Source organism: Coturnix japonica, chromosome 1, assembly GCF_054131305.1.
Source record: "Coturnix japonica strain WE chromosome 1, WE-NBRP24, whole genome shotgun sequence".
Classification (NCBI taxonomy): Eukaryota; Metazoa; Chordata; class Aves; order Galliformes; family Phasianidae; genus Coturnix; species Coturnix japonica.
The window spans coordinates 159422086-159561438 of record NC_140663.1 but is presented as its reverse complement, the minus strand read 5'-3'; the positions used below and the strand labels follow the sequence as shown (position 1 = coordinate 159561438).

General features: G+C 45.8%; 1 protein-coding gene and 1 long non-coding RNA gene across 9 annotated transcripts; one reads left to right on the top strand and one right to left on the bottom strand.

Moving 5' to 3' along the window:
- Window positions 1–43844: 43844 nt before the first annotated feature.
- On the bottom strand, window positions 43845–79964 carry KATNAL1 (katanin catalytic subunit A1 like 1). 3 transcript variants are annotated; one of them, XM_015852009.2, is made up of 11 exons: window positions 79753–79964; window positions 74812–74987; window positions 68842–69002; window positions 66684–66852; window positions 59352–59476; window positions 58740–58845; window positions 53081–53239; window positions 52165–52291; window positions 50947–51081; window positions 48550–48676; window positions 43845–47439 (listed from the first exon to the last, which is right to left on the bottom strand). In XM_015852009.2, the coding sequence occupies exons 2-11, from the start codon at window positions 74971–74973 to the stop codon at window positions 47241–47243; spliced, it is 1470 nt and encodes a 489-aa protein (XP_015707495.1). In that variant the 5' UTR covers window positions 74974–74987; window positions 79753–79964; the 3' UTR covers window positions 43845–47240. The 3 variants fall into 3 exon arrangements, with proteins under 3 accessions (XP_015707495.1, XP_015707496.1, XP_085392428.1); XM_015852010.3 differs by lacking the exon at window positions 79753–79964 and adding an exon at window positions 79456–79580; XM_085536302.1 differs by lacking the exons at window positions 66684–66852; window positions 68842–69002 and having other exon boundaries at window positions 79753–79939.
- On the top strand, window positions 79642–129348 carry LOC107308251 (uncharacterized). 6 transcript variants are annotated; one of them, XR_014942156.1, is made up of 7 exons: window positions 79649–79766; window positions 83600–83681; window positions 108033–108099; window positions 125546–126081; window positions 126701–126826; window positions 127231–127338; window positions 128944–129348. It is a non-coding gene; the product is annotated as an uncharacterized LOC107308251 (long non-coding RNA). The 6 variants fall into 6 exon arrangements; XR_014942155.1 differs by lacking the exon at window positions 127231–127338; XR_014942159.1 differs by lacking the exons at window positions 79649–79766; window positions 83600–83681; window positions 127231–127338 and adding exons at window positions 93938–94184; window positions 95562–95645.
- The last annotated feature ends 10005 nt before the right edge of the window (window positions 129349–139353 follow it).

The following is a 139353-nucleotide window of genomic DNA, read 5'->3' as shown; positions in this document are numbered from 1 at the left end:
GCATCCATCCTAGATCTATTTCCCACTGGCAGAAGAAAACTAAGTGGAACATTGAAATAACACTCATGGTTTGAACTAGAAACTTGAATTTGTCAAAGGATTTACAGAACATAACAACAAAATGGTATTTTGTATCAGGAAATCAAATATGTGGGACTGAAAGACTCTTGTGCAAATAATCAGAAGAGCAGTGGGGGCAAACATTATTAAAATCAGCCAGAAAAGGAGGAGAGGGAGAAGCATCTCTGAAAGTGCCCATATCAAATTAGATGACAGCTCTTCAGAGAAAGGAGCAAGAATCTGAGACTATGGGGAATGGCTTTTGGAAAAACGAACTTTGCAAAAGAATTTTTTCTGGAAAATGATTGAAGAAAAGTACATGAAATGCACACAAGTATGTAGAAACATTGGAGAGATATAGTGAAAGAACGCCATAAATCATGCTTGGTCCAGCCAAGGATGCAGATGGAGAATGGCTTTGTTAAAGTGTCAAGCAATGCAGCTGTGCTTGGGTTGCGTGCTGGTGCTACCAGGCTCCCAGCCCTCCCTTCAGTCCTGCAGAGAACGCAGCCCTTTAGCAGCACAGAACCCAGCTTGCTAGAACATGAAGTGCACCGCCTGTTGTTCCTGCTTCCTGCCAACTCCAGCAGCTTATTGCTTACATTAGTACCAAAAATATGAAACTGAAGGAAGAAATCAGTCTTGCACATATGATTTCTGAGTCTGTTGTCTACACTCCTTTAGAACTCTTCTAGTTGTCATTGTTGTTTTTATTTAATTATCCTCATTCATCCTTTATCTAAGTCCGTTAAGTATATACATGTGGATACACATACACAAACATGTTTATGCAGACTCAATATGCACACACACGTATTAAATATCTGAACATTAAAGTTAACTGTATCACTTAAATAAACTGCACTCCAATCTGATCGTGAGCTACTTTAGCTGAAACAAAACCCAACTCTGAATGTGTGAGAACATAATTCTTGTTTACATAATAACACAATATAGCATTTAATCTAACTTATTTTCTATTGCTCACTAGTCTGCACACCAGAAACGATATCTGAATGAACCAGTGTCTTGAGGCACTATTCTCAATTGGCTAAAGAGATTGTCTGACCTTTTGCAACTGGTCACTGCTGTTGGAGAGACTTTCCATGAGCAACATGGCACAGTGGAAACACAATGGGACAAGGGTCTCATGTCAGCTATAGGATATGGAAACATTGCCACTTTGTGCTTCTTTTTCTTTATTATTATACATAGGAGGCACAATCGACAAAGACTTCCTGAGGATGAATGTTGTCAGTATATGAAACACTGAATAACCACTTTTTGTTTTGCTGAATGGTCCCCATTCTTTCAGATTTAAAGGGGAAAACACAGGAAAAACAACTCTGGGGAATGGAGTCTCGCATATAGGAGATTTTGTTTTTTAGTAGAGAGACTTTTGGCTACTTTGGGATCTTAGACTAGTTTTATATGAGTTTAAGTTAATTGATGTAATCTGAATCATTCTTGTTTTACAATAAAGTGAGAGAGGCACTGGGCAGATTAATAGGAGTACAAATTCCATATTACTTACAAGGTCACAGTCATCTGGGTCCTGAATGCTGCCAGTGTTGGGATTGATTTTTTTCTCTATTTTCACTTTCTCTCATCATGACCACAAAAGCCCAAGAGGGCTTGTTTTCCTTTCAGCCTCTCTTTCTCTTTTCAGTCCCCAGGCCTACGTGTACAGCAATAGGTGTTTGTATAGTGTAGGTGAATGCTCCCAAAATAGCAAGCGCTAAAAGTTGCCTAATTGGTTTACTGTCAGCAAGAGACTTGCAAGAGAGCAGCAGAATCCAAAGACTGAGCAAACAAGTTTTCCCACATTTGAGTTGGTTGTGCTTGTGGGTAGTCACCTGTTTCTGTTAAAGTCATTCGCTTCATTAGTTTTTACTAATCTTAGCTTTATTAATTTATTAGAGTGACTGTAGCTAGAAGGTAAAGAAAAGGAGAATTCATCTAATCTCAGTCACCACTGATAATGGTTACATCCAATGTTGACAGGAGACCAGTATCTGAAATGCAAGCAACAGGGAGAAGTTACTGAGAAGCAACAGTGGAAATATTTGTCCACGTGCAAATACTTAAACTGCATCTTCAGATTTTCTCTATCAGACACACACACATAGAAAAACCAGGGTTACATTCGCCTACATTCAGCCCTCTACAAATACTGGGTATTTTATGTAAGCTACTTGTCCAGCCTCCCTCAGCCATCAGTGAAACAAGGTACATCCACCACCCTGACAACTTGGGTGGGGTGCTTAAGTTCCCTCCACTGACTATTGAAAATTATTTTAGAGGAGATGTGTAATTTTCAGCCAGATGAAATTAACCATCTGACTCTTATCTCTTCCACTTCTTCCCACCATGAGGTGCTTCCAGCTCCACACACTGGTTGGCTGGTCAGTGAATTATGATTTTGTGCTGCTCTGCACCGAGCACCAGACTTTGGCAATGCTCCTGTTCCAAAGCACTAAGTCTAAAGCCAGAGATGCTGCAAACAGTCATGCAGGACCTTCAGCACAGAAGTAGGGCTGAAGTCAGCAGGTGCAGGCTGCAGGAAGTGCCTAGCACTAACCATGTGCAAAACCATGGCGCAAAACTTTGGCAGGATCAAGGCTTAAATATAATCACCCCAAGGCAAGAAAACATTCTTCTTTTGTTTCCCTTTCAGAACAAATCTTGCTCTTGTCACTTAATTAACTTGGTTTTCAAACTGGTGATTGATGAAGTAACTTTGGAAGGGTTACAGTCATGGCATCACTTAAAACACTTTAACACTCTTGTGCGAGAGAATTAACAGAAAGCAATTACCAGTCTGCTCCACTGAATGAGATTAGTCCATGCTCACAAGGCAAGCACTGGGGTCTGATGCATCAGTTCCTGGAGCATCGGCCTGGCTGCTCCTAAACTGCATGGGTAGTGCCCTCTGGACAGGTGGATCAAAGCTTTTGATATTCCAGAAGGATTCTTATCTAGGACACTGAGGGCACAGTGAATGAATTGATAAGGTTGACCAAAGAGAACAAGAACAGAAAGTGAAAACCTGGAGAAACATGTATGGATCTTCCCATCTTCATAACATTAATATGGCATTTAACACGGCTACACTTTTCTAGCTCACTGTTGCAAATTCCTCTGCAAATGCAGCAAAAGGTAGGACTTAAACTGAGACAGGTTGCACAGAATATTACAGAAGATTTTCAAGAGCATGGAACACGCCGCCAAACAGAGATCTTGTTCACTTCTCCTGCCCTTTCTTTGACAAATGACTGCAGTAAAACTGAGCTCCTGCTTTTCCTTTTTTATGAAACACCTCTTCCCTTCTGTATGAAAAACTAATTTTCCTGTGCTTTAAAAAGTGCCTAAGTGGCAGTTGAAAACACAGGAGAAAACCTTGTATTAGAGTGGAGGAACAAGGCGAGTACCGTAAAACAAAAAGCCATTCACCGTTTTTCCCAGAAAGAAATGGAACGAAACCTGTCATCAGATTAAATTGTTCTATTCCCAATTATCGTATATAGCCCAATGAAACAAAAAAATGCATTTCCATTCTCACTTTCACAGGCAATCACTGTCCTCAGACCTCTTGATAAAGAATTTATTTTTGAAGGAGCACATTTCTGCACTAGGTCAGCAATTCAGCAGAGCTCTCATACTGCTTTGACTTTTCCAGCTCCCAGGAGTATCAGACCTTTACAATTCTAAGTTCTCAACAGATTTAATATTACAGGCAAATTTTTCCATAGATTGATTGTGGACTTGCAAGTCTCCTGGCACCACGTATTGCTCGCTTGCATAGATGTAACTGATAGGCAGAATCTACACACTGGTTTCGGATGAAATCTCATTTAGACAAAATAGATTTTACCCGTCATCCTCTCCATGTCTGAGACTGGAAATGTATCACAATTGGCCATAAACATTTCTTCAGGAAGGAACTGGTCTTAAATAAGACAGCTTAAATAAGATCAGCAAAGCCATCTCCAGCACTACCATCTGGTGACTCTTAATCACATCCAAGAGTAGAATGTAGCAAGTATGAGTCAGGTTAAAAAAGACATGAGAAAACAGTGGGAACGTGGAAATATGAGAATATTAAGTTAGAGTAGCATGCAGCTTGCTTGGATAAGAGCAATAAAGAGGAACCTGCAGCTAAGTGATCCGTGAACTCAGCACTGAGGCAGTACTTTCCATACACACCCACTGACAAACACAACCCTGCCCCTTCTTGCCTCTGCTTTTGGTTTTGTTCTTATGCTCCACTGCTAACACAGGTACAGCGTGTTAAGATAACCGCTCAGAGCAGAGTTCAGCATCATGTGCTTGTCACAGTCCTACTGGCACCAATGTGTCACCTCCCTGACTGGTGAGTCTCGACAGCTCTCTGAGCCCTCATAACTCTGAACGAGGATGCATGAGAGCAACACTCACCTTTTCTGTATATTTAACCATTGGCCCTAATCTGTATAATTTAAAATCTTATATGCAAAGAGGAATACTTTTTCTTCTCTATGTTCTTATTTCCTTTTTCTGGAGCTTGGCTCTTAAATAAACAGCCTGAAATAAACTCTATCAGAAGTAATAAGGAGAAGTAGGCAGCCCTGGGCACTGCGCTGGTTTCAGGACAGAAACCATCTGAAAAACGTGCTTTTATGATCTTTTGCAAAGTTTGTGTTGTTGTTGTTGTTGTTGCTGGTGTGCATCATTAGCATTAGTTTGTTTTTACTGACTATAATGCCATTCCTACTTTCTTAATGAGCTACTGGGTGATGCATCACAGCACCACTCCACGAACACGCTGACTTCTGCACATAAGCTTTCTGGTCAGTCCTCTAATCTAAAGACAGATGCTTTCCTTAAGTGGATTTACATGCTAGCAAACGTAAATTTGCACTTAAAATACTGGTAGATTTGTGATTTATAAAGACTTGGAAACTATTAGAAAAATTGAGTTCACAAGAGATAAAGGCTGGTGATTTGGTGAGAGCGTTTTTCCCAGTTCAAAAATATCTTCCAGTCAGTTCAAAATATTCATTGTGATTTTTTCTAGGCTTACAAACAAATAACTGAATAGTTTGGGCAGGACGTGTTTGATCCTGTACAAAATACTTCTACATCAAGCTTTTGGAAGAGCATGCATCTCTTCATTACTAACCTCCAGTCTCATACCTTTTCTTTCTCTCTTCTGTCTATAATCCAGATATCTGGTGTTATTCAGTGCCTTTATCAGTGACACAGGCAGTGGAATCGAGTGTACCCTCAGCAAGTTTGCTGACACCAAGCTGAGTTGTGCAGCTGATACAACAGAGGGAAGGAATGCCATTGAGAGAGACCTGGCCAAGTCAGAAAACTGGGCCCACGTGAATCTAATGAATTCCAATATAATCAAGGACTTCTGTATCCTTTGCTGAGCCCACTCAGCACCCTGGTGAATCCCATCATCTTCAGGGAAAACTCATACTGTGTGTGGCTGTGGCGCTGGGCTGGTGTCCTGCATACAGTCTTGCGTATACATATATCTGTATATATATATATATATATATTTCTACACACAAATTTATACGGAAGTATAGAAAGCATTTATAAGAGCATATGTGTTTCTGCGTGAGTAAAACGAGTTATGTCTTTTCCCTGAAATCCCCTGCCTGTGAGTGCTATTGTGTGGCATGTGGCACTTTGGGCATTTTGAGTTGTTGTAGAAGTAATTGGCATGTTTGCTGCAGTCTCTTAGAGAAAGGAGGGAATTGGGGTTTTTTTAGTTAGAGTCCAAAAGCTGCTGGAGCCCCAGGGATGTTTTATAGCTGTTCTCACTCTTTGTACAGAGTCAAACATACATTGTGCAAAATAAAGCACAGAGGTATACAGTTACTGTTGTGATTGGTTCAGCTTGACGAGGTACGTTAATAGAGATTTTCTTTGTCCTTGTACAGGACAGGTTTGTTGTTCTTCAAGCACTTTTGTGAGCAAATGAATGTGTTAAATTAGGTCCTGTAGAGACTTGTTGGCAATTTTAAAGACATGGCATAATGAGGCACGCTTCCAGCTCTGCAGGGATAGCTTCCTTTGTTAGTCTACCAAAAGAAGTATTGGATAGCCTTGTAAATGGAAGACTTCAAGAGCTCTATTCTCTTATCCTCCTGCTTTTGGTCCTGTGACAGCCCCCCTGCTCTAAATGGGAACCACATCTGTCTTCTGAGGGAACAGTGCAAATCTTTTCCAAAAGAAGAGAACATCTCAGATCTAACACCTCCAGTGGAGCCTGTAGGCTATGTTGGAGGTAGATGGACAGTTGGACTGGAAGATCTTAGAGGTCTTTTCCAATACTTATAACTCTATGATTCTATGACAACAGAGGAAGAAAAGCTCGAGAAGAGGGCCAGCCATCCCATCCATGCTGCCAGTGATCACTGAAGGGATGACCCATGCTTTGGCAACCTACCTCTCCTCAGACCAGACAAGCAGCCAACATGACTAGCTTAGATTGGATGCCTAACTCCTGAAAAGCTACATTTAGGTTCATGGAGCCCAACTTTCAGTTTTAAATCTTTGGACAAAATCTGCTGTTCCTTTTCAAGGAAAGAAACAAATACCTCATGTCTTGACAGACGGTTTTAAAACAGAACTGCTCTGGTGAAATGTGAATAAAGAAAAATACCCATTCCAGCAGTGAGGAGCCTAGAACTGAGAACAGCAGTGTGCCCAAGTGATGCCAAAGCATCTGAATAAAATAATCTCTGTTATTTTAACACAACCAACACTTTGCTGCTTTGAACAACAAAAACAACAGCAGCAAAATGATTCTTACTGGTATATAGTAATATCTCAACAAGAAAGACGTGCCCAAATTTTGGGGTGATAATCACTGCAAACGCCTGCACTACCCTTTTATTTCTGCATTAGGAAAATAACAGTCGCATCTGAACATAGTGAATGTGATGGAAAGACAAAGGAGCACAGCCCCAGGTAGCTTGTGTACCTCGCATAGCAAAAGCTGGCAATGTCTCCTTATGAGAGCTAAAATATTCTGCAGTATTCCGACAATAACACTCAACATTCCTTCTGGTACTCGTGCGTTTACTGCTTCTCACTTTGAAGCCAGAAAATGCTCATGCATTTTAACAGCCCAAACATACATAGACAGAGTAGAAAATGCAGTTGTTTAATTTTGCTGTGAGATCCAGATGAGGAGCAAATCCCACATTTCATATCCAGAGCAGCCACTTGCCCAGCTTGATTTCGGCTCCTAGCACTGTCCCCAGATGCCTTCTGGCTCAGATGGGAAAAAGCCTCTGATTATCTGCAGGCTTGTCCTTGGGGCAAGGAGCAGAGGAAGGACAAATCTGTGTTAGCACTGGGAAAAAGATAATAGTGGTACTGAGCACTTTGCTAGAAGTGCGAGCATCCACCTCTCTGTAGAGAATATAAGTCCACAGTCATTCCCACACACCCAGGCATGAAGAAGAGAAGGCAGCAGCAGTAGGAGCAGGTATTCCCAGTGCCATCCATCACTGGCTGTCACTGCTTTCATCCAGGTTGAAGGCCCAGTGGAAGCCTCCTAACCCTGCTCGTTGAGTGTAACTTACGCCATGGGTCTGATGGAGGTAAGGGATGAGCAGCAGACTATCATCAGTTCAGACTGCTGTTAACCTGTCTTCAGGTAGCCTTACAGTTGTGCCAGGCTCCAAATTTGCAGCCAGCATCCCAGACACCCCCAGCTTCCATGCAGTTCCTCCCAGCACATCAGGGAGGGGAGAAACAGGCTTCAATAGACCTGGACTAAACCCTAAGGTTAATACTTGCTTAATGGGTCTGACATTTCATGCAGAGTCAGGAAGAAAATGATCCTTAGGGCTCACAAAATGCCGGGGGTAGCAATCTCTGTTGCTGGAAGCCCAAAGGAAGGACTCCCTGCCTTGGTCCCAGCTAAGGAAAATGATTGACTTTGTGTATTGCTAAATCAACACTACGGAGTAACAACCCTTGTTCACCTCTTACCTTCATGTGCTTGCAGTTTGCACAGAAGCAAAGGGTACAGCCATGAGACAGAAGAGCACAGATGTGCCAAGGTGCTGCATGAGGATACCCAACATGGGGCTGCTTTCATGTGAAGCAAGATCCAGGTAGAGGACAATCAGAATGCAGCCACACAGACACAGGTGAGAAACAACACATTCTTTTTTCAAAGTCATTCCTCTCCTTTGGCACTGCTGATTCCTGCTGTCACCACGTGCCCTGTTTGTGATGCTGAGGAAGGGAAGCTCACGGAGGTGATTTCCTTGTGCTTTTCGGAAGCTTTCCAGTCTGAACAAAAGATGTATTGCTTCTGACACCGGAGTCCTGTGTCTGATGAACCCCTGACTTTTTAAACTCAAATAAGGATTTTAATTCATAGCTGACCTGATCTCGGTCATGCTGAGCTGTTGTCATCACAGTGTCATTCAACACAGGACAGGAAGGTGACCAGGAAAAACTGAAATTAATAGTGCTTTCATACGGCTTTCCTAGGAGTGTGGGAACAAAGAAAGCTGTAACTACAGAGGAGATATTACAGTGTCTATATGGAGTGGATTCACGCTGCCATTTGCTCTCTGGTTCATTATATTTGCTTCTCACTCTCTCCGTCCTTTACTGTAAGACAGTAACTTGTCAGAAGCCTATTCTCTGTCGGCATTTCACCTCTATTTCAATGGTTCAGACAATCTGCAGTGACTTGGATAACATTTATTCAAAGAAAACTCATGGATAAGAATGAGAATACTTTTATTTGACAGAACTCTTAAAGGCAAACCAACAACATTACATATGAAATATAAGGCTGGTATCACCAGTCTTTGTTTTGCTGGGTTCCTAAATGACAGTGATTGTAAAAGGAGATACTGCATCACCCTGCATGAACACATGGTGATTTCTTTCCTTCTGAAAAGGCAGCATGAGCCTGTGTGATGCAGTTAATGAAACGAGCCTTGGTGCTGGAGGAGCCATGCTTAATGGTTGTTGTCAGTCACCGCGAGGTCTCGCTCTCCTGAGACACCTCTGCATGGCTGCAGCAAGGAGATTAGCCACTGCCTGGAGAGGGCTGGGAGAAAATCCTGGGTGGGAGGAAATGAGGAGATGAAGGCAGCAAAGAAATTACAGACAGCTTTTCAAGACATCTTTCCGGAGCAGATGATCCCCTTGCTCAGGTAACAAACCAGGCTGGGAGACAATGGCTGGAGGGGAGAGCCTGAGAGCAGCCCATGCCTTTAGGGGTGCCTCCCACACAGCTCCTTGCCTTCTGCCCTTGCAGATTGGCCATGCAGAAAGCAACGAGATGCAAGGGGCAGCTGAAGAACCCACACGCACGCTGCTCTCACAAAGACCCTCTCTATACTGCTGCATGACTGGCTGCTGAGCCCATCAGCCAGAGAAAAGGCTTTTCATGCATTTCTAGTAATAGCCACAAGGTCACTCAGCACAGGGACAAGCAGCAGGGGATGGGTTTGGATCCTCTGCTGCAAAAACCCTTCATCTTCTGTCTGCCGAGGGTCACTCCAGCCTGCAGAGAGAGGAAGACAAATGGGATGGCAGCCCCAGGAGAGCTGGAGCAGGAGACACCGAGCAGCTCCCTGCTGTCTCACTGGGATGGCGGTGGTGATTAATGATGCTGGCTCTGCCCCATAGGCTGCCCACCTTGGAGCGGCCCCTGCTCCCAGGATACCGCTGCTGCCTCCTGGTGCTCCTTCTCTGCCTGCAGCCCCACAGGATCAGAATGCCCCAGGAGAACTCACACAGGGCAGCTCAGCCAGCACGATGCCCCTGGTCTTGGCCTTAAACACCCAGGCATGGAAACACCCCTGAACATTAAAAATAATGTAGAAAGAAAGCAAATAATTGACCTAGGATGGCGGAGGAAGTGAGAGAAAATGCAGGGTTTGAAGTTAATTAGCCCTTGAACTGTCAGGCCCAATTACTTCCAGCAGCTCTGACATTTCGAAGATTAATTAGGGAGTTAGCTGTCATGCCACACAAAGGGCCATCATCATGCTGGAGAAGACCTACCTGTGCTGTGCACACGGCGTCTCCAAGTTTTGCAGTGGGGAATCACATCCAAAATCTAATTAGGGAAATTTGGTAAGAGCTTTCCGATTATTATCTTCATTTCAAGGAATGCACCGTGCTAAAATACAACTGTCAGCTTGGAGGGACAGGTTGAACTGATATGATGATGATTTCAAGTACCTGTAGCTCCCAGGCAAATGGCCTGTGTACCATCTGTTTGTTTTGCAATGCTATCTTTGCATTCGCTGTAGATAGCACTGCACTGCTACACTCACCACATTTCAGCTATTCAGCATGTGCCCGCTCCCACATAGATCCAAGCATATCACCTGTGCTTGAAATCAGCCCTCAGCCCATTGGGAGTAGCAGGAGCGCAGCCACCCCCACTTGCCAGGGAACCACAAAGTAAAACCTGTGCTGAGCTGAGGTGGGGACACTCCATGTCACCGCGCTCTTCCCAGTGATCCATCAGCCCTCAATTCTGTGTGATGTACCATTAAAAGCATTTTTATAAGCACCTCAGAAGAGCTGAGTGTAAAGCAGCACAGTGGAGGGTTGTGGAAAGGCCTCTTTATAACAAGTGGAACAAAAACAAAAGAAAGGAAAAGGAAATGGAAACCAGTTTGAGACGCAAAATGGTTTCAGGCTTACAGTCACCCGGATATTTTTAACACGGCCCTCAATACAGGCTCTGTGTGTAACAGATCTGTGAATCCAACTTTGTGCTTCCGCTTCTCTCCCAGTGACCAGAGGCTGTGTTTAATGGAATAATCTGGTCTGAGCTTTATCATCGGGGCATTCTTTTCACAGAAAGCTGAGCCACGGGCCGGTGGGGCCTCTTGGGGTCCTGCAGACCCTCTGATGTCCTTGGCAGGGGCAGAGCTTTGCCCAAAGCAAGGCCGGGGCATTCACTTTTTGTGAGTATCTTGAAATAGAAAGATGTAGGACAGAAAGAGATGGGTCAAGAATCATACAATTCCAGGTCAAGAAGCATAGAATATCTCGAGTTAGATGGGACCCACAGGGGCAGGTTCCTGAGGGTGAGGGTGGGCCTCACCCCAGCCATCTTCAGGCACCTCGAGATTGGACGGCAAAGCCAAAGTGGGAGCTTCTCTCTTCTAGAAGCCTTCCTAGCAGGTTCCCCCACAAGGAACTCATCTCCTCCCAAGCAGGTGGGATGATTCACTGTGCTGGCTATAGGACAACCTACACAGCCACCTGTGGTTTCTGTGGGGCCCAGCCACAGAGCTCAGGGTTTGCTATTGTTGGGAGCTGGACATGAGCTTGCAAATGCCTTGAAATAGGAGTGATGCCTTCTCCCTTTCCTCTGCTGATGACCTGAGCAAGGTCACACTGATCTGGCAACCGGAGCAGGAAGAGATGCGTCTGACCACAAGCCTGCTCCTTCCCTCACCATTTTCTAACTATTTCCAAACCTACCAGGAACAAATCGGCTTTAAAAATAAATAAATACATACATAAGTAAATGCCTGAGATTCCAGATGCCTGCTAATCTCCTGTACCATCAATACAATAGTCGTAAACACCCACTGGAGCCAACCCAGGGCTGGTTTCCTATTTCATCTTTCGCGTTTTAAAGCCAAGAGAAAAACTAGTTCCTCTACAGACAGCAGTTAATCATTAATGCCGTGCACGAAACATAACATACTTGACCCTTTGATGTGCTAGAAGCAGCACGTAAGTGGAAGTGACGGGGGGCACTGGCTTACATTTCTGCCAAGCAAATCCTGCCTCGCTGTGAGAAAGAACAAGCTCATCACCTGCGCTTAGGAGGGATGCTGCATTTGGAATGAGTAATGGGGTATTTACGGCTGCTCACTTGAGGCGCGTCAGTAGCTCCGCCTAATAAACGCTAAGTCACCGATGCTCGGTCGATGCTCGGGGAAGAAGTGCTCAGTCAGCCTTATTTTGCTGATTCACACTGCCTGCTGGAGGCACAGCCCCGCTCACAGCCCACCGCAGTGCACAGCAGCCGGGTTGCAGCGGCCGCCTGCTCCTCGACGGCCGCATCGACGGGGCTCAGCAGTGGCTGCGGGGCTCCGAGCACCCTCATAATAACTATGCTACTAACAGCAACAATAAAAAGCAGATTGCTGGGGCTGGTTCAGGCGGGGCTCTGCTGGCAGATAAGTGGCGGTGCCACCTGCTGGCGACAGCCCGCCGCGTCCCCGCGGCTATCCCATCCCTTCCCATTCCATTGCATGCCACGCCGCACCACTCCATGCTACTCATGGCATGAATGGCCATACTGTAGGACTGCTTTGGGGTTGGAAGGGGCAATGCTGGGGGAGGATGCTGTCAGCTCAGACCTGCTGGGAAGGGAATATGGGCAGCATGGCCATGCTCAGGCCACCCAATGGGCACTCATCCTCCGGAACTTAAAGGCAGCAGGAAATCCTCTATGTGCCCACCTGATGGGCTGTGACCAGAGTCAGCTGCTGTCAACACTTCAGCTTCATCCACAGATCCACGTCTCGCTCCAACTCACACATGGAGGCAGAGTCACACATGGGGCTGGAATGTGGCTGCCTGTTCCTTTGTCTTCCTGAATTGGGAAATTGTGACCCTATGCAGTTTGCAACACACCTCACACACAGAATCTTGCCTAAGGTGATGCAATGCATGGAGTCATATCTGGCAGGTGAGGCACACTCTGCTACGGAAAACATCGCAGCTGTTATTCAGAGCAAACGGTTCTGAAAGAAATTTCAGGTGGTAAAAGGCACAGAGAAAGTCTGCCATCAAGGTGCCAGTTCTCTGGCAAGTCAGAAGACTCTAGTAAGTGCTATTATAGAGTGACCGTATGGCCACGGGGGGTGATGGAAAAACCCTGGCTCCTTCGCTCATCCTCTTTGAATGAAGATGAGATCAGTTCTCATGTGGATGATGTGAACTGGAAGTGGTGCTCGCTTGAGGAGCATTGGCATCATGGCACATGGGCATGAGTTGTGTGAGCCACGTGTAGAGCTGGAGAGCACCTTAATTTTGTTGGGATGACATACATCACAGAGTCACACAATAGAAAATAGGAGTGTGGGGTGAGTAGAAAGCATTTAAAGCCTTGCAAAAGGCAGCTGAGGAAACTGCAAAGGAGAACTCACCACTCTTGACTGCTTGCCTGGGGCTGTGAGCAGCTGGGTAAAGGAGAAGTGAGAGGACGGGTCTGCCTGGGGCTGGAGGAGCCGTGGCTTTGCTAGCAGTCAGAACTGAAGTCTGCAGTAATGAGGCAAAAAGGCACAGAGCACGGCAAAGCCTGGAGCAGCCCTGCCTGATGCGGGTGGCAGGAACACACAGTGCTGGGGGCAGCTGAGTTGATCTCCCAGGCTCTCCATAACCTGCACTGTGACCTTGGGCAGTGCTCATCACCCTGTCCTCCTTGTGCTCCTCCGTGGTCTGCTTGGAGTTCAGACTTAGTCCTCACTAATTTGATCCCTCAGTGTCTCATCAGTGACACTCCCCACCATCACCCTCCATGCTGTACATTTGGATGGACGGCTGAAAGGACCCCTGCTCCCTTTTGATCACTGTTGGCTCTCCCTGCTTATTTGCTACCCTCATCTCTCCTCCTTCCTGAGCAGCTCTGAGTTCATTTAAAAGAAAACACAGTATTTTCCTCCATTTATAAATATATCTAGTGGTACAGCACTGTGGGTGCAAATAATGACTTCTACTTCACTTTTCTAACACCTGTTCCATCCCCACCCAAGATCCTGACTGTGACTGAAGAAATGGTCCTGCCCCCATCACCATGGGACTGAACACTGGGGTATTTGAGTGAACACTGTGTTATGTGAATGCAGAAAGAAAAAACAAGCATTGGACTGAATGTTTAGTACGTGGAAGAAGCTTTCCTGCTGGCAGCCTGTAAAGATGTCACCCAGCCCATCTAAATGTTAGAGAGGTTGCCCCTTGGGGCTGGTGCTCAGGGCGTGAGGCTCCATACTCCACATCAGAGCCTGGTGGGCTCCAGCCAACTCTCCACGGGGGATATTCAGATTCCTCCAGGGATAAAAACTGTCAGAGGGGATGGATACAGCTGAGTTGACACAGACATACAACCTTTGCTCCTGTGAACCAGGGAATTAGTGGTGTCACTATCAGAAGACCACTGAGGGGTTTCCAGCCTCCACCCTGAGAGGATCAAGGACTTCAAGGACATCACACTTTGATGGGAAGAAATCTTCACTCTGCAGCCTTAGTGCGTGCAGAGAAGTTATAAATCTTTTTTTCCGGTACCAGCATTTACCTTAAATAACATTTCTGTCTCTCTACAGCACTGACAGCTCAAATTGGCTTTTCTTTGGGTATGCTACAAACTGCAGGTTTCTCTTCATGACTGGGCTCAGCCTTGGGCTGAGGGACGAGGTCACTGGAGCTAAGGGGCAAAGAGAAGCAGTTGGTGGCACAGTGCATGGTGTGAAGGAGAGCGCCTCTAATAGAAACCCACTTCACCAACACTATCTACTGAAGAGTCAAAATAACCTCCTATTTGTACTTCAGGAATTTCTTTTGATTACTAGGAGAAAAATACATGATTACAGGCGAGAAGTGTCTTTGCTCAGTGGAAAAGCATCGTCTGGAGATGGAAAGTGTGATTGTTAGCGAGAATTGTCCCAGAAATAGGTTCCTGAGAGGACAGATGAGGAAGGTTAGAAAGAATCAGTGGCCATGGGTTTTCTTGTTTTTAACAGATAAGACCTGTATCTCAACCACAGCATCAAAACTTAGAGGGTACTCTTCCAGAATCAGTCCAGTTCCTGCTTCTGCTTCTCTACCTTTCACAGTGTATGATCTTGGGGGAGTTTCACTTCACGCCAAGTGAGTTTTTGATATAATAATTCTGGAATAGCTGCATCGATAGATTGTCACATTTGGGCGAGTTCTTGCAGTATTAAATTTACACTAATGAGTGGAAGACAGCAAATCTAGATTTACACTGTACATTTATTTGGGTTGAGGGCCTGTGTGTCTTTAGTCAACTCAACGCGCTATAAGTGCACTGGATTTGCAGATAGTGCTGAGGTCTTCCTCATAGTCTGAACCCACCTGGCCTGGCTTTAGTTCAGCAGTCACTCCAGTGGCACCGGAATGGCACTGCTGTCCTGCCAGCATCTGAATCAGAGAATCTCACAAGTATGTTGCGCTTATCATATATTGAACACCCCTGCCAGGAATGCAGGAGCCTTAAACGGGAGCCCTTGGAGATGAAGTGTCTCTTAATGTGTTTTCTTATTTAAACAGAGCCATGCACTCACACAGCAAAGAAAAGAAGAAACAGCCCCTGGCAAACAAGCATATCTGCAACATGTTCCCTGAGCATTTGCTCAGTGGGTCTGAGAAGTGTACTGAGCATATTGACATTGTAAGGCTGTGCTCGTCATGCATCATTTGCAACTGGAGGGAGTGCTGATGATCTAATCACAGGCCCCAGAGCTACTTGAATGAAGGACTTAGTTGCTTCTCTGCAAATAGCTGGCACTCGGAGGAGCTGGATAAATCTGCAGGCAAATTTAGAATGAAATTGCACTGGGCTAGAAATCAAAGCTCCAATCCAGAGTACTGGGAAGACAGGAAGGATCTTGAGGGGTGGCTCAGAAGCTCTGTGTAGAGAGGCATTACCAGCACAGCCCAGGAGAGAAACAGTCTTCAATGGGTGAACCCAAAACAGCACACAGATGTAAGTGCAGAGGCAACACCTCACACCAAGGCTGTACAGTCCCCTCCGAAACATCCACGTCATTCTGCTTCACAGAGAAATTCAGGTACCAGCAGTACAGCCAACTACCAGCACTCACCCATCTCCTTCCTTCTACAGAGTTGATTTCAGATCCTGCCATTGGAAAGGATAAAGGATAACTCAGCGTTCCATGCTGTGATATGGCAGTTACACCCTTTACACCAGATTCAGGACTGGAGATCTCATGCTTTCTCCCTTCACATCTAAGAGAGAAAGGAAAGAGCCAGAAAAAAGTAATAATGGCAGTATTGCTAAGACTGCGTGACTGCAGTGCCTCAGCCATTAGCAAAAGCTTCAAACACTGGAATTCAAGAGAAAAAAGAATCGGATTGACAGCTTTTTATTAAAAGCACTAAATAGGGTTTTACTGTTATTATTCTCTGTGACCATGCTTGTGATGACAACTCTTGCTGCTTAGGTAAGGAACCATGCTTTGAAGTCAGGGTTTGAGTTAGGTTTGGGGTGGGTTCTTTTGGAGGGAACTCCTCCCATTTGGTTTGCCTCTCCCCACATTAAAAAGAAATATCCTCCAACCAGGAAAGCTCCACTCTTCCCTCAGTTCTTTTTCAATTCCAGCTCGTTTTAGCTCAGCGCCTCTTTACAACCCAACACATCACCCACAAAGAGCACAAAAAGAGAAATCCATTCAATTTGAAAATAGAATAAAATGAAATGTACTCTGGAGGACAGATGTCAGATCCGAGCTCGGCTTGTGGCTCTTATGAGTTTGTTAACCTTAGGGATTATTAACAGAAAATTAATTTCCTGTTCCTACATAGATTTCATCTGCAATTCATTGTTTGTTTGTTGCTTTATTTTATTTCATTTCTGAAAATATTTCATCTTCTCTGTGTGCACTGAGAAAATACCCGTTATCTCTCTCCAAGAAAAAGAAATATCTCAATTAGAAGATAAGCGGTAGCGCTCCTTTCCCTCTTGGCAGAGGAATCGTGTGGCCCTGCAGCAGCCACCCCTTCTAAAACACACATCTCCTTCAAGGCTTCAGAAAACAGGCAACGTCTGGGTGGTTTTACTTCTTTCTGTGAAATGGTTTACAGCAAAACAGGGGGAAAAAAAAGAAAGAAGTTTTCCTTTTTGATGTTTATCCCAGCAGAAATGAAGCTTTGCGTGGTTTGACTGGACTGAGGCAGGACGGAGTCTTTAGGAAGCTCCGCCACTTGTGCAGTGCCACCGCTCTCATCCCAGCTTATGGCCGACGGACCCCCATCTCTGGGGATGCTCTCCATCCATCCACAGCACGAAGCCTCCCTTAGCTGCTCCAAAGCTAAACCTGATAAAATGTCTCTTTGAGGACAGTGAATACATATGGGCATTTTTCCAAAGCTGCTTCCTTCAGCGTACAGCAAATTAAATTCAGTGTCAGCCTTTGGTCTGCTTCCCGCAGGGTCCTTTGAATGTCCCAGCTTTTATGTCGTGCCTCAGACTCGTATGCAGTTTACTGCAAAATTGGTTGGTTTTCTTTCTTTTTATCTTCTTTTTTTCCTCCCAGCGCTTTGTCTCACAGCACAGTCTTTGCCATGTCCCAGAAGTATCTGGAGCAAAACCATGGCAATATGATGTACCTCCGCTTAATGACTTAGGTGAAAGCAGTGGAAAAAGCTGGTTATTCCATCTCTCAGGCCTTTCTCACCTCTTTGGAAATCTCCATTGAAACCTACCAGGGACAAGGCTACAGGGCTGTAGAAGATGCCCTGAGAACATGGGGACACATGGGAAAGCTCCGCGCACCCCCTGGGAAAGGTGAGCATCCCTCAATATATTCTCTATGGGAACGCCTGGGAAAATTCCTGCTGGGGAGAGTCGGAGTGGTGCCCGTGCCCCAAGCAGCTCTGGCTCCAGCTTTTATCTTTACGAGAGGGTTTTTATAGGCTGGGAGAATGAAGTTTCTCTGACGGCAAAAGCAGTACTGTTAAAAATGGCCAGGCGTGTGACTCGAAACTTGAAGCAGGCTGCCCGTAAAATGTTGGATTCATGCTTTAATCTGGCGAGACTGGTTTATAAAGGAACTCCAGTTCAGATTCCTGCTTTAATCTCTCTGCACAGCCAGCGCTGGAGGATTGCGGCCGCTTTTCTGCAGGCTCTTTGTTTGCAGCCTCTCTCACGCAACCCTTAAAATCACAAAGCGAGTTTTTCGATATCCCATTAGTCACCTAAAAATACCACTCACACTGAAATTCAATATTAGCTGCTCAAGAAAGGGCTGTGATGCGTGGTAATTAAAGCTCTATTCAAAGTTATTTTTCCAAGGAAAGCTGCGTTTCTCTAATAATATTTATGAATAACCTCTATCACCCAAAAAAGTGCCGATTATCATCTGGATACACTCAGATTCAGGTCTGCACACACACATTCCTACGGTGCACGTTAGCATTCATTTATTTAAGTCGGAGGGGACCTTGAAGGGCCATCTGGTCCAACCTTCCTGCAACAAGAGGGGACACCTACAGCGACATCAGGTGATCAGAGCCCCATCCAGCCTGAATCATGACTGCACCAAGGCTCTGCATAGACTGCCAAATATGGATTCGTCTTAAGGTGACTCGTGGTTGTAAAGTTTATGTTTTTTAGGAGCTTGGCCTGCTGCCCGTGTCTCACATGGTGTGGTCAGCAACAGCGGATGAGAGCAGTTCCCTGGAGGCATCTCACAGAGTGAGATCTGTCTGCTGCTGCTGTATTTTCATTCCCTTCCATGGCCACAGAAGAAAGCTCAAGCAGATATTTCAGTATACTGAAGAAATTACCCGAGTGTGTTGGATTCTGGCTGGGTTATCTGGGGTCTTTTCTAGCCAGTAGTGTGTTCTCCTAGAGGAGAGCCAGGAAGAGGATGGCCTGAGCAGCTTCACTGAAACCCTCCAACCCAAAGTCATTTCCAAACATGGTGAGGCTGGATTTGGAAGCCAAGTTTTGGTGTTCAAGAAGGACTGACTGTTAACCTGACCTTAGCCTTACATTCAGAAAGGTGCTGATAAACAAAGCATAGGCATAGGAAAGTGTCAGCTGTGACTCTTAGCAAATGACCTGGACTGCCTGATTACCTGTTGATGAGCCATTTAATTGGAGCTCAATTATATGCTCTGGAAACCTGGATCTCTGGGATGCAGTTACCCAAATCTCATCCCTCTGATGGTGCTCTTCCTCCTGGCACACACCAACACCATAGGGTACCCTGCCAAGCTGGCTGCCCATGAGCACCACACCAGCTTGCAGGGATGCTATGCCTGGCCCCAGTGACATTAATGTGAGCTGGCTGGGCCTCGAAGCTATCGCAATTACGTGTGGTGGAGACGATCTGCCATATCCGGTTTATATTTAGGCTGGGGTTGTGCAACGTGTTCTCATGCTGCCAGGAATGCACTCACTTCCTTTGACATTGATGGCAGGACTCACATGAATGAGGACTTGCTAAGGTGAGCAGAGCTGCTCCCAGCTTTGCCCCACACTGTGGGATGGGGCAAAGTTGAGAAAAGCCAGGCAGCATGGCCAAGGGCTTCCTCTTCTCAAGGGCTTTGCTCTCAGTGTTTCACATCACAGCCAGGCACAGCCCTGTTGGGTCAGGGCCCTGTCTGGGGGGACACCGTGCCAGCTCTGGGCAGGCTCTGTATGGCCTTTGGTGAATGTTTTAGAAGCTATTTTCTTGCTGCAAAGTGGCCTGTGCCCTGATCTCACTGTGTCAAAGCAGAATGAGCAGGTATAATGTGAACATAACTGCCACGAGAACCATTTCAGCATCATTGTTGAGCAAAGAGCAGCGTTAGGGCATACACCGGGGGCAAGATGTTCATGTTATTGAAGGCGATTAGAGCCTGATGTGGCTTTTTTCCATGGTCTACAGAAAGAGTCAAATGTATATACTTAAAGATTATGTCACGGCAAGCTATAGTGCAAACAGTATTTGTTGTGAAAGCATCTGGAAGAAGATTTCAAGTGGCATTGATGGACACTGTGGGCTTGGTGGTGGGCAGAGGGTTGGACTTGTGATCTTACTGGTCTTTTTCAACCTTAATGATTCAGTGATTCTGTGACTCTGTGAAGTATTTCTGCTGTTACAAGCTCGTGCATTTTGAGGGTGGAGAGTTGGAGCACAGTGACAGCAGACTCTGCTCTCACTTCTGCATCCGAAACCACCAGTGTGACATCCTCGGGTTTCCAGCCCAGCTTCTGGGACAGCAGGTCTGGCTCTGCAGTTTGCCTTATTTAATGCAAAAGGAAAGAAAGGGAGGAAAAAATGGCACCTCTCCGTTGTTGAATTCAGATTCGCATGTCCTAGATTTCTATGGCAACCGCATGCAGTGCAGCAGTGACACCAGCACATCCCCAGCCCTCTTCTCAGCACCCACCAAAACCTGGCAGCTGTGACAAGATGTGTCTGACCACCTCGAGAGCACGGGGTGGGAATTAAGGGTTCCCAGCAACAACAGAGCAGTGCCAGTGGGAATGGAGCAGTCCAGAGCAAGAGGAGGGCCTCAGAAGTGCTGTGCTCCCAAAAGGAGTAAGGAGATTGCTGCCCACAGCACCTTGCTATACCCGGGCAGGAGCTGCACCACCTCCTGTGCTGGGATGGCAGCAATCTGGGCTTTGGGGCAAAAGCACAGGGGGCTCAGCACTGCCCCTCCTGAGGACTGGACGTGCTTATCCACTTCAGTCTTAGGAGGTTCTCAGTGTGGATGGGAACTGACGATTCACGTCACCTCCAGTGAATGTTTGTCCTTATCTTGCACTGAGGCTGAGTACCTTTAATAGATTGTGTCCCTGTCCTTCTTTCTCAATTCTCAAGTCATCTCTTCATCTTATTCTAAGCAAATACAGGTCTTAAGCTTCCTGAGCAGGCAAATATTGAAGCAGCTCTATTAGAAATGGCTTTTCCCCTCCTAACTCTGGGACTGCTCTCCGGAGAACCTCAAAACGAAGGGCTGGGCAGCCTGACCTGGCTCTGAAGCCATTCCTGGATTAAACTTTTCTGTGACTCTACTGTTGTATTATTCACGTAAAGAAGCTACAACAAAAGTAAAAAGAAGATGTGTTGTTTCTGTTTAAATTCTGAACACGATCGTAAATAAAACAGCAGCCTTGACCATTGCTCTAAAATTATTCAGTCCAATGAGTTTGCTGCTGGTTTTGCTTGAGAATAACAAGACCTGCTGAGCGCTGCTTGTTTTAAACCTAACACAACATTTTCCTCTGTTTTTGGTCAGGAGTTTCCAGGGTCACGCTGCCTCCTTTGCTGCATTCGTATCACACATGAGCTTTGCTTTACTGCATGGAAGCAGATAAATGGCACCAAGAAGCTTGCAGTGACAGGGCGGCCACTAGGGAATCCTCTCCATCCTACCAGCAAGGATTTTCCCTCCTCCACACAGTCAAGATGTTTCCACGCAGCTCCCCATTGGGCTTTGAACAAGGCCTGAGCGTGGTCAGCTGTTTGGGGTTGTAAAGAGCCTTGTACGACCTCTCTGCAGGGAACACCAAAACCATAGAAACATTGAATCATAGAATCCTTTGAGTTAGAAGAGACCTCTCAAAGTCACCTAGTCCAGACCCCTGCAGTGAACAGGGACACCCATAGCTCCATCAGGTTGCTCAGAGCCCCATCCAGCTTCACCTTGAGTGTCTCCAGGGATGGAGGCTGCACCACATAACTTGGTGTCATCCACAAACTTTCTGAAGGTCCCACTGTCAATATCACTGATGAAGATATTAAAGGGAACTGGTCCCAGCACTGACTGCTGATGAACACCACTCATCACTGTTCTCCATCTGGGCACTGAACCATTGACCACCACTCTCTGGGCAGGATCGTACAACCAGTGAATCTGTGCAAAGTATTGTGGTCTGCAAGATCTTTGAGAGCACATTTTGATGTCTTTGTTTTTATAATTATCATTTAGAATAACAGAATCATTTAGATTGGAAAAGACCACTAAAGTCATCAAGTCCAACCTTAACCCATCCCCACCATGTCCACTGATCACGTCCCTCAGTGCCACATCCATATGTTTCTTGAACACCTCCAGGGACAATGACTCCACCACCTGCCTGGGCAGCCTGTGCCAGTGCTTCCAGTTTCTATTTGTCTCACAGATATCTGTTCCATTGGTATCTGTTGTGACTGTCCCACAGACCAGCTGCCAGTTTCTGCCAGCCCCGAAGGGCTAGATCTAGTAGGATGAATCTCTGTTAGGTGCTGAGAGTAATCCTTCAAGTATGGCACTTCTTCACAGCAGGAAGGGTGTCACTCTCCTGATGTGTCCATCAGCAGTGATGAGGGATTAGGAAGGAAGAGAGCTGTTGTGGTGATGAGCCATATTCACACTGTACTGTACTGCAGCACAGATCCATGTGAGGATGCTGCCTCAGATAGACAAAAATATCAATGAGATCACCTGGCTGGCCAGAGCACCATCACAAATGTGGATGGGTCATTCCGAGGGCAATTACAGGGCTCTTAGGGATGGATGCTGGAGGGTACTAAGGGAGGTGATTGTCCCTCTCTCCTCTGCCCTTGTGAGGCCCCATTTGGAGTACAGTGTCCAGGTGTGCAGATCCCAGCACAGGAAGGATGTGGAGCTGTAGGAACGGTCCCGCAGGAACAGCAGGGAATGTGGGATGGTGCAGGCAGACCCGTGGGGCTCACCCCAGCCTCTGTGTGAGGGGGACGTGCAGCCAGTCAGACAGCTCCCACATGCTCCTTTCTTTCCCTTTTACTATTTTTACCTCTGCCAAACAGAGAACAAAGCCAGCACCAAGGGAACGCAGCCCACATCTCTCCAAAGTGATGTACAGGGTAGAAACCTGTGTGGGATCCACATGCTGTGCAGGATACATCCCTGTCTACATACACATATCTATGCATACCCTGCCCTTTGAGCTCTCTGTGTGTCACCAGCAGCCCCAGGGTGAGGTGACCACCCTGACACATTCCTAACCCAGCAGCCTGGCACAGGGATGTGCCTGTGCTCATCCCATGTGTTATCTCTGGAAAGGAGGTTGTGGCAAGGTGGGGGTTGTCCTATTCTCCCACATAACTGGTGACAGGATGAGGGAGGATGGCCCCGTGTTGTGCCAGGGGAAGTTGGATACTAGGAAAAATTTATTCTCTAAAAGAGTAGTCAGGCACTGGAACGGGCTGCCCAGGGGGGTGGTGGGTTCACCGTCCCTGGAGACGTTCAGGAAACATTTAGATGTTGTACTGAGGGACGTGGTTTAGTGGGGAAACGTTGGTGGTAGGCAGATGGTTGGACTGGATGACCTCGGAGGTCTTTTCCATCCTCGATGATTCTATGATCCCATGATTGTAGGAAGGCACTGAGTCCAGTCTTTAGGTAGCTCTTCAAAACCTCACTGCATGGGGAAAACTCTCCCAGCCCACCCACTTGCTGTGTGTGAGCACTGCCTCAGCATCTTAGGAGACGTTACTGATCATTAGGCAGGTAACGAGGAGTGAAATTGCCCACCTTTCTCCTTCCCACACCTGTCTTTCACAGAATGCGCTCAGGGAGCCGATGCAATGTTTTTATTTATTACCCACTTGTCTCAGACTTGTACAATGAGTGATCATGGCGCATAGGAAAGCAGCAGGAAGAAACAAGCACCTAGCATAGCAAGCTTGCAGTCCGTGTTTGTTAACTGGGTTTTTAGCTGGGTGTTCACGGCTTGCTCACCACTTCATTATAAAACCCAAGGAGAGTGGGGGAGCCCAATGACTCATCCTCTCACACTGCTCCCTCCCAGTTCAGCTGTCCCGGTCCCCACAACATAGTGCTGCTGGGGCCAGCAGGGAGGGTGCTGGTGGCATTCAGAGGCATTTCTTCCTTTCCAAGGGCTGTTTGCTCAGCCAGGTGTTTCAGCAATGCACAAAAGAGATAAAGTCTCCTTCCAAGCACATGTGAAGTCTCCAGGAGCAACTCTCAGTGGGTCAAGGGCCAGCTCCAGGCTCCTGCTCATGACCACGAATCAGCTGGAGGGTTTAGAGGTTTCACAGCCCGAAGCAGATGTGAGACCAGATTCAGGGCAGAGCAGCTCAGTTTTTTAATGCAGGCATACACCAGAGCTCAGTAAACCACCAGTATATAAGGAAACTCATCAAAAACTACCAGTTCCTCATGGAGACAAGCACAGCACGCAGTGGGTTCCTCTAAATAAATACCCAGCCCAGGGAGGGTCTTTTTATCTCTGCCTCTTCCCAGGAGTAAGTATGGCCCACGAGAGCCAGCAGGCTGCAGAGGCTGCATGGTCAGATAACCAGGCTGAGAGCAGAGAAAGGCACAGAGAGAAAGGTAAAGTCAGGTCCACTCCAAGCACTTGCAGCTGAAGGACTTATTGCTGTGCCTGCAGAGAGGAACGATGCGCTTTAATAAACTGCAGCATCACAAAAAGCAGCCAAACTCAGCGTTTTTAATTTCCCAGTTTAGACTGGATTTGGAAAAGGGCTGTCAGCCTTTCCTGACCTTCTTCTAAGGGACAGTTTTTGCTCTATGGTTCACACACTGCTAAGGCTTCGGGCAACAGCTGCCACTATTTCTGTTGGGTTTTGCATTCAGTTGCACAGCAGCGATCCCTGGCTGAGATAGCCTGTTTAATTAGTTATTAAAATGTAGGCTCTTTTATCATCACATCATCTCCTACCATTCTGGAACCCATCCACTAACAGTAGACACAACTCAGATTAGCATCTATTACTGGGCTGTGAATAGAGGGAACAGTCTGGCAAGCCAAACGTTGTCTTTTGAACTTGCCAGGCATCTAACTCGTGCTAGCATGAGCATTTGGGATGTACAACTGTCAGCTGTCTGCATGGCCCCCCAGCATATATCTCCCAACCTCCCTGCTCCCCCCATTTGGGGCAAAGGCTGTGTCAAAGCATGATGACGAGCCAGGGGTGACTAGTGGCAGAGTTTCCTGTTTATCTCTCCACCAGCCTCATCATAAAGAGCACCCGGCTCTGAAAAGCATGTCCTACCAGGGCTGCAGCTCTGAGGGAGCAGGGCTGAAAGGGGAGCTGGGTCCTGGCCAGGCACTGCTGGGGTGCACATGGGGAGATCTGGGTGCATACCTGCCAGGCCACAGCAGCAAAATCTACTTGTAAGCTTATCATTGCAGAAGATGAGGCCAGGCTGCTCCTACAGGGTTTGCAGGACATTTGACCAGCAGGACAGCCCACAGCTGAAAGCAGTGACAGCAGCATCAGCCACAGCTGCTTCCTCTTTCAACCTCTGCTTGAGGCAGGAAAATCCCTCCGTATTTCATTTCTCATTTTGATCCTTATTTTGTTTGTTTTGACGCTGTTGTGACTGGCGAAGCTCTGGGTTCATTTCCCACCATCACCACACGGCTGTCCCACTCTGCCTTGTGGCCTTGCAAAGACCATGGTGATATTCATGCTCCATGTGGACAGACACAATTGCCTCTGTTGCACGGGTAGAGCTGCACCCACACATAACAACTGACCCAGCAAAAGGGTCCTCTGATGCTTCAGACTGCAGACAATGGAGTAAGCTTACAGTTGAATATCATGCCCTGGGGAGGCCACAACACTTCAGACTCTGTGTGAAGACCCCTCATGTTGGATTAACGTGCTGTTGAACCCTTGAATGTTGACATGTCAAGAGGAAAGACCAGGTGGATTCACACGATGCCTTCATCATCTTGATACGATTCTCAATATTTCTGCTGAGTGTGTTGGCCAAGAACACCTCACACCAGGCAATGGGGTGTCCTCTGGCCGCACAGCACAGGCTGGTGGCATTGGCAGCAGAGGAGCAGCATGTGTCTCAGGCTGCCCCAAAATGCCCATCTCCACATGGGATTGTAGCAGCAATCCATCCAAGCACCCACTATGAGGCTGGTCTAAAGCTCTGGTTGCTTAGGCCTGCTGGCTTTCAACAGGGGTTATCTGTCAGCTTTGGAAAAGCGACATCCCCACAGCCTGCCTGTGGCCATCACACCTCTACAAGAAAGCTGTCGTGCAGAAGGACCCCTGTCACCAGGCTGGAAGCTATCATTACCCAGCCTGTAATAGTCCTGCTAAATTGATGGCTTACTGAGGTGCACCATGAAATCACCACCATGGAAGGACTGGTGACAGAGCAGATGCTGCAGTGCTTCTCCCTGCTTCGTAAGGCCTGGTGAAGGTTAGTATCTGTGCTCAGGCAGTGAGGATCACAAACAGTCTTTCCCCCATAGCAGTCGTGATTTTAAAGAACACTTTTAAGGGTTGGATCCCCTTGTACATGGTGTCTATCTGTAGCTTCTCACACCAAAAAGTTGTGTCCTTCTTGTCCCAAACTGAGCAGCAGCCACAGTTCTCTTCTTGATGTCCCAAATCCCCATTATAGCTCTGAGAGGAGTGGTTTGCAAGGGACAGAGAACTTGGCTTCCTTGGTGGCTGCAGATTGCTCAGATCCCACAATGACAGCATTGCAGAAACATCTGGGAGGAAATTAACCATTGTAAAGCCTGAGCAGGGATCACCTGGGGGGCACACAGCTCAGAAAGTGGGCAAGCAGAGGCAATGAAGGTCTCCGACAGCCCCAAGCTGGCTGGGAACACCAGGCTGAAGCCTCTTCTCCTGCCATCTCCCTCCTCCAGGACATCCCCACCCCAGCCCCACAGATGAGCTGGTGTGTCACGGCACAATTAAAGACTGTCAAAATGTGTCAGCACAGAGTGGGTGGGAATTCGGGCTCCACTGACATCCAGCATTTCTCTCATTTTTGACAGTCTGACTAATTTCAGACTAATTCGGTGTTGTCTTCTGCTCTGTCACTTCGGTTTGTTTTGGTTGTTCTTTTTTTTCTTATTATTATCATTATTACTATAATTACATTTGTGCATCTTTCTATTTGATTAAACATCCGACAGTAAATAACCCACCTTTGGTGGTCACAGCAAGAAACAGCAAGATTTGCTCTCCTGTCCCCAGCTGGCCCCAGCATATCCAGCACAGGGCTCGGATCTACACCTGGGAGCAGTGCGTCAGGTCAGGACATGGAAATCAGAGCATCACCTCTGAACAAAGACAGAACAAGCCCTGGGAGTTACCGCTTCGGGTTCCTCTTGCTTTTCTCTCCACAGTCATCTGCTGTTTGTTGTTTCACAGTTGTTGTGTTACGGGAGGGGTGAATATCTCCTGTGCTGTTTATTTATGCAGTCTCTCAACTCTTAGACAGTTTAGGATGCTTAAAATTATCTTTGGGTACACTGAGATACACGAGCACCACCAACAGAAATATTCAATAAAGCATCCACATCTTGACCATGGCCAAGCTGTATCTTCTTGGACTCAGTAAATCTTCATTCCAATTAATGGACCTAGCAAGTTTCAAACAACGGCAGCTCAATTTGAGGAGTTATTGATACACATTGGCTATTCTGTGCCATCTCACTGTGGCTGCAGTCAGCAGATCTGCTTAAACCAAAGTATTTTCCTGGGAAAGCCAAGGTAACACACGTAGGTCGGTGCCCCAGCTCAGCCACTGGCAGCGCACACTCATCTGTGGGCATCACTGCAGTGTGTCCATGGTCGTTGTGGGTGGGTGATGTGGGGCACTGCAGGCTCCCTTCATGAGGGAGGACATGAAGGAAGGAAATCATTTAGACAGGAAGTGTCATTATTGTTGCTGGGTGGAGGATGCACCGCAAAGCAATGAACATGGCATACTCATGAGCTGTCTCACAGCCCTAGGATGGCGGGACTACTTCATTTTTGGTTGGTTCCCATTTCTCATAACCATAGAGATGGCAGAACAAGAGCCCTTGTTCTCATCACAGCTCTCAGTGGCTGTGAGCTGGGTCTCCCCATGGCAGGAAGGGACAGCTTTAGCCAACCCAAGACACCTTCACAAGGCATGGTTGCAACCTGCCGTGGAGGACAAACCAGCCCAAGAACTCAGGACTCCAGAGTGTCTGCACAGGACTTGATGAGGACCACGCGTGACCGTCACCACACGCACACAGGCAGCTGAAAGAGGAACTCGCCTACGAGAAAATGTGTGGAGTCATTAAACCCTAGAGCTCTTTATCAGCCCAGTCCGACCAGTCACAGCCTGACTAATAGGAGGCCAAGCCTATATTTACTGCAATTTATATAAATCAAGGAGATCTCATGGAAGACAAACAACCGACCTAATTGCTCTAGGACAAATTCCTTCTGACACACACACATCTGATAACATCAATTACCTTGCAAACAGACTGATTCAAATGCCGTGGTTGTTTTCAGAGGTGATAAACATAATGGGAAGAGGCTGGAAATACTCTGGGGCAAAGACATAGACCTGCAAGGGATCACATCCATTGGAGTTTGGCCCCCACACTCCTGGGCAATGGGGACATCAGAAGGGCTCCTTCATGTGTTCCTACATATCACAGAGCAAAAAATCTTCCAACATTTTAAAACAAATCTCAGAGCTCTAGTAAAAGAAAAAAGAACAAATTCAAAGCTAAGCTGAGCTGAAGCGCACTGCCAAGTGAAAAACTTCTATAACAGCAGGGAATATGTTGAATAAACAACATTTCATAATGCGTGAAGCTTTTTCCTCCACAGTTCTCTTTAAACAAACCATCCTGCTCTCCATCAGCATGCCTGCAGTTCAGGTGATGAAAGGTTCCCTTTATTTAGTAGGTCAACAAGAGGCCACGAAGTGCCGGAGGAGAAGTGGATTTCTGCCTGATGATATTATTGCACCCATTATTATTCATGGTCGTTTATAGAGCAAACCTCCCCACTGGCACAACACCACTGTGAGAACTCAGCCACACCACAGCTTTGTGAACAGACGCCTCCTCACTGTGGTCAGGTTGGTGTCATAGGGACGATCCTCTCCCTCTTCCCATCCATATCCTACCACCATTCCCATCCCCACCCACATGCCCACCCCCATCTCCAAACATATCCCAACTCCATCAATGGCGTGCACCCTCAGTAAGTTTGCAAATGACACCAAGCTGTGAGGAAGCATCAGTCTTCCTGAGGGTAAGAACGTGCTACAGAGGGATCTGGGCAGGCTGAATCACTGGGTTGAAGCAATCTTAACAAGGCCAAATGCCAGGTCCTGCACTTTGATCACAACAACTCCATGCATCACCACAGGTTTGGGGCACAGCGGCTGGAAAGCTACACAGAGGAAAAGGATTTGGGGGTGTCAGCTGGCAGCTGGCTGAACATGGGCCAGCAGTGTGCCCAGGTGGCCAAGAAGGCCAATGGCATCATGGCTTGTATCAGAAACACTGCAGCCAGCCCCACTGTGCCTCACTGCTGCTGTCTGTGGTTTTCCTATTTCGAAGTTCCTGAAATAACAAGAGGGTTGTGTCATTCCCTGCCAGAGCAGTGCTTTCTCAAAGCATGGCAACACAGGTGTGTTCTGCATACCTCGGGGTCCAGTAAAAGGCTTTTGGGGGGCAAAGAGAGAAGATTAAATAAAGTGATTTGCAAGTGGTAATTACAGTATTCCTAAAGGAATCTGATAAAGCTTGAGGAAGAAGGAGTTGGAGCCTCTCTCCCAGCAGAAAGGAGCAGCAAGATGTCCAAAAGCACTTCTGTGTCTTTGAGAAGTGGATGCCAAAACGAACACATCACCACCCATCCTCCTACACTCACAGAAAACAGCATCGCCGTGAGGACTGTCTGTAACTGAGGGACAGAAGGACCTGAACATCCCACAGCCCGCCCCAGGTGAAATGCAGAAACAGAGGGAGAGGCGTATGGAGCTAATTGGTCCCGATTGGAAAGAACTAAAAATAAATCCAGGGGGAAGACCTGAGCCAGCAGCACATCCCTGGGGATGCTGACTCAGCCAGCAGCAGCACGACGCAGTGAGCAGGGCGGCAAGCCGTCCTGAGCGCAAATCTCATTACAGCTGCTCAGCTATTCCTGCTAACCTGCCTGCTATTTACTGCCCGCGGGACTTAGGCAAAGAACATTAAGAATGAAATTAAGAAAGGAGAAATGCGGGCTGAACGACTGAGAAAATCGCCCTGACACAGCAGGATGTGCAGAGTGTGTCTGCAGACAGATTTTCCAGCATGCTCAGGAGCAGAACGCCCCAGGGGCTGCCCCTGCCTTCCCTGGGGGCTCCTGGTAGCTGTGGGTGGGCAGCAGGGATACACACCTCTCCCCAGAGCACCCCCTGGGCAGGGGGAGATGGGCTGTCAGCCCCAGGTGTGCTGGCAGTGAGGTGCAGACCCCATGCTGTCTGTGTTGTAGCAATGGATCTTGAGCACGTGTTCACCCAGCCAAACTAACAAAAATGTGAGAAAATAGAAAGAAAATCACCATGGAGCAAGCTCTGGTCATGGACAGCACATCTCCTGCTCCCCCAGGGCTGTGCTCTCCAGCAGCAGTACCTGCAACCAGCACCCAGGCTGCTGCTGCAATTAGAGGTTGTCATGTGCTGCCTGTTCTCTAATTTGCTAGGCTGGCACAGGCGCCTGTGTTGGTAATTATGCACGTAGTGGGATCTGCAGCATTACACATCGCCACTAGCATGAGTAAAGAGCCAAAAGAGTGAGGCTTTCAGAGATCATAGTGGAGAGAAAAAACTGGTGTGGTCAGAGAACTTCATGCTGTGTGTGTCAGTGCCTACCCATAGAGGGAGGGGGGAAATGCCTGCAGAGATCCACTTCTGCATATGAGAATGTGACTACAGATGCATAAATAGTAGCACTGAGGGTGAGCCTGGCACAGGCTGCCCAAAGAGCTGTGGATACCTCATCCCTGGAGGCACTGAAGGCCAGGATGGATTGGCCCTGGTGGCCTGAGCTGGTGGAGAGCAGCAAGCCCAAAGCAAGGCTTGGGCTGGGGGACCTTTAAGGTCCCATTCAACCCAAGGCATTCTATGATTCCACATCCATGCCAAGACACTGTGTAACCTCCCACTTTGCCGCTGCCACTGGCCACCCACCGCAGGGTAGCAGAGCTACAGTTGCCAGAGGTCCATTAGACAGGAGGCGGCGATAGTCTTTCTTCTCCAAAGGATTCTGCCCCAAAGACCTGCTCTCAGTAGAGAAAAATGCTGGTATCCAACCTCTCTGACCAGACCTCAGGATCTGGTTGCTCCCCCTCCAGGGGATGTATTGCATCAGGGCCAGGGCAGAGGGGATGCACAATGTTTGTGCTATGGTGAGAGCAGGTCCTGCCACTACAGCACCTCACAGCATGGGCAGACTGGGACGCACTGGTGTCAGCCTGGAAGCTGGAGCAGGAGAACCATCCTCGCCTGGGCTCTGTTGGCTGACTGTGGCTGAAACGATCCTCTTCCCATGGCTTCTTGCCAGCCTAGACCTGAGCTAATATCTGTGTTCTCTGGAATAGATGCCCTACTGGCAGCTCCAGGTGTGGGAATGATGCTTGAGAGATGAGAAGTGTTTGGAGAAGGTGTAACTTTGCCCACCCCACAGCAAGCTCCTGCCTTCTCCAGTCTCTCTGCATGATGAGGAGCAGCATCTCACAACAGGACCAAATTCAAGGCATCAGCAGAGGCAACAGGGAAGCGAGGTAGGGTGGGTGACATAGCCTCAGTGGGAGCTGAGCCTGCTGGGAGCCACTGCAGAGAGAAAACAGGAGGGAGCTGAGTTCTGGTCAAGGTTACACACACAGAGGGATCACCACCCATCATGGTGGACCTGAAATGACCATAGGATTCTGTAGGGGAACGTCTCACCCAGAGAGACCCGCACACCCATCACACACCCACAGTGTGGGCTTTTTTCCTCGCCTGGCCTTCCCAGTGTGGGTACCAATTGAGGGTGTGCATTCGTGACTAGGGAAGAGGGGTTAAGTTCCAAACAGCCCTGTTGGATGCGGAGCAGCGTGCCCAGGCTGGGCTTTAATCTGCGTAACAAACAAACAGGCAGCTGTGCAGAGCAGAGACAGCAGAGGGCAGCTCCGCCCTGCCTAACACCAAATGTGGGTTACATGGATGCTGTTTGCATTGCATGTGTGATGCAGACGCTGAGACCACGACAGCAGCAGGGGAGGTGATGGGGGACACCGCCTGGTGCCTTCGCTCCTTGCCCCGTGTCTCAATGCAGAGCACAGCCGGAAAGGTTGGGGAGCATCGCCCATGGGGAAAGGGGGGCCCCACTGGGGCTGCTGCCTTCCTACAGGGAAGCCCTGCACAAAGGGTTGGTGATGGAGCAGCAGGGTGCTGGTCTCCTCCTGGCCCTGGAGGTGATGTGTTGAAGGTTGCACGCATAACCAGGGCAATTTGTTGGATGAATGGCACCCATGTAAGACAAATAGACTCAGCTCCTGCTGGATCAGCACTAACCACATTACCTTCACCGGGGCTAAGGTGGGTGTGTGCCATAGGAACCCTCTTCTGCTGCAGGTGTCTTCCTTCTCCGCTCTCCTCAAGTCTCTTTCTGCCCCAGCTCCTGTCTTTCACACTCTTCAGGTGCAGCTGTGATGCTTCCCACCAGGGTTTGGCTGATGGCAACAACAGACCACAACCATCCTGTTCTCATCTGCACCCTGTGCCCTGCCCTGCAGTGCTTGCAAAGCTGGAGGAGCCTTCAGAGCAACCCAGTCTGGCTCACAGTGCTGTGTGTGTGCCATCTGCAGGGGCTGAAGTGGAAGGGAGATCCAGAGGCCTTTTGGCCCAACCCCTGTTCCAGAAGGGACACCCAGAGCAGGGTGTCAAGGGCCACATCCAGGTGGCTTTGGAGGAGAGCCCACATCCTCTGGGTGTACTAAACCCAGTACTAATCCAACTGCACTGCACAGCAGCGCCCCGTCCATCCGACTTAGACCCCAGAGGGCAACCTCAAGCTTCTCTGCTCATGCAACTTCCAGGTAGCCCCAGGTGAGAGACCTGCCCACCTCTCTCCGGGCTCTATCCATAAAACACGGAGCCGTTTTCGTATGAACATCGCAGCCCACGGGCTGCGTGCACAGCGACTTTCCATGAGTCATTAAGCTGCTCTCCCCCGAGACACAGCTCGCTCTCAGTTACACGCCGGAGGTGCGCGCGTCTCCGACAGAAGGTGGGAAGAGGAAGTTTTTAGCTCTCAAGTGTAAAATGAATGTTCAATAAATAGAACCGTTTTTCAGACACGAAAATGCGGCGTCGGAGTCACCAGCGCCCCGGGGCTATTTACTTGACTGTGCAATTGGCAGCGTGTGGAAGGAAAGCGGCAGCTCCCCGGCTTTGTCATGCACGCTGCGGGTTTTTTTTTTTGCCTGAGCATCTCTTCTGCCTGTCTGCTCGGCTGGTTAATAACCTGAGGCACAGCAGCTGGCAGGGGGCAGCCCTCGGACAGGAGAGCAAGGTGTGCTGGGGAGGTGGGGCAGAGCAATGGCCAAGTCTGTGGGTACCATCACATCTCCCTTGCGGTGTCCCTCTGTTCCCTTCCTCCATCCCAAAATAAAGCCTCCTGGCTGCTCTTCCTCTGTGCCTGCAGCAGCAGCAGTAGGGCCTGATGCTGTTTGGTTGAAGGCAAAGCAGAGCTCCAGCAGCTCCTCTCAGCATCTGTGGTGCCAAGCACAGATCCAATCCAGCAAGATTTTAGACCAAATCTTCTTATTAGTCCAAACAGAGATTTCTTGCTCACTCAGAGAATCTGTCTTAGCTGCCAGGGTTGTCAAGGATAGCCAAGAAATGAAGGGGCAATCTCCAGCTCCTATATGGCTGTGATGCTTCATGCAAAAGGGACAAATGGCGATGCATGGAGCATCGGCATCACCAACATTGGTGCTCAGATTCTAGCCATGCTGGGATGCTGGCCGCCAGATGCACCCTCACCATTGTGAGAGGATGTATCAGGAAGAAGATGAACTCTGAACAGCAACTGTACACTTGTGGGGTTGTAAGATATCATCAGGAAAATGCCAGGGCTCATGGGTAATATGGGGCTTTTTGAGCTTCGCAATTAAATGCTGAACTCCTCATCTAATTTACTACCACATTAAGAATACAAAATGACAACTTATTGTTTTATGATTGCTCCCAGGGGAAGTTCAGCTATTGCAGCATTCTGCAAGATCTTCAGTGAAGGCTGGAGGTTGGTCCGGCACAGCCAGTGACCTCACTGTGAGAGCCAAAAGTGCAGCAGCACGTTGCAGCCATTAGGTTTGTGCCTGCACCATGACAGCCATATCTCTGGCTTCGTCCAAGCGTGATGGACACCTGGTCACAACATGTTTGTGGGCAGCCTCCCAGCTGCTCTGAGATAGCAAAAGGTGAGCAGGTTAGGAAAAAAAAGACAAATACACATGAGCAGCGGCTGCCAAACAACAGCCATCCCAAGTCAACTAATCGACAGCCATTCCAAGTCAACTGAACAACACCCACCCCATGTCTACCCAACAACAACCAACCCAAGTCTACCAAACAACAACCATCCCAAGTCCAACAAACAACATCCATTCCAAGTCTACCCAACAACACCCATCTCAAGTTCACCCAACTGTAAAAAACACTCTCTACACCCAACAACACCCATCCCAAGTCTACCCAGCAACATCCATTCCAAGTCTACCCAACAACACCCATCCCAATTCCACCAAACAACACCCACCCCAAATCTACCAAACAATACCCATCCCAAGTCTACTCAACAACACCCATCCCAATTCCACCAAAGAACACCCACCCCAAGTCCACCAAACAACACCCATCCCAAGTCAAGTGAACAACACCTGTCCTGAGACTCCATTGCTGCTCACACAAGTTCACAGATTTTCAAACAATCCCCAGGATGCCAAACACGCAATGACCATCACCATCACCCCAGGCAGCTGTTTGCTGGGAGAAGGAAATGGTTAGGACACCAGTCCCATCTGATGCTTGTTTGTGATTGACATGTGTTGTGTGATGAAACTCCAATGTTGCCATGGTTTTAGTGGTTTTCTCGATTCAAGGGGTGCTTTTACTTGGTACTGTTAGTTTTTCACAATCTGCTATCTTAGTTCTTGAAATGGGTTTATCAGAAGGGGACATGGGGGGATATATTTGTTCTCAGATATCAGTGCCCGTGATGCACTGAGTGGCAGATGCTCTCAGGGAGATGTCGGAAGTAAAAAGCATCTCTGATTGGCGTAGATGGGGCTGTGTCTTATTGTCATACTGGCTTACTCTGCAAAACTGTGCCTTCAGGAATTAAACTGCAACGTATCTGCTTTCCCTGCCTGCACAGTTAGGAGCCTGCAAGCAGACATCTCTGCCACCCGTGTTTCTGTGAAACTGTAAGACTTGTCCCTGAGAGCTCTGCAGACCCTCTGTAAGTCTCTTAGTTCGTAAATAGCAGAAAGACTTTCCTTGCATAAGGGCCCTCTGCTAATAGGCAAAAATCATTAAAAAATAAAGAGGAGGCATCCCTCGTGAGCTCCTCTTGGCTAACAATCTCTCCTTGGCCTCTCTGTTCCTTTGCTCTTACCCCATAGAAACGCCTCCCATGGCTCAGAAGCCCCCCTATGGCTTTCGCATGAAGTTCAAAAGTTTCCTTTTAGGTTGGTTTTTTTTTTTCCTTCAATCTAATTTTTCTAGCTATCAAGTGGTACTTAATGCAAATGTCCTCATAGGTCAAGTCACTTCAGACGCTGAGCTGCTGGAGACGAGAAAAGTAACAACTTGTTGTCAAGTCTGTGCAGTTTCTATGGCAGCAGGAAGAGCTGCCATTAGGCTGCCATTAGAGCATCCATTATGCTCCAGTTTTGAGATGCTGCCTCCAGAGCAGTTCCCATCTGACCTGAGACATCACCAAGATGCTGGTGCTGGGCCTGGCTGGCAGTTCACCACCTGGAGCACGAGACGCGCAGCTCTGCAGGCTTGCAGCTCAGCTGGGAGGTGTGTAAGGAGCAGAAGACACAGGTCTGAACTGCTGTCCAGAAGATGTTTGGGTGGAGCGAGTGAAGGGACAGGAGAGCTTGGGGAGGATGGACTAGAAGATGAACTAGATGAATGAGGACTTGTGATCCTTCAAGCTGTCTCATCAGTAAAGGATGCTCTTTCAATCCTTGTGACCTAACAAGAAAAAAAACATGCCTTTGCAAAGATGTGAAATACTGAAGAAGCGATGAAAGCTTTTATCTCCATGACATTATGCCGGGGCTGAAAATACATAATCAGGTATTTAAGAAACAGGAAGACCTTTGCCTTGCGAGAGTAGGAAAATATCTGTATTATACATTTGATTTCATGCATCTTGTGAACAAGCTCAGGTCTGCTTTTCCATTAACAACATTTTACAACAAACCAGAGCACATTGGATGTCAGGGCTCCCAGCACCACTGCTCTGCTGGGAGCACTGGGTGCAACACAGCCTCCCTGGGAACAGCCCACTGCTGTGCAGTGGTTTGACTGTACATTTGTAGGGATCCCCCAGAATGTAGGTTGAGATTTCCATAATGAAAACAATTCTGGGGAGATGTCAGAATACTGGGGAGGTGTCTGGAATGGGGGAAAGAAAGAAGAATGGGGAAAGAATAAAAAGTGTGGATGTTTTTGGTAGCATGGCCGGTGCAAATCAAGCTGAGGGGCTGCTCTTCTGCCAAAGGAAGGGCAAGCTGCTCTTCTTAGCAGAGAGAGCAACTCTTCAGCTGCCTGGTAAGGAAAAAGGAGCTGGTTCCTGACCCTACAAAGGTGAGATACTAGCACACTGCTGGGCATGATGCTTGTGGGGATTTGGTCCCTTCCAAGGACAAAGAGCCACAGAGCTTCTTAAGGTACACCCACCATCAAACACCAAAATGGACAAGCCTAAGCTGATTTCCTCTCTAGATCTCCAGCTTAGAGTACCTCTCCCTAGCCAACAAAGACAGAAAACACCATGTGCCATCATCAACACTATCAACTCACCAACCTCAGACATGTATTGCGAGTTGAGTTGAATCATCCCATGGGGGTATCTCTCCTTCCACGGATGACAGGGAGGCCAGGATGCGCTGCCCCTGGGAGCTGAGCTGAGTGAGACAACTCTCACCACATGCCTCATTTCACACTATCCCAGTCACCCTGTCTAACAATGAATGTTGGTCTTCTCCTCCCTGCCAGTGACCTGAGCATTAACAAGGATGAAGAGCCATTCCAGCTCAAAGCAGGTCCTGTTACAGCAAATAGATTCTGGGCCACAATGAGTTTGAACACATCCAAAGGACACAGACACCCACAACTCTTTGGGCAGTGTCCTTGGTGTCCAGGTTCCCAGAAACACAGCCTGACCAGCACAGCCACAGCACAGCCTTGTAATAGGCTCTGAAGTGGAAGAAAGCATTTTCTCAGCATTTCATTTCAACTAATGTGTTCAGGCTAGTATCACACTGTGCTATTAACGCCACCCTGGTTTATAATTCTGCTTTTATGTTGGCTTCATTTTTCTTTTTTTTAATACAGCTACCCAGTTTTTTGGTTCTTAAACGTGAGACCTATTTTTCTGGCTGCTGTAGCAGAAAGAGCTAATTTGGTCCTTCTGTGTATAAGCAACGGGACTGTGAAGTGGAATAGCAGGCGATTTTATCTCTGTGTCCGTCCTTGGTCAGGCTGACACCAGAATGTTGCATCCTGCTGAGGTACCCATATTTTAAAGAGAACATTAAAAATAATAATAATAAAAAATAAAGGAGCGAGCGAAGAAAAGAGTCATAAAAAATGGTTTGAGAGCTGAAGAAAACCACTTATGGGAAGAGACTTCTGGAGGTCAGCCTCCGTAACTTGTCAGAAAGAAACCCAGGAGGTGATTTGATGATGTGTGTAAGTACATGTGTGGAGAGAAAACACCGGGTGGTAAGGGGGACAAAAACTGAGACCAAGAGAGGCACACAGCTGGGCAGGGATGGGTGCTGGAGAACACCAAGCTAAATTAGAAACCACTTTGGAACCATAGGGACGCTCACTGTCAGAGCAAAACTGCAAAGTGAGGGACAGGTTCAAGAGAAGTTGGGATTTTAACCTAATTCTAACTCTGCACTTCAGGACAGAGGCAGGGGTTCCTGGTAGAAATCAAAGTGAGTCTGCTCAAATACAGCCTGGGAAGGGGTATGAGTGATCTGGCTCTGGCCAGCACGACCATAGCCAGAAAGGCTCATCCCCTCTGATAAGGAAAATGCGCTCATGAAATGTAACATTTACCACACCACCGTGATGGACAATTTCTGGGCAATTTCTGATGCTGGGGTGCTTGCAATTCTTCCCCTTGTTGTTTAACACAAATGTCCCATACATTCATTTTAGCCCATTTCCCACTGCTTTACACCCAGTGGACACAGAGAAGGATATAAACCCTGCATTCATCCTGGGGTTATGGGGGAGGATATCTACAGTCAGCACTTTGCATACCAACTTCTATGGGGATGCAGCTCTGAGCTCCAGTCCTGAGCTCTGTAATTGCATCCAGCCTCAAATGGCCAGAGCTGCCCCGAGCGCTGTCTGAAGGGCTGCTGGGCATGTACTGCAACAACTAAGCTGCTTCTAGCTCTTAAAACTTCCTCAAGTGTTTAAGAATCTCAAAAGCATTCAGAACACTTTCCTTTCTCTGATGATTTCTTGGTTTCTTAAGGATGCGTTCGCGCAGATGGGCGCAGTCGGGAGGACTCTATTAGCTCAGAGAATCAAGTGGCCTTCAAGAATTCAAAGCTCAGCACGGCTCTGAGTCCTTTCCAGCTGAGCTCTCGTGCTCTGCAGCCTCTGTGTGGTTTAAGAAATCTCAATATTTACGGGTCTGCTGCAAGCAGCACATCTCGAAACCCTACATCAAACGTTTATAAGCTCTGCGTACATGGCTTATAAAATCCCTCCGAGGGACTGTGCTGGCTGAGCGCTCCATCCCACAACCCCAATAGCTGTGTGTTCCTCCCTGTACAGGAAAATTACATGGGAAACTCTGAGGCTTAAATAAAAAACAAGGCTTAAATATAAATTCATAATGAGTCCTGAGAGAGGCCAGAGGAGATATTGAAGCATTTGTTTCCTAGCACGCTAAGCTCATCCTCAAGGAAGAAATGAATTTGTCTGGAGGTAAAATCGATTGTGAAGAGCACAGCGTGCAGGTCTCTGAGGAGATGCTGTGCCACGGGAACACACATTAGTTCCCCTGCATTGGGACTGCTGTGCCTTGAGGAGAGCAGGGTGTGGGGTGTCCCCACTGCAGCAGGGAATGAGTTTAAGCAGGCAGCCTGGGATGGACATCTGCTCCAGGAGGAGACTCCATGGATTAAAAGATTGTTCCGCTGTGCTTCCAGCTGCCCATTATCCCCTCCCAAACTGTATCCCAGTGGCAAGGAGGTGGTGATGCTCCCACGCAGGTCCATGTCCTCACCCCAGGCTGCATCCCACAGCTCTGCTGTTTGAGGTTTCATGTTGAGCTGCAGGAGAGGGTCTGGAAAAATGAAAGTAATGAGCCTTAAGAGAAGAATCTGTCCCTAACCATGCGGCTTGATTTCCCTCCCAGCAGGTCACTCAACAGCTTGGGTGTCGCAGCTGGCAGCCAGCTTTACTTTCCAGCTTGGACTCGCTGAACAGAGCAAGGCAGAAAGCCAAAAGGCTGAAATTGTCGTGCAATAGGAGATGGGTGCCAGAGCATTTGCTGCAGGACGTTTTGCTCCATAGTTAACACAGATCATGGCTTTTCTCCCCACAGACACCTTGCTCTGGCAAAGCACAGGGCAGCCACTGTACCTGTGCCCTGTGGGTGTCATGAGCCCTTCCGTGGCCTAAACCCAGGGACTGCTTTCACCATGCACTGGTTGTGAGAAACAACAGTTTAACCACCAAAGCCATGCAAACAGTGAACCTGATCTGCATCAAAACATCCAGGCAGGTGCAGGTGGAAGGAAAGGCTGCCTGAAGAGGATCTGCCTTATAAAAACAGACGGAAGGAGCTTTGCAAACAAAGCACGGGGTGTTTGCTGTACGTGATGACTCTATAAATACATCCATGGGTGTATGGGGGAAAAAGAACTATCCGCCACAAGATGGTATTAGCAGAAGATCAGACAGATACAAATCAAATGTGGGTATGTTTAGACTGGGAACTGGCAGCAAGTTTTCCAACTGCCTGTGAGAACACAAAACATCTGGCCGTGCCACAGAGCTGGAGGAGAGCTCTGGGTGGTTGGTGGCAGTGGGCTCCGCTCCGCCTTAAAACCACTGAGCTTCTTACCCGTGTGTTGTAAAGCAGATTTTCTGCTTTTGTCCCTGAGTGGGAGCCTGTGGGAGTGCTTCTCCTGTCCTCACCATCACCTTGTTGGTGAACACGGGCATGCAGCGCACACAGAGCTTCCTCTCCTCTCCTCTCCTCTCCTCTCCTCTCCTCTCCTCTCCTCTCCTCTCCTCTCCTCTCCTCTCCTCTCCTCTCCTCTCCTCTCCTCTCCTCTCCTCTCCTCTCCTCTCCTCTCCTCTCCTCTCCTCTCCTCTCCTCTCCTCTCCTCTCCTCTCCTCTCCTCTCCTCTCCTCTCCTCTCCTCTCCTCTCCTCTCCTCTCCTCTCCTCTCCTCTCCTCCCCTTCCCCCCCCTCCCCTCGTTGACACCATTGTGTTGCCATATGTTTTGCTTGGGCACACTTCCCAGCTCAAACCAAACTTTCCAGGACCCAGAGAGGGAAGCTGACCCAGCAGCGCTGCTCACTAATCCTGCATGGCTCCTCCTGGCCCCCCAGCACTGCAGCAGAAATGTCTAATTAGGTACGACAGAGGACTAGATATGCACACTCAGGGATCGTTCTACACAAGCATAAATTAAAGGGAAGCAAATATTTATTTTAAACGGGCACGCCATAGCTGGCAAAATGCTAATCTGCACAGAAAAAAACCCACCCTGTAAATAAGCTCCCCAGAAGCACCTCGCATTCACTGAGCTTCATCTGTCTGAGCAAAGCAACAAGAAAATAAAATCAACTGCATCCATTACACACTGCCTTCAATAAGAAATTCAGACAAGCTTAGGATGACATGGGCCAGTGCCTTTGAAGCTATCAGCTGCCACCCCCGGGAGCACCGCAGGCTGTTTGCAAGGTGCCTACAGAAGGTACTGAAGAAAATCAGACTTACAGGATTCAATTCACAGCTCCAGGATCTTCAGCCTCAGTAGGGAAAATGTTATGGGGCTGCAGATCAAAAGCACTGGAAAACACTACTGCACCCTGTAGGACCGGGACTGGGAGTCACAGGGATGGGTTTGTCTCCTCCACTGACCCAGGGAGCCCAGGTAAATCACTTCACTTCTACCTTTCCCTACCATTCTCCCCTGCAGTGCCCTGCAGGCATCACGGCATCTCTCCTTGTATATGAAGCAGTACCCGGTGCAACAGCGCCCTGTGCCCTATAGGAACACTTCACCGCTGACATCCACTTGCTCTTCTAGCCTTGGAGGAACGCTCCAGCCCCAGCTCACCCCAAAGCTCAAGGACGGGAAGTAAGCTATTAGGATTTCAAATGGCAGGAGACGAAAGGCAGATGTTGCAGTGGCCATAACAAACCTGCCCTGGGGACTGGCAGGTTTTTAGGCAGGAAGGCAGGCGATGAGACCCATCAGGATCACCTGCAGCTGGCTCCCTTTGTTCCCCGAGCCGCTCCCATCCTCTCACAGTCGTTCTCCTCATTGGCGAGGATGCAGAGACCACCACGTTCATCAACATGCATATTGCAGTGCTGTCAGCACCTCCTTAAGGTTATTCCCTTTTTCTTTTCGCTTATATTTATAAACCCTGCACAGAGTTGCTATGGTTTCTGATACCGTCAGTCCGATTGGTATTCAGCGCGTTTCCTCTCACCTTCCCCATTCCAATGACCTTAACTTCACAAGGAGGATCTCACGCCATCAGCCCGTTCAATTAGATGTCACACAGCACGCTGTGTGAGAACACCCACTGCTGGGGCAGAAGAGGGCTCTGTGGAACCCATTCATCTGCAAAATGCCGTCTCTCAGATAAACAATGGTAATTATTTCCATGCAAATTGGAACCAGAAAGCGCAACCCAGCAGAGCAACTGCGAGACAGAGAGGAAAGCCATAAGAAGAAGAAAATTCATCTCCTAACATCTCACATACTCTGATGTATCTTCCTGAAAGCGAGTATCTTCCTACCTTTCTCATTCTCCAAAGTCAAGTTCGAGAAGCTCTTACTTCCACGACAGTTTCTTTCACATTCATTGAGCAACTTATGCAAGGGGCTGCTCACAAATGGGAGCAACACAGCTGTAATCTGCTGCTAAGAATTTATGTCCTTGTCAAACGAATATTCTATTTTAAGAGACCTTGCACAAAGCTCTACTAGTTACTGTGCGAGACAGCCAAGCGGGATGCATTTGGAGGAAAACAGTCTCCAAACACAACAGTACTGGGAATGGTCTCAACACCTCCATGTGCCAATCCGTGGGATCCCCAAAGCCTGAACCCAAACACTGAACAAAACCTTTTAGCTCTGAGAAAATGGCTTCTCCCTAACTTGGAGGATAAACGCTCCTTCTACAACAAAGACATAAAACCACAATGGCCAGAAAATGGAGCCTGATCATGATACAGCTCAGCCCTGCTCTTGCAGCAGGGATGGGAACATCACAGCACTTTGTCTCTTCACAGCAGAACCAGTCTTCTACTGGCAGTTTCTTCGCTGCTGAGTTAAAACGTTCTTGCATTGGGCAATTCGGTCTGCCAAGACATCTCATCCCATGTGCTCTCATTGCTAGTAGGGGCCTTTTAAAGAAGAACAGGGAATTCCCTGGAGCTGTCCAATACATATATAGGAGCATGATGCTTCAGCTGGCCAGAAGTCAGCTCTGTGTTACACTCAGGGAGCTCTGAACAATTGCCCTGCTCTCCAAAGTGTCCCTCTGCCATCAGCTTCCCTCAGTGCCACCAGGCGGAGCAACATGGGTTGTACAGGTCAGGTAGGACCATCCTTTCTCCCAGCCATGGAAAACGCAAGCTCTGATGCTTAGCTCTGACTGCTGGTGGGTAGCTGCAGTTCCCTGGAGAGCATCAGGTCTTTGTTCAATCAACCTTTGTTGTCACCGACCTGGGTGGTTTCATACAGCCCATTTGTTCCATCAGAGGGCTATCGAGACTGCTCCTGCTCCTGCCTGTGCCTGCTGGGACACAGCAGTGGTACCAGTGAGTTGCTTTCGCATCCCAAAGCTCCCTCCTTCCTCTGTGGCACCACTGAACCACCTACATTTTCATGGTGCTCAGAAAAAAATCTCAACCCATCACCTGATCCAGGGGAGCCTGTCCATCAAACAGACAAAAGTTATTTCTCTGCTTCCTCTGCTGCTTTTACCTCCTCGTGTCCAGGTTGTACAGCTGGGTCTTTGCTCGCTTGATGGAGGATTTCTTTACATCACACAAGTCTTTTAATCTTCTCCATGATCAGAACAAGTCGGAGCACCTTTACTATTGTGCGGTCTCTTTTAAACTGGGGTGAGCTGAACTTCCTATGCAAAGATGTGACCTCTCCTGAAATCCCTTGATCAGCAATTTCCCCTGCTCTCTCTTTCATGTCGGAGGCATTATGAAACACTGGAAACTACACATACTTCCAGAAGGAAGTTAGTGAGAAAATTCAAATAATCAACTCAGCCCCAAGAGATGTGGGGTCTCTTTCCAACTTTGAAAGCTCTTTCCTAATAGAAGTTCTGCTTTTGAAAGCCTTCTGTTGAGCAAGCAGCTGAAGATATAGCTTCTCTAGAGCCTGATTATACGTTCAGCCCAGGGGCAAGCAATAAAAAACCTGCCCGGCGCTGTGAGGTCTGAATCAGGTGCTAACACTGAACATGTGCTGGAGCCTCTGCTCTCCTCTCCCCCAGTGCTGGGCACTGGAACATTCACCATTTTATAGCCTGTGGCAATGAAAGGCCAATTTAAGAGGGAAAGCATTGCTGACAGTGTTATCCAAAAAAAGCCAGGCTCTGCTTTAACTGCTCTCCGCCCAAGACTTTGGTGAATCCAACACCACTGTGACATGCTGAGTAAATCTGCTTTGTACAGCAGCCTTTGGAAGCAGCTAGAAGGAAAGCAATCACAGGCCCAGAGACAGACAGACTCTATATGTACATTTATTACTTCATACAATCAAACTGCTTCTTGTACAAAAATTAGCAGTGGCACCCAAGAGGGCTTTCATAGACATTTAGAAAGAGACATGTAAACACAGCTTCAGAACTTGATTTTATGTCACACAGGTACAAACTTGTGTGCGTATACACATACACACATGGATGTGTATGCAGCTCTGTACACAGACCAAACAAATTGTTGCAGCAGGCTGAGAGATGCTAGAACATTGCTGAACATTGCTCTCTAATGAATCAAGCACCCTTAAACCAGGCTTTCCCCCAAAGGGACATGAGTTAGACTTGCACTGAGTCATAAGCTCATCATTAGGGTCTTGCATTCCTCCCATTGTTAGCCTGGCCTTCCTCCCCTAATTGCTCCTTGCTGTATCCCACTGTTGGCTCCCTCCCAGAGGCAGTGATTTAACCTTCAAGCCCACTGAGGTGAGTGCAATGGTGAGACTGGGTGGAGATGAAAGGGTCAGAATTAGAGCTAGACACCTACACTGAAGAGTCTCGGCATGAAAGGGTCGGTATTGTGGGGTGCCTGATCTACAGGAGCCTGCTGTAATGCTTGGGCACAGCCATTGCACAGACAAAGATCTATGGCCTGGAAAGTAGAAAAGAATGAATGGAACTGTACAGAAAAAACACTTCTAAGGTACAAATCATAACCGTTAGAGAAAGACTGCAGCACCCAAATAATTCCCACTAGAAGGAATGTCCAGTGTAGTGGATTCTGCTTACCATGCAAGAGTTTAGTTTAACACCTTAAGGGCGGAGGTTCATCAAAAGGCCAAGGAATGACATTTCTGCTAAACACTGTGCTTTCAACAGCAGCAAGGGCCCTGCTGCTTGCAACATGAAACTGAGAAAACTGGTACTTACATCTTCCTAAGTAGCAACTGCTGAATCCAGCACTGCTCTCGGGCAGATGAATGGTGTGAGTTATTGGCATTCGTGTCTATTTCCTTCTAGATCTTGCCTGTGTAGAGTAAGCTCCTTGGGCAGCACTTGTCTGACTAGGGAGAAACCCTGAAGTGCTAATCTGGCACTGGCCGCAGAAGACTCTTAGAGCTTTCCTCATTTCTACTGCAGTAAAACAAAAAGGAAACAAAAAAAGGAAAAAAGAATAATAGCTGCAGCCTACAGCTTTCATAAGGAAGAAATGACACACCGTGGCAACGCTTTCAAAGCTTTCTTGCTATAAAGGTCCAGCTATTCCCTGGGAGGAACAGACTGGTCCTGGTAGTAATTTACCCCAAAATGATAGAGTCAAATGCAGCTTTGTGCTTGCTCATCTTCCAGGGCAGACAGAATTGCTTCTTTCTAACAGTTGCAGATATTATGAAGTGCAAAGGCTATACTGGGCAGTTGGTGCAAACCAGGCAGGCAAAAAGCAACTGGAGCTTTTATTCTCAGTGAAAAGGGAAAAGCTGATGTTCTTCCTGCTCTAATCTCACTGGTCAAGACTATAACAAAGCTAGTGGAATCTTCAGAAAGATTGGGACAGCAGCTGTGTTTCAACCAGTCCGGGGGCACCAGAAGGTATATTTCTGAAAGGCCACATGAAAACAGGCCTCTACAGCCCCAGCTGTCTTGTGTCAAATGCAGGATTTATAGAATCTCTGTGGTGTTTCTCCATGCAAATTAGTGGAGCCCTTCAAAATGGCATGATCCATCCAAGCTGCGGTCTTTGCAGAGGAAGAAAGAAAAAGGACTGCTGACAAACAAAGTAGAGAGGATACCACAACCACACAAGTTGCTCACATAAGCAGAGGATGCTGCAGAGCTGTCAAGCACACACCCTGACTGTTTTTTCCCCTGAACAGTAGACAGGCTCAAGAAGCATTTACATTAGTGGTTCACATGTCATGGCCCCAAAGACCAGCGTGCTGGATTACAAACATTATTTGGAACTACCAAGCAATACAAAGATAAATTCCCATCCAAGATGTGGTGGGTGATTCTGAATACTTGGCCTCATCTCTGAGCAAGATCCATTTCTTACTCCCGCCTACAACACCTGGCTACGTCGACCAGGAGTCTCAGCAGAGAGCCAGAGGGTGCAGAACCCACCCAACTGCAGGACAGCTCAGATCTACCATGACACTTTGAGTCATACATACAGAATCACCAGGAATTTCAGAGCTTCCATATTCCTCTGTAAATTTTACCTATCCTTCCCATTCCTACATTATGAAACCTAAACGAGCCAGGTTGTGAGGTTGTGAAAATCCCATACTGTCATCGCGACCATTATGTCTGAGAGTGGGGATTTATCGTGCTAGAGTTTATAGCCTAACCTTTCTCATCACTTGCGCTTGGGACAGGAAGAAACATGTAAATGAAGAGAAATAAATAAATGAGATTTTACAGATTACCTTCCCCTAAATTAAATGCATTTATAAATGTTAAGAAACCTTCATTTAACAAAAGTAACATAACAAAAGTAGTTCTGCAACATAAACAAGTGCAAATACCATTGCTTAGTAAAGCTGGGAAAGGCTCAGGCCCAGCTAGAAGGCCTGGAAGTCCACAGCCATGTGTTCTAAGGACATATTGGTGCCTTCACTACTGTTATTTTAATAATATTTAGAAAGCAAAGTTCCAAATCCTACATAAATGCACAAAATAAAGTCAAAGTGCCTACTGGTCAAACTTCAAAGTGCCTACTTGTCAAAGCGGTACAAACCACATTCAGCATGGAATGAAAGCAATCAAGGTCCTTTCCTTCTCATTTCCATTAGAAGTCACAGGTAACATCATTCCAATCTGAAGTGACATCAAAGCCAAATGGGTGTACAAGAGAGGAGAGGTGAGCCTGCATCTTGATGGAAAACTGATCCTCATTTCCACTGTGTAAATGCCAATTAATTCTCTGGTTCTGCTCTGGAAATCCAAGCACAAAACAGCACCAGGGAACAGCAACTTCAAATCCACGTCTGGGGGAGACAGAGTCAGCAGCCCAACAGAACACAGCACTTGGAGCAGGGGGTAAACGAGCCCTTGTTAGCTCCTCTGGAGTCATATCCCCCAGCTGATTTATTGATTCTAGCCACGAAAGATGACTATAAGGAGGTAAACAGCACTGCTCTTCATTGGGAAAATAAGATGATTATTCTCAGTATATTTATTCCCTTCCTGTTTGTCTGCTTTTGCTATTTCAGACATTACTATTATTATTATTATTAACCATATCTGCTTGTTCACTCCCTTTAAAGGCAAATAGAGTTTAAAAGATCTTGTCACCAGGAAGGGGTGGGGGAGGGACAGGGAGAATGGCAGACCTTTTATTAAACCTCTGAAAATATTTCTAACTCACATTGCAAGTGAAAACAACAAAAGCCATAAACTCTCGCAATGGAAAGCTGTCGGTGAGATTAAGCAGATCCAAACTCTGCCATCCATTTCTCGTACTTCTCCAGGTCTGCAGCAGAAACAGATTTGGAGATTTTCTTCAGAGCCAATTCAAAGTCCCCCTTGGTAACTGGCATCTGAAGCTCCTCTTTAGAAAGTGCTCGAATCTCTTCTGGAGTTAAGCCGTTAATACGCCGTCTCATTGCCATTAAAGAGGCATCCCTGGAAATACAGGACAATGCATTGGAGCTAATTGCTAGCAGCATGTGCTGTAAGCCTATGAATTTTGATTGTATTCTCTTGCTAGAAACCACTGGCAGGAACACTTCAGAGAGCACTTATTTACCAGAGAAGATGCGGTTCACATCTTTGTTAGCATTCACATTCCCAGATCCCACCATTAATTCAATATAAAGAATGCACTGGCACCAAAACTCATTTAAGCATATGGCAAAATGCACAGAGATAATTAAAACTATAAAACTGAAAGCCTTTTATAATGATTCATAGAGATGAAATTCTACATCTTCAGCACAGGAAAAGGCAGGGCGGGAGAAGAACTGCACTGAAGGATTTTTCTTTTTCTCTTCCAAAAGCGCTCTGGATGTTGCAGATCTCTCCATTAGGATTTCAACATCCCCCCCACATGCAGCACTCAGACACCAACACCACGTGGCCCTGGGGCTGAGGCCATCAGTGCCTGTGGCTCCCCATGCTCTACCTGTTCCGTCATTCCTCCCCAGCTCTGGAGCTGTCAGCGTGGCCCACTGCCACAGAGAGCGCCGCTCATTTCTCACACCACAGCCCACACGCAGTTTGAAATTACATTTTCTCCTTCCCCAGGTTTTTATTCCCACCGGGGGATAACACAGGCCTCAGGGAGAGCAGGTAATTTAACTATTGCACTGTGTGACACATACCAAAGTTTTCAAAAACGTGGTGCTGCTTCACAATTTCAGCAAAGCAGCAAGAAAATATATTCCCGAGCCGCGTTCTTAAAGGACCTTGATCTCATGGGATTTAGAAAAAAGAATCCAAAGCTGTTATGCACTACGTTAATAAACATTTGGTTAATGCAGACAAAGGGTAACACAAGAGGATATTTGCTCAGATAATTTTTATGTAAGATCTAAGCAAACTTGATGACATCTCAAGCAAAACACTACGGTGTTTAGACTGCTCCATGTGACAGTAATGCGTGGTTCAGGGAATAGATCTGGACCCCAAAATATTTAGTTAGTTTGCTTCAGCTGCTGTGGGTACTGCTTGTTTTTTAATCAAATAATGCAAACGACGACTTGTCTCATTTGCAGATTAAGGGGAAGGAGATACCTGCAGACATTAGTGATGTCAGCACCAGAATAGCCTTCAATCTTCTCAGCAATTTCCTCAAGGCTGATGTCAGGATCCATTTCTACTTCCCGAAGATTAATCTTCAGTAGCTCTGCTCTGCCTTTTGCTACAACGTAAAAATGTGTGTTTGAGATCTTGCAAATATTATAAACAAAACACAAACAATTTAGATTTTTCAGTGAAGAAAGCAAAGAAAAGGGTTTGATACAAGAAAAAGAATGGGAGAGCAAATTACAGTGAAGTGTGGAATCAAATACAGTAAAGGATAGGGCTTCGATCTGTATATTAACACAGTGCATTCAAAAGACATTTTCCAAAGCTGAACATCATTGGAAATGCCTGTTATGTCTCAGGTGACAAAGCATTTGGTGACACGCTACCCAAAGGCACTAAAGCACAGTCCTACAAATGTCTGCTTCTTCTTACATCCCTTCGGATTCCCCCTGCTCAAGTGTTTGATTGCGTATTATTCACACAGTTTAATTAGAAACACAATGAGGATTCTATTAAGGGAGCTTTAGACAACACAAAGCCTCTAACAATAGGCTGAACTTTAAGTATGTGTTTAAGCACTTTACCCAGTTGGGACCCAAGAAAGCTGCTGAAGCCTGACAGAAAACAGATACATTAATACAGTAAATGTATTAATGTATGTATAATACCAATGTCTTGGCATTCCATTTTCAGACCTAAGTGTAGCATACATACAGTGATAACCGGCTGTGTAAATGAGTATCGATGCAGCCAATTAACCATTTTGCTTGTGGAGAACACATCCGTATGTGCATTTCAGTCCATATGCTAAACACTCTGGGCTTGACAGCTTAGGCCTACTGCTACACTGCCTAATGGTGGTAAAGCGGAGGATAAATGCTCTCCTGGCTTTTGCTGTACAGAATCACCAACCAGCACAGCCCCTTATTTCCACAGACAGTAATTGTTATGACTCAGAACAGAGGACAACCTTGGCAGAGGGAGCAGCACTAGAAAAAGCCAAAAGTCAGAAGGAAACATTGCACATGTTTTATTCACTGATGGCCCTACTTTAAAAAAGGAGGGAGGAAAAAACCAGAAAGCTTGTCTAAGGCTGCTAGTTTGGAGTGCTCTGCAGAACTGTCAAGAATATAGATGGGTATCAATCACGCACCACTGGGACCAGCTATAAAGTGGGGATTTATTATTTAGAGAACACATTGTACACACAGCATACCTGCAGAGAGCCTCCTGTATCAGAGAATATTCTTCTCATTTTTCTACTGGGATAAGCAAGCCCTTGCAGTAGTTTAAGAAAGAAAAAGGGTAGAATGTATGTGTGCACCAAATGCCCCAGCAAAGAGGTGTGTATATAACACACCACTCTGTTCATTAAATTGCCTGACCACATCAAGTGGCATAGCACAGCTAATAAAAACATCATTTAGACTCGCACAGAACAGCTCAACTTCTCTTATACATGGAATAAATGCTAGGGAACATAAGACTGGAAATAAAACAGGAGCACATCTCACATGTTGTCCAGGGTGTAATCTACTGTGTCAAAAAAACCAATCTAGTTTAATTAGAAACAAGAGCAAGAGCTGATAGGATTTGAAACTAATTGGTCATAAAGACAGGCATCCTGTTAGGAGCTGTGAGCTGCGCAGACAAGCTGTACAACTATTAACTGTCCTTATACCTGCTAAACTCAATCACAATCGCTGTCAGCACGAACACGCATCTTGTTATCTTGAGTGCTCATGCAGGGAGATGAAGCATCCACCGTACCAGAAAGAAACAAAGCTATGCAAACTTCAAGTGATAGGAATCTCAAAATTAATAGGACAGGTGAATGACAGCTGGGAAAGACAATACAAGCTGAGAAGTCTTGGGGCAGGAAAGCAATCAGCCTGCTGCATTCTGAGCAACTCGCAGCCTAGTCATAGCGGCGGGCAAGCAGTGATTTACAATGAACTATGCCTGTAAGTTGAAATTCATGGATCCACTTCCTTGCATTTGTCTGCAAGGGCATGAGTGCATTTGCAGTATTTCTTAGCGTGTCCAAAGGCTGTCTTTGATGATCACTCAAGGATTGGCTGTTAAACGTTTAAAATAATTCCAGGCTCATTAAAACTAACTCTTTCAATGTAAGAACCCATCAATGGGCTTGCAATGAAATGCAGCAGCTCTTTGGCTCTTTGTTTTTAAGCCCCCAAGCAAGTATTTAATTTTTTTCCTTTCTCTCACTCTCTTAAGAATAAAGCAATCCAACCAAATGATTAACTCCTGAATTTCACTGCTCATCACAAAACCAAAGACTCCTCCCAAATCCAGCAGTCTTGAGGCAGACCTATGGTAGCTTCAGGACATTTGAAAGTAAAATGCTTGTACTAAACATACCTGTGGGCAAAGGTATATAAATCCTTTTTTCCAGTCTCCGTCGGAGAGCTTCATCGATATCCCAAGGAAAGTTTGTAGCAGCTAATACCATAACCATCTTGGATGGGTCATCATTCTCCAAAGCACCACCTACCCCTGCAAGTACAACAGTTTAGAGAAGTTTCACTCTACTGCTCTTATTGATCAAGATGTTTACTAAGAAACTGTGCAAATATTACAAAAGCTCAGACAAAGCTCAGCAGCCATTCCATATACTCCTAGGGCTGCCTTCCAGACTTCACATGGCTGATGTACCAGAACTATCACTGCCACAGAAAGAATCACAGAATCATAGAATGACCTGGGTTGGAAGGGACCTCAAGGATCATGAAGTTCCAACCCCCCTGCCTGGCAGGGCCACCAAACTTCCACAATTACTAGATCAGGTTGCCCAGGGCCCCATCCAGCCTGGCCTTGAACACCTCCAATGACGGGGCAGTTGATTCTTCTGCTGAGACAAGGAAGGGCTTTTTTGGACAGCGTTAACTCAGTCATATGCAAGTGCAGCACTGTGCAGCAAAAATACCATCTCTCAAATGTGGCCATAAAAGAAGCAGAAATCACTCCCTGACCTTCCAAGAACTGTAAAGAAATGTTCACTTGGAGAGAATAAGTTGCCTACATGGGGTTTACCACAATGAACGTTTGAGGACGTTATAAACAAAGAGTGGTTCAATAGCAACTGTTACATAGAGGTGGTTATCAAGGCACTACACCACAGAACAATGCTCAGGTGGTGGTCCTTGCTGCGTGCACCTGCACAGAACAGGTACAGAATATACCTCAAAGGGTAATATTAGCGGTCAGCACAGCAAACAGCAAAATCAGATTTGATGATGGCGTCCCTAAGAGAATAAATTTGTTTAAATTCCTTTAAAAAATAAATAAAAAGACCTATATTTAACTTCACAAATCTCCATTATCTGCTCCTCCTACAGTAAAACATCCCTTCAAAATGAGTTAATTTTCTAAAACGGTCATGTTAGAAAATATAAAGCAGAGCCCCTTTTTCAGTTGTCCACCCTCAAATTATCAGAGAATGCATTCCTCTCAAATTTTGCCTTACTCTTCCCCCATCCACAAAGCCGGGCTTTCCAGAGTGTTCAAGTTTTTTACATTCCCATCTCTAACGAAATGGCATCCCAGCCCCAAGCATGGATCTAAATCTGTAATCTTTACCGTCCATTTGCACAAGCAGCTCTGACTTGACTCTGCGACTCGCCTCATGCTCATCGGATGTGCCTCTGCGGCTGCAGATTGAATCGATTTCATCAATGAAGATTGTTGCTGGAGCGTAAAACCTTGCCTTTATTCAAATAAAAACATCACTATTAAGACCGTAGCAGCAAGCACAAGCCCTCATCAGACCACGACCCAGTTCAGCTACTACATATATTACCTTCCCTGCTTGTCACAAGAAAGTAATTCCAGACCTTGATTCACAGTTGGTTTGGCACACGCTTACATTTATACATTTTAAATGGTACTCCTCAAGTCAGAGGTCTTGCAAAGAGGAAAAGGAACGCAATCGCCATGTAGGCAGTTTTTAATATCGAGGTTTTGAGCTGATGAGGGCAAAGCAGAGTGGATAGAATGGAACTGTCTATCTCAAAAGACAGAGGTTTCAACTGACAGTGTGCCAGAAGCAGACCCTGAAGGCAGGAATGACCCTTTCAGTATAGGTCCACATGGGTACATCCTTCACACAGCCCACACAATGGACTGCACTCAGAAACACTGAGAAGCTTGTCCATCACTCAGAACTGAAACAGAGCTAGAATACATATTGCTCCTAGAATAACAGTTCTCAGTTCTTTCCAATTTCAAATAACTTCCTATAATGTCTGTCAAGATCACCACTCTGCCTTTAGCCAGGAAAGCACTATCCTCAACGTGCGTGATGAGCCATTTCCCTCCTAATCCTCAGTGACATTTCAGAAAAGGATGAATACACACGTTGTCTTTTCTCTATCTGGATGAAAGAGTCTTAGTGCATGAACTCAATACTTTCAGCATGCTACTGGAGGGGCACGGAACTGAGAGGGAGGCCCCTTCACACCTCACTGATTCCCAGATCACATCATTGAGGACGTACCATTTCAAACAGGAGGCGGACAAGCTTTTCAGATTCACCTCTGTATTTAGATGTCAGTGTAGAGGAAGACACATTGAAGAACGTTGTTCCACATTCTGTAGCAACAGCTTTTGCTAGCATTGTTTTGCCAGTACCAGGTGGACCAACCATCAGCACACCCTGAAAGGTAAAAACAAAGGAGATGAACAACAAGTAAATTTGCGCAACAGTCCTCTACACTACATCTCAAAATAAACCAAAATCGGTATTTTGATTGCTTAATATCATGATCATCATCAGTGGAAAACAAAAGAATCCTGCATCATGAGAACAGCATGGAAGCATTCTGTGACTTATTCTCCTTACTGCCCCACTGAAGTCAAACACAAAAGGCAATTGCTGCAACTATCACATGAGAAGCAGGTGACAGATTTACAGACTTGCTCTGAATCAGGCAGGACCTGGATTTGAACTTGGTTCTTTCCCAGCTTACAAGTGGCTGTACAGATGGGTGAAGAGAATGAATTCATCTTTTTGGAAGACTCCTTTGTGCAGAAAGCTCCACTGAAACCAAAATACTTTTTGTGTTCAGCAGTAGAGCATTTTCCTACAGAAAAAGATTTTGTCAAAAAATCCTAACCACGCACATGTGTGAATCTGGCTGATTTTTACAAGTCATTCTGCATGAGAACATTCACTGGACATGAGGGTTTGTCCCACTGCTTAATTAATCTCAGTATTTCTGTGGCCAAAGTACAACTTCTTACCATCTCCTGGACGAAAAGCCATTCTCACCACACTGCTGGACAGCGGTTTTTGGCTTATGTGGACTGCTGCACAACTCCATTTAATATGAACTTCAATGACTATTAAAAAATTGTCACCTGGACAACTGAGCTACGATCAAGTCCCTGTGTGGCAAACACATCATTAGATTGCCTTTCCATCTGTGCTCTGTCTGTAAGAGAGTAAGAAGCACACACCTCTCCAGCTCAGGGCACTGAGTGGAGCATTTGAAACAACAGAAGGAAGGGGCAACATTCAAAGGACCAGGGTGCATTTGAGAAGTGACCCCATGTGAACGTCATGCAGTTCAACAAGGTCAAGCAAAGACACTGCACGTGGATCAGGGCAATCTCAGGTACATGGACAGACTGGGCCCCTTCTCCACCCTCATGAAGCCCTATCTGCAATACTGTGTTCAGCTCTTGAGTCCCCAGCACAAGGGCATGGGCTTGTTGCACCAAGTGACCACAAAGATGATCAGAGAGCTGGAGCACCTCTCCTATGCAAAAAGGCTGAGGCAGCTGGGCTTCAGCCTGGAGAAGAGAAGGCTCTGGGAACACTTTATAGTGGCCTTCCAGTACCTGATGGGGGCCTACAGGAAAGCAAGGGAGAGACTCTTCATCAGGGTGTGACAGGACAAGGGACAATGGTTTTAAACCAAAAGAGGGGAGATTTAGATTAAATATTAATATTGATCTCTAAGGTCCCTTCCAACCCACACGAGACTATGATACTATGATACTATGATACTATGATGATGATTAGGAGGAAATTCTGTGCTCAAAGGGTGATGAGGCACTGGAACAGACTGTTCAGAAAAGCTGTGAATGCCCATCCCTGGAGGTGGTCAGTAACAGGCTGGATGGGACTTTGGGCAACTTCATCTATTGAGAGGTGCCTCTGCTCACAGCAGAGTTGGAACTGGATGAGCTTTAAGGTCGCTTCTAAGTCAAATCATTCTGTGATTCCACAATTTACTTACTCATCACTACAAAAAAACAGGTTGTTAGCTACATACACAGTGCACTCAGGACCCACATTAATACTGAAGCACCAAGACTGGTTAATCACCCTGACTCAAAGAAAAGGCAGTATTTTTTAAGTGAGACACAACAGAAACAACACAGGTTTCTGAAAATAAGTGATTCCTTCCATCATGAGGTTACTGCAGACTCCAAGGAGGGCTAATTCACAATCATATCTTTAAATACTTATGTTTGTGAATAGTATCTCTGACCATTGCAGCAACACACCACAGGACAAGCACTAGAACAGGGCACTACGACTTTGAGCACGGCACTATGAAAAAATGTAGTGTTCAAGCTTTTTTTTTTCCCAACCACAAAATCTTACCATATGCTAACAAGAATTTCCTAAAATTAAGTTGTACTGGGTTGCAAGGGTAATGAAATTAGCTAGAATTAGAATTGCATATCATAATGTGCTTTGCAATTAATATCTTACATAAAATACCATAGCAATAAAGTATCTGCTAAACACAAGCCACACAGCAAATTAGATTTCATCTGTTCCTTGCAAAAACTTACTTCAAAAAGCACACGGAATGACATGGAAGAGATCTATAAAAACAAATCAACCGGGAACGCAATTATTCAAAAATGTACTATTCAGAAGCAATAGACTCTCTGTACTCCATTTTCCATTAACTCTTAATACCTTTATTGCCATTTAACACTTAGCTAATGCAAGCTCAACATACATTCATTGGTAAATTAAGTTAGAACTGTTCATACTGCTTCCATACAGCTAACAGTCCAATGTCACTCTTCAGGCTGCTCAAGGTTTCCTAAACTCCAGAGCAGCAAGCATGAAAAGCAAATTGACTCCTTTTTTTCCTCCCCATGAACATTCACACATATACCGTGATTTCAGTTGCTGCACAGTCATACCAATATTATTATAATAACACGAATGTGAGCCTGGAGTGACGGGGTGAAAATTACTTGGCCTGTGATAGGTAGGGCAGAGATGAGTATTTGTTCTCTCTAAGTTTAAATTGAGGTTACTTTTATATTTTAAAATATCAACTATATCAAATCACACTTCGCGCTTGTTCCTGACAAACTGGGTTTACTTTAAGAGCTGGTGATGTAAGGGGCTAATGGCGGGTTTTTTGGATATCACCTTTTGTCTCCATTATTCTGGAAGGTCAAACTCCAGCTTCAGTCACACATCTTATCACTGCTGACTTCATAAGCCCCTTGCTTTGCACCGTCTGTATAACTACGACAGTGAGTGTTACCTAGCATAGGATACTGGGGGTATTATATATGTACCTAATACAGGTGCAATGCAGCCATACTAGATGTAAAGTCAAGGGAACATTGAGCTCTCTGGGGATTCAGAGAAATGTCACAAAAAAAAAAGAAAAAAAGAAAAAAGCAAGCAAAAAAAAGCCACACCTTGAATTCTCAGCAAAATGAGATGTGCATGGCTGCAAAGAGAAACACAGGATCAAGTCGCTCTTTCCCGCTGCAAGTAGGAGGCTGCCACTTACTCACTAGTTAAAATCCTTGACAAACACAAAGACTTCTTTATTCCTCCTCTAAGGCTCTGTTAATCCAAAGTATTCCAATAAGAAGCTGAAACACACTGCAGGGAGTAAGTGTTTTGATGAAATCACTGCAGGGTTACTTCTTGTTGTTGTAACAATCACTAGCAGAGCAGTGGGAAGCACAGCAAGCAACCAGGCCTTCTTGGCACAAAACAGTTCAGAGAAAAAGAAAGAGCAAGCCTGTGGACACTCAGAGACCCAGCTGCAACCACACAGCACCTGTGATGAATCGGGAAAGCAGCTGGCTCCTTCATGCCAAGCACCGTCCTCTGAATGCAGGGGCAAACAGTGAGGGCTGTCTTGGGAATTATTCTCAGGAGAGTGTGAGCATCCAAAAACAGATCTGGCTGCCTTTTCCCTGAGTTATTGTCCTGAATGCCTAGGCTCAACAAATGCCTGCTGCTACACTGATTACTGCGAGAAACAGCCTTCTCTTCAAAACTTCTCATCCCTGTAGCACAGTCAGAGGTCAGCAGTAAGGAAAATGCATGCTGTTCTGCATGAGAAATAAATTCAGGAGAGTTACAGCTTCACGAGTCACCAGGGAAAAGGCTAACAATGAAGACCCTTCATGGACTTGTCAGAAATCAATTTGCATTTAAGACTGAAGGAAGGAAATAATCGTAACGTTTTTTCCACGTCTGCAACCACCTAGTTTCCAGAAGCAATACTGGCCAGCAGGAAAAGATAATCTCATGCAAAGAGAAAGAGACTCTGACAACCAGGCCATTGTTTCTCTATTCGTTGCCACAGTATTTGGAAACAGGACCAGCAACACTCTTCAAGCTGCCTGCAGCCTGCTGAGATACCTGCCTTAAAGACAGATGGCCACTACATCCTCTAGCCATGTTAAGAGGTGGAAAAGCAGCATAGCAGCTCTTCACTCCCTGAAAAGTTTTTGAAGACTGGACAGATGGGGCTACTGTAGCCTATAATGAGGGCATGGATCAAATTCCTCTACACCAGGAGCAAAGAAGAGAAATTCAGTTATTTAACAGATACTAAAATCTCACTTTGTATTTGTGACCTGTGATATCTAGGCTTTGTCCAAGCTGATACCTTGGTTAACCTCAAGATCAACCTCAATCCCACTGGTGCTTAACCACAATCATGCTAAGCACCAAAAGTCATAAAGCTCCAGCCCACAAACTCTGCTGATTCCAGGTTTGGACCATCTCCTTGCAACTCACTAAAGCCTCTGTGAATATCTCTCATGCAGCAATCCCAAGGCTCTTGCTGTTGACTCCCACCCTTTCAGCTTCCACTCTTTACTGTCTGTAGACACAAGCCCCCAGAATGACATGTTTTCTACTCCTCAAATGCTGCATGACAGCACAATGAGGATTCAAGAGTGACTCAGGCTGAAGAAGGACAGCTTTGAAGGCCAGTCCTAAGTGTAAATCAGGTAAGTCTTAAGGGCCAAACAGGAAAACACAGGACAAGCACTAGTAACACAAGGTCTGACACGCGCTGAACTACTGTATTAAACTATAGAAACCACCCAGGTACACCACATTCTCTACACGTCATGTCTTTGGAGACTCCGAATGACAGCTTGCAGCAGAGTCTCTTGTCCCTGCTCATCACTGGGCCACAAAGCTGTGACTTGTTAATATTAAAACAAGTGTCAATCCATCCCAGAACTAAAGCAAGATAATTTCATTTTCTGGGTACAGAAACATCCTCCCTCTGCTTCTTTTTCAGCTCTGAGCAAGGCCCAGGCTCTGCTTGTCACTAGTCCATCACCCAGCCCAGTTCAGCCCCATACCCTTAGTGCTGCAACAGCTCCCACTTTGAATTCCTGCCACTCCACAGGTAACTAAGTCTAGCTGCAAGCATAGCTGTAAAGCTAAATAATCAGAACAGCTTTCTCTCTCTCCTTGATTCCTTGCATCATGCAGCCTGCAGTGTGCAGTCAGCATAAGTGAGAGCTGGCACATGCAGACATAAAACCAGTCCAACGATTGCTTTCCTTGGTTGAAAAGCAGCCATTGTAACAAATCGAGCTTTCCATTAGGCATTACTGCTCCTCTCTATATGCACTACATGCTTGCTCCCATGCACAGGCTGATCTATTAACATTGAGAAGCAATGACTGAATAAACACAAAAGAATTATATAGTGTGAAACCTGCATACACTCCCAGCTGTTTATTTCAGTGCATTTTACATGAATCATAATGAGAGGATTTCACGAACAAATTCTTGAACTTTCCTTTTTGGCATTTGAAATAGCCATGACAGGCATCCGCACACCCTACAGCAGCAGGCATACATAACTACAGCTTGCCATTTACTAAAGCACCAAATAAATCCCTACCTTCCAAGGCCTTCTGATCCCTTTGAAAAAATCAGGCATCCACATTGGAAGAACAACAGCTTCTCTTAATAATTTCTTGGCTTCTTCCAAATCTGCTATGTCATCCCTGTACAAGAGAAAGGAACTTTTATGAGATTCCTGTATGACAATATTTCTCCTGCTCTTACACAAGAACAAATAAAGAAGTTTTTCCTCTCAGTACCATCGCTTTTAGCATGCCAGTATTTGCCTCACGAGAGTTCTCCTACAATCCTGTGACCTAAAACTAAATCAATTCGTGAAAGGTAGGGAAAAAATGAATTTCAACTCAAGCTACTCTCAGCTGCTTAATTAAAAATTGGTTTGGACAATGTGAACACCTAAGAGATATCTTTAGAGTTCTCTAGAGTGCACTTCTATTATGGCAGTACTTGCAATGGATGTACTACAAAAGATACCAGTTAGCACAAAAGCCTAACTGTAATCAAATTAATAAACTGTTAAAGCCAAAACAGCCTGCACTGCTCATTTGCAGAAAATAGTGATGGCTCCCTATTTTAAAATTTAGGAGAAGAATAATTCCTCCCCTTCTCCACACAAGCAAAAACACTTCAATAGAGAAAATCCTCATACCAATGAATGCTTGGATTCCTCGACACGATGTCCCTTTCAAGAGCTTCAACCAAGTCTTTGTCATAACCCGCTCCATCAAATCTTGGAACATCATCAGCAATGCCATCCTGGGGTATTTTCTTTCCCTAAAAGTGAAAGACACCGAGGCACATAAGAACATTTTTCTTTGTGTATATTCTTTACTAGTAAGACATAGCAATATTATCTGATTTGCTTCTGCTCAGGCTGCAAGGTACAAAGCTTTAACACAGCCATCACAGCACCACGATGGCCAGCAAACCCAATGCTTTCATACCTTGCAATCCAAGAAGCATCCCCAAACACCTGGGGTTGCTTCCACCACAACAGAGCAATGCTTTCTTCCTGGATGCTGCTCACAGTGATAAAACCCCACCAGACCTCATTAAATGTCACAGCGGGTGGGCTGGTTAGTTGCTTTTTTTATTTATTAGCAAACCAGATTCTCGTAACAATGCGAAACCACTCTTTAGGTAACTGACACCAAACACAGGAATGCAGAAGCAGGCTAACAATGCAGCCAGTGTTGGGGCTTCGGCTGCATCAAACAAAGTCATGAAAGATCCTGAGATGGAAGGGACCCACAAGGATCACTGAGTCCATCTCCAGCTGAAGACTAGACCACCCAAAGGCAGTTTTGAAGATGCTCCATCTGCCACATTACCTGCCTGAGCTCAAGCCATTGGCATACTGAGATGGCAGAGCTGTGTCACATGCAATCTTTAATGGAGGAGAACCAAGAAGAATCTCTCCCATTGTTTAATTAAAGCCTTCTTGCCCAGCATTTCCCCTTTCCTGAGCTGCAAACTATCCACTTCCCTTATCTCATCGAAGCCAGCACCATTAAGACATAAATGCTTTTAAAAGGTCATGTTTATTTAAGGACCGAACTGAGAGCCCTAAGGAAGCTCCCAAGTCATCCCAACCTCTTTGAACTCCAGCAATTTCTGCATCATGCTGAGATCCATTCAACAGCCAGTTTTTGCCCTTCCACTGCCCCCAATGGCCACAGGTCCCTGATTAATGCCTCCACAATGCTGCTGAGCTTGTGGGGCAAAGCAGTGTTTTCCCTTTGATGCATTAGAGCACTGCTTCTCCTCTTTGGCTTCAGAAGGAAACCGCTTCCCCTCCCGGCTCAACGGCAGTGCTGGGAAAGCAGCTGTAAGGCAGAGGGCTGAGTGGGGAGCTACTCTGGGACTCCTCACTCAGTCTCAGCATCAAGCTGAAGGATCTCAGCTGGCTGCACAAAGGCAGCCTCGCAGAGAAACTGAGAGGCAGATGGAGACACACAACGAACCTAACACTGCAAAAAGGGGAAGGCAGCGGCTGCAGTGTGCCCACCACTTGCCCATAAGGGAGCCGTCTGTCTCCTCTCTGGTTTTATTTCTCACTTCCAAGTGGAGTCAGTGTTGTTCGGTGCTCCCAGTTCAGGGCTTTTGCAATGGAAATTAAGCTGAGAATTGTGTTCAGAACAAAAAGCCGATGTCAAAAATGTAATGGTCTGATGTAAAAAAAAAAAAAAAAAGAAAAAGGGAAACAGAGAGAAAGCCCTGTAGAGTTTGGAAGGTTTTAGAAGAGAGAAAATGAAATCCAAATGTAACTGTAGAAAAGAAGAAGAAAAAAATCACAATAAAATGAAAGGTATTTGTTACACATTTCTCTCATATTCCTCTGCACTGAACTGATTTTCCTAGCGGAAGACTTTTCTTGAGCCTCTCAAACCTGTCATCTGTTTGGCTTTTGCAGGATGTAGCAAAGCAAGGCAGGCTGCAAAGAGCAAGAGGAGGGAGGTCGCTCAATTACGGCACAAGGGGAGGAGGCTGAAGCAGAAGCTCAAAGCCACATCCAAGGCAGGGTCACTCCTCTGCCTGCAGGATGTTTGCTGTGTGGGACAAACTGAACAGCGCAGCAAATGTGTAAAGTGTGCAGGCAGTGGTGAGCCTTCCATATGGCAGCTGAAAGAAGGGAGAAAAAAAAGAGGAAAAAAAAGGTTAAAAAAAAAAAAGGGAAAAGGAGAAAAAGAGGAAAATAAAGATAAGGAGAACAGGGGAGGCAAGGAGAAAAAGGTAGGGAAATAGGAGAAAATGGAATGAAAAAAAGAAGAAAGGTAGGGAAAAAAAGGAGAAAGTGTGGGGGGAAGAAAAGGAGAAAAAGAGGGAAGGAGGAAAAGAGAGAAGCAGAAAAAAGGGGAAGAGAGAAAATGAGAAAAAGGCAGGGGGGGCAAGTGGGGAGCAAGGAGAAAAGGGGAAAAAGGAGAGAAAAAAAAAGGCAGAAAAAGGCAAAATAAAGGAAAAAGGGAAGGTCCCTATACCCAGCAACCTGCTCATGGCAGTGCCACCATAAGGCCCAAGCCCAGCTCCAAAAGAAAAGCTGCATGGCCCAGGGATGGTCATTTTCCCTGCTCCCTGTGCTTATAGAATCATAGAATTACCCAGGTTGGAAAAGACCTTGAAGATCATCAAGTCCAACTTCAGCCTAACCAGTACCTTAACTCTAAAAACCCTCCACTAAATCATATCCCTGAGCACCACATCCAAACGGCTCTTAAACACATCCAGGGATGGCGATTCAACCACCTCCCTGGGGAGCCCTATCTTGCCATGGTGTGAGTGAGAAGGGAGACGCTCTCAGCATCGTGCTGATCAACATTTTGATGAAATTCGCTGTTTCAGGTTTTTCAGGTCTGGAATTGAACCAAAATTTAAAACATTTACAGTCTTCGCATGCAATAAAATTATTAACATCAGTCCTAAATTGGTCCAATATGCAATCTGCAGTCAATAGGTATGTGAGCAGAGACCAGAAAGAAAGAAAAATGTGTCACCTGGATGCAGGCGGGATTGAGTTACAGGTTCTCGGAGTCATAAAATATAATGTTTCCAATCAGATCCTCATCTCTTTCTTAAAACAGATTTAGCTAAAGCTGCTGTGATGATTTCTGAGTAAGGATGTGTGTGCATAGGCAGAGGTGCACGGGTATCCAAGAGACTGATCCCACCCACTCCCCTCGGCCATCATATCACCAAGTCTCCTCCTCTGCCAAGTTCTGACTGAAACACGTGTAGAAATGCATCACGGAGCAGTGTCAGACTGACCTACTGGAATAAAATTCTCAGGTCCAAAATGAACCAATTTCTGTTCTTGTACGAGGTTTGTGCATTGGTTTCTATAGTCATCTCTTCCATGTGTCTACCACCCTGACGGGCAGAAAGCATGCCCGTGCACTGCCCTCATTTTCCATATCAAACCAGCGTCCTCTGGGAACACAGCTGAATACAACTCCCTGTTCACTCTGGCAGCCCTTCTGCTCTCCTCTCTTCTAGTATGAACACATTTTCCTGGAGCACGGCCATTGAATGCACACAAAATGCTCCAGCCACTGCCACCCTAATGGCACTGGTAGCTCTCACTTCAACTGGTACCACCACAGGCCCCTCACTGCAAAAATGGCATCGAGGCCTTGGAGTGTGTTCAGAAAACGGCAACAAAGCTGTGAGGGGTCTAGAGCACAAGTCTGATGGGGAGCGGCTGAGGGAACCAGGATTGTTCAGTCTGGAGGAGACTCAGGGAAGACTTGCTGCTTTGTGTCACTGAACATCATCCCATCATCCAACCCTTCCTCAACAACACCTTCATCATTCTCAATTGGTTCTTCCCAATTCAGTGTTATCCGAAAGCGTAATCAGCACTTGTCTCTTTTTTGCGGTCCAGTCATTAACTTAAATCTAAAACAAAAGGAAGTCTCTGGCCTTGAAGAAATCCATAAACAACATGCCAGTTTACTGTTACTTTAAGTTCCACTTGTCTAAATTCCTTTTGCTGTTCAATTCCACTTCTTCTACATCTCTTCTAGGTCTCTCTAGATTAACTAACTACTTCCCACATGGCATCTGGGTAGATTTATTTCTTCCTCTAAGCATTAGTGCTAGTGAAGGCAACACCTGTGCTTAAGTACCTCTATTCCACTACTCCTCTAGTCCTCTATCTCTATTCTGGTTACTCCCAAGTCTTCTACTTTTCCTCTGCTCTATGTTTTAAAGCCTTGTACACTGTGTAGATAAAATCCAGTTGATAGGATCACTTTTCTTTTTCACCTCTAAATACAGACATGTTCAACACAATTTGCCATTTCACTGAGAAAATATCAGAACCAGTTATTTTTACTGGAAATCTCTGCTCCAATTGCTGCCATCTCACCCCAGTTTTTGCACAGTACTGGGATGGAGATTATGCAGCCTTCCAGCCATAATGCATGGATGTCTGTACTTCCACCTAAAAGCAACTACTTCATCTCACATTCACTTTCCTATAACCTGCCTTTCCTTTGCTTCTGGTATTGCCTATCAGCTTAATCAAGAAAAAAAAAAAAATTTTACAATCATATCTTGATTAATTTTAATATTCCATTCTCTGATATGGCAGCACAGCCCTTTTCTGTTTCATATCCTTCGTAATATCTACCATCCTCATCCACTGTGGTTCAAAAATAACCTAAAGGCTTCAGTTCAAAACAACTTTATGGAGCACTACAAAAGAACATTTCACAGGCAGCGTCGGGTTAAAAATCCTTATCCCAGGGTGATTACAGTCAGAACGAAAAGATGATATGGCCTGGGAAGGAGGAACAGTGATAGAAAGCTTCATACACACAGCGAAGCAAAATACTCCTAAATATAGCCCCAGTATTTGTATTTTATGTTGGAAAATATTACAAATAAATATGCATGTTACACAGTAATGTTATAGCCAGGAAAGAGTACAATCTATTACACAGCAGCCAACATCTCAGGAAATGGGTCTGTCATCCAAGTCCACCATATGTTCTTAGTAGTCCCAGCCAAGCCCTGAAAACTAAAGAGCTTAGTTACTGTGAGAAAACTGGTATCTGGTGATTCAGTCTGAAGCTTCCGTTTTGCTCAATTGTTTTTAACTGACCATGAAGAGTTACTGAACATCTTTAATTTGACATACAGAGGTTTACTCCAGAAACTGAAAATTATCAACACATGCAAAATAAGAAAGGATAAAACTGAATGGGAAGTTAAACCTGTTTTCTACGCCTCTGTAGAAAATACAAAAAGTTGCATTGACTTCTTTCACTTCCCACACCTGGTCATTTCCTCTTTCATCAAAACTATCTTCAAAGGAAAAATCATGGGTTCTTTACAAAAATCATCAAAAAGCACATGGCCAGTTGTAACCTGGTGTGATTTTTGCATATATAGCACAGACAAAGAAGAATTAATGTAACTACCAGCTAGCTAGAAAAACAAAAAGAAGAGCACGTGCTTCTTGAAGAGCAGGCATTGGTAGTTATTTTCCTTCTGCCACCTAGTGACCAGTTTATTCAGATGTGGGTAGCGTTTAAAATGTACCCTATTAAAAGGAAGACCTTCACAACTCTCTGTCTGACAGCAGCAGTGTTACTAACCACATTATTCCCAGACACTATTGTACAAGTCATGCAGTTGTGAGCTCCTCATGGTAAAGCCCAGCAATGCCCATCACTGCAGAGCCCACACTCATCGCGGTTAAAGCTCTGAAGGCCGCCTTGCACCAACACATCTGGGGAATCTGTCACAAACCACGCATATCTGGCACAACTGTAAATCATTCCACAGATCCTTACAAGCTTTTTATTAGGTTGCAGGTCACAAACTTCTTATTTTAGATTGTGCAGATTCAGAGTTGAGAGGTTACTAAAATGATTAAACTTGATCTGCGCATCACTCAGTTGCACTGCTAAAGATATGCCTGGCCTTACGTGCTACTGATAATAAGGGCTGGTATACCCTAAGACTTTTCTTGTGTATCAAAAGAGCTATTTATTATGGAAAGGGTGCACCTTCAGAGTTCTTTCTGCAATGTTTAGATGCAGCTTGTGATAGAAAAGCCATAAAGGTGCTGACCAAAGTCATCTGGAAAAAAAAATTGGACTAAATATTCTTTTATTTGTTTACCCGGATCCTTACAAAACTGCATGCTGCACAGAATGGGATGCTTGAGTCTCTGTCAGGACAAAGCCGCCTCAGCTCACTCTGGACTTGCACCATTCATACCACAGATTCTTTAGGTTCCCAGCACTGATTCTACAATTACATTTAAAATGCAAGTGTCTCAAACAGTGACTTGTACACACAGGCAGTTTTTTTTCAGGCACACAGCCTTTCCTTAACAGTGAATCACTGCCTCTTTCACTTCAGCACTGATTCTTTGGCATCCATATCTTCAAAAGAAAGAATGCATAACTTGTTCCAATCCACTGGGTTTTTTTGGGTTTTTTTTTGTTTTGTTTTTAATAAAAGAAAAAAAAATAAACACCAAAAAATGAAGAAACAAACAAAAATTCTTTCCAAGAAGTACCTTCACAGAATCACAGAATGGCCTGGGTTGGAAGGGACCTCAAGGATCATGAATCTCCATCCCCCCTGCCAGGCAGGGCCATCTACCTCCCCACTTAATACTAGACCAGGTTGCCCAGGGCCCCATGCAACCTCGCCTTGAACACCTCCAGGGACGGGCCATCCACAGCCTCTCTGTGCAGTCTGTGCCAGCACCTCACCACTCTCACAGTAAAGAACTTCCCCCTGACATCCAACCTAAATCTTCCCTCCTTCACTTAAAACCATTTCCCCTTGTCCTGCTGTTATCTACCCTTTCGAAGAGTTGACTCCCCTCCTGCTTATAGGCTCCCTTCAGGTACTGAAAGGCTGCAATGAGGTCACCTTGCAGCTTCTTTTCTCCAGACTAAACAAGCCCAGCTCCCTCAACCTGTCTTCATAGGGGAGGTGCTCCAGCCCCCTGATCATCTTCATGGCTCTCCTCTGGACCCCCTCCAACAGCTCTCTGTCTTTCTTGTACTGGGGGGTCCATACCTGGACACAGTACTCCAGATGGGGCCTCACAAGAGCAGAGTAGAGAGGGACCTTCCTAAACATAACAATAAAAAGCATTCTCATAAATGAAAGAAAATTAAAATTGCTGTCTCCCTCATGTCACATTCAAATCTATAATTTCAAATAACTTGGAACACACCTGCATAACATAGCGCTTACAGAACTCTCCTCCATGCACATCTTACTATGGCATGGCAGTAGCAACACCACTGTGGAATGTTATTCATAAAGCCTAGAGAAGGGCGCTGGTCTCACTTTTGCACTTTAGAAACCTGAACTGAATCTCTTTAAAGAAAAAGAGAAGGGTTGGGAGGGGCAGGAGGCCGAGGATGGCCTTTACACAGCCACATCAGTCAGAGTTCTTTGTTATTTGATAACTGAAGCTAAGAATGGTTCCAGGCTCGGCCGCACTCCTTACTTTGTCATCCCTCCCTCTGGCCCTTGGCTCCCTGTCACGGCTGCCTGTAGATTTGTCGCTCCTCGCTGCCGGCTGCGCTCTGCCCACAGGCCCACGGGGCTGCAGGCCTGGGGATTCCTTCCTCGAGGGCTTTGCTCCTCGGTTGGGACGCTTGATCTGAGGTGGGGCCCTAGACAATAGGCAAGCATAACAAAAACATACTAAAAACAGCAAAAAGAGCAACATTCAAAAGAAAGGATTCTAATATTCTATTAATGGCCTTGGTGAGTTATCACCAAAGCTGACAAGCTCCTGTCTTATCTCTTGAAATCGGCAAATACAGAAACCTATTTCTGCTTCTGTCTGACACACAAAGAAAGAAAAAAATACATACAAATGAAAAGTTGCAGTAGTGGAAAGAGTCAATAACAGTCAATACTACTATATCAATGTTACAAGAAATGAGCATGCATATAACAAGAGACATCTTACTAATACAACTTACTAATGCAGTTTCCTCTGACTTTGAATAAGGAGAATGTATCAGGCTACACTCCTATGTACAAGTTCTACCCAGCCAGAAGCCATTCCCAGCAAAACAAAAGCTGACTAATAACTTTGACAGGCCCCAAGACAGAGAGAGAGAGAGAAACAGAATGTTAAAACAATCCTCCTACTGCCAACTTCATTCCCCTGTGTAAAAACGTCAAAACATAAAAATTGCCTCAAAAGTAAATGTAAACAAAGCCAAACTGCAAGCACCTCTACTCTGTGCATCACCCACCATGTCAAAGGGAACAGAGCAGCAGCAGGAGGAGGTGGAATTTATTTTTAAGATGAGGTGTCACCGTTGTTTTGCTCTAGGGATTGGTCTGGGAACACAGAACTGAAATACATGGCCAGAAATGTCACCCAACTTTAATTAGTGATCTCTACTTCATCTTCTGCATGGTCTGCAAAAAAATACTTCCCTGGAATGTGATTTAACAGCAGCACATACTTATATATATATATATGCACTCCTGGATAAAATAGCTGCATTTTGTTTTCCAACAATTTCTTCAAACTTAACAGCAGAGAGTGGCTAATTGTCCTTATTTTTAGGCACAAGATTTATATTTCATCTTAAAGATGTGGATGAACTGTTGGGCTCTGAGCTCTACAAAAGATACAAGGAATATATCTTGTATTTCCCACAGCATCACCACAAAAACTCTGATAATCATTTGTATCACTCACCAAAATTTAATATTATTTTACTTTCATATTCTTATGGGGTTTTTTTGTGTTTGTTTTTGTTTTTAATGTAAAGATCAATTTATCTGATAATCATAAGCACATGAATTTACACAACTTGGCACCTCTTTCTGCTAACCCAGATCTCTCTCTTTTCTTTCTTCCCTTGGATATATGAGCACACAAGCATCAAAATTACTTGTTATGAAAAGGATAGAAGCATATTGGCATTAAAAATTTGATTCTTGTATTTAGAATCATAGCATGGCTTGGGTTGGAAGGGACCTTATAGATCACTGAGCTCCAACCTCCTGCTGTGGGCAAGGTTACCAACCACATTTAAATCAGATCCTTTTTCCCAACCACCTGTGTCAAGCTCTATTAGAGAAAGAATTTCACAAATTGCACATGCAATTTATTTTAAGAAAACTATTAGTTAACTAAAGTTACTTTTAGAGTGATTACAGAAGAAAGAACACCACATAGAGCAGAACATGGTTAGCAATAAAACTAACCAGCTGATTCAATAAAGGTTATATTAGCTGTAGGTATGGAGCAGTTTCTAACTACCACATCCTTTCAGATCTTTCATTTCTTTATCAATTCCTCAGCCACCAATGAGTTCAAATGCTTAAATGAACTGAATGGAAAAATGTTCTCTCCATACATGGCAAAAACAACTGCCATCAAAAGCTCATTTATCTCCAAGATCCCTCCTACCAGTATAAAGGACTTGTTTATTTGTTTTTTGTTAAAGAGTTTCAGCAGTAAATCTGACTATAATTTACTTCTTCTTTCCCCCAATAAATTATATCTGTTCTTTATTAGAAATTACTACAGTGTAAATGAAATGCGATTTTTGTGTTACAAATACATTCTAAAAAGAACATGAAATTAAGCCAGCCTGGTTTAATTCCACCCGCCTGCCTGAGCCACTCATTACCTGTGTTCAGCTGGAACTGGAGGGGGCCAAACAGCAGGGTCTCTAAAAGGCTCATCTTGATAGGACACAGGGATATCTGCAGGTCTGTCCATTTTAAAACTCTCTAAAGTGTCGACAATGCTCTTAACTTGCTCATATTCTTCAATTAACTCTTGTCGAACCTTCAGAAACACAGACATCAATTAAAAATTAAAATGTAAATCTCAAAATCTGAGACTCCCAGAGTTTCCATTCACAAACCCTTACACAGATCAGGCTGACAGGAGTCTTAGCAGCATCAACAATTGAATCAGTTGGGTTCACCCTCCCACTTACGAGTTCCTGAGCAGACCTGGAGACATGACTGCTAATGCAGGGATTGACACCACAGAACACAAACATATGACAAAGTTCACATGTGCTTATTGACACATGTGCACACTTAAGACATAGCTTTAGAGCGTAAGGGCCCCACTGGCAGATCTTTAACATGTGCTTCCATTCTGGCATAAAAGAACTTCTCAGAGTACATTGTCCATGGTTCTAGTTAGAAAACTGGCCAAATCTGAAAAATAAAATAAGTGATCTCGTGATGTGCACAGTATTACTTTACAGTCAAAGCAGAAAACAATTCTTTGATGAATTACAAAGACTAGAAAAGAAAAAGGGAACTTTAACACCCTGTAGCACAAGTTCAAATGATAAGTAAACTCTTCGAAAGGGCTGACAATAGCAGGACACAGGGAAATGGATTTAAGTTGAAAGAGGGAAGATTTAGGTTGGATGTTAGGAGGAAGTTCTTTACTAGGAGAGTAGTGAGGTCCTGGAACAGGCTGCCCAGGGAGGTTGTGGATGCCCCGTCCTTGGAGGTGTTCAAGGCCAGGCTGGATGGGGCCCTGGGCAACCTGATCTAGTAAATGTGTATGTTTGATGGCCCTGCCAGGCAGGGGGGTTGGAACTACATGATCCTTGAGGTCCCTTCCAACCTGGGTCATTCTATGATTCTATGACTCTAAGTAAAGCAGGTGAGGAAAGAATGAGAAGAAATTATGTCTCAGGAAGAAACTGATGGCAGAATTATGCAGTTGAATTTTATACTTAATGTTTCCATCGCCACCATTAGCACTACTGCAGTCATTTCAAAATTATTTAATGAATATTAGTTCATTATTTTTTTTCCCATTAAGTCTAGGAAAAACAAATCCATGAAAAAACTGTACAAGTTTTAAGTGATATAGCTTGCTACAAGCTCAAGTTTTGTGTGTTAAGGTCACCAGTCCTTAGTACACACTGGCAGCCAAAAAGGCACTCTACATTCTTGCTCAAAAACACAAGCTTGTGGTACATTAGCTTAAGACGTACTTGGATTCACTAAGTGCACTTGCATGGCATTTTACCACTCTTCCACCTGTTGTTCAATGATGATTTCCATTCTGCAGGATCAATCTCCACTCCTGTGAAGCAAATTAACGTTAAGCAGCACCGCACCTTACCAAGGTTCTTCCTAATGGTGCTGACTGGTGAAAGGATGCAGCTAGCAACCTACGATCTCCCATGTGCTTAGAAAGGAACTGTGGTGGGCAAGTGCAGGCTGCTGTGTCCTACCAGCATATTGCAGAAGTGTACTTGGTTCATATCTGTTCACGCTCATTTTCCCCCAGCCCACCTCAGGACTATCAAAATGATGTCCAGTCCTTGATGAGGAGCACTGTCATTCAGCTCCCTGGAGCAGAAAGGAGGTTAGGATCTGAAAATGCAAAGAAAGTGAGCTTTTGGTGCCTTGGAAGCTGAAAACAAACTAACAGCTGCTGCCTATCTGTTAGCAAGACCTGAGCACAGTGTGGAACACACAGCCCTTATCACTGTCTTGGTACCTGGCAAAGAAACCAACCAAAAGCCCTCAGTGTACTTAAAAAAGACAATCACAAAGGAAAACCATTTGACGAGTTCCTAGACGCCTTGAAGAGTCTGAGTCAGATGAAACAGGTGCAGAAAGTTTCTTGCAGCTGGCAAACAAATAAACCAGACACAAACCAAGAGGGGCTATGCCATAATTACAGAGGTCACTGAGCAGAGCCTCTGAGGGAGTGTGACTGCAAAGCAACAAGCAGGAAAGTCACTGGTCTGGGCTCACTCCGTCTCTTTTCCTCTTCCCTCAGGTGTAAGGGCTCTCACGTGGCTCCAGTTCAGGTTATAAAGAACCCCCCAAAAATCCTTTCACGTTATTCATGTTTAAGCAGTTACAAGAGAAATCATGGGCTGATGTAACAGCTCTCACTGCCAAAAAGAAAGATTTCACCCCCCTCAGTTTTACAAACCACACTCACTACAGTTATTCTGGACTCAGCTCTGGCAGAAAACAACCCTAGGAGGGTCATAACTAAATGTATAAATAAAGGAGCTTTGCTGAGTTAGCAGACTGCACTGGCTCACCAGCTTGTGATCAGATGAATACCAGGACAAAGAACAGCAGGGTGCAGAGGAGGGAGAAAAGCTGATGCTGTTGAGGGAAGGCCAGGGGTGGAAGAGCTTGGCCCTGCTGGGTACCTGGCAGCAAGCACATCCTAATACATGGTTATAAAATACAACAAGCAAGAGCTGAGTTCACTTACTCTTTGTGCTAGTTCCAAAGAGTTTCAGAGTTCCTCCATATTTCACAATCATGCTATGGAAGTACCTTTGAGACCAGCTCTTACCAGTTACCCTACAGCCTAAACCTCCCATAACACAAATGTTTTGTACCTTGGTAAATGCACATAACACATGGGGTTGTTTTTTAATTGCATCCTGCTGGAACAAAACTAATAGAGTTTCTATGAAAGCATTTTCCAGACCTGAAATTACTGCCTGTAATTAGCATTAGCTGTTCAACAAGCTCCACTTAAAAAACTGAAAATAACAATTCTCTCAATCATACCCAAAATGGATGCCCTGTGTGCTCCCATGGAGTCAAAGCACAGTATTCACAGTTCTTCATGCAGAATATCCCTTAATTACTCATGAAGCAATTTATGTAGTGTTAATAAAACAGGCGTGAGGCAGAAACAACAGAGGCACAGACTGAATGACGGGTGTTTGAAATTATAAAATAAGAATTAACATTTATTTTAAGAGCACAGAGCACCTCATCACCTGCTCCAGTGGTGTTGCTTGGAAAGGGCGCCTTGCTGGCCTCTCACAGCACCCTGAGAAGCATCCAATTGCTGTCTTAGCTCCAGTTCCTGTGCTCCCAGATACCGTGCAACACGAAGCACATGGTCATAACACACAACAGGTTTTGCTCGACAGCCTCTGGCCTTGACAAAAGACGGTGCTATCTCCCAGGGGCACGCTCAGCTGTCATTCTGCAGCTGCTGAACTGTCACTGAAGCAGCTCCTTCCTACAAGCCAGCTGTCTAGTGAAAAGACTACAAGAGCCAAGAAACCGTATTGGAGTAAACAAGGGGAATGTCAGAACTAGTGAAGTTCACAGTAGCAGTCGTGAGAGAAAGTCTACCTTTAATAGTTGTGAAGTATAAAGAGAGATGAGTCGCTTCTGGTTTTGACTGGGGCTACTCTGAGCCACCCAAGAACAAGCTGCGAACCCTCCAGATACAAAACAAGGGTCCCAGTTGCAGGTGATGCTCAATATCACCATGCCAAGCAAGTAACCATACAATCCATGAAAATTAACCCCATGAAAGGGCTAGGGGAATTCTCCTATTGTCACATTGTTACTTTGGAAGACCCTGCACTGACCTCCAGGATGCATCTTTTGTTGTTTTGAAGCTGCGCATGTTGTTCCAGATTAATAACAACCCCCCAGTCAGCACTGGTTTTGATACCCCAGAAGCAGCATTGTTTCAAGTGAGACTGTATCCCTGAGTTGTTCCCAGCGGAGGTGATGATCTGTCTTCATGTTTCTTCTTCTCATAATTACTCTCTCAGCACCAAACACAAGAACTCCTAGAAATGAAAGCTGATGCTGTCTACCTGTGCTGTGAAATACAACCTACTAAATACTTGGACTGCAGCACCAAGCACTGCTCTGCCCAGACCAGCCTATAGTAATTTGAGAACGCTGACACCTTGACAAAAAAAGGTGGATCAGGAGTCTTTGGGAGTGAGCCAAAATCTCACCTAGTTCTGGTTCACCTCTGCTCTACATCTCAATAAACTGCTGGCAAAATCCTGTTAGTACAAAGAGCCACAAGCCAGATTCACCCAATGGAAAATCCTCTACAGAGAAGTGACTGTATGGGGGAGAATAATGGTCCATACAAGTGGCAAGCTAACTAACTGCCATGGCACTGCTTAAACATTCTTGGAGGTACGTTACTCTTGCCGAACTCCACATCCAAAAAGCACCAGTGGCATTATTGTCCTCAGGTTCATCAGAAGATGAAGAAAGTGAAGTAACTAAAGAATAAGTTCATTCTGTATTTCAGATGTGAGACAATTTCAGGTAGAAATTACATTCGCTCATTCCCTTAACCACAACATAAGGGTTGCTTTGCTTTTCAAGAGGGCATGGAAATAGTTTGATTTTGATCCTGCACTTTGCTGCTACCAAGTGGGTTAGAACTGAATTTTGTTAAATTTATATGTACAGCATCAACACAAGTGTTTGTGGTGATGTAACTTCTGGCTTTATATTTTCCATGGGAAGCAGTCTGTCAGACAACAACAGCACTGCACTGGCAGTTTGGAGGTGGCTGCTGTTGGAGTGGGAAAGCAGTGCTAACATCCAAATCATCAGATTCCCTCTTACTCAGTCTCAAAGAATGAGAAAGCACAATTATTTATGAAGAGCAAGTTAGAAAGCAGGTCAATTTTTCTACGTCCCAGTGAGGGAAGTGCAGGTGTGATAAAACTGCAGATTCCAGGGTTACCATTTGCTCCCAGGCCTACAGGTAGTCCTATAAATAATGAAGACAGCCTGAGAATGAAGAACAGTTGTTTTTTTCCTCCCACACTTCTTACTTCTAGGTATTTGTTCCTGAGCAGAGATTGGCACAAGTAATGCCAAATCAGATTCTGACAAAGCTTAGCCACCACTGTATTGAGAATTTTCAGAACTAGCATGAACACACAGCATGACAGACAATTGTGAACAAAAACTGTCAGGGCAATTTTGATTTTACTTAAAAGAGGTAATTTCTGAGAAGGTGCCAACTACAAATTCTCTGGTAAGGTGCCACTGCCTTTCCTAGGGAATAATCCTGGAGACAGCATTAAAGGTCCCTTTATAATCAAGGTTTGTATCCAATGTACAACATACATCTTATGGTGCACAGGCAGCAGTTGTAATAACACACAATGTCATGAGATCGTGAGAGTTGAAGTAATTTTCACAAGCCAAAAGCTGTTAAAAGTTTAATGGAGAATCAATGTCATCAGGGGATACACAATGTACTAAAAGTGAAGGTGATACAGAAATGCAGCTGCAGAACAAGGAATATCTCACGCTTTTACCTTCACATCAGCTACAAATTTGGCAGGAAATAAGAACAAGATCAGGGCACAAACACCACTCAGCTTGGCCTGGGGTGGGGAGGAGCTTGAATACAAACAGGAGTGTCAGCATCTCCTATACAACATTCAGCTCCTTTCAGCACAAGGAAAGCTAGGCACTAACACTGCTGATTGTACACACGCATCCTTTGCAAGCAAGATCCTAGCCAGTGTACAGACTTTAATAGTCTCATGAGAAAGACCTATGAACAGTACTATGATTTGATGATCAGTTTTAGGTAATACTACAGAGAATACTGCAAGTAGCAGACATTTCAAGCAAAAAAGCAAAAAGAATGTTGTACATTATATTTATATAAAGATGCCTTTTAAATACACCACAAGAAATAACTCCCAATAAATGTCAACTAAACATGGTGAAGGCAATGTTATAAACTCAGCTGAAATATACATCCTCTACACTATAAAAGCTTGAGGAAGTGTAGTATGTTTTCAAATACCAAGCAACAGAATACAGGCAACCTTATTGCACCATACCTGCTGCCATTTGCCCTTAATTGCCGGATCTCTGATTGACTGGCAATGTCTCTGGATTTGCTGGATGACACCCTGGTAATACACCATAGAAGAGTCATAATTCCCAATGAGTGCATAGTCTCTTCCCTTTTTGGCATTGTCGCAGATCTCTGCCAAATTCATCTTCACTCAGAAACCTAGAAGAGAACATAATCATCAGCAAAACTAATTGTACACTCTAGAGTAATTCACTCTGTGAAATTCTAGTTTTCTTACTTCTCTCAAAGCTGCCTTTTTTTTCCTAATTTACCAAGCATTTAGCTCTTGAAGCATCAAGCCTAAGGTCTGAGATCATAAATCACGACTCATTTATAGAGATTAAAAACAAACAAAGAAAGGGCTACACAAGTTCTTCATTACCTTTGGTCTCAATCCCATTAAATTAATGCAAGAAAATTAAATGCCCTGCCTACCCTGAACTTCAAGGATCTAACCAGCCAAACTTTAATTTGTAGATCACCGCAATATATTAGCAGCCATCAACCTGTGAATCACAAATCAAACCCGGCATTAAATTGCTTTTTATGCTGTTGGATTACATACGTGCCTAAATGCTTCAACCAGCACTGTTAGAAGTCTGCACTTAGCAATTCTGAGAGCCCTCACCCTAATGAGATGGCAGCACTGCTGAACGACAGCTCCACTATAGGCACAGTTGAGAGCCTCTTTCTGTTTAAATATTCTTGTGAAGTACATCAGCATCCAGATGCTGACTTGCACTTTTGCATTACATCTAACACGTCCTTTTGGGATTTACAGCAGAGTTAGCAATCCATACTTAAGACTTCTTAAAATGACACGAACGTACAACCTTCCCCTAGTCCCTCAAACAATTTAGGATTAATACTTTTACTAACTTTCTCATACATAAGCAACAAATCATGGCACAAGTTGAAGGCAAACCCATACACAGCTTCTCCCAGTAAACGTTTGAGAGAGCAATATTAAAGTATAGACTTGAAAGTATGTTAGTGGGCATGGTGAGGATAGGCTGATGGTTGGACTTGGTGATCTTAGTGGTCTTTTCCAACCTTAGTGATTCTATGTATCTTGGAGCACACAGAGAAATCACTGCATGTACACGTGCTCCTACAGCATCATATCAATAGGGAAATGCCTATTGATGCCTCCAGAGCTAGTCTGACTAGCAGAATCTCCTGCATTCGGGTATTTCAATTTTACTTATCACCTAATCAGGTAATACTGACATGAGAAGGTAACCGCAACATCATCCACTTACATGAGATGTGTTGGAAACAGCATCTGTTGACCTCAGTCCTAAGTAAGAGTAAGCTCCCCTTTATGACCAGGCCCTACTGGGGGCCCTACTGGCCTACCAGGCTCTGAGGCCCTACTGCAAGGTCTGACTAGTTCACAGAATCACAGAATTATCAAGGTTGGAAAAGACCTAGAAGATCATCTAGTCCAACCATTACCAATACTTCCCAGCTAAATCATATTCCTCAACACAACATCCGAACAGGAGTGTGTTCAAACTCCCATGGTTCAAACCTGGGGAAGGCCTTCTTCCCTCAATTGTTTACTCACACCAGTGAGAAGAGGCAGCTAGAACTAGGTGGAGGGTTTTTCCATATTCTGTACATGGTTTTTTATTATCTGTTCTGCATCAAATAATGGAGTTCATACATTGTACGCCATCAAAGAAGCCAGAAAATGCATAAATAATTTTGTGTAATTTTAAAATATTTGTTTTTCTTGCTGTGCTACAACCGCATACCTTTAAGTAAATGCATAGCAAGGGACAACTGTTGTCAAGTACATTTAGGACAACTTACACGTTCCTCATGACACCAACTTCCCATCCTAGCACTGTATGGTTCTCTCCTGCACCAGACCATAACAGCTCCACTGTACATCAAGGTACCCTCTGAGATTCCTCAGTTCACGGATCATTGACAAGAAGAGACATTACAGACATTCCATCAGTAGAGCTGCCACACACGGGGTCTTAAGCCCACTTGTTAAAACTCTGCAGCAGCACGGCTAAAAGGTCACAGGGGATATTAGTCTCCATTCTTCGGAGCATAAGCTGAGGTGATCCCTAGCTGGGGTCAGGGAAGAATTTTTCTCCCAGAACCAATGCAATGCACAATTGAGCAAGATCCAAAAGATGGGCTTTTTTTAAGTATTAAAACATGACACACTCAGAGATATACCAGTGAGGATGGTGGGCAGGAGGGGGAGTGCAGCACTGCTCCTTCAGCACCCGATCTCCAGCTGAGGTGTGCATGCAGGCCCATATCTGCATCCATATTCACTGGGTGCTGCCAGGAGCAATCAGTGTCCTCACTTCAGGCAGGGTCTGCAGCAGGATTTTTTCCTCTTGCTTGTTACCACACACTCAGATTTGCAAACGCCAACACAAAAAGCATCTTTGCAATCTTTCTGTTTCTCGTTCATGCCAATGTATTTTGAGACAATCGATTACACAACTGTGTCCCATTTTCTCCACAGGCATTTGACTCCTGCACTGAACGACATACATTAAATGCATGTGTAATGTTCCTCGTTTCTTCTTTATTCTCACAGTTTCAGCAGTCACATCAAGCCTTGCTTACTGCCTGCTAGTCAGTCTTCTCTCCTAATCACTGTTATTTCCCCACAGATAGGGCTATAATACACATGTTCTGATACTATGATTCTATGTTTTAACCTCGACTTGCATCTTTTTCTGACCAGAAGCTGACCCAAGCAGACCAAAAATTTTCCACAGCTCCCTGAGATTTCTGGACAGATGGTCTCACGTCATAGCAGCTGTGCAGTTGTGCTGACTGGGCAGCAGAACATCTGGCAAGGCTTGGGCATCCACAGATGAAGACTAGTTACTAATTCTGGTTCTCATTATCTGCAGAACAACCACACAGCGCTGATGTTGTGCAGCCAGAAAAGCAATGTGAGGGACCACTTTCAAACATCCTCTTCTCCCCCAGTTGTTTTCACCTGATAAAAAACTAAAGATCCTACTTTCCATTTTTCCCTTCGAGGTTAAAATCTGTCAAAACAGAGACATGCAACAACACGACAACAGTAGAAGCATGAACTGAAACGCTACCTGGAATGTCGTCAGGGAGGAAAGAAACAGCCCCACAAGCATGGATGGGCACTAACAACCATTACCTCACTGCGTAACTACTACTGCTAAAATATATATAAGTATGAACTGTGTATATATACTTATATCATACTTATTCATACATATGAATAAGTATGAACTGTGGTTCAGTTTCAGTACTTTGGTTATCTGCCTTCTGTTAAGTGGCGTTGGGCTTCTTTGCACTGAACCCCCCTTTTGAAACATTAGATGTGGAGATAATGGGAAAACGTGAATGGAACTGGTAAGATGAGACACGCATAAAGGCCTCAAACAACTGGTGTGGATTCTTCTAAGAGCTAACTTAAAATGCAAGTGGAAAGAAAAAACATCTTCAAACGAAGTGAAGATATTCACCTCAGGTTAATAGGAATCACTGAAATCAGAGCAGTGAATACAAATGCTATTGGGCGCTCGAGGGAGCATAATTTCATGCACGTGTGCTTTAGGTTGTAGTATTAGCATCTTTGCTGTCTGCTAGACTCAAGTTGGCTTCAGCATCTCTTCTCTACAGCACAGCCTCCTGCACTTCTAGCATTAGTGCCACACAGCAGGTTTAAGCACCCACGTGGTACCAGCCTAGAGGTGGTGGACCCCCTCCTTCAGCAGGATGTAGGGCTCAGATGCTTCAAGGCCTCTGCAGGGCTTGCAGAACACAGCTCAGATCAGTAACTCTTCCATCTCTCTCCACATCACACGCATAAACTCTTCTGGCGGAGCAAGCATGTCACCAAAGACTCCCAGGATGGGTCTGTGCAGAACCAGCTTGGGTTCAAAGTGTTCATCAGGTCAGGCTCTGAGTCAGTAAAGTTAAACTGCTCCTGCACCTGGCCCTGAATACCGCACATTCATGCTCCCACACCACTGCAACTCACAAGCGCTGTCAGAACAAAGCCAGCTACACAGAGATTCAGTTCTGCTGTTGCTACATTCCTAGCGAAGCTGATCTGCAAGCCAGATAAACTTTCCATGAATAATTGCAGGTTTAATGGACTCACACGTGTTTATAACCCTGACTCATAGGGTCTGAATTTAAGCTGGATGCTTTCCCTTCTTTCAAATTCCCCTTTGAAATCCAAAGAATTTGCTCTTTAGGACTTGTTATACGGGTCTGCTGCAATAGGACAAGGGAAAACAGTTTCAATCTATGAGAGGAGAAATTTATACTGGACATAAGGAAAACGTTTTCTGTAGTAAAAGAAGTGAAGTACTGGCACAGGTTGCCCAGAGAGGTGGTGGATGCTCCAACCCTGGAGACACTCAAGGTCAGGCTGGATGGGGCTCTGAAACCTGATGGAGCTGTATGTGTCCCCGCTCACTGCAGGAGGGTTGGATGAGGTGCCATTTAAAGGCCCCTTCCAACTCAAACACCTCTACGACAACTCAAACCTTCAGCTGTATTAATGATCGAACAGGATCAGCCCCCCGCCGCCCCCAGAGCCTCCTCCAGCCCCACGGTCACGTTCCCTCCCGCTGTCGGCTCCGCTCTTCACCTCCCCTCTCTCGGCCTCCATCCCCTCTCACTGATGGAGCTGGGCCTGCAGAGCTCTCCCGTGCGAGGGCCGATCCCCCAGCAGCCCCCCAGAGGAGCGCTGGGTGTTGTAGTCTCCACCCGCCGCTCCTCCGCTCAGCGCCAGCGGGCGGTGGGTACCGCGGGACTACACTTCCCGTCGTGCCACGCGGCAGGCCGCCCCCACCCCCGGCCCAAGGCCGCCCCCATCGCAGCGGCACGGGCAGCGCCGCCGGGCCGGATGTTGTTGGGCCGCAGCGGCCCGCGGCCCCGCCATTACCTGGGAGGAGCGGGGTGCGTGTCCCGGTGCCGGCGGAGCGGGGAGGGGGCCGCGGTTCTTCCGCTCTCGAGCGGAGCGAGGGAGGGGGGTGCGGGGATCGGGACGGGGGTCGAGCGATGGGTGAAGGGGGGTGGGGGGGAGGAGAGAGGGGCGCGCGCGCGTGGCGGCGACGAGCGGTTGCCATGGCGGCGGGGGGGGGCGGGGATGAAGCTGAGCCCGCCCACGGGCGCGGCCTCCCCTCAGGGCCGGCGGTTCGCTGCCTCCTGTGAGGGGCGGCCCGGGGCTGGGGTGAGCTCGGCAGTGCTACAGGCGATAGGCGGCCGGGATGTGCCGCTAACAGCCCGCGGGCTCGCAGGGAGAAGGGGCGCGGCTTTCCGGCCGGCTGGAAACAAAGGAGAAGCCCTGTGCGCCTGCGGGGGGTGGCGGGTGTGTCCTGTGTGTGTGCCTGCAGGGATCGCGCTTAGATCGGAATGAGGAGCTCGGCTGCTTCCATGGCAGCTGGGGGAGCGGTTTGGAGAAGGGAAATGCACCGCTGTCCTGGGCAGGCACACGGGATGTGGCCTTTGCTATGGGGTTGTGTCACTTCTATGTACGAGATCTAGGGATTTTCCTGTTCCTTGGGCTAAAGCAGTGCCTGATGGCAGCGGATGGCCTTACAGGGCATCATCTGCTGAGGTACGCACCTCTCTGAGGATGTAGTTTCACAGTGCAGGCCGGCCTGTGCCCGTATTGCCACCAGAAGGGCAGTCCTGTGCCCATATTGCCACCAGAAAGGCAGTCCTGTGCCCGTATTGCCACCAGAAGGGCAGTCCTGTGCCCATATTGCCACCAGAAGGGCAGTCCTGTGCCCATAGTGCCACCAGAAGGGCAGTCCTGTGTCCATAGTGCCACCAGAAGGGCAGTCCTATGTCCGTATTGCCACCAGAAGGGCAGTCCTGTGTCTGTATTGCCACCAGAAGGGCAGTCCTGTGTCCATAGTGCCACCAGAAGGGCAGTCCTGTGTCCTTATTGCCACCAGAAGGGCAGTCCTGTGTCCATATTGCCACCAGAAGGGCAGTCCTGTGCCCGTATTGCCACCAGAAGGGCAGTCCTGTGTCCATATTGCCACCAGAAGGGCAGTCCTATGTCCGTATTGCCACCAGAAGGGCAGTCCTGTGTCTGTATTGCCACCAGAAGGGCAGTCCTGTGTCCATAGTGCCACCAGAAGGGCAGTCCTGTGTCTGTATTGCCACCAGAAGAGCAGTCCTGTGCTCGTATTGCCACCAGAAGGGCAGTCCTGCCTTCTCCTCTGATCCTGCGTGGGTTTTCCTATTTATTTACAAAGCAATAACCCTGATGTTGCCATCTGGCGTGGCACGCCTGCGGTCTGATCCAGCTGACAGCCAGTTATGCCCCTGTAGAAAATAGCTGGCTTTCAGCTGGGCCTGTTCCTGAACGAGGTGATCCAGCAGAGCTGCAGCAAGCACCAGGATAAAAGTGGAGGCAGGAGCCCACTGAGACCACACTGCACTGCTGCAGTCACTCCCTGCTGCCACAGCTCCTGTGTGACAGTGCTGAGAGCATCCTGCTAATAACAGCCTGGTGATGGCTCCCAATGGCAATGTGATCCGTATGGAAAATGTAAATTGCGATCTTAAGGTAGCAGTGTGAGGTTGTATGTTGCTCTAAGGTTTTCAGAAATGCTATCTGATGCAAGTGGAAGAGCAGGGATTGAAGCTGGATGCTCAGAGCACCACTTAAACAATGCAGCATGTGTTGATGTGTCACTCATAGATGTACATATCCTCCCTGAAAATCGTGTGGAGATTCATAGGCCTTTCTGAGTGTTTTAGAACTGGAGCCAAAACTGTGATGAATTCATAACAGCTGCAGCTCTGGCTTTCCCTTTCCCCAGATTTCTTCAAACTTTCCTGTCCATTACATCAATCCCTGCTGTTCTTTCACATACCCAAAGGCATCGATGCTGTGCGGACTTTGGAGACCCTAAATGCTTCCCTGGGAAAGCAGACATTACACAGCCCTATGCCACCATAATCCATTCTCAGAAGACTTATTGTACTTCTTATCACATTAGACAGCACATTAAACTGCTTTGTCTGAGGCTCATCTGGGAAACTGTGACAGAGGGAAGTTGGTTAGTTAGTCATAACATCTGCATTGTGTGTGTTTTTCCTTCAGTGTTTTCAGTAGTTGAGGCAAGTTGTTCTGCTTCCTAGTGGTGTAGGGTATCCTTGCTCCCTCTTGTCTCCCTTATAGGAGTAGTTGCTGAGCACAGTAGCAATTCCTTGCCACTCTTGTTGGACCTCTCAAAGGGAAGGTCTGTTTTGGGAAGTGTCTGCACAAATCCTAGCCCTGGACATTAAATGTACGTAAGGATTATAGGACAATTCAGGCTGAAAGAGGCTTGGAAGGGCATCTTGTCCAGCCTCTTTCTCACAGTAGAGTTTGTCTGCATGGTCTTTGATATAAGAAATGGCAAAAAGAAGAAGGGCTGACAGCCATTGGGAATTCATAAATTTGCTAATAACGTAAAAGAATGGTAGCCACGAGTGTGATATTTCATTGCTTTTATTGCTGCCGTGATCAGACAAACTCCAGCTTTTCTGGCTGGGGTGATCTAAGAAATATTGCTTCCCTGACCGTCTGTTCTGCCTCTTGACTGAAGATTCTTGCCTCCACAACAGTTGCTGGAATGGAAAGCACTAATGTTTCTAATACATTTTAATATCAAATACGGCATTAAACTGATCTTTATCCACAGTTTGAGCTAATTTTTTGGACATTGTATTAAAACAGCTGGGACTCACGCATGTATTTAATTTCACCAACTGCTGTCTGACAACGCCTGCTGATCTCAGGCAAGGAGAGTAAAGCGAGTTTTTGTGTGAGGGTGACACTACACTGAAATTTCTTCTATAGTTGGTGTATTCTCAGGTCTTACATCTTCTTATTGTCTTGATAAAGGCAGCTTGGGATGAGAGATGATGCTGGCGGTTGTCACTGGCTGTGGTTAGACAGGCTCCAGCTGTAGTGGTGGAGAAGGGCATTACTCACAGCTGAACCCCAGAGACTTATCATGCCCCTTTGCAGCGATCTGCAAATCTGCCAGCTGAGCTGATTGCATGCCCTCTCTCTCTGATTTATTCTAGTCAGTTCAGTCAGAAGCTGGTAGAAATTAATGGAGCTCTTTTGCTGTGAATGTTTGATTTGGTTCAAAAGTGTCTCTTAAGGTAGAATAATTGCAGGTGCTGTCAGGTAAGTTTAAAGCTATTCACAGTTAGGGTCTGTATCAGATTAACAAAACTGGTTTCTAAGTTGATTTGGTTGTTGTTACATAAATTCCATAGACTGTGTCTAACTTAGGTGGCTGGTAGAGGCTTTTAGCACAGAGTATCAGGGAACTTCATTGGTAATCTTCTCCCACACACTACAGGAAAAGACTGAGAGTGTGGAGTGAGATACCTATGAATTGTGAACTGCCATTTGCTTTTGTCTTCTCTTCCCCTTGCAATTATATTTAACTTGACTACTGGAATTATTATGCCTTTGTAATAATGTTTAATGCTCACGTGCAAACATAACTCTTTACCAAAGGTCTTGTGGGTTACATTGAGAAATGCTGTAATAATAGAAGGTAAAAAACAATAGGGAAGCAATTGAGAAAAGGAGGAGGATGTTACATATTCATGGCCATTAACCTTCTGGGGGAAGTTATGCACGACTTAGTGAAGGCAGCAGTAGATACACACTGTTAATTTCCATACACACATAGTAATTCTTCTCCTGCCTAGATATTTTTATTGGGTGAAATTTATCACGTTGACACATCTACTCATTTCTTTTCTAGGAAGCTCCATCAGAGCCTGAACCTCCAGAATTTGTGATGGAATAGCAACATAGAAGGATGCAGTCAACGTCTTTCACACAAGGTATATCTCAAATGCCATGGATTGTTTATAAAGAGCAGTTCAAGGGAAAGCAGTTGCTTTGCACTGGTGATCGTATTTAACCAAACAGCATTTAACTGTTCAGATGTAGACATCTTCTTGTAGACTTGTGTATCTAAATTAGACTTCCTTTAGTTTTTCTTAATAGTGGAGAGAATCACAGAATTGTAGGGGTTGGAAGGGACCTCTAGAGATCATCGAGTCCAACCCCCCTGTCAAAGCAGGCTCCCTACACCACATCACACAGGTAGGCGTCCAGGCGGGTTTGAAGATCTCCAGAGAAGGAGACTCCACCACCTCCCTGGGCAGCCTGTTCCAGTGCTCCGTCACCCAAGAGAGAGAGAGGTACTTGTTGACCAAGTTGGACTATGTTGTGAGTACATTTAATTTTTCCAGTTTTACAGGAGGGAGTGAGCGCCAATCACCATGAAATTAGGTGCCTGCCCTGTAGATCCTTAAAGTCAGCTGAGAGGAGTGCTGTGTAATGTGTCTATTACATTGTTAGAGAGCCCTAGAGAAGGATGCCGTGATAGTTACGACTAAATTGATTGAAATTATGAAGAACAAGGCAATGTCAGAAGTATAGAAAATGCAGGTAGAAAAAAGGTGGATCTTTCTACTGGGTTGTTGCAAGTCCACAGTAAGCTGGAAAAAATGGTGATTCTGCTTTTATTCTTTGGACAGAAATTAAAATAATTATCAGAAGCCAGGACATTGTGTTTCCTGGTATATTTAATAAGCAAAAGGATTTTGCATCTGCTATAGCATTAACCTTTGGAGAAGGAGTAAGAAAGTAGCTGACAGTAGTCAGAGAGGAAGACTTCAATGGAAACCTAAGAGAAAATGGAGCCAGGCCCATGAAGTTGTGTGTCAGCAATTGTTACCTAAAAATGGGATAGGAAAATAAAAAGTTTATTCACATCATCCCAGCCTTGTGGTGCCTCACCAGATGGTGTAAGGTGGCAGAGTTCCATGAATTTCATCTGTGTGCTAAGGCTGACAACCTAGAAGAAGTCTGTGGTACACAGTTAAGCAAAAATTGTTTGTTAGTATAACTCTTCCGTGGTAAAGTGTTGATCTTAGGCTGTGGTGCTAAAGATATGACGCTTCTGGAGTCTGTCCCTCTGCAGTAATTCTGAAAGTTTTTGACCAGTTTCATCTACATTTGACAAAAGGGTGGATGCCTTAATGATAACTGAGTTGCTTTTAGTTTTTAGTAAGTGGTGTGGTAGAAGGAATGGGCTCAGTTGGTGCTTCTGCCGAGTGCAAATTAGGCAGAAATTAAATGTTGAATATTTCACTTGGCAACAAGCTGCCCAGTCAGAATTCTTTAAGTGTCCGACTGCTCCATGCATACTGCTGCTTGCTGCATCCACCTCTGTGCACAGCCCTGGTTTTATGCGTGACCCATAGGCAGCTGTTTTACCTAAGTATGATTGCTGAGGGGAAACAATTACAAAACCATAGGATACCAGCCTTCAGTGGTTTGAACCAAACAGTTATCTCAGTTGAGTCTGTTAACTGGGACATGGCCATAAATTTAGCTCATGCTGGTATATATTATTCTCCTTCTCCTGTCGATACTTCTCTAACTTAGAAGTAGCAGCTTCAAATATGGGAGCAGCTGGACAGCTTTTTACACACTGCTTAGGTGTCCAAACCAGTGGAATAAACAAAGCATAGTCTAATACATATTAATGGCTTGTCCAGCATCTTCGATTTATTAGGCATTTCAGTTCCAGCTCTGCAGCGTGAGATATTAGAAGATGAATTGGCTTTAACAATCCATTCCTGTAAACACATTCATCCAGAACAGAAGATAGCTACATATAAGGAGTGTTCTTCAAAGTATCAGTAATCCTTTTCAGGGTTGTCTTGAACACCCCTTTGAATAATACTGTGATCAATGGCAGTGATGGTGGTTGTGTTTGGAACATCTGAGGAACAAATTATGTTCTGGTATTTACGTAAGTATCAGGAATCTGCAGGTCAGGAGTGCAGAAGGTAAGCAAACCAATGGCCATTTGTATTAGAAAAACGGCTTTTGTCATTCATTGATAACTTGTTACTTCCATTTAGCGGTACATAAGCAGTTCTAAGTCACAGAATCACAGAATCACCCGGGTTGGAAGGGACCTCAAGGATCATGTAGTTCCAACCCCCTGCCTGGCAGGGCCACCAAACATACACATTTACTAGATCAGGTTGCCCAGGGCCCTGTCCAACCTGGTCCTGAACACCTCCAAGGACGGGGCATCCACAACCTCCCTGGGCAGCCTGTTCCAGGGCCTAACCACTCTCCTAGTAAAGAACTTCCCCCTAACATCCAACCTAAATCTTCCCTCTTTCAACTTAAAACCATTTCCCCTTGTCCTGCTATTGTCAGCCCTGAGTGAATAGGAGCAATGTAGTAAATGGCAAAATGTAATTACTAATGAAAATTTAGCCAAAATTACTAATGGACTTTTAAAAGTGCTTAAGGAGAACAAAAAAATTTAAATAAGATATGTCGGTGATCATTTCAGTAATGATGTTTTCCCATCCTGGTCTTCTGGTATGATTATTGTAGGGAATATACTGTGGTTTCCATGTGAACAACTTAATCTGCTTCATATTTTGAAGGAAATAAAATGGGAATCGTTTTATAACTTTGAAATTTGGGCTGTACTTGCAAGATGTGCATTTGTTAACTGTTCATTTATTTAATAAATGAGAAACACAGTTGTGTCAGTAGAGGGTCAGCGGCACAAAGAACCGTATCTCATAAAAGAACAGACATTGTTATCATAGCTTTGGTTAAACTTATTTTAAATCATTATAGCATCCCATTCACATTCTTGGAGGGAATGTTCACTGCGTGCATTTTAAACACACAACTTAGATGCCTAATTTAGGAGGCTTGTCTCCCCAGATGCCTTGCATAGTTGAAGGAGTGAGAGAGGCTCCTCCAGAGAGCAATTCAGGCTTATGTTAGTGAAGCTTTGGCTCTGAATTATCATCTGGAGGAGCCTCTTCAGCTTTGAGAGCTGTTCTATGCTATTCTTTGCGTCTTTTCCTTGGCAACAAAACTGAGTGAACTAATCTCCACCCCTCAACACTTGCTTATCACTGTCACTTGTGCCGGCACAGCTGTTTATGTGGTGACACTGGCAGCTAGGTTGGTGAAATCATCAGAGTTAAAAGACACTGCGAGAAAGAAGATGTCGCTCGTAACACAGACCACACCTCTGATCTGGTTTATTGTCTGACTTTGTAAACTTTTAAACCTGCATGTCTGAGGAAGCGATGGGCTTTAGCAAGAGTCAGAAATGAATTCTTGAACATGGGGACCTGTTTGCTGAGTGTACCCCCAGAAACAAGATGTATTCAGCTTCAGGGTTTGAGTTCAGGAGACCGAGTCCTTTGTCAGAGTATCATTCTGTTCATGTACATTATTTTTATAACAGTAGTTTTTCACAAATTTCCTAGAGGTGCTTTTATGGTTTGCATCGCTGTAAGAAACAGATAATCTAACCTTGTATATCTGTTACTTGTGTGAAAACAGCCATGGTTTATTAACAAAACAGCATGTAGGATTTAGAAATGTACCAGGAAAAGGTGTGATAAACTGTGTAAAGAGAGCGTATAAGCATATATGAGAGCACGGTGTAGCTACTAACATAAAGCAACTGCAATCAAGTTGGAGTAGCCGAAGAAGTTCACCATCTTTCATCAGACACTAAACACTAAAGGCAATTGACTTCTGCACATGAGCGAATTGCCTTAGATTATTTTCAAAACCATTGGAAAGCCTGGCCTTTTGAATGGTGATTCAGTTGACCTCTGTTAGATATATGCTATAGGAAAAAAATGAAGCAGTCCTGTAAGGTCCAGTTTGTCTCCATTGGCTATGGAGGGAGGTGAACTGCCTATGTCAGTTATGAAATAGCTGTGCTGGGCCAACTGAATCCCACCCACGGACAGCACGGCTGCTCCCCATACATAGCACCACAGACTGCAGGGAATATACTGACCTCTAAAACCACTCACACTTGGCTGCAAGCATGACAGACTAAAATGCCATTTTCTGATCATTAAAAATCACTCCACCTCTAAAGGGATTTGATGCCACCAGTGACCAACGCTCAGACACTTCTGCTGTCTCTTAATGTAGTTAAGACATTTTGTGTTGTCATTGTATTAACTGTCATGTTTTAAAAGTGTCCTCTTAAAACAATTAGGAATGCTGGCCGCAAACCCAATGAGGTGAGAAATTTGTTAATAGGTTTTAATAGTTAATAATTTTTACATGGCATCTTGGGTGCTGCTTTTTAAAGCCCCATAGCCATCAGGATAGATTTCTTAATAACCTGTGAAGAGATTCTTTTGTTATATATTTAACTATGACCTTCTGTAACTTGACCTGGCTAATTGCTTTTTCTGGCTGTAGTCTCATCTCACGGTCCTTCTCCATTAAAGTAAGAATGAAAACATTCATATAAGAATCACTGGCTTGGCCCAAGCTGCAGAGTATTGCTGCCGACTGCTCTGCCTGCACCACATAGCCCTGTACACTGGATCTTATCTGTGTACTTTGTGGTATCTGCCTGGTCCTGCAGCAGAATTATTATTTTAATGTATTTTTCAGCTTAGAGTGTGATATGTGAGGGCTGTACAGCATCCTGCCAGAGTGGTGGTGTTATAACTTGACATGTAGTATTACGTGTCCTCTGGTACAAGTGAGGGTGTTTGGAGGAGGGGGTTTGCTGAACCCCTGGGGACAGTGTTGCACAACAACAGGGATCCAAGGATGCCTGTTACGACATTCCAGGCTTTACTGTCTTCTGGGAGTAGTCCTGCAAATGAACTACTTAAGACCCATGCCTTATCTTAAAGGTAAGACCTGTAATCAAACAGATCACAAGGGAGAGAGCTGACAGCTAAGCAGTGGGGATGATCAGCTTCTCTTGGCTGTGTTGTAGGTACAGTGTTTTAAGTGCCTAGTTTGGTCCTGTGATGGAGTGAAAATGACATAAACACATAGTTTCATACAGGTTAACTGAGTACATACAGTAACTGTAAATAGACATTGGAAACAGAAGCAGTTAATACAATATATTGCAAGCACCTTAGCATTTCATGCATGCTGCTGAAATAAAGCCACTTACATTCCTGGCTAGTAGCTCTACCTGTGACTCAGAGGAGCTTTGACTGGCTCTTAGATCTAAAGATGAAATTCTCCTTACTGAGATACCATATAGTTCAATGATAGTCTCAGTAGGGAGGTAGCGGAAAAGTGGAGTAGATTAAATTAATTGTTGTATGGATGCTCTTCATACATTGCGTGGGATGCTTATATTCTTCATTATACCATATGGTATCCAATTGTAACATGATAAAATTACTAATGCAGGATAATAAATTACATCATGATTATGTGTTATAGGTCCCACCTCATACATGCAAAACAAGTAATTATAGTTGGAGTGAATAATGGAGATTTGATTGTTACATCTAGGAAGACATTTAAAAGGACACAATGTTGTTGTTAAAGGCGAGAGTTGTATCTTCTGACTTTACGTATTCAGTAAAGACACCATTAGTGTCTTGTTGCTGAAATAAAGTACTGTTGTGATGCTAGTAGGATTTACTTACCATTAAGCCTCTCAGACAAAGTGTAAGGGAAGTGAAAATCTGGAAGTTGGATGAGGGGAGAGTGGAGGTTGTTCTCCATCTTGCCTTTCTCTTATACCTGACCCTGGACTGTTCTTACTCCTATCCACCGCACTGTAATGGAGATTGTAAGCCAAGGTGACACTAGAGCCCTGGAGCTTCCTCTTTGTTCCATATTACTTGAATTTAAAGTGAACCAGACCAACAGTCCCTGCATGGCCCTGGGTAGTGTAGGTCATCCAGTGACTCCATAAGAGCACTGATATTTCCTGGTACACTTACAGTTGCGATGCTCTTATGTTGTTAGTCTGTCACTCAGCGCTAATTTAGATTGAGTAATCCCAATTCGTTCTGTCCTTTCTGATAAATCAGGGAGGTGTGGGGATTAAGTATTGCATTAATTGTTACCCTTTCATGGACTCCTTCCAGTTCACAGCTTTCAAAGGCATGATGGCCACACTCAACAGTGAAAATCTAGGGACTCGCTTGGCAGTGTTTACAAGCATAAAGTAGTTTTTGTCTCATCTCTTTCTGTTTTCACTTTCTGTTTTCACTGAGTTTCTACACTTTCCAATTTTTCCAAAGCCACAAAGAAAAATCCAGTAGTTTTGTTGGTGCATACGGCTTAAGGACTTGGAAGATACCTTCAATACAGAACGTTTCACAGGACTACACCGTATACCACAAAATGATTATTAGCATGTTAATTTAAAGCATATCACTCTATAGATTAGTTCATAAAGAGGGAGGAAGGAAGATATTTAGCTCCAGACAGCACTTGCAATAGAAGTTGGTTATTTCTCTACAGCATCTTTCCTTTGAAATATCACTAAATGATTTCCAGAGAGAGGAAGAACGTAATGTAATGATCCCTTGCACAGTTCCAACACTTTTCATCAGAGCATCTCAAAGCACTTCAGACAGGCCTGAAAGCTTGTCTGTTCCCCAACTATATCAGTTGGCCTAATAAAAGATATTATATCTTCGCGCACACCTTGTATTGTTTAGCGCTCAATCATTGTTTTACAGATAACTAGAAAGAGGCACAAAGAATCTATGTAGTTTAGTTTCAGACAATGAATTCTGTGGGGTCCCATTTTTCAGTGAGGCTCCAGGCTTTGCAGGATACGTGTTCTCAGATTACGGTCAGGTGTGGAGCAAAGTGTTTGTCCCACTGACATCCATGGCAAAATTCCCATTGATCCGAATAACAGTGAAATCATGTGCTAGCTTTTCTAACTGCTGCCTGCCAGAATCGACTTCAGACCTGCACATCCTGCCTTATGCGTCACTATTAGTAATGAAGGTTCTGCAGCCCACATCGTGTCTGCCGTTATGTTCTCAAGAAGTGATCAAGACAAGTCTAAATGAAGAATGAGAGACCCCAGCAATGGGAGGGGTCGTTGCACAGTCAGTGTACTTGTTAACAGTCTCCTTGCAGTTACTGCAGATGAATCCATCTGCCTTTTATGCACACACTCCGTGCTGACGAAATGAGCCATATGAGAGCTGTTTGAGTCAGCTTGCACTGACGTGGATGCGTGCTGTCCTCGCTGGCAGGTGTCCCAGGTTACAGGTGTACTGCCAAGACCTCTGCAAAGCCCGTGTCATGTCCCTGCTGTCACATTTGACTTTTTCTGATTAAAAGACAGTCTAACATTTTTGAGCAAATTGAGAGATCTCATCCAGCTTTGTAAGTGCCTAGTTAAGACAGTGCATTTGGCTCTATGGCACCACGTGCGGCTATAAACAAGCGCTGTCTTGAGAAAATAGTCTCAAAGAATAGTCTTTCCACTAAAACACTCATGAAGTACGCACTATCATCAGAAGCTGTATGCTATAAGAGAAATAAGCAATTTAAAGTACAGATTATAACGGAACACAAAGGGAGAAAATGCCTGTGTATGCGGTGTACAGAGGTCCTCTTTTTGCTGTTGAGGATGGCTGAATGTGGTCCTGGTAAGGAAAAAAGGATCATTCTCTCTCCCTTTATTGTCCACTTGTTCCATATTGTAGGAGTCTTCTCAAGCTTACTGAAGGTATGGCAACACTGTCCTGGTATATTCTTGATAATTTCTATGTAGATGCTCAGTGAATACTCTGGCTGTTGTGCTAGATGGAGAGAGGGGAGCTGTTGCTCATCTGGCATTTGTTATCTACAGCTGTCTTTCCCTCTTTCATAGTTCTTTCAGGTTATGGATAAGCTAGAGGAAAATAAAAGGAAGTTTTTCATACCACCAGTTTCAATTTGAAGCTGAAGAACTCCAAACTGCTAGTCTCACAAAAACATTCTCATGTCTTTTTGGCTGAATTAAATGTTGGTCTTTCTATTATGTCTTATGAGCTGTTTGTGGATCTTTATATCTCCGATCATTCTCTCCGTGTGTTGGAAAACAATATGTGGGAGTTTCTTTCCGTACCAGATCTTTGTGGGTTACTTGCTAGTAAACTAATTTTATATGACTCAGATTTAAATAATAAAAAGGCTTAACTCCAGCCCAAGAAGAGTTTATTGTCCACAACTGTAGCCTAGAGACAAACCCCAGCACCTTTGGGACTCAGCTGAGGCAGCAATTAGGCAGCATTTTATTGTGATGCAGTGAATACGCAAAAGATGAAGCTGGGCTACTCTTGAGAGCTTAGAAACAAAATTGGCTTCCTGGAGAGAGAACATAAGAAATCTGGCAACCTAAAAATATTTAAAGAGCTTAGGGTTTCCAGGGGAGAATTTCAAGCTATTGAAGTGGAAAAGACTGAGCATTTGCTAAGATTGAAAAAGAAAAAAGGGGAGGGGGCTACATGAAAAACAACAAAGTGTACAGATATATATATATATTTTACTGTAGCATGTTTCAAAGGGGGAAATACAATAAACCTGAAGTCGGTCTGTAGCACAGACGTCAATGCAGTGTTCCAAATCAAACAGCCTTGGTTTGAAAACAGGAGTCAGAAGCTATTTTTTTTCATCTCAGAATTATGAGTGATGGAGGCCAAGAAACCATTAAATGAGGTGAAAGGTCTAGGCTAGAGGGCATCTTGAGCAAGTCTAATGAAGTCATGGTTGCTTCAGTGGCCACGTTCCCAAGGGATTTTGCTGTGTCTGTCACTGCTTCTCTGTTCCTCCTCTGGATCTGGCTTTGCTCTTACGTTCCAGGAACCCTGTGTAGCCCTACTCCAGCAGCTCGGTGGCGTGTAGCATCCCCGTGTCAGAACAAAGACACGCGGAACATGATTTAGCTCACCCAATGTTTGATGTCTGTTGTACATACGTTTACCTGTGGGCTGGTCTTGCCTGCCTGCCTTTATTGTCAGCAAAGAGTGGCAGGAGCTTACAAGGCACAATTTAGCTCAACTGAGTGTGAATTTCTAATGTATGCTAAAAGTGCCAATTTATCTGTGACTTAAAATGGAGTCTTAAGGTGATTAACTCACAAATGGACGCCTACAGTTTAAACATCTCCATTTGTTCAATGAACTCTACCCACACAATGAGCATTACTCCAGTGCAGACTATATATTAGGGCTTTCTCTGCTGTGTTTGGGCTTATCCCTTCATACACCTTGTATTTAAGCCTGTATTTAGGACTACAACAAAATAACTGGTTTTGCTTGTGTCCCAGCATGAACAAGTGGACTAGGAGGTGCACAGTGTTTACCTTATTGTCCTGTCCTCTTTGCCACTCTTTCACATTACCTTGACTACCCTGCCTCAGCCTTACAGCTCCACTCATGATTTTGTGTGTCGGAGGCAAGTCTGTCCAACAACAGAAGAAACCCCTGCACCGAGGGACGGAGCCGGATGACTGATCAATGTGGGAGAGCATGCTCTGCTCCTGTGTACCTAAGTAAACTTCATCTGCATAATGTGTTGATGTCTCTGTTGTGTTGACTTTGACAGAGCAAGCCAGAAGATGAGAGCAGTCCTTGATTTTTAAATAGTCCCATGAGCCATACCCATCCTGTGCTGAATGCACTCAATTCCTTCCCTCAGCCAAGGGCTTCCCTTTCACGTGTTCTATGTCATAGGCTTCCCACTCAGTGATTCCACCACTAACTGAGAGGTTTCTACGCTATGGTTGTGATTTGCAGGACAGATGAAGTTTGTTGCTTTTATCATTAATATGGCAGTGTATCGGCCTTGCTTCAGCAACTCCAAGGCTTCCTGCAAGCTGCCTCATATTCCAGGCTTTTATTGAACCATACACACAATGCTGTACGTATTGCAAAGCCACCCTGCTCATCCTGCTCTTGGTTATTGCTAAATTGCCTAGAATCCATCTCTTTTGTTTGTGAGAAATTAGGCACCTCTGGTAAACAATAAACAGCAGGAAAAAGGATGGCATTATCCCATCTGAAGCATACCAGCGTAGCAGCCAGTTTCTGGATACACCATTCACAGAGCAGAAAACAAACTGCTGGCTGGTGTGCAAACGTTACTGCAAACACAGCATTCCCCTGGGAGGCTGAGCTGTAATGTGCACAGACAACGTGGAGCGGTTCTGGATGAGCAGAGGACATGCGTATCACAGCACGTTGCAGAAGGCTGTGGTTCTGGTATGCTGTGGTGTAAGGCCTGATGTGTATTTAAGGCATTTCCTGCTTCAGCAACATTTGCTAGGAGTCTGATGCACATTTCCTATAATTTCCAGAAGTAAACTTGCAGTCACATCTGTGGGAGAGAGGGAATCAGAGCCTATGGCCAGAACCTGTGTGGAAGCGCACCCTGGCCATGTCAGTGGTGAGGGGCAGTGCACACTGCACAGCTCCCTATGATGCCAAAGAGGGGACATTGCTGAGGAGCTGCTCAAATACACTCATTCCTGACGGCACCAGGTAACCTGCTTAATGCTTAAAATCCTGTTGCTCTCCAAAAGAAATACGGAGGAGAAACTGTGTGGTGGAGATCAGGCTCAGTGGTATGTGGAAATGCTCAGCATAAGCTATGAAGGGAGCTGGGCATACCTTATAGGAGTTTTATTGCTTGCAACAGCCATCTGCAGCCTAAGAGTCAGGGCCTCACACAAGGAATCCAGAGCTGCCTGCCTTTCTGCAGTACACCAGTTCTTTCTGAAAGAGCACTGGCAGAGAAATAACAGATTGCAGCAAGACTGGAGAGAAACAGGTACAATCAGTTGTCATATTGCTGGGTGACAAGAAAAGAAATGTTTTTATGCCTACCGAGATGTGACTAGCTTGTCAGTTATGTAATCTGCTAAATCATGCTGTTGTCATGATCAGTGAGTAGTTTTTACGGCAGCAGACCTTAGCCAGCTTCTTGGCATTAAGGATCTGGGCTGTACTGCACTAAACATTAAGCACAGCTATAGAAAGGACTGAGAATTTTCCATGGATTGTGCTTGTGGCCATGTATTTGGTATTCTTAAATTAACCTGAATTTGAGATATGCAGTGATTTAAAACCAAGCAGACTCTTCTGAAAGTGTTTTCTTGTCAGCGGTGGTGGTGGTTTGGGATTTTGGTTGTTTTTTAGTTGCTTGTTTTATGCTGTATATGTGATATGTAGTTCAGCCAAAACAGGGCTTATATTTTGGTAGACCTGACTGGGGGCCAACCGTGCAAAGCGTGAGATCAGAAAGTGCTTCTTTAGGGCACTTCAGAAGCGCCAACAGCGCTTTGTACTTTTGCTGAGTAGTGCTTTTACCGTCTCAAAGCATTTTACAAACTGAAGTGGTAATCCTGACTCTGCACTAAGAGATACCAGCATTATTTTCATTACAGATAGGAAAAATGAAGAAACAAAAGGGGCGGGGAGTGATTCATGTCTTGTCAGTGGCTGTGACTCCTTTCTCTTGTCCGGATTTTTTGCTCTAAGCACTAGATGCGTTGTTTCTTAGGTGTTATCACCACCATCCTTTAGCTGATGAACAGTGGGGCAGGAAGTAAAATGAATCCGAGTGAGGCCAGTATTCTTCTCAGGAGATATTGATACCAATGGAACTGGAGTAGCTGCTTTGAAATTACTGCAGTCATTAAAGAACAGTATATTTTAGGAAGGAAGGAAGTCTTATGAGCAGAACTCACAAAGACTGATACCAGAGAGTAGCTGGATGACTACATTTTGATTATGGTAATTATTTCTTTCTTCTTTATGATGTAACAGGGGTTGGTAAATGGCATTATTCTCCTTGTTTTACTGTTGCTTTATTTTGGTCCTGGGAACGCTGTCTCCAATGAAGCCATTGTTCACTAGGTGCTTTGAAAACACAGTGACACCAGGACCCTGTGACATTCCTGAGCAAGATGTGAAATTAACCAAAATAGGGAAATGGAAGAGGTAAGGTGACTTGCGTCGAGACAATGAAATGAGGTGATACTGCAGGACACAACCCAGATCTCTTGAACACCAGGATACTGTCTGCCTCCCAGCAGCTGTCTGCACAAGCAGACTCAGCTTCTGGAATTACAGGTTCCACGTCGTGGAATAGAGAGAGAAGAAACCAAGATCCCTTTCCAGGCAGAAAGGAGCCCAGACAAAATGCGTTGAGTATCAGTGCGGTGGGGAACTGCTGTTTTAGTTCCTGTCATGTGGTTCCGTTGCAGGAGTGACATCCCCTCCAACATCCCTCTCAGCTCTGTTCCCTGCTGTGCTCCTCACTGGCTGCTCCCCATGCTCGTGTCTAAGTGACAGAGGCAACCAGGACATGCCTTTGGGAAATCAGCTCCTCCCTGAATACTCCGTTTGGAGAAGAAGAGGGCTGTGATTATTGCTCCCAGAAGAACTGTAATAGCTATTTACCCACAGCAAGAAAATGTTATTTTTGGGCAAAAGGGAGCTGTAATGTTTTCCTGTTACAGTAGTTGGCAGCATTTCTCTATAGCCCAAACATCTTCCTTAGCGGGATCTTTACTCGTTGCTGTAACTTTACTAGAGGAAGAGAAGTATGTGAATGTTTTTGGAGTTCAGACAAAATATAATGACTGTAGGATAGCTCTAAACTCTGGGAGCCCCATAATGATTGAATGAAAGAGTGGCAGAGTGGGATCCAGAACCAGGAGCCTGAGCTGAGAGGAGGTGGGTGGTTAAGTACGGTGTGTATGTACAATGATTGTCAGAGGACAGGCCATTTGGAATACATACAGTAAGGGTATAGCTTTTGTGGGTTTATCCAGATGTTTTGACTTACTGAATTTGAGTGGTGGCATGGGGAAATGGGAACCAAATGAGTTAGCTGAGACAACTGCATTTGGAGGTCAGCTTCATTGAGTAACCTGAACAAAAATTCCAAGGTGGATTTCATGGAAATACGTAATGAGAAAGTTAGGTAGTGACCTGCCTCTCTTACAGAGCCATCCCGCGACCCTGATTTTCTCTCTCGTTATTATCTTGTCTCTAATCTGTCACAGCTTCAGGGGAAGGTTACTGGAGAGGCTGCTTTGGGTTAACCCTGGTAGAAGGTGTGTTACCCTGCGGCTTCATCCTACAGTGCCTACACAGACTTGAAACAGCAAGGGAGGAACAAGCTCTCCTCGGGGGTCCTGTTCAGCCAGTTGCCAGTGTTTGCCCAGGTTTTCCTTTTTAACAGAGTAAGTGCTAGAGCCTCATCTCCACAACTCCAATGCAGCTGCCTGCATCACTGGCACTTCACCAGATGCCCTCCTCAGGCATCCACCACAGATACTCTCCCATCATAAACGGCCAGCAGCCTCAAACAACAAGGAAGACCACTTGATTTTGGTCTTCACTTTGTTCCCTCAAGAGAGCAAGCTGCTGGTACAGGGTGTAGAAGGCAAAGTGTGTGAGGAGCGGCTGAGGCCCCTGTTGTGCTTAGCCCAGAGCAGGGCAGGCTGGTGCTGAGGGAAAGGGGCTGCACCACAGGGCGGTGGGCAAGGAACAGCCTGCACAGGGCAGTGGGCACAGCCTGAGTGCCGGAGCTCAGGGAGCGTTTGGACAGAGCTCTCAGACTTTGGAATTGGATTTGGGGTGGTGCTGTGTGGAGCCAGGGGTTGGACTTGATGATCCTTCTGGGTCCCTTCCAACTGGGGGTATTCTATGATTCTATAACCACGATGTTGCAGATGTTAAATCTAGTGCACCAGCATTGAGCTAGTGTGAAAGGCTGAGTGCATAGCTGGATGGTAAAACAGTTAACACCTTAGGCCTACATACCATAGGAAAACCCCTCAGTTACATGTATATCAGATGTATGGCACCATTATGTAACACATGGCTGTTAAACCCCTTTTCTGTATGTTCAAAGGAATGGAGGAATGCATGCATCCCTTCCCAAGGCAGCTGCCTTCTCTAACCCCCCACAGCTTTTGGGGAGGTCTACAAGGTACCTTGGAAGCCCTTATCAGGTGCACAGCCTAGCCAGCAAGCTGAACCACACAAAGATTAACTCTACCAAAGGGAGAGGGAGGAGGGAGGATTGCATTGAGACCAATCAGCCCCCGGTGCCGCAGTCTGACCAGCCAAAGGAGCACAAGTGTCAGCACAGAGGGAGCATGGGCATGTGGCTGGGAGAGCTGCCTTTTGGCAGGAGATCAGCAGTGGATCAGCATAGGCTGGTTGTGAAACTGCACATTCCTGTAGTCCCCGAGCTGCCAGAATCAGGAACCAGAGTCATCTGTACTGTAGCCGGATAGTTCTGCAGTGAATGTTGATACCTTGGAGATACATGAAATCATTCACCAGCTGAAAGGAACAGACTCAGACCACTTGTGCACTGAGGGTGACCCAGAGTTATCCCAAGGGAGTAAGTGCCTTGGGGCAGAGCTGGGGCCTTTTTCTCCAGAGCAGCTGGCATCAGTAGCTCATACAAGAACAAAAGGAGATAGCCACATTGGGGTTTGCACCAGAGAAAGGGAGAATGCAAGTTAACTTTACAGGGTGCCTTTAAAACAATGATACCCTATTTTGGATATTGTTTCAGTAGTTTGCAGTAGTAGTGATGTCAGGCTATAAGCAATGCATAGTTTGTATGTGGACATAAGAACTTTAAGTAGACCAGCTGATCAGGCTTATGTTGCAGACCTCACAGCCCTCCTTCAAAGCTTGTTTCAGATTGGAAGAGCTTGTGTCTCCAAAGCCTTCTTTTCCCTTTGGGATGGTTTGGTTTTATAAACCTCTTTCCTACCAGTCTTGCTTCATTCCTAGTTCAGGGGGGCTCTCTAGGCCAAAGTTTCATCTCATTGAATATCACATTAAATATACATTGGAGGTGAGATCACACTGCGCTCTGAGTTAATTCTTCTCCCTTTTCTTCCCCCTGACCAGGCATAGCCACACATCATCTAGTGAAGTGACAGACAAGTTATTTAACCCCTTTGTTTTAAGATAGTAACCCAAAGGAAAAGGCCTTTCCAAGACTTTGTTGCTCATTAAACTGTGGTGCTTATCCACCACTCCCGCAGTGGGATAGACACAAGCAAAAGACACTAATTTTTCAGACACATTGCTTAATACAAGAGCAGTAACCTTGAAGAGGCCCACAAGGTAACTATTGCCTAAGGTACTTTCTGGCTCAGGTAGCTGCTGTTGTAAAAGGGAACTTGACCACCTCATACTGAGGTTCAGAGGTGAAGAGTACACTTTGCAGCGGAAAGCTGGATTCCTTCCTCTCGCACAGCTGCAGCACTGCTGAGGAGCTGAGGAATGCCCTGTAATTCTTCCTGCTTCATGCTTCCTCGCTGTAGCTGCAGTCAGCATTACAGGAAGCAGTGCTGAACACACACCCTCCTTTTGTGCTTACTGAACCCTACGCTGGCAGCAATTGCTTGGCTTTTGTCAGCAAATAAAGAAGATAGCACAAGACACAGAAGATTTATAAGTATAACATCTCAGCACTGCACACTTGGATTTACCCTCACTCAAATCCCATTTACTTTAATAGGAATGTTGGTGCTAACCCCGTGTGATGTTTAGGATATTTACCTCTTAGGGAGCAGATAATCTGGGAAGTAACAAGGTGCCATTTCCTACTGAAGGTATTGTCTGACTGCAACCACATGTTAACGGTACCATTTAGGGCCACAGCAGAGTGAATGTTATGACAGATTCATCATCTGTCTTTTTTAATCTTCAGAGCATAAAATGTTATTTTGGAATCAAACTCCCTAAGTTTGTTAGATTTCTCTTCCCTGTGTAACCGTGCTCCTTGCAGGTGCTGTGGTACCTCAGTTCCTGAACTCCTCCAGGGATGGTGACTCCACCACCTCCCTGGGCAGCCCATTCCAGCGCCTGACCACTCTCTTAGTGAAGAAGTATTGCCTAACGTCCAACCTGAATCTCCTCTGGCACAACTTAAGGCCGTTCCCTCTCGTTATATTACTGTTACATGAGAGAAGAGGTGGACCCCCAGCTCACCGCAACCTCCATTCAAGCAGCTGTACAGAGCAATAAGGTCACCCCTGAGTCTCCTCATCTCCAGACTGAACAATTCCAGCTCCCTGAGCTGCTCCAGACCCCTCACAGCTTTGTTGTCCTTCTCTGGGCATACCCCAGGGTCTCCATGCCTTTCTTGTAGTGAAGGGCCAGAAAGTGAACACAGTATTTGAGATGCATCAGGATGTTATCTTCCATACACCCTAGAAACCTCCAAATCAGTCTAAGAACTGCGAAATGCTGCCTTGCCCTTTCTTTCTCGGGAATTTTGCTTATCCCAGCAGAACCTCAGGACACACCGCTGATGCGTTCTGCTCATCTCCTGACTACAGCTGTATGTGGATGGCTTTGCTGCAGCGGACATGGAGATGAGTTTGGGAACGTATTAATGAGCGTATTAATGACGGATTAACCACAGTCCCTCACCTTGAAATGACTTCGTCTTTATTTCTTATGGAAATGAGGCTTCTGCGATTCGCATGGCAGCTGCATGCATGTGTTTCAGTGTGAGTCTTCCTTCAGGTCTGCCCTTCCCCAGCCACTTTGGAGTGCACAGATCAACTCCAGCAATCTTTAACAGACCACTAACGGTTTTAAAGGTAATTAAGTTGCTAAACGTTCATTAAAGTCGACAGTCAGCTGCTGGAGAAAGAGCTTATTGTCATTTAAAATAACAATGTGGCTCAAGGCACAGTTGCCCCAGAGAATCCCCACCGGAGAGGATGTTGTGCAAGTCCCGTTTTCCTCCCTGCGTGCCTAGTAGCAGAGCAGGATCCTGCCCTAAAAGCTGCAGTTCTTTTGCAGATTGTTTATAACGTTGAAATCACAGATACATTTTTCAATTGGTAATAACTGCCAGACACTAATGAATTCCTCCAAACTCAGGGCAAGACGTAGCAGAGCATGTCTTAGCATCCTGCCAAAGGAGGCAGTTCATGCAAAGCTGTAAAGGGATTACCAGCAGTGTTACCCAAACCACTAGAAATAATCTTGTGGGATTAGAGAAGTGAATTTTGATGTGGTATACGCGGTAGCATCCAAACTGTTTTCATCAGATCTTGACGTTGTGCTTAGCATATGTGTTCTCCTTCACCCATTTTGTACTCACCCTCATCCATTTTGTGAGTGCCAGTGAAGCAGCAGAAACCTCTGCCTAATGCCTCAGAGGAACAGCTGCATTAAGCCAGTTGTCGGTTTGCAACAGAAATTCTCTCCCTTTGCAGCCCTGCCTCACAAATACAGCAGAGCAGCGTCCCAAGTCACAGTGTAAGGAAGTGGGTGGCGCAGAGACACTGCTTCTCCAGAAGCCCCAAGCCCTTGTGCTACTCCACAGTGAGAGGTGATGGGCATTGTGCTCATCCCCCAGCCCAGAGCTACCACTTAAAACAGATGTCTGTGTAAAAAAGGCCTCACACCTGCCAAACCACCAGCCTCAAGCTTCCTTCCTTGTTTCTTCAGGCCTCAGAATAACAAGAGCATTTGTGCAATGTGCAGCGTGCTCTGTGGTTTTCTCTTCTCCCTGAAGACATGCTATCTAATCTCCTCAGAGCAAAAAAATCAAACAGCAGGCTTTGCAAGAGAGGAGAGAAAAGGTTAACAGAGACACCACATGCACTTTGCTCAGCTGGCTTCACTTTTCGCCACACTTGAAAAGGGAAAAAGTGTGGGTCGGTGGCACAGACCTTACAGGAGCATTTGCATCTGGCAAAATGTCTGAGTGCTGCATCTGGGCTGATTGTGAAGTGTCGCACACAGCACATTGAGCTAGAAAAATCAGTTGGCTGGAAAGTCAACTTGAATCAGAAACCTTTAAGGGTTCGACTTGAAGCTGTGGCAAGGAATTGGTGTTTTATTGCTGCTTCTCTTTTGGTTCCTGTTTTTGCTAGCATTGAGAAACGAGGTGCTTAGGAAGCAGCATGGTGTGTAACATACAGTATCAGCGTGTATACAAAGGAAGGAAGATGTGGGCTGCACACTGTTGAGGAAAGATCCTGTTTGTACAGAGAGCTGGAGTCTGTAAAGCAGAACAGAACAGAGATGCAGAAAGAGCAGAAATTAAAGGAAATAAGCCCCAAATGTGAATGTTGTCTGTGTGCAAGAGCCCATGAGAGGTGCTGAAACAGTTTTAAAACCTGGCTTATTTGTCTTTTCTCAGATTTCCTATCATTTAATGGAAGGGAGGAGAGAGAGGAGAGAGGAGACACACTTGGCTGCATTCCTCCACTGGGCTTTTCTTCTGTGTCAGTCCTGCAGCACGTGACTCCTGCAACACTTAGGTTAGCTTCAGATCTGCAAGAGTTGACTCAAGGTTTCTTAGCAGTAATTCCTTGCTGGTTTTTATCCCAACAACACGCGGTTGCAGGAATGGCTTCTGAAAAGGTCCTGTCTGCATTCGTGATTTTTTTGGGAGTGTATAAAAAACCTTCTCGTTGTTCATTTCCATGAAATAATTAACTGATTTGATAAGCTTCAGTTCCTGATAAACATTTGCCTGTTCCACAGATGCTGTGTGTGTAACAGAGGGAAATTACTTCCCTGCAATGTGTGCCCATTTGAGATTATGTACTATTTTGTTAGCCTTTTTAAAGCACAGCCAATTCAGGTCATTACACTCTCTAAATAAGACTCTAATGCAGTTTTAGATAAACTCATCTTTTCAAAGTTGTATCAAACATCTTGATAATGGAGTGTCTTGTCTCTGCATAGTCTGTGAGTAATCTGGGTGGTGCTGCAGCAAGTGTTTTGTTTTGAATTGATTCAAGCAGTTTATGGTCAAATTTAGAGACCAGTAGTGCACAGCAGCAAAACTTTGCATCCTTGTTCCTTTGTGCTTGTATATATAACCTTCCTGTGCTGGCATGAGCAACTCTGATCTTTGATACAGTGAACAGCTTCCTGCAGTAGGCAGAAGATAGAGCCTTAGCTGTGCCTTCCAGCTGCGTCAAGAATTTATCAGAGTTGCTGACTCCTAAAGCGCAGGCGAGCAATGCCAGAGTACATATTATAAATGACCCTTTTCTCCTGGCCCACAGACTGTAAACAAGCTTGATGCAAATTCAAGCAAGGAAAGCTCCATGCCAAGGAGTTCATTGATTTCTTTGTGCTGTGAGTCTGGTGGTCTGGGACTGCTAAAGCCATCTGTAAAAAGGCAACAAATGAAAATGTCTCCTCTGTGAAATTAGCAAGAATTTTAATTGCAACAACCCTGAGACATTCCAAAGCACATCAGAGCCTTCCTGGATCAGAGCAAGGAATAACATAGCTCTTATCCCAGAGCTCCCGTGATGTGGTTAGCCAGGACTAAATGGGGAGTGAATCATGGCCTGGAAGAGAGGAAACTGATCTGGGGTATTCTTTTAAACGTTGAGATAAGCTTATTTGCTTGGGTGATTTCCATGTGGAATTTGCATGTTTTGAGCTTTTGTATAGCTGAAGGGTGACATCATTGGATAGTTTTGGTCACTTTAGTGGCAAGTGCAATATGATGCACGAGGGGAAAGCAAAGGAGGTTAGAATCCCTCCTTTGCTTTAGGTGCTGCATCTCCTGTGCAGCTGCAATGTGGCTGGCACCAGGTACTCTCCGTGCTGATGGAATGGGGCAAGAAAAGGTACCAGGGATGATCATAGCTCCTGTGCATCACTGCAGTGAGGCAACACAGTGCTGCAGGCTCCAGCAGCACTGCCAGGTACTGCTGGGTGCAGTATGGCTGGGAGGTCAACAGGTATGACTGGGTGCCTTGGAGCTCCCCAGGTATGGTTGGGTGCTGTATGGATTGGAGCTGCCTAGGTATGGCTGAGTGCTGTATGGCAGTTGGGTGCCATATGGATTGGAGGTCTCGAGGCTGAGGCTTGTTGGGTGGTATGAGCTCCGTGAAGCAAGTCCTGCCTTCCTATATAGCACATGTGTGAAGTGGGAGCCGATCCCCACTTCTGTTTGTATCAGAACTGTGTTCATATGGGATCACTCCTAGAGGTCTCATCCCATGCCAGGGACACAGGATGTACATCACCCCAACCACTAAGTGATGCTGCCTGACCATAGCAGGAGTTCCTAGGGGGATGGGGTCTCTGGGGGCATAGTTCAGGAAACTGTAAGTGTCCTTTAGGACCTCTACAATGTGGCTACAGGCACCTGACAAAACATCAGGGAGTGCCTGACCCAGACGGCAAGATGTCCTCTCTTGTCACCCACCCCTTTGGTAAATTTGTGCAGTCTCTCTGGGTATTACACTATGCATGTCTAAAAAGGAAATAGGAAAGAGCTTTGAATGGAAATTCTGAGCAATCAGCAATGGAGCAGAACCCAACCAACTTCCCGTCACACTGGCTGTGAGCTTCAGCTTGGAATGATCAGAGACCCTGAACTTTAAACAGAGCCTTAGGAAGTGCTGGAGATACTGTGAAACAGCAGCGAGATTGTCCCGGCTGTACGTACCCTGTAACGTGGATGAAGTCAGGCCTCTGTCCCAGCAGGGCAGCCACACTGCTTTGCTGCCCTCATGACTCCCAGCACTGCTTGGCCATTCCCTCTGAGCCCTCCTGAGAGGCTGTTCCTCCAGGCTTGGATAAAGCCAGATCTTTTTGTTCCGAGAGTGGCCGTGGGAGGGGAGCTTGCTGTATATAAGAGCTCTGCCACTTGCCAAAGGGCGAGAGAACACACCCTGGTCTGTTTTGTTTACGACGTAAATCACAGTGTCAAATTTGTCTTAAGCTTCAACAGAGATGTGCCAGAGAGATTTTTATCCCGTAACAGCATTACGCATGTACAGCTGCCACGAAAACACATGTGAATAGAGCAGGGGAGGAAAGATCTGTGATCTGAGAACTTAATATCAGCACTGTCTGGGTTTTTTTTTCTGTACAACCTCACCCCAATCAAAAAGTGGTTATCATGAATAGATAGTGCATGGAGGAGTATTGTTACAGCATCAGCGCTTGTCTCCAGTTAATTAGTTTCTCATCCAAGGACTGCTGAGTGCGTTATCACATCCCAGGGAAGAGCCACTCCCACTAGCAATGTAATTCAGCAGAGCTAGGAACCAAATGAATTGCCAGGCTGCAAAACCCTCTTTAACAATGGGATCCTCATTCCCCACGAGGAGGTGTGGTTTTTGGGCAGCCACTTTCAGCCTTTTGGATTACTTCACTCGGGTGAAGGAGCTTATGCAATGCGTGCGCACTGTAAGTTGGTGTAAACCCATCTGAGATTTGCTAGAATCAAAAGGTTAGCACTGAAAGTCTGCAAACCTCACACAGGTAAATACAGGTAAAGGCTTCTCTTGTGTATGTGTAAAAAGGAGTGCAAACGTGATTGTCCCATACTGCTTTAGGTTTGTAAATATAATTTTCTAGAGCTCTGAACTTCAGAACCAGAATTGGTAGAAGGGAAGGAAAGAGGATATATTGAAAATAAGAGAGCAAGGGATGCTGTTCATTAAAATGGTTCGGTCATGAAAATGATAGCATTTTCAGTTCAAAGGGAGATGGATAGAGTGGGCAACTCCAGAACATGTGAAGATGGGAGCTCTGTGCAGCCTCACTACTGGGCGCCCAGGGAAATGGCAAAACTAGACCGGAATAGTGAAGGCTCTAATCCCAATTCATCACTTATACCCTGCTTATATCCAGGCACTCTAAGATAGAACGGGCTGCTGCCTTTCACAATTGTGGGAAGGGCTCCCCAGCTGCACGATCCAAACGTTTTGAAGTGAAACGCAGTACATTATATTAACTTGGTTCAGACAATCAGCTTTAAACATCTGAATCTCGTTTCTTGATGTTAATTCCTCTTGCTCAATCTTTATTTCAGCTGCGTGGAATTCTCAGACCTTTCTGACCCTGATTTATCGTTTCCTGATGTTTTATTGCTAAGTCACTGAGGTTTCAGGGAGGCTGATGTTTCTGAAATGCACACACCTTTGATTGTACGCATGGGCAGCATGTCAAGCCGAACCTCTCGTGTGTTCTGTATCTATCATCATCTCCACTGCTGTGTCCTCTGCAGTTTTACGATTTACCGCACTTATCTGTGTGCCTCATTTGATACAGCCCTCCTTCAAATGTGGTTATTATTTAAGGCTTTTCAAGCTCAGCCTCTGCATACTGCAAAACTTGATCTGAGCTTACGTTCGCTCTTGTCACTCATATACAGGTTCCATCTGTTCCCCTTTTCCTCTCCCTTTGCTGCTTGCCACATCCAGACCACATGCTGCTTATACATTGTACAATAGGCATTTCTGCACACACACTTCTGAAAATATGTCTCTTAGTGCTTTATTGTTAGCATGTGTCTTGTTGCTTCAGGCAAGTTTTATCAGCAATGATTCTGTTGTTTACAGACACGTAGAATAAAACAGGGTACTGATAAAATGGGACTGGAGGAGAGGAGATCTTTGATGCGCCAGTTACACTGTTTATGCCAGCTTTCTGAGCACGTTCCCTTGCCACCGCTTCCCCAAATTCAGTAGTTGCCTGAGGATAACACCAGATCCTACCATCTCAGCAATGTAAGGACGGCTTCGCTCTGCGCATTCCTGCTCCATGTTGGTAGGGATTCCCCAGCACCTCCTACTCCACTGTGCCTGGTTTACAGTTGCACTGCAGTGCCTTTACATAATGGCTTTACATATTCTTCTAGTTGGGAAAAAACAAATCCACAAATAAACTAGTTCAGGAAGTGCCATCAGTGCTGCAAAGCCCTGTGCAGACCCCCATCTTGCAGGAGGTGAGCTGACCCCCAGCAGCTTCACCAGTGCATGAGTGGGAGAGGACTCATGGATGTGCAGTGGCCATGAATTAAGGCAGGTAGATCCTCTGGGAATCATCTCATATCCTTCCCTTCATACCCTGCTCCATTTCTGCAGTAAGACTGAAGTAACTGCAAACAGATCCCACCGAGTACAGCTCCAAGTAACATTCCTGGGTGCCGGCAGAGGGGCTGGCACAGAGCCCATGATCTACATTATTGCCACCCAGGGATTTTCCACATCAGGAAAATCCCCAGCAGCCCCAAACCCCTGGTTTCCCATTTGCAGAAGCCTAAGACCTTCCAGTGGTGATGGTAGTCTCTACTACTGGCACTTTAAAGTGCCAGAGAGCCAATGGCAAAAGCTTTATTCATGGGGACTACTGAAAAGAAGATGTGAGCAACCAGACTAAGGACCCTTCTGCTTCTGCCTTCCACTACAGCCATGGTTCATTGGGTGCCTCCTGGCTCCTATCCCATCATGTGCTTCCAATCCCACCCTGTCCCCTCTGCTGCCCAGCAAAAGCTCATCTGCTGAAAAGAAGCAGGCAAGAAGATTGTTTTCATCCACACCAGAATACTCCTTTTTCGGTTATAATACGCTCAAAACACCTGCAGTGAGACTGTCACAGTGTCAGTCTGCTTGCTCTGGGTTCATCCACACAATCAGCTCACAGTCTGTGCCCAACAAAGGCAGTTCCTAAAGCGAGCGGTCCCTTGGCAGCTCTCAGTGGAAAGGCCCACCAGGTACTTTGCATTTCTGTTCCAATCTGCACCAGAGCTTGAGGACGTGGATCAGCCAGAGCAGAGGCAGGAAGAACGTGAACGAAGAGAGCAGAGCAGGGCTCTTGGCAAGCTGTTGGTGATTAAAAAGAAGGCAGGTAGGAACAGAGATGGAGCAAGTGCCTAAGAGGGTTATTCAGGAGAAACAGAAGCTTCAAGTGATGTTTGAGTATGGGAAAGAAATCAGTATCTGTGGTTTTCATTTGTGTTCAGAGTGCTAAAAGCAGAAGTGGATGCTGGAGTCTGAACAGGAATCTGAGGCTGAGCTTGCAGCTTCCTCACAAATTAGAGGAGAAACTGTTTGATTTCCAGGCTCAGTGGTAGAAGAGCTCTTACTTGTTGGATTTTGCTTTTTGTTTTTTGGAAACAAATTGCTATGTGAGCAGTGGAGCTAATAACACTTGCTTTCCCACGGGTCTGTGACTGGAGAGCCCCACTCCTCCCATAAACAACAAGCCCAGTTCTCCCCTCCCTCTGTGCCTTATGAACAGCACTCTGACCTGTAGGTGCTGGATGACCAGCTAACAAGTGCATGGTCAGCCTGCCTGCCTGCACCAGCTAGTCAGCTGCTGGCTGCATTTCTCTAACTGAGCTCTCTGTCCCTTGCCCAGCCAACCTGAACATTTAGCAAGGAAGTCAGTGCAACTTCTGCCTTTTTGTCTTATAGCAAAACAGGTAACATTACTAATGGGGCTGGATGGGCAGATTGAATCTGAGCTAAAACGTTCTATCATGTTGGCCCTGGATGTACCTTTAGGGTGTCAGTCCAGGTTCTGGAAATCATTTCTCTCCCTCTCTGTCTTTTTCAGCTATTTTTAACCTGAATGTGGTCTGCGATTTGTTTCACACACAGCTCTGAAATGGCACAGCTGAGGGGTGAGTGACTGCTGGGGTTGGGGAAGGGGAAATCAGGAGCTGCTTATGTTGGCACCGATGCTGAAAGAAGCGTTCATGAAATGACAGCTTTGGACTCTCCCTCTCAGTTCTGTATAGAGTGAAGTCCCCCACTGCCCCACAGAAAGGCTGCAAAGATCAATATATTCGCAGTCTGAATGTGCTCAGATGTAGGGCAAGAAGAGCTAGAGAAATCAAGTCATCCTGTGAAAAAAAAACACCAGAGACAATGGCCACTTTTGAAACGTACATTTTTCTGTCACAGTTCAACACGTCAGTACTGCCCACGTCTCTGTGTACCGCCCTCTGTGTAGGCTCTCCTAAGAGAAATCATCTTTGTGGAAGTCCAGTCACTGTACAGAGCGTGCATCAATTCACAGGATTGAGTTCTAACAACCCTTTATCTGAGCTCCTATCCGTACAAACCTAGGGCTTGGTTTTATCTGGAAAACGCATAGGAAAAAGCTTCTTGAGCGTTGATTTACGAAATGAGATCTCTAATTGCAAAGCATTTCTTTTCTTCAGTTAAATATAGCTGATTGTAATGTGTGAGATCTGTCTTTTCCCTCTGTGTTCTGTTTAACGCTGTTTGTTAGACATGAAAGGGAAAGAGGATTAAAAGGGAGAGATGCTATCGTAAACAGCCCTTCAGGGTAGGTGGGAAAACAACAGTAACTCTCTGAAACAGAACACAGGGATGCCCTTAGGAAAAGGTTTTGAAAGTGTCCTGCATTTGAAAGTTAATGAGTAAATAAATCTCTAACATTACTTTAAAGGCTGACAGTGCCAGCTTTAACATCTCAAGCATTGCACCGCAACTGAGAAGAGACAAAGGGAATTTTTAATGGGCAATAAGTGGACTAATATTTTTGGATGCAAAGCTAAAAGCGGGTTAGTTCTGATGAGATGTGGGTTTGTTCCGTACTTCCTGACACAGCAGCTTTACTGTGTAGGGTTTGTTTGCCTTACATTTCTGATAAGGGGTTACTTTTTCCTTAAAAAAAAAAAAAAAAAAAAAAAAGGAAAAAAATTGGATGATCTTAATAAATAATCTTTCTTTGAGCTACAGTAAATCCATTGAGTAAAGAGTTTGTGGGCCTTGGGGGTTGTGTGGGCATGTGTCTGACCATCTCCCTGCTGTCCTGCGGTGCCTTATATCTAGATCATGTTGCTTGGTCTTCTCTGCCCTGCAGCACTGCAAGATCTCCTTGCACAGATCCCATGTTAGTGCAGGGCTCGTGGGCAGGCAGCCACATCGCTTCTCACCCCAAATAGCTGCACAATCTCTGCTAGTACAGTCTCAGTTGTGTCCCCTTTCCATTTGGTGATTTACATCCACAGTTCTGGATTTGACTGCTGTCCTTGGTGCCTTGCAAGTCCAGTCCTTCCCAGGAAGGAGTCATAGCAGAACCGGTAGCTGCAAGGTTAGAGCCCTGATGGAAGTATTCCCTCGCTGCTGTCCTCACGTCGCCGGCAGTGGGAGTATGATTTCTCCCTGTGCGCTTCTCTCCCACGCTGTTGTACTTAAAATGAACAAACTCGTGGTTACCGTGTTCTTGGATGTCAGGCATTTCAGAGAAAAACTAGCCATATCCAGAGCTTTTTTTTTTAGCCTCCTCATTCTCAGGGTCCTCTGCACATGGCTGTCATGAGCGTTAAGGAGCTGCAGTGGCTTCCACAAGTGTGGCTGCACTTTGGTCAGTAGCAGACTTCTGTTTTGTTTGTGTCCACAAAAAGCAAAAACAGATGTTCCTGGTGTAAACAGCTCATCTGTGCCCACTGCCTGTACAGTCCTCTACTAAAGAAGGACGACCTGCCCCTCATTACTTGCCACAGCCCTAGGAGGACAGAAAGAGCTGCTAAGTGGGGAAGAGGAAGGGCAAAAGGAGGATGCTGCCGGGGAAGGGAGTTGGGAAGGATATGTAGTTTGGAATGGAAATCTTACAGTAAGAGAAAAGGCATCTAACAAGGGTTGGGAGAGAACTTCAGAACTTCATGGACTGTTTCACAGAGTTTCTTCCTAATCCCTATTTTTTCCAAAGCTGCTGTGCTTTTATGACAATACTGAGACTTGTGCATCAGCACAAGTTGCCGGCCTATAAAAAGAAGAGCGAATCAGCTCCCTAAGCTTTAGCCATCCAAATGTGAAGGAGCACATGCCAGCCCATGACAGAACACATTAGGAACACCTCTACTCCTTTATCACAGCTGCTTTCTGAGTCATCCTTTTCCTGACAGTCAGTCACCACCTTCCAATGTTTTCTTAGTTGATAAAAAATATTTAGTGTAATTTTTTGTTCAGTTGTTATCCTAATCTGTCTGCTCACACCTTGATGCCACCCACATCCTTACAGCCAAGGATCTAGACAGCTCCTTGGGAGCCTTTTCCCTGCACTCAGCCTCTTCCCATGTTGCATGATGCTCAAGAACATCATCTGCTTTTGTGATATTGAAACATTCAACAGGTGGACAGAAGAACAGGATTGATTCCTCTGTGTCCTCTTCTCCTTCTCATGCCCTCTTTCAGTACGTTCCCAGTATCTTTCTTCTCACTGGCTCCTTCGGGGTTAGTCTTGCTTGAGTATCTGTGTGAAAGTGACAGGCTGTCAGTCAAGCACATAGCCTTTCACTTGACTTTCTCAAGGGAATGCGGCCTTGCGCAGATACAGGTATGCCTGAGACTGATTCTCTTGCTCTCTTAGGGACAATACCACAGGAGGTTAGCTCTAATGTGGCCCTTTATGCTGTGGAAGTTAGCAACAAAAGTGCTAGATTTATACAACTCAAAAACAAAACAGCAATGAAAAAACAACTCCGTTTAGTCCATCTTTAATACACAGATACACACATACCTACATACATACAGAAATACAAATACATGTTGCTCTTGCTTTGCCAAGTCCTGTGCAGGTTCTACCATCCTTGTGAGCAACTGGGGCATGAAAGTACAGAAGGAAGAGGAGATGGAGCTGTTTTGTTTATGAGCAAGAGGCTGCTTGCACAAGTAACCATGCTGGTGGTGCAGTCTCAGGCTCTCAGACTGGTGTGAGGCTCCAGCAAAGCCTGTTGTGACCCTCTGTGGAAAAAACTCAAGACTTGAGCTTTCTTCTGGCTGATAAAGCCAGTATTGTGAAGAAACCAGAAATACTAGTCCTGTTTAAGAGCTGTGCTGTGCCCCGGGCAAGAATACTAACACAGGATTCTCCCTTCAAATAAAAGAGAAACAATCAGATATTCTCAGTGCGGGCCCAGGTGGAAGGCTCTACTAGCTGGGAATATGCACATTGTGTGGCTCCAACGGCAAAGATGTGTGGTTTGTGGGAATACAACCCCATCAGGAAAAAGGCTTGGTTCATGGTGCAGAAGCAAAGAGGAATTTAATCACCTGCCTTCCCTTGGTGAAAGTTAGGTGGTCTTAATGCTTCTTAAGTTTTGACTCACTGAAAACAGCATTGCATCCAGCAAAAGATGAAACATGGGGAAGAGGAACTGCATGGGTAGGTAAGCGTATGCAGCCAAATGCAGAATTTGGGTACTCATACTGTTAAGACAATCATCATAGAAAGTGGGGGAGTTCAAAGAGAACTACAAGAAAATTTTCTTTACAGTGGAAGAGATCAAATATAGAGCAGGGGTAGGTCTGGGACTTTTCAATGGGTGGAGGAAGCCTCTTGAGATAAAATCTGTTGTCCTGTTTCCTGTCCTTTTCCACTGCCTAAAGACTCATGGCAAGAAGCAATATCAAGTGTGGAACGTAGCCTTAGTAAGTATTATTTTAGCAGCACCAAAATCATTTTAGCGAATCCCATCACAGCCCAGGGGACAACCAGTTTCCTTGCTTATTTCTTACTCCTTCTGTGCCTTGCCTCATTCTAAACATGACACTTGGACTAAAGAAAACATTCCCGTTACCTGCTCTGAAAAATCACACTGACATCCTTCCCTTCAGCCTTCATCACCTCAGTGTGGCACAGAGCGTAAGTCATCTGTTCAAATGTAAGTGTCAAGCTCAAATAAATACTCTTGGGACCCCAGTAACTGTAGTGACTGGATTTCCACTGACTGTAACAGGCAAGCTGTGCTCCAGAACTCACTAATGCTTCCCATAAGCCTTGTGGATGCATAGTCAGAGGCTTATAGACAGACCTATAATGTGCTACAGAGAAACAGCAGGCACTGCAAGTGTCTCATGTCCTGCCATAGCGGGACTCTTTGGCAAGTATTTCAGAGTGAATGAGTCTCTCTATTGCATCTAGACTCCTAACTCTATCCCTGTCCAAAACTGGTGTGTATTTTTCCTTGGGACAGTGCCCAATCTGAAGAGTTAGTGTTTTCCACACAAAAAATGCCTGCTTGGTAAACTTCCAAGAAGTTCTATTTTTGATTCAATGAAGAATGGCAGCTTTCCATGGAACTTAATTTTCTTTCTTCCTTTCTTCAGCCCCCCACTCCTCCCAAAACCAAGATTGCTCAAAAATCCATAATTTTTCATTTGGAAATGCTGCCAGGGAGCCTCATGGATGTCAGAGTTCAATTGTCTTGGTCTGCAGGAGGTTGGATGTTTTTTGTAGTCATCCTTTCAAACTTGAAAAACTACAGTAGTTCTTTTCTTTCTTTACTTTCTCATTGCACTGCTTTCCCTCCTCTCGAAGAGAGGGCAGCAGAGGTTCTGCTGTAGAGCTCTGAGAACTGTGGTGCTTTAACACTCTGCTTCTGCTCCCCAGCCCATAAGGTAAATTGCCACCATGAAGGATTAGGAGTGGAGCCTCAGCTGTTAAGCAGCTACTGGAACTCACTCCATGTCAGGGTAAAGATCTGCTGATGTGTGACTGCCTGAGAGCTGGAGATACACAAAAATCTTGCCGGAAGCCTTTTATCCTCCTGCATCCAAAGATTGCTTACTTGGGTATGCAAGTTGTTCCATAGTTTGCAAACCACGTCCAGAATAGCTGAAATTTTTCTGGACCATGCCATCACCCTACTGATGATCACTCCCACGTTTTGATTCATTTTCTGTCCCATTCTGCATCTCCAGAGTTCTCAGTGAGCAAGAACTGAGCGTCTTCCAAGTCATAACGATCCTCACTTGTTCACTCTCTCACAAACAGAATCCCTTTGGCCTGCAGCCAGGGCTGCAATAAGGGCCAGGCACATACAAGGGCAGCTTAAAAGCACCTCGGCTTTGGGAAATCCTGCTGGGCTGTAAAAAGCTGCCCACAAACCCAAATCAAGCGAGGCTTGTCTGATAATTCTTTGGCATAATCCCCAAACTTGCTGAACAGCTTTTCCATACAAAGTATTTCCAGGTGGGTTATTAGGGCCTCTATCCCTTCCATCTTGTATCCTCTTGTGGTTGGAAAAGGAATTCTTTAGAGCAGGCTATTTTTTTTAAAGGAAGACGAATATCCTCCTTTACGTTTCTGGTTCCTGTAAACCAGAAGGATACTTTGCAGGATGCAAACTCTTCCTGCTGCAGCTCACAGCTCTCACCTCCCCATAGTGCTTGCACAGGACTTTCACTTACAGAGATAATTTCACAAGGAGGCTGGTACTGGTTCAAGTAGCAGCGTGCACACTCTGTACTAGCACAAAGGTACTATGCTCTGTTAAACTAGTTTTCTTTCCGTGTTTTTATAGCAGTATCACTGTAGCCACATTTGAGTCTGTGCTACTTTAATGGTACTGAAGTAGTTAAAAGGAAACAGCTGAGCTGCGCGTGTCCTGCAGCTCAGAGTCCTGTGGCTTAGGGCAGGAGGAGGCAAGGTCCTGGGCCCAAGCAGCCCTTCCATCTTTGAGTGGGCATGCTTATGCTGTTTCACTACAGCAGTGTTTCCACGTGTGTATGTACAATTCATCAGTAAAGCTGAGCCTTGCCAGGAGAACCTGGAGCCCTCCCTGCTGCTGTAACACAGCAAAGCTTTGGTTGCTTTCTGCCAGGGGAAGGCTGGTTTGCTGTCATCCCTGCAAGGAGAGAGGCAGGCAGGCAGCTTGCTGACCTGCTGTTATTTTTTCTCACTGCAACAATCTGTGGCTGCTGTGAATGGGATTATAGAAAATGACTCCCCAGCATAAGGCTTGCAGATCTATAGATATCATAGGAGAGAAGCAGGGAAAGAAATTACAGAGTTTTCCTTTGGAAACCGTTAGTGCAACAAACTGGTTCTTTTGCTGGTTTGAGTCTATGGGGTCTGTGGCACCACAGAGCGTGAAGAGAGCTGGAGATGGAACACTGCAGAACTTGAAAAGGTTTCTGTGAGTTAAAACATGCTGTTTCACTTTGAGACACATCAGGATGGGATGATTTGAATGTACGTGGTGTGTCTGAAAAAAATAACCAGCTGTGGTGGTAAAATCCAACCAGGCAGCTAAAGATCTGTTTTGAAGCTGGTCTGCCAGCAAGGCCTTGCTCTCCGGGGAGGTCTAAATCACCGTGGGCTGAAGGACGCAGGAGGCAACCTGGATTTCTTTCCTGCCACTGCCTGAAAGAAGCCAGTTACAGGTCCCAGCTGCAGTGAGGCTGAGAAGGCCGCAGCGCAGACGCGGTGCCTTGGTGTGACTCAGGGCCTTCTCCACTCTGACTTCCTTCCAGCATCCCCTCCCTGGGCTGGAATCTCAACGCCTCCCACTCGGAGATCTTTGTGTTTTTTTTTCCTCAGCACAGCCCAGCCTGTTCCTGCTGGTGGCCACTCAGCTGTGCCGAGCGCTGCTGCAGCCACTCACACCTGGATCAGGCAGGGAGCAGCACTTCAACCCTGCTCAGGTGGGGAGACCTGCTGAGACACCCCATAGCTACCTGGGCTGTGAGGCGCTGGAACAAAAAGCAGCCTGGACAGCCCTGGTAGAGCCAGAGAACTCTATGCTCAAGGGTGTCAACAAGAGCAAAGGCAGGAGGCGCTACAAAGACGTTATTTTCCCTCATAACGAACTGCAGAAAGCTCCACCCAAGTTTCACTTCTCATTCCCATTTTGTATCAAGAATCAACAAACAAACAAAAATCAACACTTGCTCCTGTGCATTGCCGTCTCCGCCATGTGATCTGGGCATGTGATGATGTTGTTGATAACTTGGTTCTTTTGTAGAATCGGATTCATAGCTGCTGTAGGAGCCTGCGCAACTTGTTGGAGCAATTCTCTCCCCTGGCAAGTCACACAAGCTGCAGAGCGGCTCCCTGCCCCGGGCTGCCCTGCGGATCTCTGCCTCCCCCTGCAAGGATGACTCCTCCTCACCATCCTTTTGCAAAGCACCAGCTGTACTCGTTTTTAGGGGAGGAATTCCTCATAGCTGCAGTGTGGAACGCTGTGCGACACCTCAGTGATGAGACAGTAGGTTTTTGTCCAGTCTTTCCTCCCACTGGAAGTAAATAAAAAGGGAAGGATGAGTTTCATTAGGGAAAAAAAACCAAAAAGAAAAAAGGCTGTGCTTGCCAGCCTGCAGTGCACTGTGTGTGTTTGGTTTCCGCTCACTCTGCAGAGATCTGCCTGTGCAGATCTGTTTAGTCATGTTGCACGGACTGGATGGGGCTGTTTGGCAGTGCTGGTTCCCAGCTCCCTCAACAAGCAGATGTTAGCCATAATTAGGAGCCATCCCATCACAACCTCCCTCCCACCCAGCGCTCTTGAGTCTGAACAGGGTTGGCAGCCGGGAGCTCCCAGGGGGGAAGGGGTGCACAGAGCTTTGTAAGAAGGCAGGTTACAGCAATGCAACCTTGTACTCAAAGACAAGAAACAGCTGTGGTCCTGCTTCCCCAGGGCAGGCACCAAGCTTGCCAGAATTCAAGAAGCGTTTGGGCAGTGCTCTCAAATCTATGTGATTTTTGGGTGGTCCTGTTTGGAGCCAGGACCTGGACTCGATGATCCTTGTGGGTCCCATCCAACTTGGGATATTCTGTGATTAAACTTGTGGTGTCTTTCTATGACCAGTCAGCTTCTCAGATCTCAGTAGTTCCAGTGAAAAAAATAGGGGAACTCTTTCTTGATTGAGTGCCCTTCTTTTCACAAGAGAAGGGACAAGCCTTTGAGATCCCTTTGTGATCCTATGCTATTAGAGTTGGCCTGGGACCAGGCCAGCACCTGATCTCTGTTAGGTATTTACAATCCTGGAGCCCAGCCACATCCTCACGGTTGCACAGCAGCATGAATGGAAGCAGTGCTGCGCTGTTTGTCCTCAGCACGTGGACAAGGAAGCATAGGAAACATGGCAGGCATCGATCACCACCTGTGGGGGTTACTAAGGGCAGCAGATAAAAGGTAGTGTGAACACTGCTGATCTCCCCATTGTGCTCCAAATCCACACGTGCTCCGAAGAGATGCAACACACACCCTTCCTGGGATTTGATTTTAATTACAAACGAACTTTTTGTTCACGGGACTAGATGCCAATCCTTCTTAAGGGGCTTAACTGCTCATGCAGTTGATCCTAGCAGCCTGGGGTGGCCTCTCTGCTCTCTCTCTGTTAGCTCACTAGGTGCTTGTACATGCACACAGCACCACACTTCACAGTCTATTGGTTTTTTTCAGCAGTAAGGGTGTAACAGTTGTACAGATATTGTGATCTTTATCTCTTGGGTGCTGGGAATGTGCCCATGCCTATCCAAAGCAACTCTGCAGAAAGCAAATGCCCACCAGGTTCATATAATAAGAATGCAAACTATTGATGAAAATCAGAGCTGATACTTTAAGAAGCCATGTGACTCTTAATGGCAGTTTGAACTCTTAGAGCCAGCACATTTCAGGCTTCTTATTTCTGTGCTTAGAGAGGACTTGGGGTGCCTTCTCTGTGTGCATCACACAGACTATTTCTAGATTACCTAGTTTGGTTGTGTTTTGGTCCATACTTTGCTCATGGCCTCCATGAGGACCCAGTTGATTCTTTGTGTTCTGGACTCTCTCCTATGGCATATTTGCTTGAAAATCCTCTCCTAAGGATCTGTTTTACATCTGAGCTCTCGTGCCTGTGACAGAGCACAGCTTTCCTGCACCGTTGGTTTCTTTTTGCTGAACAGGAGCCTGCTAATTTTTTAGATTTTATTCCTGTGTTTGGAGAAAGTCCAGTTTGCCAGATCAGCAGCCTGGAGATGCTGATCTCCTGTATGTCGCTCAATAATTCTCCAGGTAGGGTATGTTGTATTGAGGGGCAGTCAGTATCGTTCCGTCATTTTCTTGAATCAAAACAGCTTCTTGTTCCCCACTGAAAATGATTCTCTGTCCTTAACAACTATCTGTCTTCTCTAAAGCCTTCCTTTTCCTTAGAGATGCCAGCAGGAAACATGTCTGTGATGGCAGATATGAATATGAATAATAGGCCTCTATTTAAGTGTTTTCTGTTTTTCGCATTTCAACACTAACAAAAACAAACCAAACAAACCAAACAAACCCTAAGATACTGTGAGAAGGTGTGTCATTCTCTGAGAACGTATGTTAAAAGATATTTTCAAGTTTTTCCTTCTCTTCGTGCCAGTGCTCTCAGGAAGGAGGTTTTTTCTTCTCCGGCTGTGGGAGGGTGAGCACACAGGCACCTGTTCTCTTTTTAGCCTGCAAGGCTGCTGGACCAGGGATTGCCTTCATGTTTGTATAGCTACTGAGGGCAGAACTCTGAACCACTCTGCAAAACCCAGTCCAGTTGATTTCATTCTCTCAAAGCAACATCTGCTCTCTAAAAGAGGAACGTTTTTTCCACCCTCAGATCTCTCCTCTTTCCTCATGAAAAGCTACACAGGCTCCTGAACTAGCAAAAGGAGAACCTGAGGTGTTCCTCAGTCATTATCATGACCATCCCAAAGCTGTTAGCAGAGGCTGCAGTTTCACTAGCCCCAAGCTTTGCCAGGCAGTGAGGGCTGCTGCTTCAGAGACAAGCTTCTAGAGGCTAAACAGTAAGGCTGTTGCAATAGCTCTGTTGATCAAATACAATTTCTGTTCACAGTGTAGAGCCAAAAACAGTTTTTGATTGTAGCCTTGAGGGGTATTTCTTGGCTTGCATTCAATGTTTTAAGCAATGCGCAGTTCTACAAGTCATTACCAATGTTTGAAATCTCTTCATTATTATTATTATCCTCAGATGCGTGGAATGACGACTATTTACCTTCCCCCTACAGTTCATTATGATTATTAAACCATAAGAATGAGGATGTGCGTATGAGAGTTGGATATATCAGGCCCGTTCTGGCTCTGTCGACATTATTTCTCGAAGAGTGTATATTCAGAAAAATGGCCACGTTTTACTTATATCATTTTACTCTATTAACTCTGTTTTCTCTATTTGTATACAAAGAACTCACAGTGCCATGACTGTCGAACACGAGCCCCTTCATTAATAATGTTGCCTTATGCCTTTAGATTCCAGTGTCTCATATAATCTCTGCTCACTGTCTCACCTACCTTTCCCTCTTAATTTTCCCTCTGTGATCTCCTTTAAAATGGGTCCTCACAACACCTTGTTGGAATAAGGGCCCACTAAAACCCTACATCAGATGGAGTGGCATAAGGACTTGCACATGTACCCACACTATATCCCACAGCAGTGGTTTCCAGGCTGGCAGGCACAAACTGGTGTCACCACACACAGCTGCACCATGGCCTGCACAGGTGCTAACAAGAGTAGGCTGGGCAGTATATCTGTGTTAACACCAGATTACAAGGCAGCAGAAAGGTCAAACCTTGTTCAGCCAGGCCTTGACCAAGCTGGTGATGCTGATCCAGGGGCAGCTAAAGCTTTGCAGTTCACCTGGTGCAGTGGAGATATGTCTTGAAGGCCCTCATGGCTTTTTAGCTCAATGCTTGGACACTGATTGGAAAACAAATTCATAGAATCACAGTACGACCGAGGTGGGAAGGCACCTCTGGAGGTCATCTTGTCCAACCTCTGCTCCAGCTGGGACAACCACAGCAGGGTGCCCAGAGCCACATCCAGGCAGCTTTGAAAGATCTCCAAGGAGGAAACTCCACAGCCTCTGGGCAGCCTGTGCCAGTGCTCCATCACCTGCACAGCTCAGAAATGCTCCTGGTGTTCCTGGTAGATCCTCCTGTGTGCTGGTTTGTGTCTCTGGTCCTGGCACTGAGCTCCACTGACAGAGTCACCGTGACACCACATTGCAGTCTATATGAGTAGGGATCACCTCATGCCAGGTGCTTTCTCATGTAGCACCTATAAAAAATGGGTTTTTAGTCTAGACACGCATCCCTCATACTTACTGTGCAATAAATAGGCATAATGATAATGGATAAACTGGGAAGCCAGCTCTTCATGGAAACAGTACCTAATATGGGAATGTTTCGTAACTCCTCAGGATTCCTGTACTCCTTTCTGCTTTGCTCTGAGCACTTGAAAATGTGTTCACTGCAAGATGGTCTGTGTTAGGAATAATGACGTTTGTGTTCATTCAGTTTCAGAAATATCTAAGTGGCAGCCCTACTGAGCTGGAAAGATAGAAGAAAGAAAGAACGTTTCCATATCTTATGGTGCTTACACTGTGCTGTTGGTTGGTGGCTGGTAAAATTTCAGTTAATGTATTTAATGCCACGTGGCTGATGGCAAATGCAATTTAATTCCTCTTGATAGAAACCTTATCAATAAAAATCTACTGTGATATCCTAGTTATGCTTCGGTAGTGAAAGAGAGAGAGGAGTTAACTTACAGGTCTGTAGAAATACAGATGGCTTTTGTTAGTAATGTAACCAGGTGTCTTGTCAAAAGGATTCTACTAACAGGGTTAATGAAATACTATTATTATTGCTACTACCAAGGAGTCAATACTCATAACTAAGACTGCTGCACTGGCCTCTGAACAAAACATATGTGCTCTGAGGATTTCTGACTATAAGAAATAACAGGTAGATATGGGCAGGAGAATGGCACTAGAAGCAGGTAGAGCCAAATGTAACATTTACATGCTCACTTGAGCTTCTCCTAATAGCATTTGCATTTTGACCTATCCGCTGCTTTAAAAAATCCAATGCTCAAGGTCTTCTCTGTAGGTAGGTCAGGACTGAGTTGCCTTTTAATCAGAAGCAGATGTTCAGATACCAGTAAGACAGTGTAAAGCTTCACGTACTTACAAAATCTTGTCAGTTCCCAGCAGTGGGATCTTGAAGCGTTCATTCAGCCTAGTACATGTAGCAGCTCCCATCAGCCCTCAGTCACCTTGCCAGCTGAAAATGCAGGACATGTAGGTACTGTGACTGCTCTGCAGCTTCCTCCGTGATGCTGATTTTGCCATCCCTTTTTTCTCTTTATTCTGTGTTAGCGGGACCATCACAGTCAGCTACCACAGCACTGCTGCTACAGAGAGCTCTCCTGGAACACGGAGCAGAGGCTGTGGGGCTGCCATCAGTATGGGCCAGCTTTGGGATGACGACACACAGGCATCCAGGCTGCCGGGGTGCCCTTGGGAAGCCCTAAGGCAGCACGACTGTGCCATGTTATTCACTTTGAGGTTTGAGTCTAGCCCTGGAGGCATAGTGAGAGCAGTACTGGGACAGCATACAAGTGCTCTCAATTCAGTATGAAATTCAGAAATCAAAAGCAAAGCTCTTCATCAAGGAAACAGCAGTTAGTGGGCACGTGCCCACTTAGTGGGTGTAGGGCCCCCCATATTGTACTAGCACTCCTGTCAGTCAGGTAGGTGTTTCTGCAGTCTCTACCAGATGCATCAAGACAAGCCATTTAAGAAAGAACAGCCATTTAAAAACCACGTGTCTTCATTTTTCTCTCTACTCACGAGGGGCGTCACTGTAAGGCCGCAGCGTTGCACAGGGATGTCTTGTCAGAAGTCAGTGCTGCCACAATGAGTTTACTCTGCAAATAGGTTCCATTCTCCCAAGTGAGGGAACTTGGCAGGGACCATCCAGAGGATGCACAGAGCTAGCAAAAATAACAAAGCTTGGAGCGTGGAGTTGCTGATCCCTGGCTAGGGATACCCAAGAGCTGAAAAGAGCAATTGCTTCAGACAGCCAGAGGATGCATCACTGTCCCTCTGCCAGCAGAAGGCTGAAGTGCCTATGGAGAGCTGTGCATGGGCAGTCTGTGGTGGAAGTGGTAATAAAGTCATTACAGCCAGGAACCTCAAGTGAACAGAAGCTGCTGCAGTGAGGCACGGTATGAGTGAGCTGCCGACAAGCAGCAATCTCTGACACTGCTGCAATTGCCTCGTGCCCCGGGATATCTCTTCTTCTGCCATTTACCTCTGAGTGAAGCCACTGGACTGTCAACACTTGTGGCGAGATCATGTTCACAGGGCTATGAGCCGTGTTTCCCAGGTTGTTGGAGGAGAGCACAACATGCTGCTTCTGGCAGCGGGAAGGGAAGCAACGTGCAGGAGGGGCTCAGATTTCTTAACCTTTACTGTTAGTTTCTTGGCAGCCATCAGCTTATTAAACCAGCAGAGGAAAACGTTGCTTGATTTTTTCCCCCTATGCATGGATAATGATACCCATTTTAAATTACCCTCCTTAGGTGAAAGAGTGTGCCAAGAAAAAAAAAAAAGTAGTGGAAGAACGGGAGGCAAAGAAAGCAGCATTCAGTAGGGCTGCTTTGCCTGGCCTTGCTACCCCTGCTTCGTTAGACTCAACCTCACCTTTGGTTTCTCAGGTTTCAAAGGCAGCTTTTATGAGCTCCCCAGTTTCCCCAGGCTGCTGTAGGGCCGGCAGAATCTTCCTCATGCTTCTCACCTGTGTCTCAATGTCTTCCTTAGCATACAGCCCAGAGATGCTATTCTGGAGATCCCATGGTGTTTCTTGCAGGCAGCCCTGAATGGGACAGGTGATCATCCCCACCTCTTATAGTGCCAACAAGCTCTTGGCCCGTACAAGGTGTGACCCATCGTTTGTAGCATCACGAGCAGGAGAAGAGGCTTTATTTGCAGCACTCACGGTAGTACAGTGAGCAAGCAGTTTCAAAATCCAATTTCATAGACATAAAGATTACATTAATCTCTTTTAATAGCTAAACAATTCAGTTTTCAAGATAGGACAAAGCAAGGGATATCCTTGACAAAACTGGTGCTTCAAAGCTGCCTGCATCTGATTTAGACTCCTAACTCCTAAGCACAAACGGTTGAACCGATGGTATCTCTTCAGAGAGTAGCACTGCAAAACTTGTGTTTAATCTCCCCTTTTTATAACTCACTGTAGCTGTCTGGGCTTGCCTGTTGGGAAGCAAATGTGGATTGACTTTGCCTTCAAATACCATATGAGGAAACTCACTCAGCTCTCACCAACTGATCTCCGGGGCCTGTGGAATGATAAAAGCTTAAGTTATCAAAGTATCTGTAAACTGCCTTCTGATTTCTAGCTTGAGCACCTCCCTGAATCTGGACCCTTTGATTTAAGGTGGCTGCTTTCTTTCACTGTGTCTCAACAGGCAGAAAAGGGCATAGCTTTAATTCCTGTTGGCTCAGTTGCATTAACTCAGCGTGATAGAAAATCCCTCTTCAACTCCAGGAAGGCAGAACTGAATCGGATCTGCATTAGAAGTGTCTACCTGTGCAGTAACAGCCTTGTCAATGGCAGGGATATTTCTATACGTCCAGAGACACCAGTGTCAGTGTGACTGTTGATGCTGTTTGGATCAGAGAACCAGCATCAGCTGTCGTAGGGAAGACCCTGCTTTTTGGCCTACACTGCATGATGTGAGGTTTTGCAGGTTTTGAGATGCGTGTGTATCCATTTTAGGCTGTTTTCCAGCATTTTTGCTGTGATTTAGGGCTCTGACAAATGAGCTCCAGCAAATCACACCAAGGTGACTGAAGGCGACCGGCCCAGCTGTTTATTACTGCTCTGCTGGCACAGATGACTGTCCCTGCAGCAGTTGGCAGGAGATAACATACATCCAGGGCAGAGCTGCTCCAAATTGTGTTTTAGTTGAAATCTCCAAGGAGGTGGGGTTAAACCGTACAGAAGACTGTGAATTAGAGATACTGAGATGTCGTTCATGGTGCTTTGTGCCCATCGAGATGAGTGTTGGTGCCATGTCCTTACAGCATCGGTGCTATGTTTCTGTCCCCGCTGTGCACCAGAACTGCAGATCCTTCCAGGAGGCGATGCAGGGATTCCAGCCAGCCATGTGATCTCCTCATTCACCTGGCAGGAGAGTGGAGATAAAACATGGGGAATAAACTGGGGAAAGGACCGGGCTTTAAGTACGCAACATGGCTTTCCCCTCCCATTACCACCTAAACAGTAAGCTAGTCCAGGCTACCTTGTTTATACTGAGCAACATTTAATACCTCTTAGCATTTGTGTTTGCCTTGAAGCTACAGGCAGCTCTGTCCTGCAGTGCGCTAAATATTTGTGCAGTAAGTACTAACAGATGTTTGAAGATCTGCTTTGAAGCACATCTTTACCCGCTAGATTCTTTCCCAAGACTCTTCAGGAATAGCGTACATCAATATATTCCTAGCAAAGCCTTGACAGGCTGGGAGAGAGGAAATACATAGGAGTAGGCAGTAGTGGAGCAGGAATACACACATCTCCTCTGCATAAATCCTTCACAGCAGCAGCTGGGATGTCAGAGTTTTCATAAACAATTCATCTGCCAGGTCTCATTCCTATAAATTCCTCTGCCACATGCAGGGCTTCTAGGCTTGGTTTGACTCACTGGCTGGATCCTCGTCACCCCCAGGAGCTATCGTCTGCACCCTAAATAATATCCCTAAAAGTCTAAAATCCCAGAGCGAGTAGAGAAGGTGAAAGCGGACCGGTGTGCACAGATGGCACTCTCTCATGCATATTTCACTTGTGTCAGCCGCTCACAGCTTTCACAAGGCAGACACGAGTAGCATGAAATAACGTGACTCTCAGACCCGGTTATAATGAATGGGGAAGGTTCTGCCCCAGGCAGCTCCCAGCTCGTGCTGGGATGCAGCAGAAACCCCGAGAGGGGAAAGGTGGTGTGGTAGCAACAAACCCGCCAGGCTCTGCAGTGATCGCTGCCTGGGAGGTTGCAGCAAGGCCTCGCAAATGACTTTAACCACTGGTTTATAGCTTTGCTTTTGCTTCTACTTTTCCCACATTTCTGGGGAGAAGAGGGTGTGTCGGGACGTTCAGGTGTTAGACAAGCTGCAGGCAGCTTTCTGCTTTGCCAGTGAATCCCTTGGTAGGCTCTCGGCCTTTTTCCCTTATTCACTAAGAAAAGCACTTCTGTACCGTAGGGAACACAAGATTAATACATAAGAGGCTGGGAGGCATTCAGATATGGCACTGGGGAAAGCCATATAAGGTCCCAAGTGGGTCTGCTCTGAGGTATCTTTGGACTGTATACTTTGGACAGCAAAGAGGATCCTTTAGAGTACTAACAATAGCCAACTCAAATCATAGAATCATAGAATCACAGAATTACCCAGGTTGGAAAAGACCTTGAAGATCATCAAGTCCAACCGCAGTCTAACCAGTACCCTAACTCTAACAACCCTACACTAAATCATATCCCTGAGGATATGATGCAGAGTGATGTTTGGCCAAGCTGTATGGAGAGCTAATGGGATGCCCTAAAGCTCTCTAATGTACTCTGTAGGACACTTTGACTTCCCCTGTCTTCATTTACTCACCTCTCATATTCTTCTCTGAACTCCTGCATGCTGCTGCACTGCATTGTTTTGTTGTGTTCCACTCCATCATTTCAGAATTGGTTGCATATTTGTTTCAAGGCATGGCAAAAGCTTTAGGGACTGCAGGAGAGAGATGCTGTATCTTTGCTGTGATGACAGACAGGCTGCGGCCTCGAATTCACTGCCTTGTATCACCACAGTGTAATGGAGAAACTGTGACTCTTCATCTTCCCTGTGTTCTAAAATAGCAAGAGATAAACAGGAAGATGGGGAGACACATTCTGCTTCATATTGTTTGGTTCTCCAGTCAGCTCAGCCTCTGATATTAATAACTTCCTGTTTTGTTTTAAGCCTTCTGTCAAGTGAGGAGCCTTCGTTTTCAGCCTGAACTCCGGCACCCAAACGGCCAGTGTGTTTCCAGGCTCTGGGTGACAAATTCCAGTTTTCTGCTTATCTCTAGGCCAGGATTTTAGAACTGAAAGTCAAACTGATGAAAATTGGGTGCCTGAACCACCTGTGAGTTGCCAAAATACAAATGTCCTGGTGGTGTCACAAATACAAATACAAATGTCCTGGTGGTATCACAAATACAAATACAAATGTCCTGGCTTCCACAGCAGGTAGATGCCTGCAGACCCTGTAAGTAGTGACGGGACTTGAAATGGCAGCGCCTGCAGATCTGTCCAGTTTGGTGTAGGATCAAACAAGGATCCTAACCTAAAAGTCTGGACCTCCATTCATTTCTGAAGATGTGTTCAGAAATGAGAAACAGAAAAGAGAATCTGGAAGATCGTGCCTAATATCGCTTGTGTGCAGTGCTAGTGAAATGTGCGCTCGTCATTTGCGTCATTTTTCAGCTGCCTAAACTAGTAAGAATCTTTGTTTTCCAGGATTCTGGTGAACTTTTGCTGTGAACCATTTCCTGTGGATAACGTGCAGGAGAAGCAGAGACCCCCAGCACGCCTGATTCATGTGTTCTGCCCACAATTGCTACGCTGTGTAACCAGGAACTGACTCCAGACTGCGGTGTGTGCTGGGATAGCTTGAACACAGCAATTCTAGGAGGGTTAAAAATTAAACCAGCAATCAAGATCTAAAGCAACACTGGGTTTAAAAGACTGATGAGGATCAGCTGTGAGATAATTCATTAGATGCAGTTAATATTGCTAGAAGAGCTTGGCAAAAGAAAACATGAAGCAACTGAAAAGAAACGTCCTTAAGGTGAACGTCAAAGTTTTTGCATCTAGCAAAGAAGCAAAAAGCTGAATACAGAAGAGAAAGCACTGGTTCCCATTGAGTGGTTACAGAGGAAACAATCGTACTACTACAGAGATTTGACTAGAGAATGAATCTCACGACTGGCTTATTTCTCCTTCCGGACCGGTGAGAAACCCAATCTAGCTACAACGTCTGTTCAGACTTGCAGGTAGGAGGCTCTGTTCCATGCTGAAGCGCTGGGTTTATGTAGCAGTGGTCATTTCTAGTTTTCTTGAATCCCATTGTCTGTTCAGCACCCACTTAGGAGCAAGGAAGGAACTTCTTCATCTGTGTATCTGGTGTCACCTATACAATGCGGCCATGGGCTCTCCTGATAGCACCACTGCCAGTGGCCCTGCTTTGCAGAAGTGGGATCTGCAGGAGCAGGAGCATCATACCCCTGTGCTGGAGCTCAGCCAGGCTGCCTGCAGGCATCACGCACCGGGGCAGTGGCTGCTTGTCCCCCTCAGGAGCTGGGCAATGGTGTCACCTGCACACAGAGCACTCAGCACTGCTCACACTAGACATTTTCGTAACTGGGATGAAGAAACAGATGCCTTTTCTTGCTCTAGAGAGATTATTTCTTCTGTTTCAATGGCCTGAGATTGTTTGCTTGGCTTAGCCTGTGTTTTCACCATATGCAACTGACCTTAACGACTTCATTTGAGGCTGCTATTCATTTGGGGCCAATATGAAACATTTCTGGCTTTTCTTTTTCATTTTTCTGGCCCATACATGTTGCTAATCTATCCCCTTGTCCACATACTCTTTCTTCTCTAACATTTCAGGTCTCCTGCCTTGTAATATTTCAAATCCTTGACTGCTTGCTGCTGCACATGGAGTATTGGTTACCTTCCATCATCAGTCTGGCTGCAAGGACTTCCTGTGCTTGACAAGTCCATTACTTCGTCAAGGTGAATGTTCAGTCGAGTCTGTCTGGAGGACCAATGTGTGTCTGATGCCAGCTGGTTTCTCACCAGACACACGGTTTCACCAGGCACAGAATAATATGAGGAGGAAAACTGGGATTTTCAGGGGCTTTTTTCCCCACTCCTTTTTTGAGGTTGATGTTGCTCCAGTTTATCCCAGTAGGGGGTTGGTAGCTAACTTTCTAAATGCAGCCATCTTTTATATGGAAAGCAAACCCATCTGATGAAATGCCGTTGTCCTTTATATGTGGTTTTCCCTGCCTTTAGGAACCCTAAAAGAGACTAGATAGCTTGGAAGCTGTGGCACTAACACTGCTTTCAGATTGTCTATTGTGTATCATCAAGGAAGCACAGTAAAACCCAAATAAATTAAAAGAATTTCATTGCAGTTCCTGAGGGAGAGCAGGATGCTTTACTTGTGAGTTGCAAGTCAGGTCAGGAGGGCTGGATCTCCACGGAGAAATTGCTGACACAGGCCCAGAAATGTCATTAGTAAGGTAAGAAAAAGCATCCAAACTTCTCTTAATAGCCCTCTGTGGATACTTTATAGGAAGTGGCAGCCAGACAACAATAGGTATTAAGAAATTGGCAAATAACAGCAAACAGCACAAAGTAAACAGCACAGAGAAAACTCTGTGTGCTTTCTGAGAAGGTAAGGAAACTGCGTCACAATGCTGAGTGCTTCAGAAGAGAGAATTCTCATAACTTCCATAGCCAAATATCGCTTGGGACCGGGGCGTGAATGACTCCTCTGTGCTACTGCTGAGGGAATGTTGCAACTTCTTGGCAGGTTACAGAAAATAGGAGGTTGACCAGCATCATTATCTGGTGGTACAGGAACATTTGTTTCTCTGGCCACATGTGGCTGCGTCTGACCATCTTGGGTATCCAAGCAGGGAGTTCAAAGGAAAACTCTGCAGGCTTGGTTTTTAAAGGGACTTATTTCCAGTAAGTGTGAACTTTGTTTCTAAAAGGAGAGAAACCCTTGTTTACTCTTCTAGGAATTCATATTTCTGGCATATTGTAGCAGAAATAATAAACAAAAACATATTACAAGGGTGAGGTGAATCCAGGGAGCATGGCAGCTACTGCCAGACCAGCATCTGCAGCCAAACCTCCACTGGTGCAGCTCCATGCTGTTAAAGAATGATGGAAATTTTCCTGTGTCCCACCATTCCTGACAAGGAAAGGATGTGTTGCAGTCCCTGTGTATTGAGCTATTTCAGACCAGCTTTGTACAAGAGTGGAAGAAGGGCAATCACTTTTCTCCCCGTGGAAAGGTAGAGGCAGGGGAGCAGGCTGCCAGACCTCTGGACAAGCAAGGGTCTCCGTCAGGGCATTTCCTAGCAGGAGGCAAGGAGATCATGTGTTCTCCTGTCATTTATTCCCTGATGAGTATTTGCTTCCTCCAGGCCCAGGGCCAGGAGAGCCAGCACAGGGAACACGTCCTGGTGCATAGCCAGGGACGTAGCAGTGTCCTGCTGAGAGCAGTGGCCCAGTGCCTGGCACACGGCATCCAGCCCTCCCCTGGAGACTGGTGTTTGCTAAGGGACGCAGCGTAACCTTAGCATTGAAAATAGCTGGGTCAGTGGCCAGTGAAGATTAATGGCATCATTAACATCCCCAGTTTATTTATAGGTTTAAAGAAGTCTCCAACCTGTAAACAAAGGAGAGTTATGCTGCGTAATGCAGAGAACCACAGGTTTACCTCCTTCCCACTCCTCTTATTTCATCCTGGTTGTTGAGATTAAAACCCCTGGGGCAGGACCGGCTCATTGCAAACTTACATTATAAACCTTCTCAATGAGGGTGATATGCACTGTTGGGTTGTTTTTTCCCATGAATGCTATATTTGTCCGGTCTCCTTTCTCCACTCAGCTCTTTCTGTGCTTTGTCCTGTGGCCCCTGTTATGGAAAATTCTCTTTTTGAAGAATTTGTTGGGTGGTCATTACAGGAATTAGTGATTTTCTGTCTTGAGCTTTAAGCTGTAAGTTCTGTGTGAGGAGGACTGAGCATCTTGCAGCTGCGGAGAGAACTTACGCCGTGCATGGCCACAGGGAAGCATGCAGATGTTATTAACGATCCTGGGGTCTTCCTACAGGCACTCAGGGCCACTCAGTTCCCAGGTTCTTGAGGAACTTGAAGGACTGTCAAGAAAAGAAAAAGCACGTTGGCTCCAGAACAGCAGTTTTCATCCCATGAGCTGCAGCCACACCACCTGGCCCATCTCCAGGAGCTCAGAAGGTAAGGTGGGAAGGAGGCCTGTTGGCAGCAGACAGCAGGGATCTGCTGCAGAGGTGTATGGGCAGAGGGGGAAAGAAAGATGTGAGAACAGACCCCTCCAGACACACGGTGCATCATGTTATGAAGATGTGTTTTGGAGGGCAACCACCTTTGGTTTTACTGTTTGTGACAAGATAATCTGAGTTGTGCTTCCATGTCTCGCCCTCCTTGGCCTTCTGTCTTCTAGGGGGTAAAATAAAGAATTGGCAGTGAACTGCTCAAATTGCTGTTGTCTCGTTTTCTGTGGGAAATTAGAGTGCTTCAGGGCAGAGGAAATGAGTGCGAAGTACCAAAAGTGACTGAAGGAAGGTTTCTCTACCATGGACACCACAGATGAAATCATGACCCTGGGATCCCCTCACCACCCAGACCCTGGTGGGTTTGAGGCATCTCAGTGCCTTGTGTTCCCCATCTCCTATTTCTCACTTGGGCTGTGAGCTCCAGCTCCTCTCCATCCCTCCAGACAGGGCCCAGCCCTCTGCTGTGCTGGGGAGATCAGGGCCTGTGCTTCAGTTTCCTTCTCCGTTAAATGGGACCACGGTGCCGACTGAGTTTCATACAGTCATCTGAAGGACAAAACCTAAGTGCAGTTATTCAGTCATCAAAAGACCATGACTGGGAGTGTTTCCTTGTCTGATATGCATGAGATCCTGTGAAATTCAAAAGACTTCAAGGAAAAGGCAGGTCATATGCAGCATCTGAGTTAAAGGAGGAGAAGAGGTAATGTTTTGACTATACTTGTCTCAGGAAAGAGACACCTCCTACATATTTTTATCTAAATCTGAATTCCTGGACATCTAACCAGCATCACAGCTCAACGTTCTCTCTAGACTGAGGTTAGAGGCACGAGCGTCGTGACAAAAGGGGCCATCTACACCTCTCAAACCGATTATATGCTATGAAAGTGAATGTAAAAGGTGAAAGATATTTTTTAACAAGACAACTGAAGAACTGGGATTTTTTTGTTTTCCTGTTCCACTGGGCTACACCCGTTTGTAACCATATTTAACCTTTCTTTTTCTAGCTGCCAACGCTGGGTGGCACTGGGTAACTCCTGACCTATATAGTCTGTTCTAAAAGTCGAATCACACCAACTTGGCTCCAAGCTGTCCTGACAACAAATGGTTATGTTTGAGAAGCTTTTGATTGCATGGCTGTTGCAGTAGGAACATCTGAGTCACGTGGTGCATTTTGTACCTTAGTTTGTTAGACTGTTAAAGCGCCTTTGGAACTCTGGAACTCTGATATTGTGCTTTAATGCCCAATTTCTTGCAGGGAGGTAAGAATGTTGAAGTATTTTAAAGTAACTGTGTTGTATGCTGGAGAATTAAACATATTTCACAGAATGGTTGAAGTTGGAAGGCAGCTCTGGGAAGCATCCAACCCAAGCCCCATGCTCAAGCAAAGACACCCAGCGCAGACTGTGTAGGATCACATCCAGTCAGGTGTGAGTGCCTCCAAGGATGGCAGCTCCACAGCTGTGGGGAACTTCTTCCAGTGCTCAACCGCCTTCATAGTGAAAGAGTATTTCAGTTGGTGTCCATTGTCTCTTGTCCTGAGCTGGGCACCACCTAAAAGAGTCTTCCAAATCTCAATATCAAGTAGTTAAACACATTGATTTAGACACTGTGATAAGATCCTGAGCCTTCTCCAGGGTCAGTAATCCCAGCACTCTCAGCTTCTCCTCCTGTGTCAGCTGCCTCAATCCCTTCATCATGGCCCATGAAGGAACTCACTGCAGTGTATCAAAGCCCATCTTGTTTTGGGGAGCCCAAGTCTGCACACAGCACCCCAGATGTTTCTCATCAGTGCTGAGTAGATGGGAAAAATCGCCTCCCTTCATCTGCTGGTGATGCTCTTCCTAATGCTGTTCAGGAAGCCACTGGTCTTCTCCACAGGTGTATATTGGTGGCCTGTGCTCAGCTCCATCAGCACTCCTATCAAGTCCCACCAACAAGGGTAAGTCTTCCTTATTCCGGACTGTCCCAGGACTCTGAGATTCCAGATTTCTGGTCTTATTGGAAAGATGAGGACAAAGAAGGCCCTGAGTACCTCAGACTTCTGAGCCTCTCAGAGCCTGGAAACTGCCGTGTCTATCGGCTGCTGCCAGCTGCGTGCCGTGAAATTCTCGTTAAAATAAATCAGCTTTAAAAGGAACACAGCTGCAGATGCACGCCTACCACCCCCTGCAGTCGGTGCTTACTCTACAAATGCTGAGGTTGCCATTTTAAGGCTTGTAACAGCTCTGCTGTGCTTTGTGTGACCCCAGCGATGGATGCTGATGTACACGGTGATGGAGGCAGCAAAGAAATGGGACCAAGAAATGTGTTCTCAGGGCACATGGCAGTTCTGAGGCAAAGCACCCATGGAGACCCATTGCTGTGTCCTGGAAATAAAAGTTAGCATTGCTGCGTTGGTACCTGTCCCTGAGAAGGTGTTTAAAATCAGGCAGACAGTGAATGTAATAACATAATGGAATCATAAAGAGCTGTGTCCTGAGAGCAGGGGCATAGAAACATCAATGACAAGTCACACTGGGAAAGGAATTGAGAACACTTCAGCCAGAGCAAGCACTTCTCTGACACATGTTACATCTCAGGTCTTGCTTGGCCCGGTGGGTTGTACTTGTGCACCTAAGAAAGAAATAGATTTTCTTAGGATCTGGGTTTTTTTCTGTTTGTTTCTTTTTCTTAGGTCCTAATGCCTGAAATAACGACAGCAATGCCATAACTCACTGGGTTTCTGCAGCGTAATGAGGTCAATGTGCTGTGTGCCCTGGGATGAGGCATGTGAGCATTGAGGAGAGCTGGTGTGTAGATGGACAGGCCAGTGGGGCACACTGGAAGAGCCCTGCTGCCTGGCATACTGGGCATGATACTGCCTCCAGGAGTCTTCTTTAGAAACCTTTTTCTGTATGACAAACAGGAGGGTTTTGAACTTTGAGCTTTGAGCTCATGCTGTACAACGTGGATTATAGGGGATGATGGCTTTTCTTCATAAGCCTCGTGGCTCATGGCAAGGTCTCCTTGGGGATTCTCCCCTCCATCCCTGTGAGGAGTTGGGGTTGACCCATGAAGTGAGTGTTTAGCTGTTGGTTTGACTACTGAACTGGAAAGTCAGCTCTACTTCATCAAACAGACAAGTACCTAGATGAGGCAGAAGCTCTTTGGGGAGAGGCCCTGGCTTTGCAGGGATCACGGGGCTTCTGGCCAAATTCAGGCAGAGGATAAACTCTGCTTCCCAAAGGGATAACCTAGGGAAAGGCAGTTGCAAAGGGTTTTCCATTGTTGTAGGAACATTTACTGCAATTCAGCTCATGTTGATTAGCTCTGAATGCTAGATTCTTAAAAAGTGATTAGTGAGATCATACTGGAAATAGAAACAGATGTGCCATCTGTTCTGCAGTACATGGCTTTTAGAGGGAGCCTGTGCTGAAGCACAGTTGTTGCAGAGGCTGACATGGGTATTCACTGCCACCACCTTCCCATCGCGACCCCAGAAGCCAAAAACCCCTTTGGACACACAAGATGAGCTAATGGATTTTGTAGAATGCTCGTAAAATTCTGGCCAGTGACCGGGCTGAGAGCTGAGCCACACTGAGACTTCAGCACACAGAGCACACCCTGCTGCAAAACCTGGTACTGGAGATTCTCTCCAAGCAGCCGAAACTCGAATGGAGAAGGAAAGGCCTCCTTTCCTTCAATGAAATGGGAGCACCAAAAGGCTACAGGTGGGTTTGTTCCAGATGAGGGTTCTGAGGAATGGTACAGGGCTGAAGAAACCAACTCATGCAAATGTGCTTTCCTAAATCTAATCTGGCATCCTTCTGGCTTCTGTATCTTCCAAGGAGCAAAGGGCATGTTTGTGCTTTTTATACTGCCTGATAACTAATATCAGGTCTAATCCCTGGTCTAGGCGAGGTGTCGGGGAGCAGCACTGCGTTCCCTTTGATCTCGAGTTCACCTCTGACACTGCAGCTGCACAGACAGATCGTAACCCTTCAGGATTCTTGTTTTCCTCTTCCTTTTTCCTGATAAATCTCACGCCTCCCACCCAAAGTGTCTGGCAGGTCTGTTTACAAATAGAATCATGGAATCATAGAATTGCTCAGGTTGGAAAAGACCTTAAAGATCATCGAGTCCAACCATAGTACCCTAACTAACAGCCCTCCCTTAGCACCACATCCAAATGGTTTTTAAACACATCCAGGGATGGTGACTCAACCACCCCCCTGGGCAGCCTATTCCAGTGCTTAACAGCCCTTTCTGTAAAGAAGTTTTTTTCCAATATCCAACCTAAACTTACCCTGGTGCAACTTGAGGCCATTTCCCCTCATCCTGTCACCTGTCACAGTGAGAAGAGACTTGCTCCGCTCTTGCTGTGAGCACCTTTTCAGTTATTGGAAGACAGCAATAAGGTCTTTCCTTAGTTTCCTCTTCCCCAGACTAAACAGCCCCAGTTCCTTCAGTCTCTCCTCACAAGGCATATTTTCCAAGCCCTTCACAAGCCTTGTTGCCCTTCTCTGGACCTGCTCCAGCACCTCCATGCCCTTTCTGTACTGAGCTGCCCAAAACTGAACACAGTACTCGAGGTGAGGCCTCATACTGAACCAGAGAGTGACCATCTCTTTTTGACTGTGTAACACAATGTGTCACTGCTCCTGGCTTGCTCCAAAGCCCAGGACTTGACCCACTGGAGATAAAAAGTGGGATTGGAGCACTGAAAGGCGACAGCTGTCACTGACCCCTTTGCTAAGAGCAGATTGAATACACCTACCAGCCCAGGTGTGGTGACATCCCAGGGTTTCCTGAGGACTGAGGACAAGGAGGAGGGTGCCCCCTCCATCCCCTCACAGCCAGCCCCACCACTTGTTCCATGGGGACACAGATGGGGTGAAGGGATGGCTTGGAGGAGGCCTCCTGCTAAGTCACCTCCTGGAGGCCAAGCACAGCAGAGCCAGGTGAAGTTTGCTCCAGCTGAAACCAGCTTCTATACAAGAACAACGCATCTCTCCTGGTCGTGCTCACCCAGAGCTGATGCAAACAAGCTGTTGGCAGAAGATGTTAGGGAGCTTTCAGACAAACCCTCCTTTCATACTCCGGCACTTCCTCCTCTCCTTCCCCAGGCAGAGCTGCGGCCTGCTCCATTTGCCCAACCCTACTGCCCAGGAGGGAGAAGCTGGTGCTCATAGCAGGGTTCTGCTTGCCACAGCAGGGACACACGGAGCAGGGTGCCCAGGAGATTTAACATGGACTTTTTGGTAGAAAAAAATGGAAAATGTGGGGAAAAGGAGGGATCTGGGGATCTTACCACAGTTCTTTGATATCCCTGAGCATCACTGCATAGCTGTGCCAGCGCTGCTGCCCAGTTCCCATGGCTTTTGGGTGCTGGAACTCAGCAGTGCTCGGGGTCCATGCAGAGAAACCTGAGTGACAAAGTGAGCTCGGTCCTGCGCCTGAGGACAGCCCAGCATCGCCAGCTGCTCCCCAATAACTCGTAACAGTTTGCCCCACACCCAGGCACAGCCATGTGTTTTTTCACAAGTGCCGAGCAAATGTAACCTCTGTGTTTTATAACTTTCATTCATTGATCAAGCTGATGTGTTTCTCCTTTGGACAAATAGTCATTACATCTGAGACTTTACAGCCAGGCTTTGAAGTTAATGTTCACTGAGATGAAGGAGAAAGTTCACACTTCTTCTATTGTTTCCATCCCCTTTGGCTGCACACCAGATAAGACAGCAATGCCTTAAATTTACAAGTGATGACTATTTTTGCAGCCAGAAAAGCCAAAAAACTTCTTAAAATAATAATGGCTCGAATCCAGCAGCGCTCAGCAAAACGCTGGGAAAGCAGGGAAATGGATCCAGGAAATTTACGAATTTCAGAAGGGCTCATTTCAGTGTTTACTATTAGGGCCTCATCTGTCTCCCACGCAGGCTGTTTCCTTCCCTGCTTTTTTGCTGCTCCCTTGGAACAGGTGAAGGAAGCTCTGAATTCACAGTGGCTCAGCCCCATGTTTTGGGTTGTAGGGTGCTGACAGCCCCACAGCCATAGAAGGACCTTCCAAGCACCAATCCCATCTCTGTACTCGCAAGGAGAAGGAATTTGGTTAGGGCAGGACGTCCTCCCAAGCCTGGCGCAGCTGACGAGTGGATAGATGCTTGTCAATGGAACATCGTTTACAAGATGTCAAGATTCCCAACACGCAATATATAATTTAGCTGTGAATTGCACTGCGATTGTGCTACGTTCAATCAGAGGCTGGTGCTCCAGGGCTCACAGCTGTGCTGCACACTGAGAAACCCTCCTCTTCCTCCTCATGGCCCGGGGGGAGCTCGGGGCAGCAGCTCCAATTCAGCACCCCGCTATGATGGAAAGCACCCAGCCTTGGCCTTGGGAGCACCCATGGGGTCCAGCGGTGCAGTGCCTCCATGGAGCCCGTGAGGTGAGGGCTCTGCATCCCATTAGCCCCCCTGGAGGAAGCCGGGAGGGTTTTTATTAAATCAAACTTGCAGCCGATTCATACAGAAGGGCTTTTTGAACTGGGAGCTGAACCTTATGTCTGGTTCCTTGCCAAGCACGGGACTGCGCGGGGAGGAAAGGAGATGTATTTTTGGAGCTTGTGTCTGCAAGCAGGCTGCTTGCTCCCATTAAAGCGGCTGTTTGTGGAGAATCCTCTGGTGGCAGAACAGATGTGGGGGCCCGGCGCTGTGATGAGATGTATTTCTGGTGCTCGCGTGGATGAGCGTTCTCGTGGAGGACTTCTCTCATGCCATAATGATTTTGTTGTTGTTTAATTTTAACCAAAGCTGGCAGGCTGCCCTGCTGCCTTGTGATAAACGTGTTTGTTTACTCACCTCGTGGTAACCGGAGAGCCGGGCGGGCTCTGCTTCTCAGTGCTGCTCGCGTCGTACCGCCGTGCCCGGGGCGGTGTGGGACGCAATGCCCAGCACTCACACTGCCAGCACAGGGCTGTGCCTTGGCTCCAGCTGCCACAGAGTGAACAGAAGGGAACGGGGCTGCTCTGTGCTTATAGCTGGAGTTTGTTCTGAGCTAATGTTGCTCTTAACAGGGCTATGTTTATTGCCCATACTTTGGGTTGTGCTTAGTGCTATATAAACACATGGTGTGTTCTCCATGGATACTCCTGCAGTTCTAAGCTCCCACTTAGCGAGGCAGTGGCACAGGTTGCCCAGAGAGCTGGTGGATGCCCGATCCCTGGTGACACTGATCGGGCTGGATGGAGCTCTGAGCACTTGATGGATCTGTAGGTGTTAGTGCTCATTGCAGGGGATTTGGGCTAGATGGCCTTTAAGGGTCCCTTCCAACTCAAACAAGTCTATGATTCTGTGATTATAAGTGTGTGTTAAAATATGCTGGGTGCATGGCTGCTGTAGGAAGCAGTGACATCTCTGCGCCTTTACTAGAAAAGCCAGGAATGCAAGTGCACATCTGTAAGGGAATTTACAGCACCATTCATTATGTGTACTTGGATTTCTTGCTGACTTGTCCTTTCCTGGGTGAGGCGCTGAGTCCAGGCTCTGTTATGGCACAGACTGTCATTTCATAGGATCATAGAATCGTTTGAGTTGGGAGGGACCATTAAATGTCACCTGTCCAACTCCTTGCACTGAACACCTACAGCTCCATCAGGTGCTCAGAGCCCTGTCCAGCCTGACCTTGAGTGTCTCCAGGGACGGGGCATCCACCTCATCTCTGGGCAACCTTTGCCAGCGTCTCACCACCCTGACTGTAAAATCTTCCTTATACCCAATCTAAATCTCTCCTCTTTTTGAAACCATTTCCCCTTGTCCTATCACAACAGATCCAGCTGGAGAGTCTGTCCCTTTCTTTCTTATAGCCTGCCTTTACGTACTGGTAGCCTCCCTTTGGATACTGGCACAAGGGCAGCCCTGCACCACGGCTCTATATGCCATAGGGCATTGCATATGGAAGGCATAACAAGAGATGATGGTAAATTTTTGCTTTGACATTATAGCTTAAGTTAAGTGAAAAGGTGTCAGCCTTGGCCTGGGCTTTCATGAGTGCCATGGGTGGACCATGGTTATTTGGGGCTCTTTCAAACAGCCCCAACCTCTTCCAAAAGGAAAAACTTGCAATCTGGTCTCAATTGAACCTTAAAGCCATAAAATTCAGGTTCCAATAAATCTTCATTTTATAAAAACACATCCAGCGCAGAGCAAACCAGAGCCTATAAAAGAAATTAAAACACGTGTGGGTCACATACTCCGCTGGATGCCCCTTAACAGCATTGCAAAATTAGGGACTTAAAGAGGAGACAACGAGGTGTGATTTTGCTGTGAGTTTTGGCACCTCCTCCAGGTCTCTCTCCAGGTTCTGGGGCAGGCACCGCTGAGGACTCCCGGGTCCATGATGGCACGGGAACTGTGTCCCTCCATCCTGCTCTGTGTGTGCCACTGGCCATGGCCATGTCCCCATGTTCCCATCCCAGGGGGGAGCCAGGAGCTGGGGTTGGCAAAAGCTCCATGTGTTGGGGGAGAGGAAAGCAGAGCAGTGTTTGGGGGAGGCTCCCATTGCCCTTTGCAGTGAAGCTGAAGTGCAACACAAAAATGAAAGCAGCTGGGATTGTGCTGCGGAGAAATGGGCTTTAACAAGCTCCCTTTCAGGGCTTTAAAACATTGCTGCCTGTGATGTAATCTTGACATTTCCTGGCTCACTGGTGATTTCCTCAGATCAAACACCCACAATCCCAGGAACCAGCACACGTCGGTCGCCACATCCCAGGCGCTCAGCATCCCACGTGGGCACGGGAGCAGTAAGGAGGTCACAAAGAGCCCCTTCTCACCTTCCCCTCCCACCTGGCACCCGCCCCTGCTGTTTGCTGCAGAGTGGTCTCTGCAGACAGGCCACAGGGGGACCCCACGGCTCTGGCCATTGATTCATTTTTCTGCTTCTCTTAAAAAGTGTTTTGGAAACAGCTCCAAAAAGCTGGGTGCTCCAATGGGAGCAGCTACATTTGGAAGCACAGACTTTAAATCAAGGTATAATCTATTTTCTTACATCTATTGTATTATGGCAATTGCATTAACCTTCAGGTGACTTCCTGGAGCAGTAACAAGCCAGTCCAAAACCAAGCAAAGCACTACAGACCCTGGGAACCCTCCTAAAGATTCATTAAATTTCTGCTAACGATGTTCTGAGATGGAAAATTAGGGAAGAAGCAAAAAAGTGAAGAAAAAAGAAGTAAAACAAAAGAATCTGACACATCTTTTTTTCCAGTATTTTTAGCATTTCAGAATGGGTGCCATCCATGGGGACTTGAGGACAGTGGAGACGGTGGTGTGATGGGGGCAATGAGAAATGATGGAAAACCTGAGGGTGATGGGTGACAATGGAGGTGATGGGGGTGATGGGAATGGTGGGGAAAATGGAGATGATGGGGATGATGGGAATGAGGAGCATCACGGGATCATGGGGATGATAAGAATGCTAGGACTTGTGGATATGATAGGGATGCTGGGGACAATGGGAACGATGGGGACAAGGGAGGTGATGGGAACAATGTGTATCATGGCAACATGGGGGTGATAAGAATGATAGGGTTGGTGGGATTATAGAGGTGATGGGGACAGTGAAGATGGCAAGGATGCAGGGTCCAAGATCTGGGTGCTGAGAACGGCTCACATTAACTTCACAGCACAGCCACCTCTTTGCAGTTTAGCACACATGAACACCGCTGCCTTTTTCACCATCTCCCAGAGAAGCGATACAGTAAATCTGGAGGCTCAGTTAGAGCAGTGAAATAGGAAACCGTGTGATTTTCATCATGCTTTGAGCACAGATTTGTGCAGCAGCTCATGTGCCCTCTGTGCCCCCTCCCTGCCTGCATCACTTTGCCATCATGTTCTGTAGTGTGCACAGAGCAGCCCCAGCCTGCAAAGCTCCTGTCCTGGGCATCTCCAGCAGCTTCTGCAGTGCGCAGAATGGAGAAGGAGGGGCTCTCCCCCCGATTCTTTACCTGACCCCCTCTAGCACCACTTGCTGCTGAGCTGTGAGCACAGTGTGTGTGCTGTATCCAAAGATGTGAGCTGTGTTTGTTTGTGTGCGCCTCTCTGCCCTCCTGAAAAACAAACATGCAGAAAGTGCATTAAAAAAGATATCACCCACCAACAATGTGGAGCGGTCGTGGGTTTAGAAGCAGCGCTGAAAACATTCTTCTTTTGTTAGTGATTCCCATTCAAACC

Excerpts from the sequence above, each read along its gene's own strand:
- KATNAL1 (XM_015852009.2), bottom strand. The coding sequence starts at position 74,973 with ATGAATTTGGCAGAGATCTGCGACAATGCCAAAAAGGGAAGAGACTAT. Across the intron at positions 69,003-74,811 it reads TTAAGGGCAAATGGCAGCAG|GTTCGACAAGAGTTAATTGA; the intron begins GTATGGTGCAAT and ends GTGTTTCTGAAG. Across the intron at positions 53,240-58,739 it reads GGATCAGAAGGCCTTGGAAG|GGTGTGCTGATGGTTGGTCC; the intron begins GTAGGGATTTAT and ends TTTACCTTTCAG.